At 44.4% G+C, this 135,710-nt stretch overlaps 6 protein-coding genes across 7 annotated transcripts in view; 5 read left to right on the top strand and 1 right to left on the bottom strand.

The window, feature by feature from the left end:
- Positions 1-30,714: 30,714 nt before the first annotated feature.
- foxd3 (forkhead box D3) lies at positions 30,715-31,809 on the top strand (the record flags this gene model as incomplete). Its single annotated transcript, XM_084163536.1, has 1 exon — positions 30,715-31,809. One exon carries the CDS (start codon positions 30,715-30,717, stop codon positions 31,807-31,809), a length of 1,095 nt encoding a protein of 364 aa, XP_084019662.1.
- Positions 31,810-38,244: 6,435 nt separating this feature from the next.
- On the top strand, positions 38,245-56,110 carry alg6 (ALG6 alpha-1,3-glucosyltransferase). The gene is made up of 14 exons (XM_084163495.1): positions 38,245-38,439; positions 38,776-38,860; positions 38,973-39,062; positions 39,237-39,325; positions 40,022-40,104; positions 40,266-40,330; positions 42,125-42,310; positions 45,682-45,817; positions 48,907-48,992; positions 50,099-50,183; positions 50,267-50,337; positions 51,648-51,716; positions 53,570-53,765; positions 55,455-56,110. The coding sequence occupies exons 1-14, from the start codon at positions 38,358-38,360 to the stop codon at positions 55,656-55,658; spliced, it is 1,527 nt and encodes a 508-aa protein (XP_084019621.1). The 5' UTR covers positions 38,245-38,357; the 3' UTR covers positions 55,659-56,110.
- Positions 56,111-56,191: 81 nt separating this feature from the next.
- itgb3bp (integrin subunit beta 3 binding protein) lies at positions 56,192-69,871 on the bottom strand. Its single transcript, XM_084163494.1, has 9 exons — positions 69,798-69,871; positions 69,515-69,551; positions 69,232-69,319; positions 68,651-68,720; positions 66,485-66,563; positions 66,162-66,249; positions 64,684-64,740; positions 58,004-58,061; positions 56,192-57,762 (listed from the first exon to the last, which is right to left on the bottom strand). The coding sequence occupies exons 1-8, from the start codon at positions 69,800-69,802 to the stop codon at positions 58,006-58,008; spliced, it is 480 nt and encodes a 159-aa protein (XP_084019620.1). The 5' UTR covers positions 69,803-69,871; the 3' UTR covers positions 56,192-57,762; positions 58,004-58,005.
- Positions 69,872-70,117: 246 nt separating this feature from the next.
- efcab7 (EF-hand calcium binding domain 7) lies at positions 70,118-96,567 on the top strand. The gene is made up of 14 exons (XM_084163166.1): positions 70,118-70,197; positions 70,417-70,562; positions 72,453-72,664; positions 80,231-80,317; positions 80,478-80,658; positions 82,151-82,272; positions 85,229-85,370; positions 87,865-87,974; positions 88,851-89,011; positions 89,879-90,012; positions 90,583-90,731; positions 90,953-91,162; positions 94,389-94,496; positions 95,852-96,567. Exons 2-14 carry the CDS (start codon positions 70,418-70,420, stop codon positions 95,930-95,932), a joined length of 1,842 nt encoding a protein of 613 aa, XP_084019292.1. The 5' UTR covers positions 70,118-70,197; position 70,417; the 3' UTR covers positions 95,933-96,567.
- A 3,419-nt stretch (positions 96,568-99,986) lies between these two features.
- Positions 99,987-111,232, top strand: LOC311130245 (phosphoglucomutase-1-like). Its single transcript, XM_084162943.1, has 11 exons — positions 99,987-100,269; positions 104,218-104,380; positions 104,778-104,921; positions 105,447-105,572; positions 106,057-106,247; positions 106,517-106,671; positions 106,861-106,976; positions 107,346-107,481; positions 109,399-109,582; positions 109,863-109,997; positions 110,721-111,232. Exons 1-11 carry the CDS (start codon positions 100,024-100,026, stop codon positions 110,808-110,810), a joined length of 1,686 nt encoding a protein of 561 aa, XP_084019069.1. The 5' UTR covers positions 99,987-100,023; the 3' UTR covers positions 110,811-111,232.
- Positions 111,233-124,077: 12,845 nt separating this feature from the next.
- Positions 124,078-135,710, top strand: part of ror1 (receptor tyrosine kinase-like orphan receptor 1) — a gene marked incomplete at both ends in the record, with an annotated part of 226,718 nt that continues 215,085 nt past the window's right edge. Inside the window, one exon of one of the 2 annotated variants that reach the window (XM_084163580.1) lies at positions 124,078-124,183. In XM_084163580.1, coding sequence (XP_084019706.1) covers positions 124,078-124,183 — 106 coding nt within the window. Of the gene's footprint in view, positions 124,192-135,710 lie in introns of both variants that reach the window. The other variant, XM_084163581.1, reaches the window with a different exon arrangement.

Here is a 135,710-nt window from a genome sequence, read left to right as displayed (position 1 = left end):
CCCTCCTTCTCCCCCCCTTCTCCCCCCCCAGGGGTCACTGTGTCGGGGATGGAGCGGCCCCCCTCCTGGCCCCCAGGCCCCCTCCTCTGGGATTGTACAACTGTTATTATTCAATTACGCTCTTTTCTTCCCAGTTAAAAGACCATGATATCATTATCACTTAATGAATATATATAATTGGATCTTGGCCGCAGCGTTTCCCCCTCCTTGCCTGCCTGATGAATACCATTCACTATTCATTTGCCCTGCACTCATCTTCCCCGGACGCATTTATTATGAACTCTGAGATGAGCAGGAGACTATGGTGATGATGATGATGATGATGATGATGGTGATGACAGAGGGAGTTTGTAATTAGCTCAGTGTTCATTCAATGCTTAGTTTTTTTTAAAGGATAATAAAATTAATTTGTAGTCTTGGTTAAGGGGTTCAAAAGCTGTGTGTCATGCCTCCAGGGTTGTTGTAAGTCTACAATAACTATGATGGAGATAGGAGAGATAGGGGAGATAGGGGAGATAGGAGAGATACGGAGAGATAGGAGAGATAAGGAATGATAAGGAGATAGGCGAGATCAGGAGATAGGAAAGATAGGATAGATAAGTAGAGATAGGAGAGATAAGAGAGATAGGGGAGATAGGAGAGATAGGAGAGATAGAGGATATAGGAGAGATAGGAGAGATATGAGAGATAATGAGAGATAGGAGAGGGAGGGGCGATAGGAGAGATAATGAGAGATACGGAGAGATAAGGAGATAGGTGAGATCAGGAGATAGGAGAGATAGTATAGATAAGTAGAGATAGGAGAGATAATAAAATAGGAGAGATAGGAGAGATAAGGAGATAGAAGAGATAGGAGAGATACGGAGATAAGAGAGATAGGAGAGATCAGGAGATAGGAGAGATAGTATAGATAAGTAGAGATAGGAGAGATAAGAAAATAGGAGAGATAGGAGATATAAGGAGATAGAAGAGATAGGAGAGATAATGAGATAAGAGAGATAGGAGAGATAAGGAGATAAGAGAGATAGAAGAGATAGGAGAGATAAGGAGATACGAGAGATAATGAGATAGGAGAGAGAGGAGAAATAGAAGAGATAGGAGCGATAAGGAGATAGGAGAGATAAGGAGATAGAAGTGATAGGAGAGATAAGGAGATAAGAGAGATAATGAGATAGAAGAGATAGGAGAGATAGGAGCGATAAGGAGATAGGAGAGATAAGGAGATAGAAGCGATAGGATAAATAAGGAGATAAGAGAGATAAGGAGAGATAAGGAGATAGAAGAGATAGGAGAGATAAGGAGATAAGAGAGATAGGACAGATAAGGAGATACGAGAGATAGGAGAGATAGAAGTGATAGGAGAGATAGGAGAGATAAGGAGATAAGAGAGATAAGGAGATAGGAGAGATAGGAGAGATGGGAGAGATAATGAGATAGAAGAGATAAGAGAGATAAGGAGAGATAGGAGAAATAGGAGAGATAAGGAGAGATAAGGGCGATAGGAGAGATACGGAGAGATAAGGAGATAAGAGATAATGTAAAGATCATAAGTGAGATGAAAGGATAACGAGCAACATGAAAGGAGATTCAGAGTGGATTTCTGTTCAAAACATTGCTACATTGTATCTGTGGAATGGCTCAATAATGGCTCCACAACATATTATTGTATTTTCTTTATAAAATCACAATTTGAATCTGTAACATATCCCCCTAACATATCCCCTTAACAATCTCGTGCCTGGACAGAGTCCCAGCAGTATTAGGACCCCTGATAGCAACAGTCATGGCTATCAATATCCTCTCAATCTGCCACAAAACAATGAGAGGGGGGATAAAGAGGGTGATGAGCACCACTAAAAACATTGATTTAGCATTCATCCACTTCATTTGAATGGAGGGGCGGGGGGGGTGGTCTGTGAAAAGGCAGAGAGGGGTGTTTAGCCTCCCCCATTCAGGTTTTTGCCCTCTCATTGAAAACCAAAAGCAACCGTTCCTCCCCTCCACATTGTCAGGGATAAATGTGGCATGGCGGGACTGTATGGTGTATGTGTGCGTGTGTGTCTCTGTGTCTCTGTGTGTGTGTGAGTGTGCGTGTGTGCTTGCATGTGTGCGTGTGTTTGTGTGTGTGTATGTGTCATTAATCCTGGTTAAGCAGACAGTGCTGGCAGAGTGGCAGAGCCCCAATCCAGCTGCTCCCCCGTGGAGACACTTCACAGAGACCCCCTCTACGTACCCCCTGTTCGCCCCTCTACCCCCGTCCTCCCCGTCCTCCCCCTCTACCTCCTCCCTCCGTCCCCCTCTACCTCCTCCCCTGTCCCCCAAACCCCTCAGCTCCTCCAACAGGAGCAGCTCAACCCCCGCCCCTATCCCTTCTCACATCCCCACCATACATCAGTCCAAATTAAATGTACATTAGGCCTTCCTCTATCAGAGGACCAGGCGGTGCTGGGCTCAGGCAGAGGGCTGACATCATTACTGAACACATGACCGTCATTCATTACACCCTATACACATGTCTCTGGATTGTTCCAAATTCATGCATACCTAAGTGCAAGTTTGTGTTAAAAATTAAACACTCTTTTTGGAGGACAAAGGACTTTCTGAACTGTTGACTTTGAGAGGGTCTTTCTTACCCAAACCATGATGTCTCAGGTCACTGGAGAGTAGACAGGAACTTTCTACCCTTCCTCTCTCTGTACTCCCTTTCTTTCCCCTGCCTCATGCCCTGCCTCTCCCCTCTTCTGATCAACCCTGGCTCTCTCCTCTTCTGATCAACCCTGGCTCTCTACTCTTCTGATCAACCCTGGCTCTCTACTCTTCTGATCAACCCTGGCTCTCTCCTCTTCTGATCAACCCTGGCTCTTTCCTCTTCTGATCAACCCTGGCTCTCTCCTCTTCTGATCAACCCTGGTTCTCTCCTCTTCTGATCAACCCTGGGTCTCTCCTCTTCTGATCAACCCTGGCTCTTTCCTCTTCTGATCAACCCTGGCTCTCTCCCTTTCTGATCAACCCTGGCTCTCTCCTCTTCTGATCAACCCTGGTTCTCTCCTCTTCTGACCAACCCTGGCTCTCTCCTCTTCTGATCAACCCTGGTTCTCTCCTCTTCTGACCAACCTTGCCTCTCTCCTCTTCTGATCAACCCTGGTTCTCTCCTCTTCTGATCAACCCTGGTTCTCTCCTCTTCTGACCAACTCTGGTTCTCTCCTCTTCTGACCAACCCTGGCTCTCTCCTCTTCTGATCAACCCTGGTTCTCTCCTCTTCTGATCAACCCTGGCTCTCTCCTCTTCTGATCAACCCTGCCTCTCTCCTCTTCTGATCAACCCTGCCTCTCTCCTCTTCTGATCAACCCTGCATCTCTCCTCTTCTGATCAACCCTGGTTCTCTCCTCTTCTGATCAACCCTGGTTCTCTCCTCTTCTGATCAACCCTGGTTCTCTCCTCTTCTGATCAACCCTGGCTCTCTCCTCTTCTGATCAACCCTGGCTCTCTCCTCCTCTCCGGTAGGCTCAGAGGATGGAGTGGCAGGTAGCCTAGCGGTTAAGAGCGTTGGGCCAACAACCAAAAGGTCGCTGGTTTGAATCCCTGAGTTGACTAGGTGAAAAATCGATATGCCCTTGAGCAAGGCACTTAACCCTAATTGCTCTTGTAAGTCACTCTGCATAAGTGTATAAAAAATGTACTATATTGGTCCTGCTGTTCAAATAAAATTGTATTAATCACATACACAGTTTACACCAGGTATAAAAGGTGCAGTGAAATGCTTATGCGCTAGCTTCATCTACAATGTAGTACATTAATCAATAACAATAAACGTAAAGTAACACAGATCTCAGCAACTCCTCTTTCAGACAAAATGTTAAGGGAGCAATATCGACATCTTGTCCTCCTTATGGAGTAGGAATACATTTGTCTGAAATGCTTTCCACTTTCTGTTGTGTTGTTTCCCCTCCTCTTCCTCATTTTATAAGTGATACATTGTTTCCCCTCCTCCCGTCACCGGTGGGGATATATGTCCGTTGTGTTGTCTCCTCTCTCCCTGCATGAATGACATATTAGTGTTGCCTCCCCTCACCAGTGGGGATATATTTGCGTTGGAGAGCTCTGAAAGCAGCTGGAGTAGGAGCGACTGCCTGGGTAAAGGCACCTGAGTGCTCAGCGCTTCTCTTTAATTGCTTCATTATCGTCCACGCTAATCCCTCTCCAATTTCCACACTCTCATTTTCACCACTCATTTGTCCCGGTCCCTCTCCGGCTTTCTCTCCTCTCCTCTAACACAGGGTATGCGTCCCAAATGGCACCCTATTTCCTATGCAGGGCACTACATTCTGGTCAAAAGTAGTGCACTACATAGGGAATAGGGTGCCAATTGAGATGCTGACAGACCACAGCGGCTGCAGCATAGGTACCTATTTGCTTTCCAAGGCAATGATAACAATTGATGCTCCACTCGGCTCCGATGCTTGTTTCATAAACCTGTTTTAGCCGGCTAAACAAGGAGAGGCTGATAAACAGAGTAGAGTAGAGGTGCCAAGGCAGCGAGGCTCAGAGCATCACAGCACCATTTGTCTCTGTAATTATGCTTTAATTACAGCTGTGTATGCTAATACCCTAAACATTTGCATAGAACATAAGATATGCATCTCTTTATAGGAAGTGGTATATAAAGGACGAGCGTGTCTGTATGTTTATGGTGATGGGACAACATTCTGTTTAATTACATTGAGGAATTGTTCAGATAGAAAAAAAAGGGCATATTTATTGTTGTATTGTATGTTTTCATTATGTTAGGTAATCATGTAGCAATGTTCCAACATCATGGTAAATATTTTATATAACTAATAGCTAGAACAGACATACTGTATAGCACTGGTAAAACACAGAATATTAAGGTGTTTGTGGTGGCAACAATATGTGAACAAACGCTTAGATAACTGATCACTTACAAATCACCCGCCATAGCATTAAAACACTGTTACTTGTTGTTCTATCCAGCCTATTTCTATGACCGTGTCTGACATCACGCTACTGTCAGCCCCCATCGACAGCTCTGCTGCAGCTCCATTGAGGCGTTCAGACACACACTTACCTTAACTACATGCCAACGAGCCATTAACATACAAATGACCTGCACTTAACCCATGATACAGATACCACCAAATGCCACGAAATGCTAAGGATCCGCCATTCACGGATAAATAACCCGATAGAGACTGATTCGGCTCGTGCAGAAACTCCTTTATGTCCCATTTTGGCTCAAACCAAAGTAATTTAATTGGCTATTATCTGATGGAGATAGGGAGATCTTAGGGAGAGACGAGGGTGGTGGTGGTGGTGGTGAGGATGATGGGGGGTTGTAAAATGAAGGTTCGCCATGCAAGGGAAACCCCGCTCTCACACAGGCTAATAAGACCTAAGAGTGTGGTGGGTGACACACTGCCCCCTAACCTCCTCTTTGTGTGCTATGTGGGTGAGTCGCTCTCTGCTATAATTCTATAGCATGATGACATCATAGGTCTGTGACTCAGTCACCCCGCACCGCAACAACACGTCTGTCACATGAAACTTCTGACCACTGTCACTGAGACTTCTGGGAACAACACGAATACAGTCAGCTGAACAAAACAGGACACTTTTCCCACCAAAACAGAGCTTTACGGGAAACTAGATGATTGCCGTTGTAAAGCAAGGAACATATCCTCTAGTTTGACTCTCTATTCAATAGAAATGGCCTTGTGTGTTGTGTATGTGTATTTATATGGATAAGCACCATCTGGATATTTAGATGTATAGTCTATGTGCACACTTAACATCTCATTTCACAGCTGATTGATTATCAAATTGAATGTGGACTGGTCATAGCTAGCGCAAAATGCTCTCTAAGATATGGTGTCTCTCTCTCCTCTCTCTCCTTCTCTCTCTCTCTCTCCTCTCTCTCTCTCCTTCTCTCTATCTCCTTCTCTCTTTCTCCTTCTCTCTCTCCTCTCTCCTTCCTTCTCTCTCTCTCTCTCTCTCTCTCTCCTTCTCTCTATCTCCTTCTCTATCTCCTTCTCTCTCTCTCTCTCTCCTCTCTCTCTCTCTCTCTCTCTCTCTCTCTCTCTCTCTCTCTCTCTCTCTCTCTCTCTCTTTCTCTCTATCACCTGTGGCCCTGTGGTGGTTTTGTATAGAGCCAGGGTGAAGTGATCTGAGACAATCACCCTCCTCTGACCTCACCATTATTTATTTTCTATCATTTTCGGACAACAGCAACACCACACAAGCCCCTCCATCGGACGTGTTAGACATTGTTAGACACGATCAATATCTATTTGGTGACCTAACCCCTGTCTGGCCAGGCAGAAAACCTAGCAGCTTATGAAGTATTTCATTTGGGCCGACCCTGACCTGTGACCTCTGACCTGTCCGCTGCTCGGGCCCCAGCTAGCGATCCTATAGGCTCCTCGGGGCATCCAGCTCCATCACAGCCAGTAAACACAGACAGGAAGTTGTTCCACACTTGTCACAATGTTGGTGGCAACTGACACCTACCTCTCTTCTTCTCTGTCGCTCTCTCTTTCCAGCCTGGTTTATTTGTCTCTCTACCTCTCTCTCTTTCTTCTTTTCCCTCTCTCACACACTCACAAATGATATAGTTGACTCTTGCTGTCTGCTAGTGTCACGCCCTGGCTCTGGGGACTCTTGTATGTTGAGCCAGGGTGTTAGTTTCTTTGTGTAGTGTCTATGTTTCGTTTTCTATGTTCTGTTCTAGGTTATGTGTTTCTATGTTGGCCGGGGTGGTTCTCAATCAGAGGCAACGAGAATCAGCTGTTGCTTGTTGTCTCTGATTGGGAACCATACTTAGGCAGCCTTTTGTGCACTTGTGATTCGTGGGATCTTGTTCCGTGTAGGTTTGTGTTTGTTAACCGAGGACTTCACGATTCGTTTTATTGTTTTGTATTTTGTATCGTGTTGCCAGTACTCTATTAAAGAAGATGTACGCATATCACGCTGCGCCTTGGTCCGCTGTTTCTAACGATCGTGACAGAAGATCCCACCATCAAAGGACCAAGCAGCGTGTCCAGGAGCAGACAGCCTGGACGTGGGAGGAGATCTTGGACGGGCAGGGGTCCTGGACTTGGGAGGAAATCCAGGCCGGAATGGATCGCCGTCCGTGGGAGGAGACGGTGGAGGCGCGCCATAGAGAGGAGCAGCGGCGCCAACCGGGCCGACGTCGGACACGCAAGAGGCAACCCCAATACATTTTTTGGGGGGGGCACACGGCATGGACGACGGGGCTGCTGGAGGCAGCTACGGGGCGAGTTTGGGGATTAGGAGAGGAGGCCACCGGGTTTGGGGGGCTGGAAGGGAGGTTGGCGGAGCCTAGAGGTAGAGCAGAGCCAACTCCCCATACTCAGGCTAGGCAGCGTGAGACTGGGCAGGTTCCGAGGTATGCGGAGCTGCGTACTGTGCCGCGAGTGGTCCGGCACAGTCCGGTACGTCCTGTGCGAGCACCACGCACGTGTCGTGCTAAGGTGGGCATGCAGCCAGGACGGAGTGTGCCGGCTCAACGCTCGTGGCCTCCAGTACCCCTCCTCGGTCCCAGATATCCTGCGCCAGTGTCACGTGCTGTAGTGCCAGTACGAGTACACAGCCCTGTACGTCCTGTGCTGATGCCTCACACAGAGTGTGTAAAAATAGGCATTCAGCCAGGACGGGTTGTGTCAGCTCTTCGCTCCAGACCTCCAGTCCGTCTCCACAGCCCGGTCCGGCCCGTTCCTGCTCCCCGCACCAAGCCTGTGGTGCGCGTCGCCAGCCCGGTCCGGCCTGTTCCTGCTCCCCGCACCAAGCCTGTGGTGCGCGTCGCCAGCCCGGCCCGTTCCTGCTCCCCGCACCAAGCCAATGATGCGCGTCGCCAGCCCGGCCCGGCCTGTTCCTGCTCCCCGCACCAAGCCAGTGGTGCGCTTCGTCAGCCCGGTCCGGCCCATTCCTGCTCCCCCCACCAAGCCAATGGTGTGCGTCGTCAGCCCGGCCCGGCCTGTTCCTGCTCCCCGCACCAAGCCTGTGGTGCGCGTCGCCAGCCCGGTCCGGCCTGTTCCTGCTTCCCGCACCAAGCCTGTGGTGCGCGTCGCCAGCCCGGTCCGGCCCGTCCCTGCTCCCCGCACCAAGCCTGTGGTGCGCGTCGTCAGTCCGGCACAGCCCGTGCCTGCTTCACCGGTACCTGGTCAGGTACCGGTCAGCTGCTCCACACCGGAGCCTAAGCAATCCGCTCCACCGATGTCCAGTCCAGCTCCAGCCAGCGGGGCCAGACCAGACCAGGGGCGCTACGGGGGGGTTGTTAGAGGGTGGTGGTCACGCCCGGAGCCGGATCCGCCTCCGAGGTGGAATGCCCACCCGGCCCCTCCCCTGTTGGGTTTATGTTGGCGCGGTCGCAGTCCGCGCCTTTGGGGGGGGGGGGGGTACTGTCACGCCCTGGCTCTGGGGACTCTTGTATGTTGAGCCAGGGTGTTAGTTTCTTTGTGTAGTGTCTATGTTTCGTTTTCTATGTTCTGTTCTAGGTTATGTGTTTCTATGTTGGCCGGGGTGGTACCATACTTAGGCAGCCTTTTGTGCACTTGTGATTCGTGGGATCTTGTTCCGTGTAGGTTTGTGTTTGTTAACCGAGGAATTCACGTTTCGTGTTATTGTTTTGTATTTTGTATCGTGTTGCCAGTACTCTATTAAAGAAGATGTACGCATATCACGCTGCGCCTTGGTCCGTTCATTATGACGAACGCGACAGCTAGATCGTTGGCCAGCTATTCCCCTCTACTTTACCCCATTCAAAATTCTAAATCAAGTATGTTTATTCCAAGCACAGTTTACTGGCATTTCCAAGTATTTCACTATCAGAATTCTGCCTTATTGTTTCTTTCTTGATTTGTTGTGTCAAGGGAAATGGAGATAGCAACGCGAAGGAGGAATACACTAAACAAATCCTGTTTTATTCCGGGCTCATCTGTCTGACAGCCTGCAGTTGAAGAAAGGAGGGATGATTTTATTTCTTTAACCTTTATTTAACTAGGCAAGTCAGTTAAGAACAAATCCTTATTTACAATGACGGCCGACAAAAACTGGACAAATCTGTCCTGTCCTCCATTCCCTCATTCGCCCAACACTCACTCGTCCATCCTGAGTGCACCTCTTAATTTGGTCCTGCCAGAGACCGGGAAACAAGAGACCTTCACCATCAGAAACAAATGATCCTACCAGGGAGGGGCCACAACTCACTGCCAGCGACAACAGTTTCCAAAGCTACCCAACTCAACCACCACTTTGAAGCCACACTCTGTTCTGTTCTCACCTCTCTTATTCAGACGGGTTGGGTTAAATGTGGAAGACACATTTCAGTTGAATGCATTCAGTTGTACAACTGACTAGGTATCCCCCTTTCCCTTTCCTCTAGCTCCTGGGTGTTTCTGGTGGACCAGTGGTATAACAGGTTTGATTCAGTAATGGTCGCTCTGATTGGCCTTCTGCTGGAAAATATTACAGCATCAATTATGCATCATCTTGATCATTATCAAGGCTCGTATTCATAAACTGTCTCAGAGTAGGAGCGTTGATCTAGAATCAGTTTTGCCTTTTAGATCATAATGAATCAGATTACATTGACAGTGATCCTAGATCAGCACTCCTACTCTGACACAGTTTATTAATATGGTCCAGATGTCCCGTTATAACACATTAGGGACATGCTGAAGTGTGTATTGTGGAGACAGTGGGCACAGTAGGGTGTGGTGCGGTGTGTATTGTGGGAACAGTAGGGACAGTGGGGACAGTGGGGACAGTGAGGACAGTGGGGACAGTCGGGACAGTGTGTATTGTGGGGACAGTAGGGACAATGGGGACAGTATAGACAGTGGGGACAATGTGTATTGTGGGGACAGTGTGTATTTTCAAATCAAATAAAAATTTGCAGAATACAACCTTACCATGAAATGCTTACTTACGAGCCCTTAACCAACAATGCAGATTGTATGGACAGTGGGGACAGTAGAGACAGTAAAGACAGTAGGGACAGTACGGGCAGTGGGGACAGTGGGGACAGTATAGACAGTAAAGACAGTAGGGACAGTAGAGACAGTGGGGACAGTGGGGACAGTAGAGACAGTAGGGACAGTGGGGACAGTAGAGACAGTGGGGACAGTAGAGACAGTAGGGAACAGTAGAGACAGTGGGGACAGTAGAGACAGTAGGGGCAGTGGGGACAGTAGAGACAGTAAAGACAGTAGGGACAGTAGAGACAGTGGGGACAGTAGAGACAGTAGGGGCAGTGGGGACAGTGGGGACAGTAGGGGCAGTGGGGACAGTATAGACAGTGGGGACAGTAGAGGCAGTGGGGACAGTAGAGACAGTAGAGACAGTGGGGACAGTAGAGACAGTGGGGACAGTAGAGACAGTGGGGACAGTAGAGACAGTAGGGGCAGTAGAGACAGTGGGGACAGTAGAGACAGTGGGGACAGTGGGGACAGTAGAGACAGTAGGGACAGTGGGGACAGTAGAGACAGTAGGGAACAGTAGAGACAGTGGGGACAGTAGAGACAGTGGGGGCAGTGGGGACAGTGGGGACAGTAGAGACAGTGGGAACAGTAGAGACAGTGGGGACAGTAGGGACAGTGGGGACAGTGTGGACAGTAGAGACAGTGGGGACAGTAGAGACAGTGTGGACAGTAGAGACAGTGGGGACAGTAGAGACAGTGGGGACAGTAGAGACAGTGGGGACAGTAGGGACAGTAGGGGCAGTGGGGACAGTAGGGACAGTAGGGACAGTGGGGACAGTAGAGACAGTGGGGGCAGTGGGGACAGTGGGTACAGTAGGGACAGTGGGGACAGTAGAGACAGTGGGAACAGTAGAGACAGTGGGGACAGTAGGGACAGTGGGGACAGTGTGGACAGTAGAGACAGTGGGGACAGTAGAGACAGTGTGGACAGTAGAGACAGTGGGGACAGTAGGGACAGTAGGGGCAGTGGGGACAGTAGGGGCAGTGTGTATTGTGGGGACAGTAGGGACAGTAGGGACAGTGTGTATTGTGGGGACAGTAGGGACAGTAGGGACAGTGGGGACAGTAGGGACAGTGGGGACAGTAGGGACAGTGGGGACAGTGTGTATTGCGGGGACAGTAGGGACAGTGTGTATTGCGGGGACAGTAGGGACAGTGGGGACAGTAGGGACAGTGGGGACAGTAGGGACAGTGGGGACAGTAGGGACAGTGTGTATTGCGGGGACAGTAGGGACAGTGGGGACAGTAGGGACAGTGGGGACAGTAGGGACAGTAGGGACAGTGGGGACAGTGGGGACAGTGGGGACAGTAGGGACAGTGTGTATTGCGGGGACAGTAGGGACAGTGGGGACAGTAGGGACAGTGGGGACAGTAGGGACAGTAGGGACAGTGGGGACAGTGGGGACAGTGGGGACAGTAGGGACAGTGGGGACAGTGTGTATTGCGGGGACAGTAGGGACAGTGGGGACAGTAGGGACAGTGGGGATAGTAGGGACAGTGTGTATTGCGGGGACAGTAGGGACAGTGGGGACAGTGGGGACAGTAGGGACAGTGGGGACAGTAGGGACAGTGTGTAATGTGGGGACAGTAGGGACAGTGGGGACAGTGGGGACAGTAGGGACAGTAGGGACAGTGGGGATAGTAGGGACAGTGTGTATTGCAGGGACAGTAGGGACAGTGGGGACAGTAGGGACAGTAGGGACAGTGTGTATTGTGGGGACAGTAGGGACAGTGGGGACAGTGGGGACAGTAGGGACAGTGGGGACAGTAGGGACAGTGTGTATTGTGGGGACAGTAGGGACAGTGGGGACAGTGGGGACAGTAGGGACAGTGGGGACGGTAGGGACAGTGTGGACAGTAGGGACAGTGGGGACAGTGGGGACAGTAGGGACAGTGGGGATAGTAGGGACAGTGGGGACAGTGGGGACAGTAGGGACAGTGGGGATAGTAGGGACAGTGGGGATAGTAGGGACAGTGTGTATTGTGGGGACAGTAGGGACAGTGGGGACAGTGGGGACAGTAGGGACAGTGGGGATAGTAGGGACAGTGGGGACAGTAGGGACAGTGGGGACAGTAGGGACAGTAGGGACAGTGGGGACAGTGGGGACAGTAGGGACAGTGGGGACAGTAGGGACAGTGGGGATAGGAGGGACAGTGTGTATTGTGGGGACAGTGGGGACAGTGGGGACAGTAGGGACAGTGGGGACAGTAGGGACAGTAGGGACAGTGGGGACAGTGGGGACAGTAGGGACAGTGGGGACAGTAGGGACAGTGGGGACAGTGGGGACAGTAGGGACAGTGTGTATTGCGGGGACAGTAGGGACAGTGGGGACAGTAGGGACAGTGGGGACAGTGGGGACAGTAGGGACAGTGGGGATAGTAGGGACAGTGTGTATTGCGGGGACAGTAGGGACAGTGGGGACAGTAGGGACAGTGGGGACAGTGGGGACAGTAGAGACAGTGGGGATAGTAGGGACAGTGGGGACAGTAGGGACAGTGGGGACAGTAGGGACAGTGGGGACAGTGGGGTGTGGTGCAGTGACCTGTGTGACTCGCCCGATGTCATCCTAATTTTACTATGAAACCAGAAGCCTGTCATCCTCCTCATGTGAGGGGTGAGTAAGAAGCCTAGAATACACTGGCGACCTGCCTGTCCTGTCTGTCTGTCCTGTCTTGTCTGTCCTGTCCTGTCCTGTCTGTCCTGTCTTGTCTGTCCTGTCCTGTCTGTCCTGCCTGTCTGTCCTGTCTGTCCTGCCTGTCTGTCCTGTCCTGTCCTGTCTGTCCTGCCTGTCTGTCCTGCCTGTCCTGTCCTGTCCTGTCCTGTCTGTCCTGCCTGTCCTGTCCTGTCTGTCCTGTCTGTCCTGCCTGTCCTGTCCTGTCCTGTCTGTCCCGTCCTGCCTGTCCTGTCTGTCCTGTCCTGTCAGTCCTGTCCTGTCCTGTCTGTCCTGTCCTGCCTGTCCTGTCATGTCCTGTCTGTCCTGTCCTGCCTGTCCTGTCCTGTCTGTCCTGTCTGTCCTGTCTGTCCTGCCTGTCCTGTCCTGTCTGTCCTGTCCTGTCCTGTCTGTCCTGTCCTGCCTGTCCTGTCCTGTCTGTCCTGTCCTGTCCTGCCTGTCCTGTCCTGTCCTGTCCTGTCTGTCCTGTCCTGTCCTGTTTGTCCTGTCTGTCCTGTCTGTCCTGTCTGTCCTGTCCTGTCTGTCCTGTCCTGTCTGTGTGGCTGCTGCCGTCCCTGGAGCATGGCACACACAAACGACAGATATGAAGCCCTGGACACATAGGTTACAGTCCAGAACCCATTTACACCCCTGGACACATAGGTTACAGTACAGAACCCATTTACACCCCTGGACACATAGGTTACAGTCCAGAACCCATTTACACCCCTGGACACATAGGTTACAGTACAGAACCCATTTACACCCCTGGACACATAGGTTACAGTACAGAACCCATTTACACCCCTGGACACATAGGTTACAGTACAGAACCCATTTACACCCCTGGACACATAGGTTACAGTACAGAACCCATTTACACCCCTGGACACATAGGTTACAGTACAGAACCCATTTACACCCCTGGACACATAGGTTACAGTACAGAACCCATTTACACCCCTGGACACATAGGTTACAGTACAGAACCCATTTACACCCCTGGACACATAGGTTACAGTACAGAACCCATTTACACCCCTGGACACATAGGTTACAGTACAGAACCCATTTACACCCCTGGACACATAGGTTACAGTCCAGAACCCATTTACACCCCTGGACACATAGGTTACAGTACAGAACCGATTTACACCCCTGGACACATAGGTTACAGTACAGAACCCATTTACACCCCTGGACACATAGGTTACAGTACAGAACCCATTTACACCCCTGGACACATAGGTTACAGTCCAGAACCCATTTACACCCCTGGACACATAGGTTACAGTACAGAACCCATTTACACCCCTGGACACATAGGTTACAGTACAGAACCCATTTACACCCCTGGACACATAGGTTACAGTACAGAACCCATTTACACCCCTGGACACATAGGTTACAGTACAGAACCCATTTACACCCCTGGACACATAGGTTACAGTACAGAACCCATTTACACCCCTGGACACATAGGTTACAGTACAGAACCCATTTACACCCCTGGACACATAGGTTACAGTACAGAACCCATTTACACACAGCAGGGAACGTGCGGTTTGGATAAGAGAAAGAAATGCACACTACAGGCAGACAGACAGAGTGTTGCAGCAGAGTTTGGGGCAGGCTACACACACGGTGTATAATGACAGTGTTTATGGTGTCCTGGTGTCCGTCCCCCATACCCCTTCACACACACACACTGTACACTTGGTGCAGTGGTAGAGCAGGCCATGACACCAAGCATACGGACAGGCAGCAATCAAGCCTAGCAGACACAGTAAACCACTCAGAAGGCAGGGTGAACTTAAGACTCTGGGTGACTGTGTGACTGCCAAACAGATGCCAAGCCACGGGGACAGACAAGAGCTACGAGATGGACACAGCAGGGGGCTGGACGGTTATGGTCAGAGAGAGACTGTACGACTGTCTCAAAATGCATCCCAAATGGCACTATTCCCTTTATAGTGCACTTCTAGGCCATGGTCCAAAGTAGTGCACTATAAAGGAAGTAGGGTGCCATTTGACACACAGACTTGGAATAAGAGATGTGTTCCCTTCATTATTTACTGATGCTATCATTACTCTTGATGACTGCATTAGATATCTATTGCATCTCTGTTGCCATGACCTTGCGGTGCGGTTCGACATTTACTGTAGCATGGAAAATTTGCCCACGAACTGGCCCCTAAACCGACGTAAACTTCCAGTAAGGTTTTCTAATTGGGATTACTTACGTAAATGTCACTGTTGCGGTCTCCTCTGATAAACTCCATTGAGTTACACAGAACTAACCTCAGTCTGATTTTATCAAGTTACCCACTGGGCACAGATGTCAGTTCAAAATCTAGTTTTGATTTACATTTTTATTGAGTTGTCAACTAACGTGAATCCAAAGTGAAATGTAAAAAATGACACCATGTCATTGGATTTCGGTTAAAACTTGGGGAAAAAGACAAAATGCCCTAATGTTGATTACTTTTTGCAAATCCAATCAGTTATCCACATTGATTCAACATCATCACATTGATTTGGGGGGTTGAAATTACGTGGAAACAACGTTGATTCAACCAGTTTTTGCCCAGTGGGTAGGATTGGTTGGCTTAAAATGTGAAGAAGGGTCTCACGTCACATGAATAGGCCTATCAGACAGGAGAAATGGCAGTGACCTGTTAGGCTTACATCTAAACACAACAGTCAGTTGACCACATGCTGCGATTATCAGAAGAGATTTGGCATGGCGAAAATACATAAAAACAACTCACCTCTCAGCAGCTGTCTTCCCATCAGAATGGTGGTGCAAAGGCTTCATTTGATTGTATCAGAATAATTCAGCTTGGACAACAATCTATCCTGTCTGGGAGATTAGCCAAATGAATTGGTTTTGTTTACCTGGCCACTGTATCCAAATGCTAACATTTTAATAATAAGTTAGCATAAATAAGTTAGCATTTGGAGACAGTGGATCACCAAACAGTGTGATCAGTGAATCGCTAGGCTTATGGAGAGTTTTTAAAAATGGGTTTTCTTATTCATTGTTAATTGTTAGAGTGGATATAAAAGCCTCTTGGTTTCCATTCAGCTCCATTCAATTGACATTCCTGATGGGAAAGCCCAGAATTCCTAATGAGCTTCAAAACATTACAGATACAGGCAGAAATCCAGAGATCGCTCGGAGCAAATGTCCCAAACATCCCCTTTTTCTCTCTGCAAGAATCCCTGTCAACATCCCCTTTCTCTCTCTGCAAGAATCCCTGTCAACATCCCCAACACGACACCAAGGCATAAAGAAAGGGAAGAGGAATGAATGACATAGGCTAGCAAAAATGAAATATATGTAACTTCCTTAATATTATCCTTCACTGGCTTTCTTTGCATCTAAACCATGTACATAGATGAATGACCCGGCAAGGAATTCCTGCAGCACAGCTCAATGAAATGGGTTATGCAGAGCAAATGTAATATGTGGTTTTGCTCAGACAATACTGGGGTTTGAGGGCTCTGCCGTGCCCTGGGGCTGGGGATAAAGAAGAGCAACACAGAGGAGAATGGAGCCTTTGTGGGCTTCCTAAAGTTTGAAGGCCCCTTGCAGGATGCAGCAATACAGGGTCCTAATAGACGTAACACTGTAGGGTAAGAAACAACAGCGGTTACTGCTAGCGAGACACAGACACAATACTAGAAAGATGTCATATGTGGAGCTTATGTGGAAATCAAACTCCCCAAACAAATGCCTAGGATTTTGCTCATTAGGTTACACAGTCTTGTGGATTCGAACCCTGGTCTGTCACACAAACACATCCCAAAGCGGACCTAAGGTTTGTTAAGGCACGTATAGTCTCTGATCCCCAGTAACATCAAGGCAACCGACGGTAAAACACTGGGTGCTGCATGACGCCGGGCGGACACACAATTACCAATGGTTTCTCTGATTGCATTTAGACACATTAAGCACTTTGTAAACATTTGATAACATTCAAAGAAGGGGGGTGGTTGTTCCAAATGAGATTACCCCTGTAACGCAAGTCATCTGACAGGAATACCTCTAATTTCTAGAATAGATTGTTTTCATGCAGAATTCTAACATGATAATTGAGTTTTCTGTTCTGCGCTCCACTCCCTCAAGTCCAGTCACATGGACACATTAGTTGGTTAGCAGGTCCTTTGGTTCACTCTGGTTCATTGTAAGAGATTTGCAGGAGATTACAGGGTCTAAGGGGAAGAGACTGCCAAATTACAATTTTCCACTGCACTTTGATGATTTTATGATGTGTTGAAATAATACAAATAGCCTGATTCTGCAGTTTAACCAGAGGCCACTCACTCAGTGAAAACAGCAGGACTAACCAACAACACCCACATGTTTATGTACAAACTGTCATCATTCACAAAGTTGCACTGAACAAACTTTTGACACAGAGACAGAGATTCAAGAGATTTGCATATGACGTGTATGGGCTTGGAACTATGGGCTACATACGGTATGTCTGAGTCCAATGCAATCTGATAGCATTGCTTTACCTTATGGCATCTGATAACTAGCCATCTGACCTCAACAACTTTCAAAGATACACTATGATAATCATAAATCACCATGCCTTCATCTAAAGAGATCATCGTTATTGCTGGACATTCCATGGACATCTGTGTTGTCCATGTGTTTACATCTACTAACGGTTGTAACCCAACAGATGGCGACTCGCAGTGAACTCTGTGCAAACGAACCGTAGCTCTGATATTTATACAGGGAAACACTACATAGTCCTTCCAATTTACAAACCTCTCACAGCGTCTGAGATAAAACAGTACTTGCTTCCAGCACCACTGAATGCTATACCGATATTTGCTTTTAGGACTATTGGAACGTGTTAATTTAATGTTCCTGTACGCCTATTTGCAAGTTAGTTTATTCAACCTGTTTAATTGAATTCAACCTGTTTAATTGAATTTTCCCATATTGGCAGGCAGTTCATTTAACATGTCTTATTGATGATCTTTTGTGTGGATCCTTAGTAATCAAACCATTTAGATAATATGTCCCTTTATTATGGTGAAGATAGCATACCATAATTCATCTAGGAGGATGGATGTATACTGTACAGTCGTGGTCAAAAGTTTTGAGAATGACACAAATATTCATTTTCACAAAGTCTGCTGCATCAGTTTTGATGATGGCAATTTGCATATACTCCAGAATGTCATGAAGAGTGATCAGATGAATTGCAATAAATTGCAAAGTCCCTCTTTGCCATGAAAATGAACTTCATCCCAAAAAAACATTTCCACTGCATTTCAGCCCTGCCACAAAAGGACCAGCTGCCATCATGTCAGTGATTATCTCGTTAACACAGGTGAGAGTGTTGACAAGGACAAGGCTGGAGATCACTCTGTCATGCTGATTGAGTTAGAATAACAGACTGGAAGCTTTAAAAGGAGGGTGGTGCTTGAAATCATTGTTCTTCCTCTGTTAACCATGGTTACCTGCAAGGAAACACGTGCCGTCATCATTGCTTTGCACAAAAAGAGCTTCACAGGCAAGGATATTGCTGCTAGTAAGATTGCACCTAAATCAACCATTTATCGGATCATCAAGAACTTCAAGGAGAGAGGTTCAATTGTTGTGAAGAAGGCGTCAGGGCGCCCAAGAAGGTCCAGCAAGCGCCAGGACCGTTTCCTAAAGTTGATTCAGCTGTGGGATCGGTGCACCACCAGTGCAGAGCTTGCTCAGGAATGGCAGCAGGCAGGTGTGAGTGCATCTGCACGTACAGTGAGGCAAAGACTTTTGGAGGATGGCCTAGTGTCAAGAACGGCAGCAAAGAAGCCACTTCTCTCCAGGAAAAGCATCAGGGACAGACTGGTATTCTGCAAAAGGTACAGGGACTGGACTGCTGAGGACTGGGGTAAAGTAATTTTCTCTGATGAATCCCCTTTCCAATTGTTTGGGGCATCCGGAAAACAACTTGTCTGGAGAAGACAAGGTGAGCGCTACCATCAGTCCTGTGTCATGCCAACAGTAAAGCATCCTGAGACCATTCATGTGTGGGGTTGCTTCTCAGCCAAGGGAGTGGGCTCACTCACAATTTTGCCTAAGAACACAGCCATGAATAAAGAATGGTACCAACACATCCTCCGAGAGCAACTTCTCCCAACCATCCAAGAACAGTTTGGTGACGACCAATGCCTTTTCCAGCATGATGGAGCACCTTGCCATAAGGCAAAAGTGATAACTAAGTGGCTCGGGGAACAAAACATCGACATTTTGGGTCCATGGCCAGGAAACTCCCCAGACCTTAATCCCATTGAGAACTTGTGGTCGATCCTCAAGAGGCGGGTAGACAAACAAAAACCCACAAATTCTGACAAATTCCAAGCATTGATTATGCAAGAATGGGCTGCCATCAGTCAGGATGTGGCACAGAAGTTAATTGACAGCATGCCAGGGCGGATTGCAGAGGTCTTGAAAAAGAAGGGTCAACACTGCAAATATTGACTCTTTGCATAAACTAAATGTAATTGTCAATAAAAGCCTTTGACACTTATGGAATGCTTGTAATTATACTTCAGTATACCATAGTAACATCTGACAAAAATATCTAAAAACACTGAAGCAGCAAACTTTGTGAAGACCAATACTTGTGGCATTCTCAAAACTTTTGACCACGACTGTATACACAATAGACACATATTTACTGTAACAATATAACACTCCCTCTTTCTCTGCTTTCTCTCACTGTACAAAACCAGACATCTCATCCCTCTGATAATGTATAGAGAGAGAGAGAGAGAGAGAGAGAGAGAGAGAGAGAGAGAGAGAGAGACTGCTGCTCTGCTGTAGAAATCAATCTCAGCCTACCAATTACCAAATGTCAATATCTTTAAAAGGCAATCTACACTAAGTTAGCGACTGCTAACGGCATTGTCCTAGCTGGCGAATGATGTAAAACTGTGAGTGGTATTTAATCTGTATCTCTCTCTTATTCTCTCTCTCTCTCCTTTCTCTCTCGTTCTGCATTGCTACTGATGTTGAGTTAGCTAAGTGACCGGGCCGAATGATATCCAATGTGAGATACTGCCAGATAACGTTACCCTTCAAGCACAGAGAGCAGAGCAGTCACACTGTGTACAGTGCATTGGGAAAGTATTCAGACCCCTTACTTTTTCCACATTTTGTTACGTTAAAGCCTTATTCTAAAATGGATTAAATCGTTTTTTCCCCTCATCAATCTACACACAATACCCATAATGACAAAGCAAAAACACATTTATACCAAAAAAAACTGAAATATCACATTTACAAAAGTTTTCAGACCCTTTACTCAGTACTTTGCTGAAGCACCTTTGGCAGCGATTACAGCCTCAAGTCTTCTTGGGTATGACGCTACAAGCCTGGCACACCTGTATTTGGGGAGTTTCTCCTATTCTTCTTGCAGATCCTCTCAAGCTCTGTCAGGTTGGATGGGGAGTGTCGCTGCACAACTATTTTCAGGTCTCTCCAGAGATGTTAGATCGGGTTCAAGTCCGGGCTCTGGATGGGCCACTCAAGGACATTCAGAGACTTGTCCCAAAGCCACTCCTGCATTGTCTTGGCTGTGTGCTTAGGATCGTTGTCCTGTTGAAAGTGAACCTTCGCCCCCAGTCTGAGGTCCTGAGCGCTCTGGAGCAGGTTTTCAACAAGGATCTCTCTGTACTTTAGTCCGTTCATCTTTCCCTGGATCATGACAAGTCTCCCAATCCCTGCCGCTGAACAACATCCCCACAGCATGATTGCTACCACCACCATGCTTCACCGTAGGGATGGTGCCAGGTTTCCTCCAGACGTAATGCTTGGCATTCAGGCCAAAGAGTTCAATCTTGGTTTCATCAACCAGAGAATCTTGTTTCTCATGGTCTGAGAGTCTTTAGGTGCCTTTTGGCAAACTCGAAGCGGGCTGTCATGTACCTTTTACTGAGGAGTGGCTTCCGTCTGGCCACTCTACCATAAAGGCCTGATTGGTGGAGTGCTGCAGAGATGGTTGTCCTTCTGGAAGGTTCTCCCATCTCCACAGAGGAACTCTGGAGCTCTGTCAGAGTGACCATCGGGTTCTTGGTCACCTCCCTGACCAAGGCCCTTCTCCCCTGATTGCTCAGTTTGGCCGGGCAGCCAGCATTAGCAAGAGTCTTGGTGGTTCCAAACATCTTCCATTTAAGAATGATGGAGGCCATTGTGTTCTTGGGGACCTTCAATGCTGCAGACATTTTTTGGTACCCTTCCCCAGATCTGTGCCTCGACACAATCCTGTCTCGGAGCGCTACGGACAATTCCTTTGACCTCATGGCTTGGTTTTTGCTCTGACATGCACTGTCAACTGTGGGACCTTATATAGACAGGTGTGTGCCTTTCCAAATCATGTCCAATCAATTTAATTTACCACATGTGGACTCCAATCAAGTTGTAGAAACATCTCAAGGATGATCAATGGAAACAGGATGCACCTGAGCTCAATATCGAGTCTCATAGCAAAGGGTCTGAATTCTTATATAAATAAGGTATTTCTGTTTTTTATTTTTAATACATTTGCACACAATTCTAAAAACCTGTTTTCACTTTGTCATTATAGGGTATTGTGTGTAGATTGATGACTAAAAAATGATATTTAATCAATTTTAGAATAAGGCTGTAACGTAACAAAATGTAGAAAAAGTCAAGGGGTTTGAATACTTTCCAAATGCACTGTATGTGGCCATATGCCTTGATGCCTTCACAATGCACAGACTGTGAGGCTTCAATGTGCTTAGGATTTTTTTATAACTTATACATAACAAATACTGCATATACAAAATTGAAAAATAATATCTAAGACAACCAGGAAGTATTAGAAAGTTAGTTACTGTATCATGGTATCCTATCAGAATAAAAACAGTGTTTTTTTGTATTTTATAGCATGGCTTTAAATGTAAAGAGAGGAGAGAAGAACACTGACTTTTGTAAAACTGCATGTGTGCTGGAAAACCTGAAGGAAAATATGCCTACATTGACACTGTCATTCTGCTTGAGGAAGAAGGCAATGACTAGAACCCTATTTGAAACGATTGTGCAAAACAATAAAGGCCATAGACATGCCCATGTAGTAGGCTTACAGTACATCTTCACACCCATTCATATGCAAAAAGGAAGCATTTTATTTTGGTCCCAAAGCTCAAACACACCAAACATTGTAGTCACACTATATAACATATTAAAAATTCAAAACAACCAACTGCCTCTCACTTTAGTGCCAACTGACTCATTCAAATTTAGCCATCATGTAACCTCCTCTATTAAACAGACAACAGGCTATCTGCTATGATCTTCTGGTGGACAAGTACACAGTCCACTATAGTCCCATAAGTCACAGTCGCAGCGAGAGACCATTTTTAAATACATCCTTAGTGCTGAAACCCCCTATTGTGTTGGTGTGAGACTGGACTGGACCGAGGGTGCTCTCCCTCTCCATCAAATCAAAGGCAATCCTCCAGCAGCACACTGAATGGTCAAACCACTAGAGTGCATCCCAAACGGCACCATATTCCCTACATAGTGCACCCCTTTCGACCAGAGCGCTATGGGCCCAGGTCAAAAGTAGTGCACTAAATAGGGAACAAGGTGCCATTTGGGACTTAACCATAATTACATGCACGGGGGGACTTGTGATCTTTTTAATTATTCTGTACTTCATTTCTATCCCATCATTCAAAACGCAACATGAAAATTGATTGCCTTGAAGATCCATCTTTATAATCTCTCGCAGGCCCATAAATTATCAGACTTTGGGGCATAGAGGGGACAAGGCGTGGATGTGGAGACACAAGCGGATCTCTTTCATAGCCTATATCCGCCATCAGCAGCCCCAGCCCCGGCCCTGGCGGTGAAGTGTTGGGGCTAATTAAATCGACTGCTCTCTTTGGGGCTGAAAATGGGGTAGAAAAAAAGAAAAAGAAGTACACTTGTTATCTCGTGAACCCCTCAAACATATAAAAGATAGAAATCTCTTGAATGTCAGCGACAGAGATGGAATTAACAAGAGATCTTTTTATTGTTGCAGAAGGTCGTTAAGGCTGCGGATAGACGGGGGTAATTATGGAAATGATCTCCCCGGCTCTGCGAAATGTTTTCGCGCTTCCATACGGACTGGAGAGCCGTTCAATCAGCCGCTCTCGTGGGAAAGTTCAGCCATAACTGCAAGTGTATCAGCAAAATCAAATTAAGCAAAGAGATTCCATTAGTATTTATAGCCTAGAGGCATTTGTAAAAGTACAGAGCCAGTGAAGTTATATGGGACTGAAGAGAGGAGAAGTATTGTTTATCACAAAGCCCATACCTAAGACACACACATGGGTAATGAATTGAAGCCATTGATTGCATCTTTAAAGAGAAATGTGGAGGGATGTGTAAAATATATTGATGTTCTTGTGCGTGACTTTGGACTCAAATATTTAAATTGTTATTGATATGCATGCCAATATGGATAATTACATGCATGTACATATATATAAACATTCCATAAAGACATCTACGAAATCTCTGAAACAATATTAAACAAACACGCCTTGGGACAGTGGGCATTTATCACTTTCTTTGACGTATTTTGAATAATTAATTATTAGGCTATTTATGTTTTCACCCTGATGTTCATTTATATTTTTGCCGAACTGCAGAACAAGATCTCAAGTTCAGCAAAACAATGAAAAGAATGCTAATTGTATTTACCTTGAGTAAACTCTTGAAACAGCCATGAAAATGTTAGCCTTGTCTGACTTGACCAATAATCATTAATCTCTTGAACCAACATGACATTTTACCATATTAAGCCTCTACACTCGTTATAATTAACTACATTAGTTTATCAAAGCAATAGAGATCTAACATCACCATGCACCAGAGGAGGCTGGTGGGAGGAGCTATCTGTATAGGATGGGCTAATTGCAATGGATGGAATGGAATCAATGGAACGGAGTCAAACATGTGGTTTCCCTTTGTTTGATGTGTTTGATACCTTCCATTAATTCCATTACAGTCATTACAATGAGCCTGTCCTCCTGTATCTCCTCCCACCAGCCTCCTCTGCCATGCACCTAAAACAAAACTACACATTACATTTCCGTTTTAGGATTTTCCAGGTAAGGAATACTAGGCTAATTATATTTTATAAAGCAACAAGCAACAACAACGGGAAATATGTAGGCAAAAGGCCTACAGTATGGCATCTTATTGAAAGTGATTTAAATGTTGTTGGTTTGATCTCATAATGGCAACAACATCAGCAGTCTATTCTCACAGTCACAAGGGAATCTGCTTGTGGCACCATGGATCAACCGTTACAGGCCCCCCGTGACACCCCTCAACAGTCGATCACAGCGCGCGCTTTCATATCCAAAGATTTCCCCTCATCATCCCCAATCCAGGTAATTGGGTTTTGGAGCCAGCAAGGTAAATCCGGTTAAAACATGGCTCTGCAGAGAATCTGACAGATTATTAGAAGCAGCCACCTCTAGGAGAAGGTACTGTTATAGATATGTATGCATCAATACGCAAGACGAGATTGAGTTCAAGGGTCAGTACAAGTGCCATGCGGAATACGCTACATTACCAAGCTAAAGAATGACAGTTCCCTTTAACATAAATTACAGGTAATGGGAGTTGTCGTTTTATCTGTAGAGGCTTTAAAGAGGCACTGTCTCAAATGTAAACATTAAAATGGCCTGGACATAGACAACATGCAGTAGGAGTTTAGCAGGGTCTCTCATTCGATATAAAATCCAAGTGGCTTTATGGATTGGTGTTGGTAGATTCCATTTCTCATGTTGCAATCACCCCATTTATAAATATCATCAGATTATTATAGCCCTATATTCACAGGACGCAAACTGCAACGGAATAAATACCAAAAGACACCACTTACCCAATAACTACCAAACCTCCACATGAACCTAAAAATGTGTGGCCATGGCCAATTTAGATTTTATTTCCATTCTTTTATTTTGACTTCCTTAGGGCGCCTGACTTGCTATAGTCTGGAACCAAAACCTCTTCGGCAGGGCAGGGACAACACAAAAATAGAAATTAGACCTTTTCGTTGCCAAGAGGATCTCTTATACTTGGGAATTATTTATGTTACATGGTAAATACAAGTATTTGTTAATTTTCAATTAATGATTGTCTCCCAAAGATCACACAGTCCAAAACAGCATGCCTGCATTTCAATATTAGATCATGTACTGTCTGTCTTTGATTTTTTATTAAAATAATTGTATGTTAAAAGTATTAGATTTAAATTAATTGTTTTATCCGTCTACAGGTCTGTTCCAGGTAGCAGCACTTTTATCCAAGGTGGTGCGATGAGTGACATCGCGTATTACGTGTAATTTGTGCTGTTTACAACCTACTGTACTCAAATAACACTTTCTGGTAGTGCTAATGTGCAACTTGAGCCCTCATCTAAATGACAATAAAATCTACAAACCGGGTGACATTGCACATACTTAACAAGACACATTGGCATGTTAATCCAGCTCACATTTAGCAGGAGGTGTCACTTTCCCAGCCTCGCACCATTCCACATCGCAAGCCTTCATGGGGAACTCCGAGCACCGAACACTTTCGAATTCGAACTAATGATGAGTCTTTAGAGAGCAGAGAGACGGCAACCATTCCGTTGGTTTTACTCGATAGGCTACTATCTTGGAAATGTGGGATGATAGCAGACGCATTATGAAAACAAACCAACAACATTTCAATCAATGTCAATAAGATCTCCATGTTGTTGCATGTTAATACGTTGCCTGGATAATCAATGAAGCAATTATTCGATGTTGAAAACATGATCTTGACACATGAAGTTTTAATGTAGCCTATAAATGTGAACCATTTCAATGCAAATTGAAGTATATGTCTAATGGATATAATGCGTGTGGGTTAAACATAGGCCTACTATTTTTAACAAAATATGTAGGCAAACTAATGAATAACAACCTCACTAAAAGCCCATAACTAATGGCCCCTGAAATATGTCATTCATGTGCTTTTGAGAAATATGCCTAATTATTGAATAAATTAAAAATGATTGGATAAATAACGTTAAAACAATATTCGCCTATTCCTCACGTTGATTACAGTATAGGCCTAATCGCTGTTGATTACAGTATAGGCCTAATCGCTGTTGATTACAGTATAGGCCTAATCGCTGTTGATTACAGTATAGGCCTAATCGCTGTTGATTACAGTATAGGCCTAATCGCTGTTGATTACAGTATAGGCCTAATCGCTGTACACCAGTAATTATGACGTGTAGGCTACTAACATCTCTCACCAGTCTCTCACCGTGTCGGAGTCAATAGCATCTATTGGACCTTGTTCAGTATTTAGATACTGCATTTGAAGGCACCTTCAATAATCTATAGCCAAGACCTACAGTAAACTGTATGTTGATTAGGTCTACACAACTCTCAGTTGTCTTGATTGTATGGGTTAGGTGGCAACCTATTTGATAATTGCATCACTGTATGGTCGAAAAGGTTAAAAGAAAAATCGTTACAAAATCGAGCAATGGCCTTGTCACAATTTTTGCATAACACGAAAAACTAAAACATAGATTTTCCAATTTTACTGCACAAAGATTTCAGGGGGAAAAAATAATATATTTAATAAATAACAGATTGGACGCTTATTGTTTTAGGGAGGACATTATCGAAATATACTGAAGAGGAGCAATATGAAGAAAATTAATGCATCGAAAGTATAGGCCTAATGTCACTGTATCCTATTATCATGATCAATTGATAATTTATCCATAGCCAATCCCTTTCATATCCATCACCAGTGCCTGCTCCACATCTCAGGTGTTCAAACTCAGGTGTCCATTCGATAAATCATCTATAGACCTACAGCCACCAGGCCGTGATATTGTCCATGTTGTTTCCTCTTGGCTTTTAACCATATCTTCCTGTCATTTTGTATTTTGGATACCAAAGCAATTATGTCGTTATTCTGGCGCATCTGCAGAGCGCGACACACATTCTCTGTTTGGCCCCTTTGTGCATTGTTGTGACTGCACGAGGCTCCGGGATGATTCTACAAAAGGGATGGTTAAAAATGAGCTACATCATATTGTTTGACAGAAAGTTGCAGGTTGATAGAGTGGATTCTTCAAGGGGGTGAAAATGGCGAATTCCCCAAAAACGGCTGAGATCCTGCCTTCTGGTGGGTATAGCCTTGAGGGAATCACGGTGTCGACTGTGAAAAATCTAATTAGAGATTATGACGTAGACACTTCCCTCTTCCTATACAAAAGAACAGTTTTACAGAGAATGGCTCGTTTTTATTAAATGTGGCGTGCTGATCATTCGGTGATGTAAAATAATTAACATAATAGCCGTAATTAAAAGCGGGCTAACAATGCCATTAATTTATCATACCGTTTTACTAACTTTCTGCCCCCCAAAACTCTCCCATAATTAATTAAATGAGTTGCCTTTCAAAAATCAGTTTTCAAACGAATAGTTTTCACGTTAGGTTTTTGGCGAACGCCAAACAGACACAGGCATCGGGCTGATGATGCCAGGATCCTTAGCTCTTAATCCGCAGCAGCTCCAAGTTTTACATAATTTATTTACTGGAAGGAAATGGTTTAAAATAATGAGAGAGCATCCTTTGATTCTGCAGCCACCACTAAAGCGAGGATGCGTCCATTCACCAAGAAGAACGCACTGAGTCTTCTGTCGTCAATGATTCCTGTTCCTCTGTGGGCAATAACACATTATTCGATGTCTAGGACATTTATGCTGTTTTATTTTTGTGTTTTTATTCAGTAATAGTGGAAATAATGCAGCATTATGGCGTATACAAGTACCGTGGATTAATATATGCCCGTGCGTAATTAATATGTGGCCATGCGTAATTATACGCGCCATTCTTGGTTTCATGTGCAGCCGCGTCTTTCCATCCCCTCCCGTTTCCATTCTAGTAATCTATTTTTCTTCAGAGCACACATTCTCTCGCTCTCCCTGTTTCTGACACACTTTTCAATTTCATCCTTATCTCTTTTTATTTAAGCAATTTAATTAGGCAGAAATTCTATACCGTTTTGCTATCCAGGAGGTATTTGTTTCTGACCTTCCTGTGGTAATCACATTCAACGCGGCGACGCGGTGACCGTATCCGCTCTGTCACCTGCTATCTGCTATCGCTGCCGCGTCCTCTAATGGTTCATGGTGGAGAGTTAGCTTATTATTCTAAAAGGTTTTGTCGGGCTAAGCCGTGCATGTGTGCTTAAATGTACATTTCATTAACAAACTGCAAAGATATAAAAGCGGATTTATGAGGCTTCAAAAGATCACAGGGAGGACAGCTTCGATCTCCTAGTTACATTGGCTGTCTTTCACAACACGCTGCACCTCGGATTTAAAGACGAAGGACCCTTTTAGGATAGCCTACACCTGTTTCTAAACGTTTCTGAGATGCCCAAATCTAAAATGACATAACATAGTCAATAATGCACAACTAAAAATAAAAGTATTACTCCCCCAACAAACAATATGATGTATATATAAACAATTCCGTGAAAAAGGAAACAAACATGGTACGCAAATAGTTGTGTAGTGTCAGTGTTAGCTAGATATAGGAGTGAGTGGGTGAGCTGTGATTTCATCTGCTAAATAGCCCGGTATTGATAGACTCCACATCACACAGGTCACCGGGTGCTTGCCTAAGCAAGAGATTAGCACAATGCATGTCTAATCCGGGGGCCTTTTCACTGCAACACCATTATTAACGATATGATTTCATTAATCCGACTTTTATTCAAACAAAGGAGCAGCCGCGTCAAAGGTGCAGCACTAGGCACGAGCCCCCTGTGCCAGGTAGAATTAAAGGATAGAGAGAGAAGAAGATCATGGAGGTCGCGGCCGCGAGTCGCATGTTTTTAGATTAATAAAATACAGGCTTGGGAATGACGAATTGAATGATATCAGAAATTATGTAATATTAGATACTAAAATGGTAAAATATGTATTAGTAAAGGCCCATTTTCGATGTACCTAGCCTATATTTTCCGAGGACATTGTTAGAAACAACAGAGCTATAATTTGGACGATTTCTAGCAACGTCAAATATATAAAATATAATGGTTATAGTATTCTAATAATATTGAACAATTATCAAATTAAAATAATCATTATATATATATTAATCATAATAGGCCTAATTGAGTTGTATTTGTTGACCTAAATAAAGATGATGTGATCGATGATGTGATCTACATAATAGTGTTTATAAGCAAATAATCTAAGTATTTGTGGTGGTGTCTGAGGGAGTTGTGGTTAGTGGTAGCGAAATCCTCACAGTGCAATGCCAATGTGCACAGATTGCTGTTTAGCTTTTCAATGGAGGCCAGAAGAGGAGCTTTGAACTGAGCAAAATAGACCTTGTCATGGTTAACTGCTACTCCGTTCCCATCGTAAAGTCATTTACACATTTTTGTTAGTTCTAATAGAGGGGTGGTAAGAATAATTGATTCTGTTGTCAATTAAAATATATTTTCATTACGGCAGGAGGTGTTTCAGACGGAATCAATAGGAAGTTATATTGCTTGTGGCACATAGATAGAGAATCTAAGATAGGAAGATACTCCTGTTTTATTTCTTCACAACAAAGCCACGGCAGCTTTTGTAAATTAGCAATGAACATGTCCCCTATTTTAAATAGATAAACAGTGCTATGTGTCTGCCCGACCATCTTCAGCCTATTTGCAGGCTATAATCAGAGCAGGGATGGTAATGATACTTCTCCTGACCCCCTCCACTCCACTCCACCACAATGACATCGGACAACATTTCTCACACGACGCAGGAAACGTTTAGACTTCTGTATTCGTTTCTACATCCTTTCTAGTGAACAGCCCACATACACCACACACCTTCATGGTTGTGAATGGGACCTTTGCATTCACCCGGTCCCGCATTTCCTACTTTTTCATATGCTAACACATGCAATGATTAGGTCGTTAACACCTCTGGCAAAACCCGTTGACAATTATTTATTTATTCTTTTCCATGGTTGTTGCTCAATATCCTTCTCACCTTTGACAAATCCACGGAATGAATCGTCTGAATATAGCCTTACATTCCATGGTGAAATCTACACAATCCATCGTGAAAGTTAAACTAGATTTTTGTTAGTATAATAGTAAATAATAATAATAAGTAGGCTATGTCTTTCACCAAAAGGTCTTACGCATAAAGTAAGAATTACACGTGAAGTAATTTGGGTACGGAGCAGGCAACTAAGAATTATAGACTCTATTTTCCAATGTAATAAAATTATTATATCCCATGCAACATAAAGACGAGCACACAATAATAACTAGAAGAGACTAAATTAACTTAGCTGTCGACGTTTTCATTCAGCAGCATTCAACACAAGCAATTTGTTTAAGCAAAGTTAAGATTTGGTTTTAGTGCAGCCCCGAGATAAAATGTGCATCAGATCTTTCAATCATGTAGGCCAATTTTCATACCCCCCCCCCCCCCCCCCCCCCGGTACCGTTAAATGGTCTATGACGGACGAACACAGACAGAGAGTAGTGGAAAGCAGCATTACTGTTGTCCCTTTGTTGACAAATCCATGAAACAACTTCAGTTTGCATGGTTTAGCAGGGGGACGTCTGACGTCACCCAATCACGTGGCGGCACTGATAGTATATTTTAAACTGGAAAAGTAATCTATCAGACAGTCCTTAAAACCGGCTTTAAAAGCATGTGTCATCTTGACTTCACACTCTTAAACCACTCTTACTAGGAAATAGCGATTGAAGGACATCGAGGCGTGAAGCGCACACACCAAAACTAAAACCCTTAAGAAGACTACTAGGCTACTCGACTGGAGAAATATTTTCTGAAGTTTAAGTTTCTCTGGCAGGCCGGTCTGACCTGCATTTAGAATCCGGCGACATCCGATCTGACGGCAACGGACGGGCCGCGCGCACACCCTCACCTAGATCCCTGGTTGTTCCTCGGTAAAGTAAGCTGTGATGACCCTGTCTGGTGGCAACAGTGCCAACGACATGTCCGGTCACACGGTGCTCACTGCCGAGGATGTGGATATCGACGTGGTCGGCGAAGGCGATGAGGGAATGGAGCGAGACAGCGACTGCGACAGCCAGGGGGGCATGCAAGACCGCTCGGAGGAGGTGGAGGAGATAGAAGTGAAGGACAGGTCCGGGAGTCCCTGCGAGAGCGCCGGGGAGGGAGAGACCAAAGCGGACGGCACGGAGAGCGCGTCGGGTGCCATGAGCAGCAAGCCGAAAAACAGCCTGGTGAAGCCCCCCTACTCCTACATCGCGCTCATCACAATGTCTATACTCCAGAGCCCGCAGAAGAAACTCACACTCAGCGGGATCTGCGAGTTCATCAGCAGCCGGTTCCCGTACTACCGAGAGAAGTTTCCAGCCTGGCAGAACTCCATCCGGCACAACCTGTCACTGAACGACTGCTTCGTGAAAATCCCCCGGGAGCCGGGCAACCCTGGTAAGGGCAACTACTGGACACTGGACCCCCAGTCGGAAGATATGTTTGACAACGGCAGCTTCCTCAGGAGGAGGAAACGATTCAAGAGGCACCAGCCAGACATCCTCAGGGACCAGACAGCCCTCATGATGCAAAGTTTTGGGGCTTACAGTATTGGGAATCCTTACGGACGTCACTATGGAATTCACCCAGCCTACACCCATCCAGCGGGGATGTACCCTTACATGCACCCTGTAGGTCCCATGCTTCCCCCGACTGTCCCTCTCTTGTCCTCCGCTGAGCTGAACAGAAAAGCCTTCAACTCTCAGCTCAGCCCCAGCCTACAGATGCAGCTAAACAGCCTGAGCACCGCGTCTATGATAAAGTCCGAGCCCTCCAGTAGACCGTCTTTCAGTATAGAAAACATCATCGGGGTATCCACTTCCTCGAGTGCACAGACTTTCATGCGGCCTCCGGTGACTGTTCAATCGGCGTTGTTGAGCGCACATGCCCTAACCAGGACAACAGCAGCTATTGCACCAATGCTTAGCATGCCATCTAATATCATGTCGGGACAGTTTTTACCCTCAGTAACCGCAGTGTCCAAATGGCCTCAATAGTCTCAATAAAATAGTCACTTTTCTAGAGACTTGGGGGGGGGGGGGGGGGGGGGGGGACTGTACAGCACGAAATAGGCATGCAGCACTGGAAGATGTGTACCAATCTGTAGCCATGTAAAGACTAACAAAGGAGAAAAGAAAAGGAATGCTATCTGTACAGGTAATATTTGTACATATTTGTAAAAAGAAATACTTTTACTTGTTTGACTTTTACTTATTTTATTTCGTTGTTTGAATTGTACAACAATTATAGTTATAGACAAGCTTTCCTGATATTATTTTATATGTTATTTTGTAACTGGTAGCTAGCTCACTTATAGTTTAAAATAATCAACACTTCTGTTTTGATTTTTCATACAAGATACAACATGTTCTTATTCTAAGTCTGGACAAATGGTCTGTTTATAAATTGAAATATATGTATTCTATGTAGCTCTATTGTGTTGTAAACTGGAATAATTTGTTAATAAATATAAAGAAAGAAGCATTAGCAGTATTCATTTTCTTTATGTAGTTTTTGAATTATCTGATAGGTCTGATTTGTGATAATTATTGAAACGTCTCTAATTGAAACCATTTTAATAGTAGGAAATAATCGGAAAAGTGCCTGGGATATGACAAAATACTAGTACAGGTTTTGTAAACAAATTGATAAAAATGTTATCACATTAAACAATCAAAACAAGATTACAAACCAGGTGCATTTAATTTAAGGCCAATAATAAAAGGTAGGCCTCTGAAATTCCAATATTTCTATTGCCATGACAATTAAGTGAGAGTGTAATGACATGTTTATTACCGCGAGCAAGTAATGAATTAGTCAACTGAAACACATGTCATTTCCTATAGGCCTAGTTCAAATGTAATATCTCTTTAATATAAAATATGGCCATTGATATTACGAATTAGGAAATGTTTACCTTAGTTTAATATCAATTCATTATCAATTTCAATTTACAGTTACATTCAACTGTTTTTAAAGTTATTTTGTGGTTTGTTATGATCAAATCTTGTTATCATTTGGCATGACAATAACTAGGCTATATCATTATAGCCTATTTGTGCTAGTATGTTATGTTGGCTTATTTACAGATGTCAAAACAATTAAATAGATGTTATCTTTAATAGCATATAGGTCTAAATACTAATCAAGAATTAGGCTACTTATAATGCCACAGAACGCTCGATTCTGCCTCCTCGTTATTTTATTATAGACAAAACTTAAAAACAAACATGAAATCATTAGAACTGGTCTGAAAATGACTTTGGTGGATCAAAATAGTAAAATAGTTTATTATCAATAAGCTGTTACTAATGTTTTCACTAACATTACTACCATGAAAATGAGAGTGGATTTACTCATGAGAAATGTTATGCAGTGCAGATGCTCTTTAGCATAACTGGTAAATGCCGAGACATTATGGTATCATATTACAAGAGAAACCGAGGAGATATAAATATGTTTGCATGATGCTACTATAAAAGTAACACTTAGTTTCACAGTTGTGTCTGGCTAATCAGTTTTACACAAACAGCAAATGGTGGATGGTGTGTGTGGCCGGTGGCGGTGCACAGGGGTTAGGGGGCTATATTTAACTGATACTCATGGGAACAGAGAAAGGACTCTCTTCTTGAATTAACTTTCAGTCTGAAGAAGCTGCTGAGGCAGTGCTTCTCAATGACACTGGGTAACGGGGCGCCCATTCCACGACTGACTCCTTATTCCTTCAGATGAGACTACATTTTTATGCGCATTGCTCCGATGCCTCGCGTCAAAGCACAGTTTGATATCACATACCGTCGGTGATTTACAGGACGTAGCGATGCAGGGGCTTCTCTTTTAAATAAAGCCCAGACATAGATAAAATATGATGACATATAAGCATTTATAGTCAGGCCTACTGGCTTGCGAGGACAAATAATGTATTGAAATGTAGACCTTCGGACTTCGTTGTGAGGGGAGATTTGTAAAGGGATCTACGTTGACTTCTATAGGCTGTTGATCCTATAGTATCTTAATGCAAGGTCTAATCGAAATTAGTGAATGAATGCTGCTTATCAACCGACGGTTGTTCATTAAAATGTTTACATTCTTTTTAATTGTCAAGGTGGTTATTTTCCAACAAAACTATGACTGACAAATGTTGGTATATGTGTCTCATAATTACTACCATAATCTCTATTATGTCTTAGGTAAAAGCAAGAAATGGTAATTGAGTAGGCATTATAACAATTGCTCTCTAGCAAAACAAAACCATCGGAGAAAATATATCCCTACATATATTGTCATGCAATTACGGTACTAGTTTGGTAAGAATATAGCTTTTATTCGAAGGAGACATTCTGTTCAAACATTCTGTTCATTTACTGTTCAAACAATGTAGCCCACAATAACACACACATAACCGTGTAACAGCAATGACTTGTGGAAATCGCTAGGTGGCGTTTATTGACACCTTTATTCTTGTGCAAAGCGATTTAAACACAGAGAAACATAAGGCCTAAATATCCAACCAGGAGCATTACATGGGTGACTATCCGACATCTGTTGGCGTAAGTGGGCTAATACTGAGTGGTTTGGGTCGATCTTATTTATCTTGGAGTAGGGACACTGTGAAATTGTTTAGATTCAACGGGTTTTAATCGTGTGTCTATTTTAGGGGCAGCTGGTGGGAAAGAGTTGACTCTTTAACAAGTGCAAGGTTATAATAGATCCCTGCTTTTTATATACCTGACGTCAAGTAATAACATTCGACGGGTATTGCAACTGTGGACCACCGGAGCTCCTCGAGTTATTACCTAGGTAGCATATCAAGTTCTGTATATTCACAGAAACACACTGACGGGGCTGCAAACTCATTTTGACATATCATAATCCTCAAAGTAATTAGCTGCATAATGTAAGCCTAAATATTAGGCCAAAGTTGATACCTTTACATTTTATTCTTGTACAATCTCAAGTTGCTTGGACGGACTGTTGTGTAGGATATGTAAGTCGTTTCATATTGTGCCCAAAGACAGAATTGCCTTTCCCATAATACATTATTTGAAATGGAACGAAATGGGAGCCCATATGAAAGTAGCCTATTTTGACTTGAAATAAGACCCCAAAAAAAGAAGCATAGCCTATTTATGGACAAGAATAACGATAATATTTAGCCTATTAATACAATTCTAATTGGTATTTAATTATTTTATATAGGCTATAGGCCTCGATCAACTAATGTATCGGATGTAAATTACGCATTCCCCACAAGCCTGGTTTAGCCATTAGAAGGTTTTAAGGTTTTAATTTAGGAATATAGATTGATATAGGCTAGTAGACTACTATCTAAAATGTGGCGAGGCTAATAATCATACTGATATATGCTACATCTTCTCCAACGAAATGGCTTACAACACGCGAAGGATGATGACCTGCGCGCAAATGTTTGGATGCATTTCCGTTTTCGGGAGGCCTAAAAAGCCTACAGTATAGAGCTTTGTTGAACGTTTCTGCGCTTTGTAGATAGCCCGGCGCTCACACCCACACACAACGTTGACCTTTGTAGCTGCACCTGCTCTCGAGGGCTGCACAGGTGGGTTGTATGGACAGTGAGAACAAGCAGTTCCCACAACCCCGAGACACACTCAACACTGACAGCACAAACAGCATGGACCGCCACAGAGGTGCTCATAATCTACTTCACATAATAGAAATAGGTTTGAATTAATACAGAAGGTACATTTGGGCTGTAGATTAAAGCTTAGCTGATGCTGCTCTTACAGCAGAGTATTGCAAGGCCTTTTGAGTGAAAAATCAAATAATATTAATACAGTAGCATATTCTTAACTTTGTTAGACACGTTTTTTGTAAATTGATGTTTATGCACAGTTGTGTCATGTGTATAAATGTGTCCTTAGTGTTTGTTTTTCACATCTACAAGGCCTACAATACATAAAACAAAGAACACAAGACAATTAGGATCAGTACACAATGAAAGAGGGGACTTACTGGCCTTTGTCATCTGGTTGACAGCAAACACATTGATTCTCCCAATAAAAGTAATTCTCTAGTATGGACCTCTAATATTGCAGATGATATGACACATTCCCATAATGATCGCTCTGTTTTCTACTGCCTATACTATAAAACATGTTTCAGTTGGGAATGTTCATTTTATGTAGCCTTTTTTTTATTTTACAAGGAAGAATACTTCATTCATCCATTTTCCAGATGACACATTGCTTATTTTCCAGATGACGCATTCCCACAATAATCTCTCTGTTTTGTTGACCTATTGCCCACTGTTTCTTAAAAAAATAAGAATACTTTATTGATTAATTTCCCTTTGTCCAAGGACAAGTGTTTCAGTTGATCCAAAGTGCAATTTACTGGGAGTGTGTGTGTGTGTGTGTGTGTGTGTGCGTGTGTGTGTAATGAAATCTACAAAAACATTTAAATAATTACCTGTGATCTATGACAAATGACCAATAATGAACTGTGTTTATTACCTGTGCAAATAAAACAGAATGGTTGCATATTATTATTATGGTTGCATACCTGGTTGTTGCTTTTAACTACCACTGCCATTGTGCTATTACAATGTTGTTATTGTCATAATACTAGGTTAGAGTTACTTAGCTACTTACTTAATGAATCTCTTCATCCAATAAAGTCCAGAAGCATTATCAGTCATTGGTCAGCCTGATGATGAGGATGATGATGATGAGGGTACTTCATTCCTTCATCTCCTTCTCCACAACCGTTCCCCATTCTATATAGGAGTGGTAGAAAACATGTGTAAAGAAATAACCATACAACTAAGGCACAAGGCTGTATTCCGTCATCTTCTTCTCCTTCCATTCCCCACTCTAATGGACTGGTAGAAAACATAGGGAAAGTAAGAAACATAGACTCCAGTGGCATTCGCACACAAAGCACAAGGCTGCATTGGTTCATCTCCTTCTCCACAACCATGGCCCACTCTATTCTATTGTGGCACATGTATTGTGGTCCTCTGTAGCTCAGCTGGTAGAGCACGGCGCTTGTAACGCCAGGGTAGTGGGTTTGATCCCCGGGACCACCCATACACAAAAATGTATGCACGCATGACTGTAATTCGCTTTGGATAAAAGCGTCTGCTAAATGGCATATTATTATTGGTGTAAATAAAACTATTATCTACCTACCTACCTACCTACCCACCTACCTACCTACCGTATCTATCATTCCAAACATGAAGATAAAGAAACAACCAAAGACTGTCTCTGCGACTGAAATGGCACCCTATTCCCTATATAGTGCACTAGGGAATAGGGTGCCAGTTTGGACATAGTGCATTGTCAAGCAAGACGTGGAAAGCCTTCATTATAGCATTATAGCAGGGGTGACAAGCCCGGCCAGATCATAGACAGTAAATGTAGATACAGCAGTTATTGAATATTTAAAAGGCGCAGAGATTAAGCAATAAATGACAAAGTGAAGCTGGCACACCAGGGTATTAATAACTAATGGCCACCAACGAGTTATAGGCTTCTCATTGTAATGAAAGTGTCATTGCAAATCAGCAGTTGTCCAAGGTTATTATTATTTATAAATAATTGATGCGTGAACCACAAAGAAGTGACGTGTTTCATCCAACAACTTCTCACCCCTCGGAATGGAAACAGAGACATGGTTGTAGATGTCACCGGACTGAAAGGTCATACAGGATGTGCCTCTGGGCAGATAGACAGTATACTGGGGGTGACATCAAGCACGTTGGTGATACAATATATTGTGCTACAGTATTTGCATATTCATAAACTACCTCCTATTGCTGTCACATATCGTTACCTCTCTTGTTTGTCAATCCTTCATAGAAAATCATGCCTTATCATAGCACATACTGAAGTCTCAGACTATAAGCGTTATTTTATCATGTGGGTCAAAATAATGCCTAATATTATAGTCTATTAGCTAATGTAACCTCAAACAAACTGCTTAAGCCCATGTGGCCAACTACACTCTTAGAAAAAAGGGTTCCAAAAGGGTGCTTCAGCTGTCCCCATAGTGGAACCCTTCCAGGGTTTTTACATGGAACCCAAAAGGATTCTACCTGGAACCCAAAATGGTTCTTCAATGTGTTCTCCTATGGGAACAGCCGAAGAACCCTTTAAGGTTCTAGATAGCACCTTTTTTTCTAAGAGTGTATAGGCTAGCCTACTTGTGGAAAAACTGGTTCCCTCAATGTCCAAATCACATATTTGAACAAATAGCCAAAGTAGCGAAATCCTTCACTATCATTCTTCTTTCGCACTTCTTACCGTCACTATTTGTGCATATTGACATATGATGTGATAATGTCGGTTTCGGTTTATTTGATTGAAATCGAATATTCCCTATCGTCACATCATCCATCTCTGACCAACAAGGAACAGAGAGAGGTACCACGAAACGTCATCAGCCGGCGCGTGCGCTGACGTGTTCAGGAAGTTTAAACAACAATCCTGAACGGAAGCTGCAGCATGCATCGAGAGTTATAGTATTTTGTTGCAATTAATAAAGCTGTTTTATTGTCTCGGGGATGGAGAACTGGAGCCTTTTGTCCCTTTGTGTTTTGCTCGGTCTTACGGCGAGATGGGCTGTATCCTTGAACTCTTATTCAGGTAGGAAGTGGACCATAGCTAGCTAGCTTTATGCTAATGTTGCACCTGCAGGGATCACTGACAGCTCTCTGTTTCATAGTTACGTAGTTAGCTAGAAATGCTAGCTAGCTTGACATTGTAAACTTGTCAAATTGTTGATTTTGAGTGGTAAAATGCAACCGGTATTTTGGTGCAATGATTTTTGACATTAGGTTGCTAGACAGACAGAAACATGAGTCAGCTTGCTAGCTAGCCACTGTTCAGCAGCAGGACTGTAATCTCTTCCTCTGCATATTTGCTCAAGCTAGCTAGCTATTATTATTAAGCAGCATTTTCACCCATTTCTCTTATTTTCAGGGGCAGGCAAACCACCCATGTTCGGGGACTACGAAGCTCAAAGGCACTGGCAAGAAGTGACATACAATCTGCCTGTTCATGAATGGTTGGTCTATGCACCTGTCTAATAGCCTACGGGCCTGTCTTGCATCTTTGTTGTGTTTTATATTGTTTCTAAGCAATAGCTAGGATAACTCAATGTTGTTTTCATCCTTCAGGTACTTCAACACTACAGACAACAACCTAAACTACTGGGGTTTGGACTACCCCCCCCTCACAGCCTACCACAGCCTTCTCTGTGCACATGTGTAAGTCTGAGGGCACACACCCAAACATTAGGATCGTGGGTTCGATTCCTGCTGAGGCCACCCGTACGAAAGTGTATGCACACAGTACTGCAAGTTGCTTTGGATAAAAGCATCTGCTAAATGGCATATATTATGGTTATTATGATTATATTACTATGTTGTGCTTTCCTGCAGGGCCATGCTGATAAACCCAGACTGGGTGGAGTTGCATGCGTCTCGAGGTCATGAAAGCTATGGACATAAGTTGTTTATGAGAGCCACAGGTAAGACTACTGACAGACAGGTTAAAGAACAGTACACATCAACGCTACTGACGGACAGGTTAAAGAACAGTGCACATCAAACAGCTATTGACAGTCAGGTTAAAGAACAGTACACATCAAACAGCTATTGCAACCGCCTGTTGTTGTTAGTGTTGCAGTATCACTTAAATCTAATGTACACCAAATATGGTGGTATACTGATTGCTTTGTCTCTTTCTCTCTGCGTACACTTTACATAAAACGACTATAAATTATTATTTGTTTATTATGCCAACAAGAGAGACGTACACACGTGACTACTGGATAGAAAGAAGTTGCTTTCTTTCTGCATATGCCTATCCTGTGTCACAATATGACAGATTATATGTCATTCATTTATCACAAGAAGAAGCACTGTATAACGTCAGAGCACAACCTCCCCTCCCCTCCCCCCCCCCCTCCCCCCCCTCCCCTCCCCTCCCATCCCCTCCCCTCCCCCCTCCCCTCCCCTCCCCTCCCCTCCCCTCCCCTCCCCTTCCCTTCCCTCCCCTCCCCTCCCCTCCCCTCCCCCCTCCCCTCCCCTCCCCCCTCCCCTCCCCTCTCTGCACTGACTGTTGGTTTAGGGATGAGCGTCACATAGGAGTGAGACACCAACGAAGAACATGGTCAGTCACTTGTTATTCATTTGTGGGACTGAATATATGTATCTTTGCTCAGTTCTTATTGCAGATCTGCTGATATACATTCCTGCTGTTGTTCTTTACAGTTTTTACCTCAGTGAAGGATCAAACAAAAAGAAGGTAAGGCAGAATTCAGACATTTACATTCCCTCTATTTGATGTGCTCCTAACTAAAAATAAGTGCAGTCTCAGTTTTGAGAACTAGAAGAACAAAGATACTGTATTGCATTGGCATTACCTGCCCGTCTCACTATAATGTGTTGTGTTCTCTTCTCGCCTAGGTCTGCACAGTCCTCTGTATCCTGCTCTATCCAGGCCTTATTCTAATCGACTACGGGCATTTCCAGTATCCTTTAAAAACCCAAGCTATTTCTATCACTGGATCATATTATTATTATTTCAAAATCATGACCATCTCTTGTCATCCCATGTATGTACAGTCGTGGTCAAAAGTTTTGAGAATGACACAAATATTAATTTTCACAGTCTACTGCCTCAGTTTTTATGATGGAATTTGCATATACTCCAGAATGTTATGAAGAGTGATCAGATTAATTGCAATTAATTGCAAAGTCCCTCTTTGCCATGAAAATGAACTTAATCCCCCAAAAACAATTCCACTGCATTTCAGCCCTGCCACAAAAGGAACAGCTAACATCATGTCAGTGATTCTCTCGTTAACACAGGTGAGAGTGTTGACAAGGACAAGGCTGTAGATCACTCTGTCATGCTGATTGAGCTAGAATAACATACTGGAAGCTTTAAAAGGAGGGTGGTGCTTGAAATCATTGTTCTTCCTCTGTTAACCATGGTTACCTGCAAGGAAACACGTGCCGTCATCATTGCTTTGCACAAAAAGGGCTTCACAGGCAAGGATATTGCTGCTAGTAAGATTGCACCTAAATCAACCATTTATCGGATCATCAAGAACTTCAAGGAGAGAGGTTCAATTGTTGTGAAGAAGGCTTCAGGGCGCCCAAGAAAGTCCAGCAAGCGCCAGGACCGTCTCCTAAAGTTGATTCAGCTGCGGGATCGGGGCACCACCAGTGCAGAGCTTGCTCAGGAATGGCAGCAGGCAGGTGTGAGTGCATCTGCACGCACAGTGAGGCGAAGACTTTTGGAGGATGGCCTGGTGTCAAGGAGGGCAGCGAGGAAGCCACTTCTCTCCAGGAAAAACATGAGGGACAGACTGATATTCTGCAAAAGGTACAGGGATTGAACTGCTGAGGACTGGGGTAAAGTCATTTTCTCTGATGAATCCACTTTCCGATTGTTTGGGGCATCCGGAAAAAAGCTTGTCCGGAGAAGACAAGGTGAGCGCTACCATCAGTCCTGTGTCGTGCCAACAGTAAAGCATCCTGAGACCATTCATGTGTGGGGTTGCTTCTCAGCCAAGGGAGTGGGTTCACTCAAAATTTTGCCTAAGAACACAGCCATGAATAAAGAATGGTACCAACATCCTCCGAGAGCAACTTCTCCCAACCATCCAAGAACAGTTTGGTGACGAACAATGCCTTTTCCAGCATGATGGATCACCTTGCCATAAGGCAAAAGTGATAACTAAGTGGCTCGGGGAACAAAACATCGACATTTTGGGTCCATGGCCAGGAAACTCCCCAGACCTTAATCCCATTGAGAACTTGTGGTCAATCCTCAAGAGGCGGGTGGACAAACAAAAACCTACAAATTCTGACAAACTCCAAGCATTGATTATGCAAGAATGGGCTGCCATCAGTCAGGATGTGGCCCAGAAGTTAATTGACAGCATGCCAGGGCGGATTGCAGAGGTCTTGAAAAAGAAGGGTCAACACTGCAAATATTGACTCTTTGCATAAACTTAATGTAATTGTCAATAAAAGCCTTTGACACTTATGGAATGCTTGTAATTATACTTCAGTATACCATAGTAACATCTGACAAAAATATCCAAAAACACTGAAGCAGCAAACTTTGTGAAGACCAATACTTGTGTCATTCTCAAAACTTTTGACCACGACTGTACAGCCAGTGTGATTATAAATAATGAGATGAATCATGGTAGAACCAGTTTGATAGGGGACCTTGATTTGTATGAATGAGGCATAGCAGAGCAGCCGGTAACAGTACCATCATGACTATGCATTCTTTAACTGGGTGTCAGATATAACAGTATAAGCCTGGGGCTGGCCCTATGGGGTGTGGTGGGTCTGGGTCTGGGCTGGGACGTGCTGGGCTCTCTGGCCTTCGTCCTGGCCCTCAACTACAAACAGATGGAGCTCTACCACTCCCTGCCCTTCTTCTGCTACCTACTGGGCAAGTGTTTCAAGCAGGGCCTGGTAGGTCGAGGGTGAGTTAGCTAACTTAGACTTACACCCCTGGCTAAGGGGGTTTGTGTGTGTGGTGAGATGATATACAGTGGGGTCTGAAATTGACACCCTTGATAAAGATGTGCAAAAATGACTGTATAAATTATTCAAATACTGAGCTATATTGTATGCTGAAAACTATGGAATTTATATTATTTTATACTAATACAATTGCTCAGAGAAAGAGGTTTTGTTTAACGTTCATATATTTTTTTTCTCAAAAAGGTAGTGGTCAAAATTAGACACTCCTGTTTTCAATACCTTACCTTGCGAGGATAACCGCACTGAGCCTTTTTCTAAAATGTTTTATGAGCGCGAGAACCTATTGGGAGGGATCTGAGTGGCCAAAGAGCTCTATTTTTGATGTCATCTGACCAATGCACCGGTTCCAATCCAAGTGCCAATGCCGTTTAGCAAACTCCAATATTTACATCTGTTGGATGACATGAAAATAGAGCTATTTGTCCACGCACACCAGTGGTGGGTTTGGCGTCGAAATGAGAATGCATGAGCAGAAAAGAACCACATACCATATAACATATAGTGGTGGATCTTTGATGTTATGGGGCTATTTTGCTTCCACTGGTCCTGGGGCCCTTGTTAAGGTCAACAACATCATGAACTTTACCCAGTACCAGGATATTTTAGCCAAATATCTGGTTGCCTCTGCCATGAGGTTGAAACTTGTCCACAAGTGGATCTTCCAGCAAGACAATAACTCTAAACACACATCAAAATCCAAAAATAAATGTTTAATTGACCACAAAATCAACATTTTGCAATGGCCATCTCAGTCTCCGGACTTGAAACCCTTTGAAAACCTGCGGTTTGTTTCAAGTTTTAATGTCACATGCACAAATACAGTGAAATGCAAACTCAAAACCCAACATTGTAATAATCAATTGCAATGTATTACTAGAAAGAAACATGCGAGAAATAAGAAAAATAAATATGAAATACACAATAAAGTAAGGAAATATTTTAAATGTCAGTTCCAATACCATAATTACATGTGGAGGGATACTGAAGTGATGGAGGTAGATACAGTGCATTGGGAAAGTATTCAGATCCCTTGACTTTTTCCACGTTACGTTACAGCCTTATTCTGAAATAGATTAAATTGTTTTTTTCCCTCATCAATCTACATACAATACCCCATAATGACAAAGCAAAAACAGGTTTGTAGACATTTTTGAAGTTATTAAAAATAAAAAACGGAAATATAACATTTATATAAATACTCAGACCCTTTACTCTGTACTTTGTTGAATCACCTTTGGCAGCGATTACAGCCTTGAGTCTTCTTGGGTATGACGCTACAAGCTTGGCACACCTGTATTTGTGGAGTTTCTCCCATTCTTCACTGCAGATCCTCTCAAGCTCTGTCAGGTTGGATGGGGAGCGTCGCTGCACAGCTATTTTCAGGTCTCTCCAGAGATGTTTGATCGGGTTCAAGTCCGGGCTCTGGCTGGGCCACTCAAGGACATTCAGAGACTTGTCCCGGAGCCACTCCTGCATTGTCTTGGCTGTGTGCTTAGGGTCGTTATCCCGTTGGAAGGTGAACCTTCGCCCCAGTCTGAGGTCCTGAGCTCTCTGGAGCAGGTTTTCATCAAGGATCTCTCTGTACTTTGCTCCGTTCATCTTTCCCTCGATCCTGACTAGTCTCCCAGTCCCTGCCGCTGAAAAACATCCCCACAGCGTGATGCTGCCACCACCATGCTTCACCGTAGGGATGGTGCCAGGTTTCCTCCAGACGTGACCCTTGGCATTCAGGCTAAAGAGTTCAATCTTGGTTTCATCAGACCAGAGAATCTTGTTTCTCATGGTCTGAGTCTTTAGGTGCCTTTTGGCAAACTCCAAGCTGGCTTTCATGTGCCTTTTACTGAGGACTGGTTTCCGTCTGGCTACTCTACCATAAAGGCCTGATTTAGTGGAGTGCTGCAGAGATGGTTGTCCTTCTGGAAGGTTCTCCCATCTCCATAGAGGAACTATGTCAGAGTGACCATTTCTCATAGCAAAGGGTCTGAATACTTATGTAAATAAGGTATTTATTTCTGTTTTTCATTTAGAATACATTTGCAAAAATTTCTAAACCTGTTTTCGCTTTGACATTATGGGGTATTGTGTGTAGATTGATGAGTAATTGTTTTTATTTAATCCATTTTAGAATAAGGCTATAACGTAACAAAATGTGGAAAAAGTCAAGGGGTCTGAATACTTTCCGAATGCACTGTATGTATAGGGGTAAGGTGACTAGGCAACAGGATATATGATAAACAGAGTAGCAGCAGCTTGTATGTGAGTGGGTGTGTAGAGTCAGTATAAATATATGTGCATATTATGTGTGAGTGAGATAATGATGGAGTGAGTGTTTGTGTGACAATGTGTGTGAGTGTGTAGGGCCCTGTGAGTGTGCATAGAGTGCAAATATTGAAATAAAAAGTCAATAAATATACAAGGTAAACTCGGTCAGTGAATTGAAGAGGGCAGTCCATAAGCGCAGATCAAGGATAACAAGGAAGGATTCTGTATGGAGGAATGGTCTAAGATCCCTCCCAAAAGCATTAAAGATCAGATTATATTATTTTCATTATTAACATTTATTTGAATCAGCACAATTATTTTTAAAGTAATACCCAGAATCCACCACTTTCTGTAGCCAGTGGACAAAACATGGAAAGTGCTATACAGACTTTTCTGACATGCAAATCAATATTTAATTTCAGAATTGGTTAAAATTAGGTTTGGTTAGGTTACAGTTAACGCTAGTCGGTTTGCAGGTCACAAAAGTCTGTATAGCCCTTCCCACAAAACATGGCCCCATAAAGTATCCTACATTTTCCCCACTCTGCCACTCTCCCAAACAGGCGAGGCAATCAGATTGGATGACTGTTGCTAGTGTCCCCGCATTTGTCTATCTAGTAACAATGTACCATGGACATCTGGTAGCTAATGGATAGCTAGATTATATGGGCAGGGGAAGATATGTCCAGATGACATTATGGCCATGCCCAAGCTCCTCGGCTGTTCCTGTGTGTGCAACTTTATCACCACACAGCTTCTACAGCTGACCTACTGTGAAATACTTTTAGCTGATGCATGGTTTTCACAACATACATTGACTAACTTGGGATGTGGATAGTTCCACTCACAGCTGATGTGCTGAGAGAGATGTGAGATTCAGCCAATGAATACTGTTGACAATATGAATGATCATGTTTCACTGCTTTACAGTACATGTAAACGTAGCCAGTTTTGGGTATCTTAGCCAGTTTTGGGAGTTTATGTTTTGGGACAGTTTTAAAGGTTCGGTGTACTTTATCATTTGTTTCCTCATCCACCACCCACCCAGGTTGTTCCTGCTAGTGAAGATCGCTGTAACAGTCCTGGTGACCTTTGCCCTCTGCTGGTTGCCCTTCCTGTCTGACCCTGGCCAGGTCCTGCAGATGGTGCACCGCCTTTTCCCTGTGGGGCGAGGCCTCTTCGAGGTACGTACTGTGTGATTGAGAGTGACCCCCAAAAAGGTTTCAGTGTTCAAGGCAATTAGTCATACTATCAAGTCAAGTGGTTTCCCTAACATTCTTCGACGTGAGTCACCTAAAGCTTCTAGAATGTTCTGGAGACCAACAGAGTAACCCAAACCAGGTTCTCCACCCACAGCCCAATATTGAGAGACCACACTATCTGCCAAGTCGAAATCAGTTGGTGTTAGAAAGACGAGGAGGTTTAAGGTAGTCAACAAAATGCTGCCCTCGTAGACAGGAGTGGTACGCTGCGCCCCCTGTTCTTCACAGCACAGCCTACATGCTCTTACATACACAACCTGCTACCCTCCATCAATTCCTCTGTGCTTAGCCAATTGGAAATGGATCCCCTGCAGGATCAAAGAAAACAGAGGAATAAAATGGTGAAAGGTCAGAAGATCAGGTTCGGGGGGAGGGGGGGGCATAAAGATAAATCGAACACCTTTACTGCCAGGGTCTTTTCAGCACATCATTGCGGGGCCATGTTTTAGCCATGTGATGCGTGGTTCTGTGCCAAGGGCCAACACTATGCGTGTCAGAGTGCACCCATTCGTTGTGCAAAACGTTGGCAGCTAAACTGCTGCGTCCTTGAAAAACTACTGCATCCTTGAGAAGCGAATTTACACGCGTGTATGTACACACAGCAAGGCCATACAGGAAGAGAGGGGAGGAGAGGTGCGGAGGGGGGAAATGAAAGACAGACGGACAGCGATGGCTCACACTGGGGACATTCCTTAGAGCATCGCAACACTTCCACGCCGCCGTTGAAAGCGTGTCATGGTCGAGCTGCTGAGGTAAAGCAACACCGTTACTGGGGGGGGTTGGCAGCTCAGAGGCCAAGGCCAGCTGCTCTACTTTTTGAAGCCTGCCCTGTGCCCGCCGTGTGCTGGCACCCAAGGTGCGGTGATTTGTGAAGCAATTGAAAATTAAACAGTCAGCATTGTGCAGACTATGCCACAAGGAAACAGAATCAATAGAACATATTTTCTGATACTGTCGATCAGTGGCTCACTTTTGGATTCAGGTCCAGGAATGGTTGTTATGTCATAATATCAGGTTTCAGATGGACCTGCAAACTGTATTGTTAGGGGATCTGAAAAACCACGATCAGTCAATGGGAAATATCATTGTACTCTTGGGTAAAGTATTTATTTTTAGGGCAATGTCAGTAGAAATGTTACAAATAGGGAGGTTCAGGACCCTTCAGTAGTTCAGTAAGACATCATAGTAAGATGGAGGGATGTATTGCAGAAGGAAATAGCAAAATGGCATTATACTGTGAAAGATGGATTAATCTGTGGACTTGGGAGGGTTGGAGTTAAAATCAGAATGGCATTATACTGGGAAAGATGGGTTAATCTGTGGACTTGGGAGGGTTGGAGTTAAGATCAGAATGAATGGTGGATTGGCCACTGGGTGAAAATCTAGAACCTGCAGAAAAAGGAATTAGGAATATGTGTATAATTATTTAACTACATGCACCGTACATGTGAGCGAAAATAGCGGTAAGTAGCAGTAGAAGTATTGTTGTCCGATCAGGGTAGGGATGGTAGAGGGGAAAGTACAAATAAATAAATATAAGGGGGATTGGAAATGATGCAGACAATTAAATTGATAAGAGCCCACAATCTATCTGCAATATTAAAGCTGATCTTTGTGAGGCTGGTCAGGGTGGCCGTATGCGTGGCAGTTATTTGTTTATGAAATGATACAAACATAATACACAAGGTGTGAGTGCCTCTATACCCCACGGAGCGAGGGGCTCCAGGAGAAGCCTGCCTGAACTCATTGTGAAATTGTGCACGTAAGCAGAAGCTGGACTGGGACAAGCGGACAGGGTGAGAAGGGGTGGTGGGGGGAGGAGGAAGGAGGGTAAGTTGTACATTTACCCACGGCGCAGCACTCTGTCCGTCTCTGTTTTCCTGCTTCACAAAAATGGCACCAAATGCTGCAGCCTGTGAAATTCCAAGCTGGCTTATAGGTGACGAGTGCCGCCAACGGCACTTACCCGCATTTGCAGCCGAAACCCAGGTTCCTGTGTAGCCCTCAGCCCAGGCGGCGTTGGAGGACATTCCGGTAGGGTAGTTATTTGGGGTGGGCTACAGCGGGGCCTCGACGTCGGCAGGACAGACAGCCTGCTGACTGGGCCTGTCTGTAACCTCCACACACACAGCTGTGCTCTGAGCAGCTGTAGCAAGGCCCAGTGGACCACATATAAATTCACCCTATAGAAGAGACCACACTATTACAAGACATGATTAGACTACAGTGTAATCTATGCATTGTATTTCTACGTTGTGTCATATCACAGCCAGTAGAAGCAGCAGGGGGCCTTAACATCTTAATATCTGATCTCAGAACAACTGCTAAGGCCATAAATCACATGAATCACACAGTCAGTCCTCAGTCCTCCATTTCCTGCTAGCTACCCCAAACGCAAAGACCGTCGTTAAGGCAGACATTTTGGATCTGTTTTCCAATGGTCATAACTATGCCTTGGGTGTTGTGGTTGGTGGACACTGGACAGACACTGTGACAGTGTTCTTCTGTGGGGTGGTCTGAATGTGAATGTGCCGAAGTATGCGGAAATTGTCGTAATGTGATTATCTCTGAACATTTAACCCTGTGTCCCCAAGTTTACAAATAAGTGCATAGCTTCTAGTGACATCCCATTCCCTAGCACCTGACGGGCGATTTATGAGGCTGGTAATGCTTCCCGAAGCGCTCCTGTACAAATGCACTGTGGAATGCACAGAAGGAATTCTTATTGCACTTTCAGTTGGGAAATGATCACTTGGAGCAAAAGCCACTTGTTTGCCTTCTCTTCCAAACGGAATGCTTTTTAAAGCAGCGTACTGTCATACCATATTTGTGCTTTTCTACATTTGAAACCCTTGTAATGAGTTTTGTAACTCATTTTAATGATTCACATCGATAATAAACACTTCATTAACAATAAGGAATATGATCAATCTATTGGTTCTGCATCGTTATAGGAAGTGAGCTATGAGACATATTTATTTTCTTATTAGAAAGTGTGTGTGTGTTGACAGGATAAAGTGGCCAACACATGGTGCAGCTTGAATGTCCTAATAAAGATCAAGACCATCCTGTCCACTGATACCCAGCTCTACCTCAGGTAATCCCCCTCTTTATCTCTCCATCTCACGCTCTCTCACAGAGTGAAAATAAGATTATCCCTTGAATACTGAGATACTGATCACTACCAGCTGCTATGGGCACTCTGACAACTATAGGAAATCTGCTGATGAGATTTCAGATTTGGAATGCTAACAGAAACTATTTGAACCATTTCTGTTTGAGAAACAGCAGTTAGCTAACTTCTCTGTGTTGACATGAAGTGTTATGCCAGTCAAAGCTGATTCTCCTCCAAGGTCCTTATGAATGAGAAGATGCTACAGTCAATCAGTCATAGAACCCTTCTCATGTTGTCATGGTGGTGCGTGCTTGAATAACCTGTGGGGCTATATTTAGGGGTGCTGTGTGCACTCTGCACAGGATGCACACCTTTCTGCCAGACTGTTAAGACCAGGAATTAACTGGGACTTCAAGGACTCTAGTGTATTAAAACAAATGAAAACACTAGAGCTTTTTGGCCATGGGTGAATATTATAATAACTATGTTTGGGGGAGGGATACCTTGCTGTAGAATGTGTCATAAAACAATGGATCGCTCGTCTCCTGATCGTTACAATAGAAGTGGACTACTGGATAATGTATTAATGTATATGCATGTTACTACTACGTTTCTGTCAAGACTGTCTCACAACGTAAATAACAGGATGGATCACCTGTGGGACGTTATCTGGGAACTGTATCCCCAAATCACCATGACCCCCACCTCCGTAGCACACCCCTCTTGCCCCGTGTTGGGGGTCCCGATACCCCTCTCCCCAGGGGCCCTTTAGGCCTGATACAGCTGCCCTACCGTACCTCCCTGGCCCCCCTCCCTTCCTGTGTCTCTATCCTCTGTGAGTGACAATTGAAGGGTTAAACTAATGCTGGGTTGCCCTAAGCGAAGCCAGTATTTGGTACATTTCCCACATAGCTGGGGTCTTATGGTTTGACCAGGCTGGGTTAAAACAAGCCTGCAGTAGAGCAGCCGCACGGTTCAGTTTAACTCCGAAGGTTAGGTTTCAGGGCTGGGCCCTTCACTGTTTAGACAGATTGATCATAGTCTTGTTGATAGATTACATCATTCTTCTGTTATTGTTTTGTTTTCAGTTTGACCGCCACTCTCCTGGCTATCCTACCTTCATCTATAAAACTGTTGATGAAACCTACATTCTGGCAGTTAAAACTTGCCTTGGTAAGTGAGTATTTTTGTACTTTTTACTGATGTTTGATTACAGAGAATGGTGTAATGCTAACCTGTGTAAACTGTCATTTCAGGTCAACTCCTCTCTGGCATTCTTCCTTTTCTCCTTCCAAGTCCACGAGAAATCAATCCTCCTGCCTGCCTTGTGAGTAGAGGGGAGGAGTAGGGGTGTGTGTTCGCATGCGTGTGTGCCTTCCTGGCTGCATGCGGTTCATAATCATTTAACTCACCGACTGCAGTGCAGTATGTAAAAAGCAACAGGCAGCTGTAATCGCTAGGCTATCAAGGTTTTACTGAGCGGTGGGATTTGGTTACAGATTTTGCTGATCTAATCATCTAGATTAGGCTGATTTGTTGCTTTATTAACTATTGAGTTATATCTCCCACCTGTCTGTCCCTGAATCAGTCAGTAATGCATGTCCAGGGATTAGGGAGGAACACCGGGCTGTGGAGAAGAGGAGGAGGACATTGTTTGTGGTGGATCAATTATTGGGGCTATAGGAATGGGTGTAACTGGACACGCAAACAGGAGTTGGAACCGATTCAGGGAACATAACTGTATTTTATTTATTTTTAATTTTTTTGGGAACAGAATCAGAACGAAAGTGATCTATACTGTTCTGGAACAGAACCGTTATTTTAAAAGTATGGGAACCTGTTAATAACGTTATTTTATGTTGCGGGCATTTTGTTGGGGTCCCACAACAAGGCGCCTATGCAAAGCCCTCACACACAAGCTTGTTAGCTAGCTCTGGTCCAACTTTAAGCCAACTCTCGGAAGTCCATAGACATTCAAAGTTCCTCTGTAGAATCTGCTACTCCGTAGGTATAATTCTGAGAGCATAATTCAGATAATGCATGTCATAAAAAGATGCCCAGCGCTTCAAGCCAAGCCTCCTCCTCCACCCTCTCTCGGTCTCTCCCTACCCGCAAAATTTCATTCGCATATCGCGCCCTACACTTGTCTGTCCATCGCACATGTAAACAGCTATAGCCTAGGCAGCCGATAGCGCCCATGCACTATCGGCTGCCTAGGCTAAAACAACTATAGCTTGCCCGCTCCATAGCAAGCTGCTCTATTCGCAGTGCTTGGTGAAGTAATTGAATGTTGAGCTAATGTTTAAAAAAAAAAAATTATTTCAGGTTTAAAAAGGAACAGAAAGGAACGATATAAAACTGTACTTTTTTTGTGTTCGAACCGGTCCAGAACTTTATTTTGGAACAGTGGAACGAAACAGAAAAAATAATGGTTCTGTTCAGAACTAAACGATTAGATTTTTTGGGGTTCAATCCCCTGTACTACTGTAATTAGAAGCTCTGGGAGCGATGGGCACCCTATTCCCTATATAGTGCACTACTTTTGACCAGGGCCCATATTGTTTGTTGTTAAATAAAGTGTGTATAACTTAAGTGTGTGTAACCCTTTCTCCTCTAATACTTTGTGTCTGCCTCCAGGCCAGTCTGCCTACTACTGAATGACCTCCCTCTGCCAGCCATCTGGTTTCTACAGGCTTCCACCTTCAGGTAGGAAGCTACAGTAGGGGAAACTATAGTGGACCAATAACAACAGACCAGGTTAAAGGTCATAGGAGAGACCGTTCGATAAAAAGTACAATCTTGTACATTAAATGTAACTTGTAAAAATCGCTGTTAGCAAAATCCTCAAAAAGTATAGGATGCTCTGTCAGATGAATTTTTTTGTGTTGATATTCTTTGGAGGATTTTATTTGTGAAGAGTCAAGAAAATATAAAAATGGAGTCATTGTAAAGGGAGCAGTCAGAGAGGAGATGAAGCTGACTACTAAGTTAGTACTACTAACTTTCACCCCAGCTGTCGTTAAGTTCTTCCGGCAGTACTAATTGTTGTGTGCGTGGTTTAGTGTAGGGATATCTGTGGATTACACTGCATAGTCAACATACCTCTTCTCTAAGCATGTTTTGGGACAGCAGGGCATTCTATGGGCCTCTAGAACTGTCTAACTGGCATGGCTCGCATTGTGCATCTCCACTCCACCCATTGTTGAAGACATACACTACATGACCAAAAGTATGTGGACGCCTGCTCGTCATTCCAAAGTCATTAATATGGAGTTTGTCCCCTCTGCTGCTAAAACAGCCTCCACTCTTCTGGAAAGGCTTTCCACTAGATGTTGGAATATTGCAGCAGGGACTTGCTTCCATCCAGCCACAAATGCATTAGTGAGGTCAGGCGATTAGGCCTGGCTCGCAGTCGGCGTTCCAATTCATCCCAAAGGTGTTCGATGGGGTTGAGGTCCGGGCTCTGTGCAAGCAGGTCAAGTTTTTCCACACCGATCTCGACATACCATATCTGTATGGACCTCTCTTTGTGCACGGGGGAATTGTCATGCTGAAACAGGAAAGGGCCTTCCCCAAACTGTTGCCACAAAGTTGGAAGCACAGAATCGTCTAGAATGTTATTGTATACTGTAGCGTTAAGATTTCCCTTCACTGGAACTAAGGTGCCTAGCCCGAACCATGAAAGACAGCCCCAGGCCATTATTCCTCCTCCACCAAACTTTACAGTTAGCACTATGCATTGGGGCAGATAGCTTTCTCCTGGCATCCGCCAAACCCAGATTCGTCCGCCGGCCTACCAGATGGTGAAGCGTGATTCGTCACTCCAGAGTCCAATGGCGGAGAGCTTCACACCACTCCAGTCAACGCTTGGCATTGCGCATGATCTTAGGCTTGCGTGCGGCTGCTCGGCCATGGAAACCCATTTCATGAAGCTCCCGACGAACAGTTATTGTGCTGACGTTGCTTCCAGAGGCAGTTTGGAACTCGGTAGTGAGTGTTGTAACCGAGGACAGACCATTTTTACACGCTTCAGCACTGGGCGGTCCTGTTCTATGAGCTTGTGTGGCCTACCACTTCGCGGCTGAGCCTATGTTGCTCCTAGACGTTTCCACTTCACAATAACAGCACTTACAGTTGACCGGGAGAAATTTGATAAACTGACTTGTTGGAAAGGTGGCATCCTATGACGGTGCCACGTTGAAAGTCACTGAGATCTTTAGTAAGGTCATTCTACTGCCTATGTTTGTTTGTCTATGGAGATTGCATGGCTGTGTGCTCGATTTTATACCCGTCAGCAACGGTGTGGCTGAAATAGCCGAATCCACTAATTTGAAGGGGTGTCCACATACTTTTGTATGTATAGTGTACATCTTTTGTTTGGGTAAATTGAAGACATGATTGCATAATTTAGTCAAATGGTTGCTTAAGCACAGTTATTGTAAGAGCATCTGAATGTGTTATAGGTATTTTGCCAATGGATGGGGTTTTGTTGGATTTAAGTAGGCCCTACTAAGGCTGTGTTTGAGGCTACATTGTTCTTGTATTCTCTCCCTCTGCAGCATGCTGCCGTTGTTTCTGAAGGATGGTTTGTTGGTGCCGTACGTCGTCACCTCCCTGGCCTTCCTGTTCTTCTCTGTCTACCTGCTCTCGGCCCTGGAGCACTGCTCAGAGGACAAGCTACGTCTGGGGCCCTACCGCCGCCTCCTCCTCATCTGCATGCGCCGCATGGACCTCGGCAGAGTCACCAAGTGGAAAGTAAGTGTGGCCTAGTGGTGTGAACAAATACCCTTTCACATTGCACTACCCCATATGCCTGTCATCATTCATTCATAGCAAGAAATGTATCAGATTGCAAAGCAAACTCTTTATCTGGATAGTCCATCTGTAGATGCTCTACATACTATCAGTAACATTTCATCTATCTACTAACCACAGCCTTTATCCTAACCTTAACCCATAAACAGAGTCCAGATTTTCCATCTTCATACTATCCAAATAAAGTGTGACCCAGATTGTTTTACCAGGCAGATAGTTGCAATGTTGTCTGTCTGTTCTAGTAGTGGGTAGGGCAGGGGTGCTCCAATATTTTCTTTACCTTACTCAAGTTAGTAGGGAGATGAGCCGATTTTATTTGACAATTTGAAATACAAAAAAAAAGCCACACAAGGCAAAAAATACATGTACCAAAATGACAGAGGATTATATACACAAAAAGACTAAACATTGTGGTCCTCTATTAACTGGTGATCAGAAGCTTGTTGTCAGTTTCCTAATAGTCTTAGGTGGTAGCTACATACTTGAGCACAGCAGCTCTAACCCTAACCTGAATGGCATCAGCGTGAGAAGATATACATCTCTCCAACTGGATAAATAAAGATCATGTGCCACTGTACTGTAAGCCGTTTAGGCTGCCTGGGATGGGAAAGAGGATACCTAGTCATTTGCACAACTGAATGCATTCAACTGAAATGTGTGCTCAGGGAGCAGTTGTTGTTGGGGCCTTGCTCAAGGGCAGAACGGCACATTTTTCTCTGGGATTCGAACCAGTGACCTTTCGGTTAATGGCCCAACACTTAACCGCTAAGCTACCTGCCGGATGAAAGCCACTGCCAGGCCCCAAGTATTATTTATCACTTATTTAAGTTACAGGCATCTCTGAAGTGCCTGCCTGGCCCTGGCCAACTCTGCTGCTGCACCATCCCCTCCTTTAGAGACAGATGGGAGGGGGGGGAAGCATCACAAATGGCACCCTATTCCCTATATAGTGCACTACTTATGGCAAGAGGACTCTGGTCAAAAGTAGTGCACTATATAGGGAATAGGATGGGCCATTGGGATGGGTGCCATTTGGGATTGGGACATAGCCAGAGACACCGCCACCAGACGGAGCTGTGCGAGATCAGAAGGTGTCTTTTTATAGAGTCATTAACAGAGGTTTGCTTAGACATATTTATTTATACAAGAGGCGTAAATAAGGATGCCCAGTGATGGGTCTAGGGTTTCATGGGGTTGGTCTCATACGGAGGTGCTTACCGCCACCTACCCTCACTGATCCCTGGGTCCCAAATAGACATGTTGATCCTTCTACCAACACTCTGTTTGCCTTTCCGTTCGGGACACACCGGACTGGGCTAAAATAAACATCAGCTTGTGATGAGGGATGGTCATGTGATGTCTAAAAAATTGTGTTTTCGTCTTGTCTAGTTTGAGTAGTTATGACTAGGGCCCAGGAAATACTTGTTTATTTAATTAATAAAGCCCATCTAAATAGATAATTGATCAATTTGAATCCCTTGTCAAGTTCACTTTCTGATTAGACTGGAATTGAAATCGAAATTTGAGGCCCACTACTGGGCTGTGAGAGGGCCTTGGCTTATATCCTGTGATGGCTTAACTCCCTTGAAAAAGAAGGAACTGAACTCTCTCTCTCAATCTCTCCTGCAGTTCTATTGTTCCATCATGGCCATGGCTGGTTTGAGCTTGATGAGCGTGGTGCTGGCCCCTCCGGCCCAGCTGCCTGATTTGTTTCCACTCCTGGTGTCTGTGTTCTCATACCACCACTTCCTGGGCCTCTTCCTCTACTTCAACATTGTCCAGATTGCCGAGCCGCCACCACCTGGGAGGAAGAACCAGAAGAAAAGTAACTGAGTAATTATAAGGGAGGAAGAACCAGAACTGAGTAGTCATTAGGGTGGAAAAATCTGAAGAACTGTGTAGTCGCCACCCAGCTGAAAGAGAGAACTTACTAAGCACAGTGCTTCAGTCAATGAGCGCCATAGACCAATAAGGCTCATGAACCAACTACCAGACTAAGGCCAATCATTTAGAATCTTTATTTTCTAGAGAGAACCCTCCTGAATGGTTGCTGTTTTGTCAGTGCCTAATTATGTACATCAAGCTTAGAATTCATTTTTTTACTTGACTGTTCAATATTTTCAAATGTTTGTATCATCATTACAATTATTTTGTACCAATTGAGTATGTCTTGAAAAATAAAATCACCTCATGAATTCTTGGTGAACCTGGATTTTACAGCCATAATGCCAGCACAGACTGGATCCGTCCGAAGCAGTTTCAAATAAAATCCAGTGTCCATCTTCTCCTCGTCTCCCAGCTAGCTAAATCACTGACGGTAATAGTGTTGCAGTATGTCATAGCCAGACAATAATGAGCCAAACCATGTCTTCCAACCATTTAATTTAGCTTAAAAAATATTAATAACAAAAATGTTTTTGTCATTTAGCAGACGCTCTTATCCAGAGCAACTTACAGTTAATGAGTCCATACATTTTCATACTGGCCCCCCGTGGGAATCGAACCCACAACCCTGGCATTGCAAATGCCATGCTCTACCAACTGAGCTACACGGGGCCTACAACACCTAGATACAATTTAATTTTAACCCTTATTTTACCAGGTAAGTTGACTGAACACATTCTCATTTACAGCAACAACCTGGGGAATAGTTACAGGGGAGAGGAGGGGGGATTAATGAGCCAATTGGAATACAAGGAGAGAGTCCACATAGCACACAAAGGGCTATGCATTTAAACACAAAAAAGCAGTGGCAGGTCAGACAGGCCCTAAAACAAGGATGATGGAAGATGACATATCTGAACATAATGTCATAAAGCTGAAATACCACAGAAAAAAAAAAAACAGTACAAGCAATCTTTCCCCCTCTGCCTGTGAGTTAATGACAGCCATTAAAAAAAATCCATTCCAACTATAAATGTTATCGGGTCACTGAGGGCCGGCTGCTATGCTGTATATCTGCAGCCGCTGGCCTGGCCCTGCATCCTAGAACACCAGAGAGGGAAGGCTGAGACAAGCAGAGGCCTGTGGCTTTAACATTACTACTGTGGATCGACTGGGAGGAAGGTAGTCTCTAGACAGACGGGTTGCAATGCTCCAGTTTAACATGGAGGACGAGTCACGGGTAACGTCACTGCCGCATCCGCTTCATGCACCACAGTCAAATGAAGAGTGGTGGGCTGGCGACGGGGGGACGTGGGACCCTCTAGGAGGAAAGGGTTAGTGGGGTAGAGGTCTAAGGTGATGGGGGTAGGAGGCAAGCTGGAGGTGGTGGGTTGGAGTAGTGGGAGAGGTGGCGGGCGGGGGAGGGGGTAAGACCGCTAAGGGGGCCCTCTCCCACCTCCAGAGGGCCAGTATGAAAACATTTAGTTTTGTTTATGGGCGTGCTCGCTTTGTCCTTCACACGGCCTCCAAGGCTGATAAAGTGAGAGTTATATGATCCACCTTGGGCAGAAATAGGAAATGTGCCTGTGCACACCAGCTGTTGCTTAGGTCGCTCAGGCTGCAAGAGGCCCTCGGCCCAGAGAACGAAGGGTGTGTGTGTGCAGTAGCCTCTCATCAGAGCCTCTATTCCTGTTTCCTTTACCTTTCGAGGTAGCTAGAGGAAATGGTGGGGGTGGATTTCATATAGCATCAGGTCTAATGGGACGAGGACGTTCGCTCAATGAAAGAACATTTTCGCAGAGCTGCATAGCGGCAGTTATTGTAGAGTCAACATTTGTCAGCGGTGAGGGAGAGGCTCTCTCCAGCAGACAGGGCTCAGTGTAAACGTGTCTGATGTCTAAGGCTGCCTTTTTACTTTCTGACTGACAGGCAGCCTCCGAGACGTCTCTCTGCCTCACAAATGACAGCTTAGATTGAAAGAAGGCAGAGCTGCTATTCCATTTTCCGTGTCGTTCTGTTGAGAGTTCAGTTGAGCGGCTCTCATAGCAGAAACCTGCAGGGGGACGTCACAGGGGAAAACATGAGTGTAACCCAGCTGTCTGTTACACAGTAATGCAATATCACCACACAATAGGAAGACATATTGACTAGTGACTCATGTAGCTATACTAGGAGCAAACAAAGAAGTAATGTGTGATGACAATTTCACACTGTGTGTTAGAGTATAATGGATCTTTAAACTTGATTTAGAAAAAGAGAGATAAAGCTATAGGCTCCATCTGTTGTTGTTGTACCTTTATAAGCCCATTATGGATTTCAGGAAGTCAGAGGAGCTGCCAGTCTGGACAACATCTGTAGAGAAAATAATTCATCACTCAGGGAATAAATACAGTACTAACTTCTCTCAGAGCGCTACCGTTCACAACCAGACAAATCTGTAGGCTTAAGTGGTTTGATTTACTAGTGAAATACAGATATTTGTTGTTAAATACTCACCTAATTGATTAAAGTTGTAATAATATTACCGGAGGGAGATTTAAAATATATATATATATATTTTTCACTGGAGGACAAAATCCAAACGACGGAAATCATATCTGAAGGAATGCGTAGTCTGCTACCTCTGGGGATCGAACTGAGTGCAGCCAGGCTTCAGTTTTCATCAAAACAGCCTCTAATATAATATATAGCTCTGTTTTTTAATTACAGCTGTGTGTTTAATCAAAAAGCCTAAAACTCCAACCAAGCAGGTGGCATGTGTCTGAGGAAGAGAGGATTGATGTGTTAGATGGTGGTGAGGCCGGGCCTTAGCCCCGGACCTGGGACACCACCCCATCGCTTTTATTACATTTAAGAAATCCTGTCTTTAATACACCCCATTACTGCTGTGCTGACATACAAATCTTCCCCAACATGGACCCATCTATGGCCTGATCAATTTTTATATTGCTGAGCAGCCCCCGTTTTCATTTTTACATCTCAAAATTCATATTATATAGGATCTTCTTATGGAAAAATGGCAATAAAAATATGTTACTGCCCAGCGTGTCAGTGGGTTGCCCATGACTAAATGCTTCTGAGAAAATAAAATGTGTTTCTGTAGTAAGCAGATCTGTTTAAATGTTATTTATTTTTATGCTTCTAAGAAAATATATTGTGAAGTGCAACATTGATTTAGAACATAACAATATCTCTGTACTGGTCGGAGGGAGAATTTACGAATCCTTTGCACAACTCCTTTAATTGAATTTTCCAAATCTCTCACCACACACAAATAATCAATACCTTCTGCTGAGGGGAACTTGCCTCAGAATTATTATGGCCTTCGCTTTACGATTCTGTAGTCATCAGCAAATACAGGCAGGAGTCCTCCCTACTGGGGTATTTGTAATGCCTGGACAACCCTGTGGATTTATGTCTGCCTGAACCCTGATTGCTCACAAAATGGGACTTCTCCAGAACGCTTACCGAAACTTTTGTTAACCTTAAAGAATGTCCGTAAGCGCTTCTCAACACCAGGGCAGGCACTCTGAAAAAAGAAAAAAAAGGAAGCTGCTGTCTGAAAGTCACCCTAAGAGGGAAGCAGGGAGGAGGTAGGGAAGCAGGGAGGAGGTAGGGAAGCAGGGAGGAGGTAGGGAAATGATCTGACCCTAAGAGGGATGCAGGGAGGAGGAAGGGAAATGATCTGACCCTAAGAGGGAAGCAGGGAGGAGGTAGGGAAGCAGGAAGGGAAATGATCTGACCCTAAGGGGAAGCAGGGAGGAGGAAGAGAAATGATCTGGCCCAGAGGGAAGCAGGGAGGGGTGGGAAATGATCTGACCCTAAGAGGGAAGCAGGGAGGAGTGAGGAAGTAGGGAAATGATCTGGCCCTAAGAGGGAAGCAGGGAGGAGTGACGAGGTAGGGAAATGAAGTGGGTTCAGAGGTTTGGACGTCAAAGTTAAAATATTATTGTTGATTGACTCCGCTGCCTTGGCAGTGTGTGGCCTGGCGCTGTACTGACCTATGCTGCTTGAGGCATTGCTTGGCCCCTGAGACAGTGTCAGTCTCACAGCCCAGATCTAAGAGCTGGTGTCATCTCAACACGGCTCAGGTAACAATGGGTGACCCTCTCCATCTCCAGTCATGTGATTAGATGAGTTTATTAGTCACATGCACATAGTCGCAGATGTAAATGCATGGTACAGTGAAATTCTTAAGCTCCGAGCAGTGCAGGTCAAAAAGAGAAGTGAATGAAACAATAATATCAATAATAACATACATATTTACAACTGTAACAATGATAAATGTCCATTGGAGGGTGGGATAAGTCCAGGGGACAGGGGGAGCAGTTAGCTGCCTAGCGGTGGCTATTCAGCAGCCTGATGGTCCGGGAGTAGAAGCTATTGGCCAGTCTGACAGTTTTTGCCATGATGCTCCTATACTGCCCATGTCTGAGTGATGGAAGTCGGGAGAACAGGCCGTGGCTCAGGTGGCTGCGGTCCTTGATGATCTTCTTGGCCTTCCTGCGACACCTGGTGTTGTAGGTGTCCTGCAGGGCAGGCAGTGTGCACCCAATGGTGTGTTTGGCTGAGCGTACCGGCGTCTGTAGAGCCTTGCGGTCAGCGGCGGTGGAGTTGCTGTACCAGGCTGTGATGCAGCCCTACAGTATGCTCTCGATGGTGCTCCTGTAGAACACTGGGAGGGCCCTCGGGGACAGGCCGAATTTCTTCAGCGTCCCTGAGTTTGAAGAGTCACTGTTGTTCCTTCTTCACCATGGTGTCCATGTGGTTTGACAATTTCAGCTCCTCGAAGAAGTGTACACCGAGGAACTTTAAGTGTTTGACTGTCTCCACGACGGCCCCGTTGATGAGGATTGGGTCGTGTCCAGCCTGGTTCCTCCTGAAGTCCACAATTAGCGCCTTTGTTTTGCTGACATTGAGGGAGAGGTTGTTTACCTGGCACCATGCCGTCAGAGTGCCTACCTCCTCCCTGTAGGCCGTCTCGCCGTTGTTGGTGATCAGGCCTACTACGGTCATGGAGTTGGAACTGTGTGAGGCCAGGGAGTACAGGAGGGTCATGAGGACGCACCCTTGTTGGGCCCCCGTGTTGAGTCATGCTCTAGTCACAAAGCAGAGCAGGATGCCTAGGGCTTTCCCTTTTACCAGGCACTCTCTGGAACGCTGTAGTGTAGTCACTGAAAACAGGAAGCTTAGCTCACAGAACTCAGCAGGCGTTTTCTACTTTTCCAGCCACACAATATGACCCTTAGTTCTGTGAATTAGTTAACAGAGTGTCTTTGAACTGCATCATTTTGACCCATATTGAGCGGTTTTTCTTAACTACAACTGTTTGTTTGTTTTACGGCAGCCTATCAGCTTTTCCTGGAGAGTGTAGGCAGAATAATCCAATCACCAAATCGGATTTGTATGACATTGCATTCATTGTGGACTAACTGACTACATGAAAAGCTGACAGTTAATTAAAAGAGAACTTATCAAACCTAGAAATCAATCATTCTGGTGACATCCTCAGAAGGGCTGATTTAGGTCAGATTTACATTCTTATCTACTACTATTGTAAAATACGATATTTTACCCATCACCCCGTGAAACACACACCCAAACTTATAGTAGCCGCGAGGATGTAGGCTTACGTAAACAATCTTCCACAGCCCTCTGTTACACTTTAGATCAATTATAAAGCAGTGGAGTGCATTCTTAAATCTAGCCTACTGGTCAGAACTGAGTAGTCAGAACTGCTAAATGAATAAAAATAACTAGAAATATAATGCAGGTTGAGAAGAATGCGGTCTGACAAAAGCAGTTACACTTTTCAGAGAGTCTTACACCTTTCCATGCATTTAATACATGAACCCACGGCCTGAATGACACAGCCGGCGAGTCTAAACAAACATTTTACACTGGGAAGCAGAACCATGCCTCCGTCAGCCACCATGACACGAATCACCATCATCTTTCTGGATTTCACGCTCCCTCCTATGGGCCAGCACTCCGCTCTCCTCCTCCTCCTCTGCCTTGAATAACAGTTTACTTTAAATGTGTCTCAAGACAACAGAGGAGCTATTATCTTCCCCTAGCTATTGACTTTGTTGCGAACTTAGTTGTTGTAAGGGGGTTTATGCACAACCATTACATTTCACGCTCCACCATGTGATAGAAAATGTGACATTCCTCTGGTGTGGGCCACAAGGCAACACGTTAGGCTTCTTCATTGTAACTAATGAAAACAATTTTCAACGACCTTATCAGAAAACAAGCCCGACTTCCCTGACAATCCCCCTATTCATTTCCCACAAAATCACCATTATGTGATTGGATCACAAGTATAGCTTTGCTGGAGGCATGTGTGCCTGAAATAATCAAATTAATTATCTGGCTGGGAAATCGAACAAATGACTGTTGGGAAAACAAAATGTTGTTTTTCTCCAAAGATTACAGTTTTTATTGGAAAATGGAGACAGACACATTGAGATGAAATGAATAATGGATAAATGGTGATAAAGAAATAGGCCTAGTAGTAGATCAGATCAAATCCTAGTAGATGTCTCCGAGTTAGAGCTGTCTGTAGCCCCCAGCCTGTCTATTGTGACTGCATTCAAACCTACCACACCCCTGTCAACCAGCTTATACAGTTGAAGTTAGGTTGGAGTCATTAAAACTCTTTTCAGCCACTCCACAAATTACTTGTTAACAAACGATAGTTTTGGCAAGTCAGTTAGGACATCTACTTTGTGCATGACACAAGTCATTTTTCCAAAAATTGTTTACAGACAGATAATTTCACTTATAATTCACTGCATCACAATTCCAGTGGGTCAGAAGTTTACATACCCTAAGTTGGCTGTGCCTTTAAACAGCTTGGAAAATTACAGAAAATGATGTCATGGCTTTAGAGGGTTCTGATAGGCTAATTGACATCATTTGAGTCAATTGGAGGTGTACCTGTGGATGTATTTCAAGGCCTACCTTCAAACCCAGTGCCTCTTTGCTTGACATCATGGGGAAAGCAAAAGAAATCAGCCAAGACCTCAGAAAAAAAGAAATGGTAGACCTCCACAAGTCTGGTTCATCCATGGGAGCAATTTCCAAACGCCTGAAGGTACCACGTTCATCTGTACAAACAATAGTACGCAAGTATATACACCATGGGACCACGCAGCTGTCATATCGCTCAGGAAGGAGACGCGTTCTGTCTCCTAGAGATGAACGTACTTTGGTGCGAAAAGTGCAAATCAATCCCAGAACAACAGCAAAAGGGAAGATGGAGGAAACAGGTACAAAATTATCTATATCCACAGTACAATGAGTCCAATATCGACATAACCTGAAAGGCGGCTCAGCAAGGAAGAAGCCGCTGCTCCAAAACCACCATAAAAAAGCCAGACTATGGTTTGCAACTGCACATGGGGACAAAGATCGTACTTTTTGGAGAAATGTCCTCTGGTCTGATGAAACAAAAATAGAACTGTTTGGCCATAATGACCATCATTATGTTAGGAGGAAAAATTGGTTACTTGCAAGCCGAAGAACACCATCCCAACCGTGAAGCACGGGGGTGGCAGCATCATGCTGTGGGGGTACTTTGCTGCAGGAGAGACTGGTGCACTTCACAAAATAGATGGCATCACAAGGAAGGAAAATTATGTGGATATATTGAAGCAACATCTCAAGACATCAGTCAGGAAGTTAAAGATTGGTCGCAAATGGGTCTTCCAAATGGGCAATGACCCCAAGCATACTTCCAAAGTTGTGGCAAAATGGCTTAAGGACAAGGTCAAGGTATTGGAGTGGCCATCACAAAGCCCTGACCTCAATCCTATAGAACATTTGTGGGCAGAACTGAAAAAGTGTGTGCGAGCAAGGAGGCCTACAAACCTGACTCAGTTACACCAGTTCTGTCAGGAGGAATGGGCCAAAATTCACCCAACTTATTGTGGGAAGCTTGTGGAAGGCTACCCGAAACGTTTGACCCAAGTTAAACAATTTAAAGGCAATGCTACCAAATACTAATTGAGTGCATGTAAACTTCTGACCCACTGGGAATGTGATGACATAAATAAAAGCTGAAATAAATCATTCTCTCTACTATTATTCTGACATTTCACATTCTTAAAATAAAAGGGTTGATCCTAACTGACCTAAAACAGGGAATTTTTACTAGGATTAAATGTCAGGAATGGTGAAAAACTGAGTTTTAATGTATTTGGCTAAGGTGTATGTAAACTTCCGACTTAAACTGTGTGAACAAGTGGAACAAAACATGTTTCTTTACTGTCCCCTCATTTAAAGCGGAAATCTGCGATTGCTACATCCATATACCCATTGATTGTTGAATATAACGTATGAATGCCTCATGAGCTTAGTTCAACTGTCGTACCACAGAACTCAAAATACAAGCTTGTTTTACTCCTTTGTAAACATTGCAATTGTAAACAAAACATGGGTAAACTAATTTTTATTTAATGGATGGTCAGTCCTTGCATACATTGCTCTGTGAATTTGAGTGGTTACATTTCTCTAGCCCCATCCCTCAGCTATTTACCATAACACTGGCTGGGTGATCGCTTTGTAATTGTTTGAACAGTAGATTGCCCCTTTAAGGAATACTAGAGAAAGGTCACCATCATAATAACATCTGATAATCTAATTACAACCCAATTCAGTACAGGAAATATCTCATCTGAATGTATGGACAAGAAAATGCAACTATTAGTTTTATGGTGTCGTTATCGGATTGGTCAAAAGGAGAGGCACCCACACACTGATACACTTTCTATTTTAGATGCTGCTCATGTTTTGGCCCTATTGACCTTCCTCAGAGCACATTATCTCATCATAAAATGTTATTTAAAAGTTATAAACACCCCCAACCACACTTGGTAGAAAATAATCTGAGATAATATGGTTGTGTCAATAAAGTATTGTTAATCCTAAACACCTTAAAAGTTTATTACATAATTAGAGTAGAAATTACCTTGCAAATGGCTCTGGCCAGCACCATTCACTCTGAGGCAGGACTCTGCTTTGGATGCTGAAAATACATGTTCCAAATCTCATAATTTTGGACAACAACAAGCACACTGACAAATAGAAACAAAATATTTTACAACCATTTATTTGCCCTAACTAACCCCTGGCCCCAACTAACTAGTCAATAGTAAGTAACTAAATCTAGTTTACAAACTAAACTAACACGACATGTAAATTTTAGGGACTACTGCTTTTTCAGTGTAATACTTGACTTAGTTCCACTATAGCAGGGGTCGGCAACAGGTGGCCCGCGGGCCAAAACCGACATGTAAGTGATTTTTGTTTGGCCTCCCAACGTTTTTAGTAAAAATAATCATCATAATAATTGGGGGAGATTTCAGTTTTGGGGTAAAAAAAGACACTAAGATCACTAGGAATTCAGCTCAAAATGAGTTTAATTTAGTAAATCTGGGTGGGCATAGGCCAAACAAACGTGGGAGCCAGGCACACCCACTGAGGAGCCAGGCGCAGCCAATCAGCATGAGTTTTTCCCCACAAAATAGCTTTATTACAGAAATAAATACTTGTCAGTTTCATCAGCTGTCCGGGTGGCTGGTCACAGATGATCCCGCAAGTGAAAAAGCCAGATGTGGCGGTCCTGGGCTGGCATGGTTACACGTGGTCTGTGGTTGTGAGGCTAGTTGGACGTACTGCTAAATTCTCCAAAACGACGTTGGTGGCGGCTTATGGTAGAGAAATTAACATTCAATTCTCTGGCAACAGCTCTGGTAGACATTCCTGCAGTCAGCATGCCAATTACACGCTCCCTCAAAACTTGAGACATCTGTGCCATTGTGTTGTGTGATAAAACTGCACATTTTAGAGTGGCCTTTTATTGTCCCCAGCACAAGGTGCACCTGTGTAATGATCATGCTGTTTAATCAGCTTCTTGATATGCCACACCTGTCAGGTGGATGGATTCTCATGGCAAAGGAGAAATGCTCAATAACAAGAGTGTAAACAAATTTGCGCACAACATTTGGGAGAAATAAGCTTTTCGTGCGTATGGAAAATTTCTGGGATATTTTATTTCAGCTCACGAAACATGGGACCAACACTTTACATGTTGCGTTTATATTTTTGTTCAGGATAATTATGTTCCGGCCCCCATCTGACCATCTGCTCCGACAAAAATCAGCTTGCGGCTTAATCTAGTTGCCTACCCCTACACTATAGCTTATTGAATGACCCTTGTCATCATACCATATACTGTATGGTTATACTATAATAATAATAATAAATAATAATAATAATAATAATAATAGCCATTTAGCAGACGCTTTTATCCAAAGCGACTTACACAGTCATGCGTGCATACATTTTTTGTGTATGGGTGGTCCCGGGCATTGAACCCACTACCTTGGCGTTACAAGCGCTGTGCTCTACCAGCTGAGCTACAGAGGTGGTTAAATCCCCACTCACCAAGTTCTCTGTGCCTCCTCAGTTCGGTCTTCAGGTCAGCAGAGCCCCTAGAAAAGAAACTCTTCAGCTCACTGCTGCCCTCTGCAGCCTGATGATGGCAAAAACAATACATCATCATACTCAGATCGATATGAAAAGGGTGAGCAGTTCCTTAACATCACAAATATAAACGGTCCCTACAGTGCATGCAATGACCTGAAAATACCAGAGTAAAATCAAGGTTTAGGCTATCATATACTTTAACTCAAACTGGAGCTATGATGGAAGCACTAAAATGTCATTTTTCACCGATAGGGAAATTAGACAAAACATTTTTAACTTACCACTATTGTCTCCAGCTCTTGCCGTGCCTTGATAAATGCTCCAACTGATGCTTCCAGTTTAGAGCTGATGGCATGTAGTCTGGTCCAAATTAATTAAGGTAAGGTCCAAATGAACAAAGTGTTAAATGCATTAAAATCACAGGTTAGAGATATAGGACTATACTACTGATATAGTTAAAACTCTCATAATAATATCCCCTGATGACAGCATGTCTAGTCTATCAAATATGTCATGACCATATTTGAATGGTAACATTTAAATAGATCCCTCTTAAATGACTGCACTATAAAATTCAAAACTAATGCTTGTCTTGATGGATAGAATGGACTCAAAATGGGTATGCTTTGGGGAAGGAAATTACCCTTGTCTTAAAGTACTCTTAACCAACTATTTTTAGTGCTATGTAAATCACTGATAATTTGGCCAATGATGAATCCACTTCATTGCATGTCTCCTGTCATTAAATTATGATTCGTCATAATGACCATCAGCCAAGTGTGGCAATTGAAATATCCACCGATAATAAAAAGGGAGACATCCCCTTCTTTCCTAGTATCAGAATAAATAGGTTTTCTTTTTGGTTTGCACACCTGAAATCTTCAAACAGGAAGTTATTCTATACTGAACAAAAATTGAAAAATGCAACATGTAAAGCATTGGTCCCATGTTTCATGAGCTAAAATAAAAGATGCCAGAAATGTTCCATACTCACAAAAAGCTTTCTTCTCTCATATGTTGTGTACACATTTGTTTACATCCCTGTTAGTGAGCATTTCTCCTTTGCCAATGTATTCCATCCACCTGACAGGTGTGGCATATCAAGAAGCTGATTAAACAGCATGATCATTACACCGGTGCACTTGTGCTGGGGACAATAAAAGGCCACTAAAATGTGCAGTTTTGTCACACCACACAATGCCACATATGTCTCAAGTTTTGAGGGAGCGTGCAATTGGCATGCTGACTGCAGGAATGTCCACCAGAGCTGTTGCCAGATAATTTAATGTTAATTTCTCTACCATAAGCCGACTCCAACATCGTTTTAGAGAATTTGGCAGTACATCCAACAAGCCTCACAACCGCAGACCACGTGTAACCACGCCAGCCCAGGACCTCCACAACCAGCTTCTTCACCTGCGGGATCATGAGACCAGCCACTGTAGGTTTGCACAACCTGAGAATTTCTGCACAAACTGCAAGAAACCGTCTCAGGGAAGCTCATCTGCGTGCTCGTCGTCCTCACCAGGGTCTTGACCTGACTGCAGTACGGCGTTGTAACCAACTTCAGTGGGCAAATGCTCACATTCGATGGCCACTGGCACACTGGAGAAGTGTGCTCTTCATGGATGAATCCCAGTTTCAACTGTACCGGGCAGATGGCAGAAAGCGTGTAGGCGAGCAGTTTGCTGATGTCAACGTTGTGAACAGAGTGCCCCTTTGTGGTGGTGGGGTTATGGTATGGGCAGGCATAGCTACGGACAACGAACACACTTGCATTTTATCGATTGCAATTTGAATGCACAGCGATACCGTGACGAGATCCTGAGGCCCATTGTCGTGCCATTCATCCGCCACCATCACCTCATATTTCAGCATGATAATGTACGGCCCCATTTCGCAAGGATCTGTACACAATTCCTGCAAGCTGAAAATGTCCCAGTTATTCCATGGCCTGCATACTCATCAGACATTGTATCCATTGAGCATGTCTGGGATGCTCTGGATCGACATATGCAACAGCATGTTCCAGTTCCTGCCAATATCAAGCAACTTCACACAGCAATTGAAGAGGAGTGGGACAACATTCCACAGGCCACAATCAACAGCATGATCAACTCTATGCAAAGTAAATGTGTCGCGCTGCATGAGGCAAATGGTCGTCACACCAGATACTGACTGTTTTTCTGATTCACATCCCCCCTTTAAAAAGGTATCTGTGACCAACAGATGCATATCTGTATTCCCAGTCATGTGAACCCATAGATTAGGGCCTAATGAATTTATTTCAATTGACTGATTTCCTTATATGAACTGTAACTCAGTAAAATCTTCTGAAATTGTTGCATGTTGCGTTTATATTTTTGTTCAGTGTATATATAGCTAGCTTAGCAGTATTGCTGTTGTGTACATTAAAAAAAGAGACTGTGATATTTTACAATACTCACATTTCCACTTCTGTCTGTGGCACCTGTGGTTTACAGGAATTAGCAGTTTTCCCACTGGCTTTGGCTTTACCTGTTGATGAAGTACAAAATGTCACAATGGTATGCAAATTCATGAGCACTTTCTATAGATGTTGAACAAGCTATCAAATGTAAATACAGTCTGTTATTACTATTTATAAACTGGGTGATTCGAGCCCTGAGTGCTGATTGGCTGACAGACGTGGTATACCACGGGTATGACAAAACATTTATTTTTGCTGCTCTAATTACGTTGGTAACCAGTTTATAATAGCAGTAAGGCACCTCGTTGCGTCGTTCCTAAGAACAGCCCTTAGCCGTGGTATATTGGCCATATACCACACCCCCTCGTGCCTTATTGCTTCAGCATACTACCTCTTCTTTTACTTGTTACTCTTTTATTGTTGGTATTGCCTAATGTACTGCACTGTTGAGGAAGCTAACACATAAGCATTTCGCTGCACCTTTTATACTGGCTGTAAACTGTGTATGTGACAAATATTTTTTGTCTTGTTTGTTGATTTTATAAGGTTATTTCTTTGTCATGTGATGCCTTACTGTACCTGCTTGAAAAGCTGCACTGGGACTCATCTGGTAGGTACCAGTCAATGGGGAGTAGTTTCTGTCTGGTGCAGGTCTCTTGGCTGGTGTCTGTTTGGTGCACACAGACACACAAATAATACATTTACCCATTACATTTTCTCCTGGTTATGCTTACTAGCCATAACGTTATGATGCAGAACAGAAGTCACACTCCCAAAAATTGCCAGTTCAATTTAGCTAGCTACAGTAAGTTAGGCTCAAATTCTCTCATAACAATCACTGATGTTTTCTACACTAACTCACGTTGTCCTTGTCCTCCAAACGGAGTGTTCTTTTGGCTCTGTGAAAGACAGTGAAGATAATTTAGAAACATTAAATAAAGTGTGTATTAGAAACTACTGTTAGCTTAATTAGTAGGACCCCCCCCAAGCTGGCTTGTTCAGCTAACGTTAGCTACTTTAGCGAGCTCGCTAGTTTATCGAGGCCAACAACTTCATTTGCACAGTTATTACATTGTATGATTCATTAATAATGTTGATAAATGTGTAGTTATCTAACACAAAGGAATAGATAGTAAGAAACTTACGGCATTTCTGTTGATAGTTGACAAACAACTTCTGAGAGGCCCAGTCCAATGGTTACAAATTTAGCGCGTATATCGTTTGCAAGAGAATTTGTGTCCTCCGGAAACATGACCAACACGAAATTTCTATCCGCCGGTGAAAATGATATCTGTTATCTTTAATATCACAGTATTTGCATATAGTATTGATTTTAAAAAATAACGTTATCATTAAATACAATACTTTTCAAATATTTGTTTTAAATTACTGTTTTATTTAAATAATAATATATGGGAACCTTTCACATTTCTTGTTCCTTCCGATGTGCTTTTCTCAGTGCATCGCGAAATGTTTGTGTACATAGCAACTAAAAGACCGTTATTTCTGGTACAAACTGTTAAAAGCAGTCATTTTTTCAACGAGGTAGAAATCAATACATATTAAGTGCGTTTTAGTTGTTGCGTTTTAGTTGTTGTTTTTCGACTTGAATTATTACGAAGCACCATATTTGTTGAGAATCTGGCTGTTGCTGTCAGTGCTGAGTTCTCTGTCTGGCTAAGCTGGTTAGCTAACGTTCGCTAGGTAGCTAGGTTGCTGTATAGCTAGATAGCTAAATTGTTTATTGACATATATTTCCTACAGAATGTCTCTGCAGGCATCTTCTCAGTCTGTCGGGATGCAGAAATGTACTGATGAGGAAACTTTCTACATGCACTGCAGAGCCGCCTACCTGACTGTATTCAGGTCTAGTCTGGCCAGTATCACCTCCAAACATCAGCTATGCCGTGGTAAGCAAACATTCTCATCACATCTCATCATTAGTTCAGAGGACAATAATTTGTGTAGCTGCTAGCGTACTACTGGCTGCAGTAGCAATTATCACGTTATCATGCAGTCAGTAGCTAAGTAAATTATGCATATCAGTGAATTCTTCCACCACCTCATAATACTGCCTGCTTAGAATTTATAACCCCTCTGAATAGCCTACATCTAGTGGAAGTGTCACTCCACTAAATGTTGTAGCTACTGAACAATAAGCCATCATCATCATGTTATGAAAATACACTGCTCAAAAAAATAAAGGGAACACTTAAACAACACAATGTAACTCCAAGTCAATCACACTTCTGTGAAATCAAACTGTCCCCTTAGGAAGCAACACTGATTGACAATACATTTCACATGCTGTTGTGCAAATGGAATAGACAACAGGTAGAAATTATAGGCAATTAGCAAGACACCCCCAATAAAGGAGTGGTTCTGCAGGTGGTGACCACAGACCACTTCTCAGTTCCTATGCTTCGTGGCTTATGTTTTGGTCACTTTTGAATGCTGGTGGTGCTTTCACTCTAGTGGTAGCATGAGACGGAGTCTACAACCCACACAAGTGGCTCAGGTAGTGCAGCTCATCCAGGATGGCACATCAATGCGAGCTGTGGCAAGAAGGTTTGCTGTGTCTGTCAGCGTAGTGTCCAGAGCATGGAGGCGCTACCAGGAGACAGGCCAGTACATCAGGAGACGTGGAGGAGGCCGTAGGAGGGCAACAACCCAGCAGCAGGACCGCTACCTCCGCCTTTGTGCAAGGAGGAGCAGGCAGAGCACTGCCAGAGCCCTGCAAAATGACCTCCAGCAGGCCACAAATGTGCATGTGTCTGCTCAAACGGTCAGAAACAGACTCCATGAGGGTGGTATGAGGGCCTGACGCCCACAGGTGGGGGTTGTGCTTACAGCCCAACACCGTGCAGGACGTTTGGCATTTGCCAGAGAACACCAAGATTGGCAAATTCGCCACTGGCGCCCTGTGCTCTTCACAGATGAAAGCAGGTTCACACTGAGCACATGTGACAGACGTGACAGAGTCTGGAGACGCCGTGGAAAACGTTCTGCTGCCTGCAACATCCTCCAGCATGACCGGTTTGGCGGTGGGTCAGTCATGGTGTGGGGTGGCATTTCTTTGGGGGGCCGCACAGCCCTCCATGTGCTCGCCAGAGGTAGCCTGACTGCCATTAGGTACCGAGACGAGATCCTCAGACCCCTTGTGAGACCATATGCTGGTGCGGTTGGCCCTGGCTTCCTCCTAATGCAAGACAATGCTAGACCTCATGTGGCTGGAGTGTGTCAGCAGTTCCTGCAAGAGGAAGGCATTGATGCTATGGACTGGCCCGCCTGTTCCCCAGACCTGAATCCAATTGAGTACATCTGGGACATCATGTCTCGCTCCATCCACCAACGCCACGTTGCACCACAGACTGTCCAGGAGTTGGCGGATGCTTTAGTCCAGGTCTGGGAGGAGATCCCTCAGGAGACCATCCGCCACCTCATCAGGAGCATGCCCAGGCGTTGTAGGGAGGTCATACAGGCACGTGGAGGCCACACACACTACTGAGCCTCATTTTGACTTGTTTTAAGGACATTACATCAAAGTTGGATCAGCCTGTAGTGTGGTTTTCCACTTTAATTTTGAGTGTGACTCCAAATCCAGACCTCCATGGGTTGATAAATTTGATTTCCATTGATAATTTTTGTGTGATTTTGTTGTCAGCACATTCAACTATGTAAAGAAAAAAAGTATTTAATAAGATTATTTCATTCATTCAGATCTAGGATGTGTTATTTTAGTGTTCCCTTTATTTTTTTGAGCAGTGTATATAAATTAATTCATTTTCGATGTATCTTAGTTCTCCAGCAGGCAGGCAGAAATCCATCCCAGGCAACTCTCAACAAACACTGGACCCCAAGAACCACTAAGCTGAACTTTGATGATTTCTGTGAGATAGTGAAGAGTGAGAGGCCGACAGAGGCGCACGAGTTGATGAGAGCCTTCAGAAAGATGGACATTAATGGGGATGGCTATATCTCACACAGTGAACTACACAAAGTCCTCACTTCAGTAAGTACTGCCTCATTGAAGTCACTCTACATCATCCAGATATTTCTAGGTACAGTATAATACATTGAAATGAAAGTGTGATACATTGCAGATATGTACATGAATAGCTCTAACTTATAGGCTACACCTGTCTGGTTAGACCGTAAACTCTCCTTCCAGACTCACATTAAGCATCTCCAATCCAAAGTTAAATCTAGAATCGGCTTCCTATTTCGCAACAAAGCCTCCTTCACTCATGCTGCCAAACATGCCCTCGTAAAACTGACTATCCTACCGATCCTTGACTTCGGCGATGTCATTTACAAAATAGCCTCCAACACTCTACTCAGCAAACTGGATGTAGTCTATCACAGTGCCATCCGTTTTGTCACCAAATCCCCATATACTACCCAGCATTGTGACCTGTACGCTCTCGTTGGCTGGCCCTCACTACATATTCGTCGCCAATCCCACTGGCTCCAGGTCATCTATAAATCACTGCTAGGCAAATCCCCGCCTTATCTTAGCTCATTGGTCACCATAGCAACACCCACACGTAGTCTGCGCTCCAGCAGGTATATCTCACTGGTCATCCCCAAAGCCAACACCTCCTTTGGCCGCCATTCCTTACAGTTCTCTGCTGCTAATGACTGGAACGAACTGCAAAAATCTCTGAAGCTGGAGACACTTATCTCCCTCACTAACTTTAAGCATCAGTTGTCAGAGCAGCTTACCGATAATAATATAATAATATGCCATTTAGCAGACGCTTTTATCCAAAGCGACTTACAGTCATGCGTGCATAAATTGTTTTGTGTATGTGTGGTCCCGGGGATCGAACCCACTACCTTGCCGTTACAAGCGCCGTGCTCTACCAGCTGAGCTACAGAGGACCACATGTACACAGCCCATCTGTAATTAGCCCACCCAACTACCTCATCCCCATATTGTTATTTATTTTGCTCATTTGCACCCCAGTATCTCTATTTGCACATCATCTTCTGCACATCTATCACTCCAGTGTTAATACTAAATTGTAATTATTTTGCACTATGGCCTATTTATTGCCTTACCTCCATAACTTACTACATTTGCACACACTGTACATAGATTTTCTATTGTGTTATTGACTGTATGTTTTGTTTATTCCATATGTAACTCTGTGTTGTTGTTTTTATCGCACTGCTTTGCTTTATCTTGGCCAGGTCGCAGTTGTAAATGAGAACTTGTTCTCAACTGGCTTACCTGGTTAAATAAATAAATACAAATTCAAAGCATTATGTTTTTCCGCCAACTTTTGCATCCCGCCAACTTTTTTATGCCTTTTCTTTTTATCTGAAAGTTGTTGCCGGTATCAAAGCCTAAACTTGTATTTTGCGGTAAAGTTGTACCTATGGCTTAGGATGAAATGTAGCCGTAATGCTGGCATGCACTACACTCTTGATGGTTGTTAGACAGCACCCATTACTACTATCCTCCTGGCAGTTCTACATTTTGCGAGGCATGTCACTTCATCCATCTCTTCGCATATCCCACCACATGCACTGTTTTCTTAACCACAACTGGATGGATCCATAAAGAATTACTGTGGGAATAAATATCACTGAATGATGAACATATTGAAATAAAGTAGGCTAATGCAAATGAAGGCATCACATTGTTGCTTACTGAAACTCCCAAAGTCATCCAATTGTTATAATACATTTGAAGCAACCCACTCGGCAAATAGTGGTTGAACCAACGTAGAATAGACATTGAATTGACATCTATGCCCAGTGAGAATAGCCTACCCGCGTGTTTATTTCAGCACCGTTTTGCACTGCTTTGAGACAAGCGTGGGGACTCGTCTTGATAAATCAATCAATGTCAGGTTTTTATTTTCACAGAATCTCAGTTTGGATATTGGTTAGGCTACATTTAGGCTGTGAAAATGTTAGGTAAGTTGAGGTGAAGCTGCTCATGATCATCTTGTCTAGTTTGCTGGTTTATTAGCCCTGATCAGAACAGTTTGACAGCATGTTATGGAGCTTAACAAGTGGATTATTTTGCTCTTCCCTTGCTGCTTAGTAACCTAGGCCTACGCCCAACCAAAAGCCTGTGACTTCTCTTAATCAATCAATGTGATTTTGTTTCACTGAATCGCCGTCTGTATATTTGGTTAATTCTCTGGCTGGGAAAATAAGTGGAGGTGGTATACTTCATCTATTCGTTTGCTCATCGATCACTGATCAGAAACATTTAGCATGCAATAATGGAGCTTAAATAAAGTGTAGGCCTATTATTTTGCTCGATGGCGTATATGCAACTCCAAAGGCCTGCAGATGTTGGGAAATATAAACACAAGGCTCACATGCTTTTGAAAATATATAGATTGCTATTATTTTCTATCAGTATCATGATGAAGATACTCTCATGGTAAGATCCTACGCCTGCTCCATAACAAAGCAGAGGGAGGGTAGGAAAGAGATTTAAACTTGGCTCAAAAAAGCATGGGCATGGTTTGGGCTCTGTTTCAAAAGAACTTTTTTTATATGACAGTGGTTTCACACGTTGCTGGGATGCAAGTTGTGTGGGAAAAATATTATTTGTATTTTATTCTGTTATGTTTCATTATATTCTTAGCCTACTATAAAATATATATGTGTTGACTGTGAACATGGTAGCCTAAGTGTGTCTTGTCTGTGAACAAAATAACTATTGATTTCATGTGCATGGCCATGTATGCTGCACAGACCAGCATCATAATTAAACTCAAAATATGCTATTCTATTCTTTTGAAAATAAATTGTGTTAGTCTTATTTTTTTATTTTTTTATTTCACCTTTATTTAACCAGGTAAACCAGTTGAGAACAGGTTCTCATTTACAACTGCGACCTGGCCAAGATAAAGCAAAGCAGTGCAATAAAAACAACACAGAGTTACATATGGGGTAAAAAAAACATAAAGTCAAAAATACAACAGAAAATATATATACAGTGTGTGCAAATGTAGCAAGTTATGGAGGTAAGGCAATAAATAGGCTATAGTGCAGAATAATTACAATAGTATTAACACTGGAATGCTAGATGTGCAAGAGATTATGTGCAAATAGAGATACTGGGGTGCAAAAGAGCAAAATAAATAACAATATAGGGATGAGGTAGTTGGGTGGGCTAATTTCAGATGGGCTGTGTACAGGTGCAATGATCGGTAAGGTGCTCTGACAACTGATGCTTAAAGTTATTGAGGGAGATAAGAGTCTCCAGCTTCAGAGATTTTTGCAATTCGTTCCAGTCATTGGCAGCAGAGAACTGGAAGGAATGGCGGCCAAAGGAGGTGTTGGCTTTGGGAATGACCAGTGAGATATACCTGCTGGAGCGCAGACTACGGGTGGGTGCTGCTATGGTGACCAATGAGCTAAGATAAGGCGGGGATTTGCCTAGCAGTGATTTATAGATGGCCTGGAGCCAGTGGGTTTGACGACGAACATGTAGTGAGGACCAGCCAACAAGAGCGTACAGGTCACAGTGGTGGGTAGTGTATGGGGCTTTGGAGACAAAACGGATGGCACTGTGATAGACTACATCCAATTTGCTGAGTAGAGTGTTGGAGGCTATTTTGTAAATGACATCGCCGAAGTCAAGGATCGGTAGGATAGTCAGTTTTACGAGGGCATGTTTGGCAGCATGAGTGAAGGAGGCTTTGTTGCGAAATAGGAAGCCGATTCTAGATTTAACTTTGGATTGGAGATTCTTTATGTGAGTCTGGAAGTTGAGTTTACAGTCTAACCAGACACCTAGGTATTTGTAGTTGTCCACATACTCTAGGTCAGACCCGTCGAGAGTGGTGATTCTTGTCAGGTGGGCGGGTGCCAGCAGCGTTCGATTGAAAAGCATGCATTTAGTTTTACTAGTGTTTAAGAGCAGTTGGAGGCTACTGAAGGATTGTTGTATGGCATTGAAGCTCGTTTGGAGGTTTGTTAACACAGTGTCCAATGAAGGGCCAGATGTATACAAAATGGTGTCGTCTGCGTAGAGGTGGATCTGAGAGTCACCAGCAGCAAGAGCGACATCATTGATATACACGGAGAAAAGTGTCGGCCCAAGAATTGAACCCTGTGGCACCCCCATAGAGACTGCCATAGGTCCAGACAACAGGCCCTCCGATTTGACACACTGAACTCTATCTGAGAAGTAGTTGGTGAACCAGGCGAGGCAGTCATTTGAGAAACCAAGGCTATTTAGTCTGCCAATAAGAATGCGGTGGTTGACAGAGTCGAAAGCCTTGGCCAGGTCGATGAAGACGGCTGCACAGTACTGTCTATTATCAATCGCGGTTATAATATCGTTTATGACCTTGAGCGTGGCTGAAGTGCACCCGTGACCAGCTCGGAAACCGGATTGCATAGCGGAGAAGGTACGGTGGTATTCGAAATGGTCGGTGATCTATTTGTTAACTTGGCTTTCAAATACTTTCGAAAGGCAGGGCAGGATGGATATAGGTCTGTAGCAGTTTGGATCTAGAGTGTCACCCCCTTTGAAGAGGGGGATGACCGCGGCAGCTTTCCAATCTCTGGGGATCTCAGACGTTATGAAAGAGAGGTTGAACAGACTAGTAATAGGGGTAGCGACAATTTCGGCGGCTAGTTTTAGAAAGAAAGGGTCCAGATTGTCTAGCCCAGCTGATTTGTAGGGGTCCAGATTTTGCAGCGCTTTCAAAACATCAGCTGTCTGAATTTGTGTGAAGGAGAAGCGGGGGGGGCATGGGCAAGTTGCAGCAGAGGGTGCAGAGTTGGTGGCCGGGTTAGTGGTAGCCAGATAGAAAGCATGGCCAGCTGTAGCAAAATGCTTGTTGAAATTCTCGATTATTGTAGATTTATCGGTGGTGATAGTGTTTCCTAGCCTCAGTGCAGTGGGCAGCTGGGAGGAAGTGCTCTTATTCTCCATGGACTTTACAGTGTCCCAAAACTTTTTGGAGTTAGTGCTACAGGATGCAAATTTCTGTTTGAAAAAGTTAGCCTTTGCTTTCCTGACTGCTTGTGTATATTGGTTCCTAACTTCCCTGAAAAGTTGCATATCTCAGGGGCTATTTGATGCTAATGCTGTACGCCACAGGATGTTTTTGTGCTGGTCAAGGGCAGTCAAGTCTGAGGAGAACCAGGGGCTATATCGGTTCTTAGTTCTGTATTTTTTGAATGGGGCATGTTTATTTAAGATTGAGAGGAAATTACTTTTAAGGAACAACCAGGCATCCTCTACTGACGGAATGAGATCTATATCCATCCAGGATACCTGGGCCAGGTCAATTAGGAAGGCATGCTCGCTAAAGTGTTTTAGGGAGCGTTTGACAGTGATGAGGGGTGGTCGTTTGACCGCGGACCCGTTACGGACGCAGGCAATAAGGCAGTGATCGCTGAGATCCTGGTTGAAGACAGCTGAGGTGTACTTAGAGGGTATGTTAGTCAGGATGATATCTATGAGGGTACCCATGTTTACGGATTTAGGGTTGTACCTGGTAGGTTCGTTGATAATTTGCGTGAGGTTGAGGGCATCTAGCTTGGATTGTAGGATGGCTGGGGTATTAAGCCAATCCCAATTTAGGTCACCAAGCAGTACAAACTCTGAGGATAAATGGGGGGCAATCAATTCACATATGGTGTCCAGGGCACAGCTGGGGGCTGAGGGGGGTCTGTAGCAAGCGGCAACAGTGAGAGACTTATTTCTGGAAAGGTAGATTTTTAGAAGCAGAAGCTCAAACTGTTTGGGCACAGACCTGGATAGTATGATAGAGCTCTGCAGGCTATCTCTACAGTAGATTGCAACTCCACCCCCTTTGGCAGTTCTATCTAGACGGAAAATGTTATAGTTGGGGATGGAAATTTCAGAATTTTTGGTGGCCTTCCTGAGCCAGGATTCAGACACTGCTAGAACATCAGGGTTGGCAGAGTGTGCTAACGCAGTGAATAACTCAAACTTAGGAAGTAGACTTCTGATATTTATGTGCAAGAAACCAAGACTTTTGCGATTACAGAAGTCATCAAATGATAGCGCCTGGGGAGTAGGAGTGATACTGAGGGCTGCAGGGCCTGGGTTAGCCTCTACATCACCAGAGGAACAGAGGAGGACTAGAATAAGGATACGGCTAAAGGCTTTAAGAACTGGTCTTCTAGTGCGTTGGGTACATAGAATAAAGGGGGCAGATTTCCGGGTGTTATAGAAAAGATTCAGGGCATTATGTACAGACAAGGATATGGAAGGATATGAGTAAAGTGGAGGTAAACCTAAGCGTTGGGTAACAATGAAAGAGATAGCATCGCTGGAGGCATCAATTGAGTCGGTCTCCGCGTGTATAGGGGGAGGGGCAAAGGAGCTATCTAAGGCAGGTTTAGCTAGGCTGGGGGGTCTACAGTGATATAGTAAAATTAGAAATAACCGAAACAACAATAAACTAACCATGTTTGGGCTGAGGCTAAACATAAACAGGATGTAGTACCGTAAAAAGGAACAGTCCAGCAGACATCAGCTGTATAGCTGAGTTATCATAAGGTCCGGTGGTAAACTAGTGAGTAAGAGGCCACGGCTAGCGTGTGCTAGCGGGCCGGGGGTAGCAGATGGATGGAATCTTCGTGGTTAACGTCGTAACCATATCAGACGATTTCGTCGGCAGACCAGTCGTGTAGGATCGGCGGGTCCTAGTTTACCACCGATCCTAGTTTACCACCGTCCGGTGGTCCCGTCCGGTTGACAGAGAGGTAGATAGCCGGGAGATGGGCCTAGCTCAGGATGATTAGCCAGACCACAGCGTCCGTTTTGTTGTAGCTAGCTGATAGCGATGAATCCGGAGTTAAAGGTCCAGTGATTCAGTGATTCCGGCGGAAAAACTGATATGTTCTGGGTCGATAACGCGCTGTGCAGACTGGCCGAATATCCGGTGATTAATGTCCAGTGATTAAAATTAATCCCGCAGAAAAAAATCCAATGTTCTGGGTGAAATACCGCTAGCTGAGGCTAATAGCAAGTAGCTAGTTAGCTGGCTAGCTAGTTTCAACTGGAGATTCTAGATTCTAGATAAAGGTAAGTCAATAATAGAATCCGTTCCACATTGAGTGAGGCGGGTTGCAGGAAAGTATATTTTGTAGAAGGATGAAAAGTCTGATATGGAAATATGGAAATATGTACGAAAAATACAGAAAAATAGGGTATTTACAGGCTATTTACAGACATACGATAAAAACACAACTGCACTACTACGCCATCTTATAATGTTTCTTAGGACCAAAAACGAATTAATTATGGATTTCTTTGTGATGGTGTATATTCAATGGATGTATTAAAATCGACGTCTACCCACATGAGCCCATGTCTACTCCCACTCCTAAAGTTGCCGGCATGTGCGCGGGAGATATAAAAGGCTTTTCCCGGCATGAATGTGGTAAACAATTTGACTATATGAATTAGGTTCTAAAAAACATTGGCAGATTTTTTTTTACAGGCAACATACAGTAAAGTCTGTCTGTAAAGGGTGTTAGGTAATCACAAGCTACTTACACTGAGATCAAAGGCCCAATTCAGCTTGCTCAAAATTGATGAACTTTCTTGTTCTTCTAGAGAGGTGAAAAGATGGCTGCCGAGGAGGTGGATGCCATTTTTTCATTAGCTGATACCAACAAAGATGGCAAATTGGACTATGCCGAGGTGAGATTGGGATGAGAGTTAGCTATTTTTACCATACCTTTTCATTGCCTTTTGCAATAGGCCTCCATGTATTACTCTAATTGTACTCTTTAGCATGCAGTTTCATGTATTATACAGTGATAACATAACAGCACTATATCATTGCCTGCGTGTGTCCCAGTTCTGCAGACTGTTGGTGTCCACGGCAGAGCAGTGTCAGATTGCAGCTCTGGAGAGACTGGAGGCTGATGCCAAGCTGAAGAGACAGAACTTTGGCAACGAGTTAGACAGCTCTCCAAAGAGCTCTGCGTCCACCGCTGTGACTGTCCCCAAAACAGAGCCGGACACCACTCTGAAGAAAGGTACTACAGATCTCTGGAGAGGAGTGCCAGCCTAGAACAGTACTATGCATGCTTACACACACGTACACACACTCTCTCTCTCTCTCTCTCTCTCTCTCTCACACACACTCGCTGCCTATAAGTGCTCTCCTCTGGAGTAGTGATAAGGAATAAGTAATAGGTCTGTTATTGATTGATTTTCCTCCCCGATGACAAATCACCTCATTAAGACACCATGCATCATCATCTCCACACCATTACACCAGTCTGTTTGTAGGGAGGGGATTCTAAAGCATTGTGATTTAGGTAATCATACCTTCCATTATGAGGTAGGTTAACAGAGGGAGGGTTGAGGGGGGGGGGCAACGTTCCCCACTGAGAGACCCAGGGTAGACCTAGGTTCATATACTATTTTAAATCACTTCAAATACTTTAACTGGACTTGATTGAGCTTGCCTGGCAAAATGGAACCAATAGAGATGTTGCAAAACTGCAAACCCTGCCCATCTGACACTCCAGGCAGGCTTACACAAATGCTAAAAGTATTTGAAAGATTTCAAATAGTATTTGAACCCAGGTCTGAGCTAGGGGCCAGGCAGGGCGGGCCAGGGATGGGAAGATGGAGTGGGTTGCTTTAAGTGGTCAGTCTGTGTTCATGTTATTGATTGGGGCGATCCCTCAACTGCTCACTGAGACCATGAGGGATTACACAGTCATCTAGGGGAAGGCCTCTCTAACCAGAGCTGGAAAAACAAATGAGTTGTGAGATACTGGCTGGATTATCACATTATTGTGACTTTCCCATCAATTGATTTATCCGCGCTTTACGTGTTAACATGCTTCTGACACTGTTTGCATGTGACCAAGGCCATGTAAGGCTTTTCTAGTGCTTCAAATGTTGTGACTGGTTATTTGGAGTGGATTATTCACTAGTGCTGTTAGACTAGTTTCTTCTGACTAGAAACCTCGTTTTACCCCCCACACAAATGGCTTGGTTAAATTTCAATTCCAACAATACATAATTGTCTCAGTTTCCTAAACAGTTGTGATTTGGTCCTTAAAACAGAGCCCTGTCATCAATACACATTAGATCTTTGACAAATACCTTGATAGTGGAGCCATTTATTTAACTGGTATGTTAAGACGGTATAGTGGATCACATTACTCTGCATCTCTCTTCGATGGTCTGAGAAACAATCAAGCCCTAGATTATTGAATTTATATTTTCTGGTTTCAATTAGCAGTGGAGGGAAAGTTATACAAGATAATGGATTGGAAGGATTGTGATTGCGCAATTTGTAATTTAGAATGCCTCCACAAATGAATTAAAGTGTTTGAACTTGAGATCACGTCTCACATTATAATGATGGTGCTTGAGTAGTCATCTTTTTTGGGGCCTAAGGCTGTGTTTCTGGTGGGTTTCTCTGTTTTTAGTTTTGTAGATGTTTCTTTGGTTCTGGTTTTAACAGATGTGTTTCTCCTGTGTGTGTTTGTGTGTCTGTATGGCGCTCAGACAGCAGATCGTCGTCCCGTCCCTCCTCAGCTCGCAGTAGACGGTCGTCACTGTCTAACGCCATCACCATGGCAGCCAGCAACACTAAGAACATCAAGCTGGCAGAGCACACATCTATACAGGTACTACAGCACTGGAACAGTGACTCACATGTACATCATCACACACTGGGGTATGGTTAACCTGTCTGTTCTCTCTACATCATCACACACTGGGGTATGGTTAACCTGTCTGTTCTCTCTACATCATCACACACTGGGGTATGGTTAACCTGTCTGTTCTCTCTACATCATCACCCACTGGGGTATGGTTAACCTGTCTGTTCTCTCTACATCATCACACACTGGGGTATGGTTAACCTGTCTGTTCTCTCTACATCATCACCCACTGGGGTATGGTTAACCTGTCTGTTCTCTCTACATCATCACACACTGGGGTATGGTTAACCTGTCTGTTCTCTCTACATCATCACACACTGGGGTATGGTTAACCTGTCTGTTCTCTCTACATCATCACACACTGGGGTATGGTTAACCTGTCTGTTCTCTCTACATCATCACACACTGGGGTATGGTTAACCTGTCTGTTCTCTCTACATCATCACACACTGGGGTATGGTTAACCTGTCTGTTCTCTCTACATCATCACACACTGGGGTATGGTTAACCTGTCTGTTCTCTCTACATCATCACACACTGGGGTATGGTTAACCTGTCTGTTCTCTCTACATCATCACACACTGGGGTATGGTTAACCTGTCTGTTCTCTCTACATCATCACACACTGGGGTATGGTTAACCTGTCTGTTCTCTCTACATCATCACCCACTGGGGTATGGTTAACCTGTCTGTTCTCTCTACATCATCACACACTGGGGTATGGTTAACCTGTCTGTTCTCTCTACATCATCACACACTGGGGTATGGTTAACCTGTCTGTTCTCTCTACATCATTACCCACTGGGGTATGGTTAACCTGTCTGTTCTCTCTACATCATCACACACTGGGGTATGGTTAACCTGTCTGTTCTCTCTACATCATCACACACTGGGGTATGGTTAACCTGTCTGTTCTCTCTACATCATCACACACTGGGGTATGGTTAACCTGTCTGTTCTCTCTACATCATCACACACTGGGGTATGGTTAACCTGTCTGTTCTCTCTACATCATCACACACTGGGGTATGGTTAACCTGTCTGTTCTCTCTGACAGAAATAATGTGGCTTAATAGTTAGTTGTTCAAGAGACGGTTGGGACGATGTATGTATATAACTGCAGCTAGACCAAGATCAGGGTCTTCTGTCTTTGAGTTATCCTCTTGAGTTCCTCATTGTGCATACATTAGACCTACCCACTAATATCAGAACAGAGCAAGGATCCACCATAGGTCCCTTCAGTAACAGCCCTGAAGTCCATTGCTCGGCTTTGGTGCTATTCCACTAGCAGATATCAGGGCCTGGGGCCAGGCAGCATTGTTGTTGCTGTTTTGTTGTCGTTGTGTGAAGCCTTTTGGTGGCAAATTTACTCTGGGTCGGTTGATAAGTATAGAGTGTTGGTATCGATCCCATTGATTTTGTTTGCACTGTTTTTGACTTCACCTCGGCTCGTTTTCTTTACTGCAACAAAACTAAAGAGAGAAAAAAACAATAGCTGTGCTCCCTGACCCTCCCTGGTCAGGGGAGTGTAATTGGAAAGTGCCAGACGGAGGAGAAGGGTAAACAATGTGTGTCTGGAGATGACCTGCTGGAAGGTCCTCTCATTGTACAGTATGTTGCTCCAGTGCCGGGGCCTGGTCTAGATGGTTCATTGGGAGTTGGGAATGGGTAAGCCTTCGCCCTGAGACATGTAGGCTCCTATGATGTGTCTACAGCCAAGTCCATAGGAGTCTACAGCCATGTCTTAGGGCAAGGTAAGGATGTGTTTTGAAGGGAGGCAAGGAACCTTGTGGCACTCAGAGGCCCTGTAAATTAGGTCTGGGGCCAGAGTAGAGTGACTGAGTGACAGGGGCCTGTATTGGGCTGTGGCTGATCTCTATCTGTGGGGGGCATTATTTCAGACCCCTTCCCTTAATGTAGTGGATACGACATGCGCCCCGGAGAAGTTGGCATGATTTGATATTGGGACTTCTATGGTTTGATCCGCTATATGTTTTACAGCCTGACATTAATACTTTGAGGAAATAGCTTTGGTTTTAAGAGGTGACATTTGTTTTCTTTCCACACACCGTTTGTTTGTTTCTTTAACTTGGTGATTGACGGGTCACCTAAAAAAATAGCCATTCCAGACTGTAAGGACTACCAGCAGTTGTGTTTCATTGAATGTGTCTTCTATGGGTTAGGAATGAGAGAGCTTTTATGCTGTACACATCTTCATCTGGGATGGATGTTTGTGCTGTCTTTCAAATTATACAATTTCCTGAGTATTATGCCTACAATTCTGAGCATGTGTAAATGTACTTGGCGAATAAAGGTGATTCTGATCACAGTTGTGTTAGAGATTGAAAAAGTAGGCGGGAACAAAGATGGAATTCATAAACATTTCTCAATAACCACATGACGTTTTGGGAGGACAACTATTTAAACTATTTAGTTGAATTTTTTTTATATCAAAGCTAAGTGCAATTTTCCAATAACCCGGCCCATAAGATGATTTTCCAGGCCTTTGTTTTAAAGCTGGTGTCTCCATGCTGCCATCTGGTGGTTGTACATATAGTGGTCTACTAGTTAGTGTTGGGTATTGAACCAAGGTGCTGAAGCATGACATTATAAATATGCTCTCTGAATTGCATATTTAATATAGTGCCATCAAGCCCAGTTATATCTCAGTCTGTTTAACAGATTTCCAAGTGAGTAATCATTATATTTATGACTGGCTCAAATTCAAATGATGCATGCCTGTAATGTTTACTTCTCAGGGTGTCAGTTTCCTCGAGTTTTTAAACCACCTGCACTAATGCATTGTACAAGGATTGTATGCCATTTTGTGAGCTTTTCCTACGTAATGTCAGTTAAAAGGCCCACTGTGATATTAAAGCAGTTTTTGATCATAAAAAAAAAAACATCTCCCCTGTGCCAGGACTGGCATCACACCTGTATGAAGGGCAGTTTCTTCCTTGAGGAGGATGGAGGCATCACGTCCCTGCAATACCGTCTCACCGTCCCCCAGACAGCCACCGTCTACCTCACCATCAGCCCTCTCAACCTTAGCCAGAGACTTGGTAAGTCTACCTCACTATCAGACCTCTCAACCTTAGCCAGAGACTTGGTAAGTCTACCTCACTATCAGACCTCTCAACCTTAGCCAGAGACTTGGTAAGTCTACCTCACTATCTGACCTCTCAACCTTAGCCAGAGACTTGGTAAGTCTACCTCACCATCAGCCCTCTCAACCTTAGCCAGAGACTTGGTAAGTCTACCTCAACATCAGCCCTCTCAACCTTAGCCAGAGACTTGGTAAGTCTACCTCACCATCAGCCCTCTCAACCTTAGCCAGAGACTTGGTAAGTCTACCTCACCATCAGCCCTCTCAACCTTAGCCAGAGACTTGGTAAGTCTACCTCACTATCTGACCTCTCAACCTTAGCCAGAGACTTGGTAAGTCTACCTCACTATCTGACCTCTCAACCTTAGCCAGAGACTTGGTAAGTCTACCTCACCATCAGCCCTCTCAACCTTAGCCAGAGACTTGGTAAGTCTACCTCACTATCTGACCTCTCAACCTTAGCCACAGACTTGGTAAGTCTACCTCACTATCAGACCTCTCAACCTTAGCCACAGACTTGGTAAGTCTACATTTAGAAAGTAACCTACCCAACCCTGCTGATGGTGAGGTAATCTGTGACAGTTACTAGTTACCTGTCCAAAATTGTAATCAGTAACGTAATTTTTGGATTACCCAAACTCAGTAACGTAATCTGATTACTTTCAGTTACTTTGGGATTACTTTCCCCTTAAGAGGCATTAGAAGAAGATACAAAATTACACTGAACAAAAATATAAACGCAACATGTTGGTCCTATGACAAAGTGTTGGTCCTATGTTTCATGAGCTGAAATAAAACATCCCACAAATTTTCCATACACACAAAAAACGTATTTCTCTCAAATGTTGCCAATATCAAGCAACTTCGCACAGCCATTGAAGAGGAGTGGGAAAACGTTCCACAGACCACAATCAACAGCCTGATCAACTCAAAGGAGATGTGTCGCGCTGCATGAGGCAAATGGTGGTCACACCAGATACTGACTGGTTTTCTGATCCACGCCCATACCTTTTTAAAAATCTTTATTCCCAGTCATTTGAAATCCATAGATTAGGGCCAAATAAATTTATTTCAATTGACTGATTTCCTTATATGAACTGTAACTCAGTAAAATCGTTGAAATTGTTGCACGTTGCATTTATATTTTTGTTCAGTGTAGATTAGCCAAATTGTTTTACCTGAACATAACCCAAAAACTAAGGACTTATTAGCCTCTCTGTTGTTTAGGATTTTGTTGTCATGGAGGACTGATTGGGCTCCTCTCATGGAATGGCATGCTTTGAGCACTACCGAAAAGTGCTATTAGCATGTGAAATGAAGCCATATGCTGCGTCTGCTATAGACCTATTGTTTACATTTTTGTTGGTGACACTTTGATATCTTGATAATCTGCAGTTGTTTAAGTGTATCAAAAGTGTGAGTTTGAGCATGTGTCCATTAGGCCTATGGACATATATGTTTTTTTATCCGCACAAATTAGATTGAGCAATTCAATCCCCACTCGTGGTCTTCTTAAATTAGTTTTTGACAGTATGTGTGGAGCTCAACACCACGGAAGTGTTAAGAAGAGAGAGACTCCCTCAAACTTTTATTACATAGGCTGGGATCCACATGGACCGCTGGGATCCGCACAACTATGCTGCTGTTGCAAGAGCGCATTTTTCACTGGCTCTGGATCGCAAAAACAATGGTTGCAAAAACAATGATTCATAGGCAGCTTAAACTTACTCAATTCAACCATTATTGGGTTAAAATACACATATACATTTGTGAACAGCCATCCACAACGACCACAATCCGTAAGCTCCAAATAGCTATATGAGCGATCAACAGTTTGATTCACATCATTGTGCTGTGTAGAGACTGTATCAATAATAAGTGATATCCATATCGCCCGTCGGCTACACCACTGCTGTCGTCTTTGCCTCCAAGCGTTTATTCAAATTGGATGGATAATCTTTGGATGCCGCCAACAGTTGCACCATTGGAAGACATAGTATGGACTGTAGCCTGCAAATGCCTATTCCTGCTCTTTTCCCACAATCCATCAAACGCATTTGGTGTCATCATAGTGGTCTATGACTTGTGGTCAGGCTCACTCATGCAGAACAAACTTAAACTTGAGCCTTTTTTCAATGCTGATTTGAATGTCATTGAGAAAACAGAAAGTAAATTTTTTTGCAAACATCCTTTCTGAACTTAAAAGTAATCCTAGAAGTAATCATGTAGTTTTTCGAAAGTATATGGAATCTGATTACAATATTTTAGCTGGTAATGGATTACAGTTAGTTTTTTTGTAATCCGTTACTCCCCAACCCTGACCATCACTCCCCCCCCATCACTTCATTGAGTGTGAAAGTGTGTGTTGTTTTTAATAGTACAGTTTTGGGTAAATGTTTTGATATTTGCAATTGAGGACTGGAAGGTAACCTTTTTGTCCTGTTTCTTAGAAAAGCCCTCGTCCTGGATGTCGGTGGACACAGCTGTCTTTGTGGTATCAGGAAAAGCCACTAAAGAGGACTCCACTTTGGTGTGTTTTACTGAGTCAAGAGACAAAGAGGTCAGTCAGTCCTTAATTATTGTACATGTCATGCATGATAACCATTTTCAAATTAAACAACCTCCAATTGAGTATGTTAGAGAGAGAGAGAGAGGGTGATGGTTGGAGGGTGTTTGTAGTAGAGGTCTTCATTGGTCCGGGTGGACCCGATATACCCTAGACCCGACCGGGCCCGATTGGATTCAGGTCTGAAATTGTTCCTCGGGTCAGGGTCAGGTCCTGTTTGATTATCGACCACGGCTCAGCATAGCCTATAGCATATTTATTTTATGCTAACAAGGTAAATCTATTGACTTCTAGAAGGCCTAGCCAACATATAAAGACCTATTTTGGCCAGAAGAGCAACTTGACTGATAAACATACTTTTTTTGTCACTCTGGTCCAATCTGGTCTAGACCCGGATCCGTTAGGGTCTGATTATCGTCCAACTTTTTGGACCCCCGAAAATACCTCTAATTTGAATGATAAACTGGGTGGTTTGAGGCCTAAATTCTGATTTGGCTAAAAGCCATGGTATATCAGGTATGACAAAACATTTAGTTTTACTGCTCTAATTACGTTGGTAACCAGTTTATAATAGCAGTAAGGCACCTCTGGGGTTTGTGATATATGGCCAATATACCAGGGCTAAGGGCTGTGTCCAGTCGCGCTGCGTTGTGCACAAGAAAAGCCCTTAGCCGTGGTATATTGGCCATATACCACACCACCTCGGGCCTTATTGCTTAAGTGTAGCATGAGAATAGCCTTTCATAGACAAACTCTCTCTCAGAAATGTGATTACTGACCTCGAGCGGCCAGCTATGATACTGCTCATCTCCAGTGATTGGATAAACTTCAATAGGAAAAACCTAACAAACATATTGTTCATGAAAACAGAAGTGTTGCTGGAAGGGGGAGCTGAGTGCTGGTACCTACTGCCTCCTTCCTTTCACCACGGGCTGTAGGCTGACGAGGAGGACCAGGAAGAGCGTGTCTAAAGCTGTCACGCTGGTCAACAGGACTGACACTGGGGAGCTGGACCTCACTAGGGACTTCAGGTGAGTTATACACCCTTAACTGTTACACACCTGGTAGAAATGATGAGGAGTAATAGTATACAGTATTAACACTAAGGCTGTGACAATACCCGTATCGCTATATTTTTTTCCATGGCAAAAAGAAAACACGAAGCAGACAACCTATTTGGTCCTTTAAAAAACCTGCTGTGTATAAAATATTGTGTATTATAGGTTGGGAAATGAATGTGACTCTGATGTTTGTTTCCAACATTAGGGCTTTTTTCCTAAAGAAGTGAAGCCGCTTCGTGTTTTGTTTCCTTGCCACGATACTAACGAGTATCGCAATACTGGTATCGTCCCGGCCCTACTAGACAATGTGTGAACTTGTGAACCTTACATGTATTATCAGAGGCAAAATATTATTATTATTGTGAAAGGTGCTGAATGTTGTGTATTCATTTTTTACATTTTAGTAATTTAGCAGACGCTCTTATCCAGAGCGACTTACAGTTAGTGAGTGCATACATTATTTTATTTTCATACCCCCTGTGGGAATTGAACCCACAACCCTGGCGTTGCAAACGCCATGCTCTACCAACTGAGCTACATCCCTGCCGGCCATTCCCTCCCCTACCCTGGACAACGCTGGGCCAATTGCGCGCCGCCCCATGGGTCTCCCGGTCGCGGCCGGCTACGACAGAGCCTGGATTCGAACCAGGATCTCTAGTGGCACAGCTAGCACTGCGATGCAGTGCCTTAGACCACTGCGCCACTCATCTCCACAGTACATTGCAAATGTGCTGCTCTATGTCTGTGAAGAGGCTTCCTTCCTACATTTAAATGTTTTTACATTTTAGTCAGTTAGCAGACGCTCTTATCCAGAGTGCATACATTTTCCTACCACAGGGGGGCGCTGTCTGATATCTTTGAGGTGATAGACCTGGATGGGAACGGCCTCCTCAGTCTGGAGGAGTACAACTTCTTTGAGCTCAGGACCAGTGGAGAGAAATGTGATGAGGATGCATGGGCTGTCTGCAAAGGTGAGATATACCTGATGTATTCAAATGGATATTATACACTGGGTGGTTCGAGCCATGAATGCTGATTGGCTGACAGCCGTGGTATACCACGGGTATGACAAAACATGTATTTTTACTGCTCTAATTACGTTGGAAACCAGTTTATAATAGCAATAAGGCACCTCTGGGGTTTGTGGTATATGGCCTATATATTGTACCACGGTTAAGGGCTGTATCCAGTCACTCCGTGATGCGTTGTGCTTAAGAACAGCCCTTAGCCGTGGTATATTGGCCATATAACACACCCCCTCGGGCCTTATTGCTTAAATGTAGTAGACTGCTATCATATGCCACTAGGTCATGTGTTGTTCCAGCTTAGTGCTGATGGTGTTTTTTAATCAATGCTTGCAGGCTTTGGCTAGAGTCAAACCAGGCTGTTTTGAAAATGAAATTATTATTGTTTGGATTAAGTCTGATGGCAGTTTGACTTGTGCTACCTGTCTGGTGTAGGAGTTGAATTTGGTTCAATTGATTCTTCAAGTGGTTCATGACTCATTAAGTGATTCATGACTCTATGTGACTCCCTCCCAGAGAACTTTGACACCCGGAAGAACCAGCTGAGTCGCCAGGGCTTCATGGAGCTCAACCTGATGGAGGCCAGCGAGAGGGAAGGAGACCCCACAGACCTCTGGGTAACGCTGGAGGCCATGGGCTACAACCGCGATCTGGAGATGGTGGAGGTGGGTCCTAGTGCTAGACACACACACACACACACACACACTGTTCCTTTGTGTGTAGCAGCCGCTGGTAGGAGCACCCAGAGCAGTAACTCAGCAGTACCATAGCACATCAAATACCAGACTAATACATACTGCCATTGAATCATCACAAATTGGCTAACAATATTGTCTGACAAGTGCAGGTATAAATGAATAAATCCATTTTTCTCCTCCTCCCCTAGGCATGTCCGTTCCTGATAGATGTTTACTGTGAGGAGGGTCAGTGTACTCTGCAGCCGGTCAGTCTGGAGTCAGGCCACAGGATCCTGAACACAGCCCTGCAGAGGTCCATCACGGCCAGGTCAGAGGTCAAAACCCTCAGGGGTCAGGAGAACGTCCTGGTCTACACTTACAGAGGAGAACACAGGATCTCCACTGTCATCGCCAACAAGGTGAAGGACTAGAATACATATTATTAGATTTTTACATTGTGTTTTCAGAGGTTTTATTGAACCAACAAGATGATCAACCTCTAGAGTGGATGTTCTGTATTTACTCTGATGATTGTGATTTGATACACACTAGCCTGTTGAAGAAAAAACATGGAGGTGTCTTCATGAATCTGATCCGCCTTCAACCAAATCTCTTTTTACAAATTTCTGTATGTACATTTGACCTGTAGGGAATTCTGTACAGTAGACCCCAACGTCATACAGTACTGCTAGTCTAGAACTGGTGAGGAGTGAGGCCATTATCACATGATGCTGTAATTGATATGCAGCTATCGCCTCCATTCACATGGCAACAGGATCCACACTGTAAGAATCCCATGGTCACACATCATAGTGGGCAGAATAGTTAGTGTGTGGAGCATCAAGATCACCAGAGTGCTGCAGTTTCCTTTTGATTTAGTAGACAGTTTTTCTCCATGCACCAGGTAATACTATACTGTAGAAGGCATTTGTTATACTTTTTCAAATGAGCTTAATAGTTAGTGAAAGCAGCCAGCTGTGAAGGGCCTGGGTGCAGGGTTTAGTAAGGAAATACTGCAGCCAGCAGTGAAGGGCCTGGGTGCAGGGTTTAGTAAGGAAATACTGCAGCCAGCAGTGAAGGGCCTGGGTGCAGGGTTTAGTAAGGAAATACTGTAGCCAGCAGTGAAGGGCCTGGGTGCAGGGTTTAGTAAGGAAATACTGTAGCCAGCAGTGAAGGGCCTGGGTGCAGAGTTTAGTAAGGAAATACTGCAGCCAGCAGTGAAGGGCCTGGGTGCAGGGTTTAGTAAGGAAATACTGTAGCCAGCAGTGAAGGGCCTGGGTGCAGAGTTTAGTAAGGAAATACTGCAGCCAGCAGTGAAGGGCCTGGGTGCAGGGTTTAGTAAGGAAATACTGTAGCCATCAGTGAAGGGGTGAAGGGTTTAGTAAGGAAATACTGCAGCCAGCAGTGAAGGGCCTGGGTGCAGGGTTTAGTAAGGAAATACTGCAGCCAGCAGTGAAGGGCCTGGGTGCAGGGTTTAGTAAGGAAATACTGTAGCCATCAGTGAAGGGTTTAGTAAGGAAATACTGCAGCCAGCAGTGAAGGGCCTGGGTGCAGGGTTTAGTAAGGAAATACTGTAGCCAGCAGTGAAGGGCCTGGGTGCAGGGTTTAGTAAGGAAATACTGCAGCCAGCAGTGAAGGGCCTGGGTGCAGGGTTTAGTAAGGAAATACTGCAGCCAGCAGTGTAGGGCCTGGGTGCAGGGTTTAGTAAGGAAATACTGCAGCCAGCAGTGAAGGGCCTGGGTGCAGGGTTTAGTAAGGAAATACTGTAGCCAGCAGTGAAGGGCCTGGGTGCAGGGTTTAGTAAGGAAATACTGCAGCCAGCAGTGAAGGGCCTGGGTGCAGGGTTTAGTAAGGAAATACTGCAGCCAGCAGTGAAGGGCCTGGGTGCAGGGTTTAGTAAGGAAATACTGTAGCCAGCAGTGAAGGGGTGAAGGGTTTAGTAAGGAAATACTGCAGCCAGCAGTGTAGGGCCTGGGTGCAGGGTTTAGAAAGGAAATACTGTAGCCAGCTGTGAAGGGCCTGGGTGCAGGGTTTAGTAAGGAAATACTGCAGCCAGCAGTGTAGGGCCTGGGTGCAGGGTTTAGTAAGGAAATACTGCAGCCAGCAGTGAAGGGGTGAAGGGTTTAGTAAGGAAATACTGCAGCCAGCAGTGTAGGGCCTGGGTGCAGGGTTTAGTAAGGAAATACTGCAGCCAGCAGTGAAGGGCCTGGGTGCAGGGTTTAGAAAGGAAATACTGTAGCCAGCAGTGAAGGGCCTGGGTGCAGGGTTTAGTAAGGAAATACTGCAGCCAGCAGTGAAGGGCCTGGGTGCAGGGTTTAGTAAGGAAATACTGCAGCCAGCAGTGAATGGCCTGGGTGCAGGGTTTAGAAAGGAAATACTGTAGCCAGCAGTGAAGGGCCTGGGTGCAGGGTTTAGTAAGGAAATACTGCAGCCAGCAGTGTAGGGCCTGGGTGCAGGGTTTAGTAAGGAAATACTGCAGCCAGCAGTGAAGGGGTGAAGGGTTTAGTAAGGAAATACTGCAGCCAGCAGTGAAGGGCCTGGGTGCAGGGTTTAGAAAGGAAATACTGTAGCAAGCTTGGCATCACATAGCTTGTAAAGGAAATGTAGCAATCCATATGCATGGTGAAATTAACTGGTTTGAATTGTCCACCCACTTAGGCTACCACCAGTTCCATTTCCCCAACCACTGGGCCATCATGTTAGCCTGGTTAAACCAGACTAAACAATGCACTCACAATGGGGTAGACTCAGTCTGGCTTGACCAGGCCACCATGACGTTACCTATTTCAGCAATAACGCACAAGGAGGTGAGACGCATCGCGGAGTGACTGGACACAGCCCATAGCCGTGGTATATTGGCCATATACCACAAACCCCCGAGGTGCCTTATTGCTATTATAAAATGGTTACCAATGTAATTAGAGCAGTAAAAATAAATATTTTGTCATACCCATGGTATACGGTCTGATATACCACGGCTGTCAGCCAATCAGCATTCAGGGCTCGACCCACCTGGTTTTGATAGATTAATTTGTATTTTAAGAATAATGACTAAAGCATTTCACCCCAAATACAGTATAAATATGTGAACGGTGTTAGAGTTATAATGTAGTGTCAACCCACTAACAGAGGGGGGGAGTTAGAAACTGCTGAGAAAGCATTCCAGGGTGAAGGGGACTGAGAAACTGTTTAAAAAAGCCTCCTAAAGGTGGGCGGAGCAAATTGCCTTTGTGTGTCAAGGGGTATAAAAGCTGTATATGTATTTTTTGGCGGCAGAGCTCTCCATGATTAAACATACAGATCATTCTTGCTGGTTGTGGACCTTCGTTTAATTCATGATTAAACCAGAGTCTTACACCCTCTGGGAATTATTCAAAGCATTAAGTTTGATTAATTAGAGAGAGAAATTCTCGTGACAGGTTTATAATTTTAAACTTTACATTTTAGTCATTTAGCAGACGCTCTTATCCAGAGCGACTTACAGTTAGTGAGTGCGTACATTTTTTCATACTGGCCCCCGTGGGAATTGAACCCACAACCCTGGCGTTGCAAACGCCATGCTCTACCAACTGAGCTACACGGGCAACCATGTACTTTATATAACCGTTTTTGTAAAACATTTTCTCTTCCTGTGTACTATTGCAGAGCAGCCAGAAGGTGACGGTGCACGTGAACAACGAGCAGAGTAAGAACTGCAGCAGCAGTAGAGGGATGAGTGTGTTCGCTGTGGAGGTCCCTGCTAGAACCAAGATGGTGAGACACACTGTCCCTATTCTTTCTTCTGTTTGATTCAGCAAAAATGTTAAGAAAGTTTATCATTATTTTTTTGACTCCATAGTTTGTGGGATGTATGTTACATGACCAAAAGTATGTGGACACCTGCTCGTCGAATATCTCATTCCAAAATCATGGGCATTATTATTGAGTTGGTCCCACCTTTGCTGCTATAACAGCCTCCATTCTTCTGGGAAGGCTTTCCAATAGATGTTGGAACATTCCTGCGGGACCTGCTTCCATTCGGCCACGAGCATTAATGAGGTCGGGCACTGATGTTGGGCGATTAGGCCTGGCTCGCAGTCGGCGTTCCAATTCATCCCATTCAAAGTTGTTCGATGGGGTTGAGATCAGGGCTCTGTGCAGGCCAGTCAAGTTCTTCCACACCGATCTCGACAAGCCATTTCTGTATGGACCTCGCTTTGTGCACGTGGGCATTGTCATGCTGAAACAGGAAAGGGCCTTCCCCAAACTGTTGCCACAAAGTTGGAAGCACAGAATCGTCTAGAATATCATTGTATGCTGTGGCATTCCCTTCACTGGAACTAAGGAGCCTAGCCCAAACCATGAAAAACAGCCTCAGACCATTATTCCTCCTCCACCAAACTTTACAGTTGGCACTATGCATTCCGGCAGGTAGCGTTCTCCTGGCATCCGCCAAACCCAGATTTGTCCGTCGGACTGCCAGATGGTGAAGCGTGATTCATCACTCCAGAGAATGCGTTTCCACTGCTCCGGAGTCCAATGGCGGCGAGCTTTACACCACTCCAGCCGATGCTTGGCATTGCGCATGGTGATCTTAGGCTTGTGTGCGGCTGCTCGGCCATGGAAACCCATTTCATGAAGCCTAGACGTTTCCTCTTCTCAATAACAACACTTACAGTTGACTGGGGCAGCTCTAGCAGGGCAGAAATATGACGAACTGACATCCTATGACGGTGCCACGTTGAAAGTCACTGAGCTCTTCAGGAAGGCCATTCTACTGCCAATGTTTGTCTATGGAGACTGCATGGCTGTGTGCTCGATTTTATACACCTGTCAGCAATGGGTGTGGCTGAACTAGCTGAATCCACTAATTTGAAGGGGTGTCCACATACCTTTGTATAGTTTATGTTAAATAGACAGATTTTACCTCCATTGAGCGGTTCATGCTCTATTTCTCCCGTTGTGTACCATCTGTTGATGAGTGTTAGACTAAAGGAGAGATCAACCACACTTCCTCTCTCTTAAGAGGAAACAGAAGCAACACGTTACTTCAAGAAGCATTCCATTTTCTTCATGGGGCAATTGTAATCATGGTTTTCACTTTAAATGGTCTTTGTCATGTCTCTTAGGTGTGCCAGCATGTCCTGCCCATCAACGAGCGCCAGGAGTGGACCTACAGCTGTGTGGAGAGCATTATACCATGCCAGTGAAACAGTGATAGACAGCAACCCTAATATTACCCTGGTACTTTATAAAACATACTAATACAAAGGAACAGTGGGCCAAAAGCTATTTATAGCCAACAGGAAACTGAATTAATTAACAATACTATATGTATAACATGCATGTAACGTGCCTTTGTGATAGTGGTGTACTGTTTTTCCATGGAATTGTATGAAATTATGTTGATTTGAAAATTCTTTACTATAAATGTAACTTTCAATAGAGATACTGTAGATCTGTAGCTCAGTTGGTAGAGCATGGCGCTTGCAACGCCAGGGTTGTGGGTTCGTTTCCCACGGGGGGCCAGTATGAAAATGTATGCACTCACTAACTGTAAGTCGCTCTGGATAAGAGCGTCTGCTAAATGACTAAAATGTAGATAATGATACTGATAACTTATATTTGCACTATGATTTATAATATTTTTAACACTCCATTTTGATTGTGCTGTGACTCCTGTAATAATGTGTATAATCTTGCAATAGTACATCGTTTTATCACATGCCATTTTATACGAATATTATGTGCATTGTAACGTGTTTTAACAAGTGTGCTCAAGCCTCATATTTACAAACTATATGCTATATCTCTAACAATATTACATTATTATGTCTGTCAAAACTCAAAAATAAATCTCCAATTTAAAATAATAGATGAACTTGTAGACACTGTGAGATGCCTATTCACCACACTGCCCTGGAGCCTTATTCTTGCACCATTTTCATACTACTGAGGCTGGCCTGGTTACACATCCACCATAGCTGCTGGAACCATGTTTCAAAGGATAATGTGAAAAGAAAATAGCACAGAACGGTTCAGGTCGTCTTGATAGTGTAACAAGGGTATGAGAGCCCTGTGAGAGCCGCCTGGCAGTTAGACATTCCTGTACTGCTCTGGCCTGGTTGTACTGTTGTACTGCTCTGGCCTGGTTGTACTGCTGTACTGCTCTGGCCTGGTTGTACTGCTGTACTGCTCTGGCCTGGTTGTACTGCTCTGGCCTGGTTGTACTGCTGTACTGCTCTGGCCTGGTTGTACTGCTCTGGCCTGGTTGTACTGCTGTACTGCTCTGGCCTGGTTGTACTGCTGTACTGCTCTGGCCTGGTTGTACTGCTCTGGCCTGGTTGTACTGCTCTGGCCTGGTTGTACTGCTGTACTGCTCTGGCCTGGTTGTACTGCTCTGGCCTGGTTTTGCATCTACCATAGTTGCTGTAATCATGCTGGAAAGGCCAGCACAGTACGGTTCAGGTTCGGACAGTAGTTTGAAATGTGTGGCTGTGAGAGCCCTGCTGCTGCCTGGCCTGCCTGGCAGTCGGCTACATTCCTGTGCTCTCCACTAAGGCCTGCACTTTATTATCCTTTAGCGCTGAGCACAGTCTTGACCTCTTATTAATAGCTTGCAGACCATTACTTTGCCCTTTGACTTTTCTACTGTAACCGTAGAACTCACCGGTAAATGTCACATGACCTGTGAGCTGAATTTAATCTGCTGAGCCCCACTCCACTCTTCCTTTCTCACTACCAAATGTTTAGGAACGCTTTACCTCACAGTCCTCTTTTAGCTGGAACAGTGATGGCACTCTGTGATAGTAATGCATACTCTTTGGTAGGCCTTCTTGCCTGGTATCAAACCTTACCAAGTGGAGCTGGTTTCAATTAATCCCCAAGAAAGCAATTACGATGTAATTACTAATTTACTGTATAATATCTGAGTTAACACCAGGTTAATAATGGACTGTGAATTTAAAGAGTTTCCGAAAGTATAGAAACCACTCTCAGCAGTTAAATTTCACTATTTGTAATACCACATTGGGCTATATTGGGATAATGGGCTAATTCCTTCTACATACATGTTCGTTTAGACATGTTTTTCAAGTGTTTCAATTATTGATTACAACGTTCGATGACCTCACCGCTGCCCTCTTGCATGTTATTTTTCAATTGATCAAATAAGAGCGCAGCGTCACGATGAGGGCCGGGCCCTGGTGATAAACTGCACTGCTTTTACTTGATGTGTTGTTCAAATAGTGATTGATGCAATAGAGAAACTAGACTGTGACCCTGCCTGGCCTCTGTCACAACAACCGCATACCCCATGTGCTTCTGATTGTTGGGGTGGTTGTACCCCATGTGCTTCTGATTGTTGGTGTGGTTGTACCCCATGTGCTTCTGATTGTTGGTGTGGTTGTACCCCATGTGCTTCTGATTGTTGGTGTGGTTGTACCCCATGTGCTTCTGATTGTTGGGGTGGTTGTACCCCATGTGCTTCTGATTGTTGGGGTGGTTGTACCCCATGTGCTTCTGATTGTTGGGGTGGTTGTACCCCATGTGCTTCTGATTGTTGGGGTGGTTGTACCCCATGTGCTTCTGATTGTTGGGGTGGTTGTACCCCATGTGCTTCTGATTGTTGGTGTGGTTGTACCCCATGTGCTTCTGATTGTTGGGGTGGTTGTACCCCATGTGCTTCTGATTGTTGGGGTGGTTGTACCCCATGTGCTTCTGATTGTTGGGGTGGTTGTACCCCATGTGCTTCTGATTGTTGGGGTGGTTGTACCCCATGTGCTTCTGATTGTTGGGGTGGTTGTACCCCATGTGCTTCTGATTGTTGGGGTGGTTGTACCCCATGTGCTTCTGATTGTTGGTGTGGTTGTACCCCATGTGCTTCTGATTGTTGGTGTGGTTGTACCCCATGTGCTTCTGATTGTTGGGGTGGTTGTACCCCATGTGCTTCTGATTGTTGGTGTGGTTGTACCCCATGTGCTTCTGATTGTTGGGGTGGTTGTACCCCATGTGCTTCTAATTGTTGGGGTGGTTGTAACACAATTCCTTGGCAAGAAGTAGCTAAAACATTCCCCCAAGAATCTTAGTAGCTTTCTTGCTTTTTTTGTGCATGTGTGTTTTGTGTCCCTTGTTGAAACATTGACTGACTCAAGTGCTATGGCATGTTTGCTCATTGCCTTACAGACTTGCAGTTTTAAAGGGGTGGTTCACCACAAAATCAAAGTTTGTCAGACATTTTTAGTAGATCTGTTGAGTTTATCCTGACCTGTTAAATGCACTAGTAGATACATGTTCGCCACAATCTGAAATTCATGTTAATGGTTGACTCTGTCTAATTCCATCTCGTTATTTGGTGCCGTACATAATAATCAATAGAATCATCACTGAGAAAACACAACCTACAGTGTGTACAATGTCAATGAATCCATGTGTTGTAGACAGACACACAACAGAATGGTCCTAGGGCAGAGGTAGCCAACCCTGTTCCTGGTGTGCCGCAGGTACTGCAGGATTTTGTTCCAACTAGGGACAACACCTGACCAACTGAGTTAATTGATCAGTTCGGTGATTGCCTATATTCAACACACTTGGTCTTCCAAGTCGGTTAAATCAAAAACATGAAGTGCCTGCGGTACTCTAGGACTAGGGTTGCCTACCGCTGTTGTAGGGTATGGAAGACAAATAATTTAAAGCTGCAATATGTAACTTTTTGGGAGACCTGACCAAATTCACATAGAAATGTTGAGTTATAGATCTGTCATTCTCATTGAAAGGAGGTCTAAGAAGTCGGTAAATCTGTTGTATGTGCATTATTTCTATGCTTCCCATTCTTAAGTTTAGTTTTTGCTTTACTTTAGGTTTTGTATACCAGCTTCAAACAGCTGAAAATACAATATTCTTGGTTATAGAAAATATATTTCACAGCGATTTAGATGGTACAATGATTCTCTACACTATACTTGCTTGTTTTGTCACAAACTGAAATTAGGCAATCTATTAGATTTTTTGCAACCAGGAAATTGCAGAGCGATTTCTGCATACTACATCTTTAAAGTTCTATTTTGGTCCTAATGTTGACAGGATGCCATAGTTGAGGCACAAATACATTGTGGCATCAGACTTCTTTGAACATTGTTTATTTTATGCACCAGGCCTTGAATCAAAGTGCAGTACTGTCCCTTTAAATCTATAAGTGGGAAGGACCTAACCAAGGGGGGGAGTGTGTACGTGTGGCAGCTGTGCGGTGCATTCGCCTCCACAGAATACGCGGATCACACGGGCTGTCAACTTTTCGTGGAAAATGACGAAGATCACAGTAGTCAAAACCAAGGCTTATCCCGACCAGAAGCCTGGCACGAGTGGACTGAGGAAAAGGGTGACAGTCTTTCAAACGAATGAGCACTATGCGGAGAACTTCATTCAAAGCATTATCTCTTGCATCGAACCAGCGGAGCGTCAGCCTGGACTGCTCGTAGTGGGAGGCGATGGAAGGTTTTTCATGAAAGATGCCATTCAGTTGATCATCCAGATCGCCGCTGCTAATGGGGTCAGTAATAATGCTATGTTTATCCACCTGTAGTGCCTAAAACATGACGGAAACCTATGCCTCACCCCCAAACATGCATACCATAAGCAGTTAGTCTGGCGTCTTTTGACAGCTCCCAGTGTTGACAGTGACAGCTCCAATCAGTGGTACATTGTAGGGCTTCATCATTTCTGAAGTTTGGCGGATATATTGTTGCTGATGCCGATGAAGATACGTTATTATTCATTTATTTTGGATACAGATGGCAATTCTGTCTTATAACAAAATAAAATTGAACATTTTCTTCTTCTTTAACCTTTATTTAACTAGGCAAGTCAGTTAAGAACAAATTCTTATTTACAATGACGGCCTATGGGACTTCCAATCACAGCCGGTTGTGATACAGCCTGCAATCGAACCAGGGGTTCTGGAGTGACGTCTTAAGCACTGAGATGCAGTGCCTTAGACCGCTGCGCCACTCGGGAGCCCAAATAGCCAGGGCCTGACTACCGCATTTGGTGCCCAGGGCCACGCGACCCCAAATAATTTTGTAGGATACAAAAAAAAAGAAATTAGCTAACTTACAGCATTTCAACACATTTTGCCATGGGGCAGATAATTTGTTTTGCTGTTTTATAGCTCCTCTCATGCTTTTATTCACATTTTGCCATGAGGCTGAAATAATTTAGCAGTTGTAAAGCTAATTTCCTGCTATTCTACACATTTTGCCATGAGGTTGAGAGAACATTTTGCAGTTTGAAAGAACATTTCCTGCAATTCTACAAATTCTGCTATCATATGCTAGCTGGAGGCCCCCGACCTCCAGGGGGGCCCAACTCCCTGGAGGTCAGGAGCCCCGTGGCACGTGCCTTGCGTGCCCTTCGGTAAACCGGCCCTGCATATACAGTGGGGGAAAAAAGTATTTAGTCAGCCACCAATTGTGCAAGTTCTCCCACTTAAAAAGATGAGAGAGGCCTGTAATTTTCATCATAGGTACACGTCAACTATGACAGACAAAATGTGGGGAAAAAATCCAGAAAATCACATTGCAGGATTTTTTATGAATTTATTTGCAGATTAGGGTGGAAAATAAGTATTTGGTCAATAACAAAAGTTTCTCAATACTTTGTTATATACCCTTTGTTGGCAATGACACAGGTCAAACGTTTTCTGTAAGTCTTCACAAGGTTTTCACACACTGTTGCTGGTATTTTGGCCCATTTCTCCATGCAGATCTCCTCTAGAGCAGTGATGTTTTGGGGCTGTCGCTGGGCAACACAGACTTTCAACTCCCTCCAAAGATTTTCTATGGGGTTGAGATCTGGAGACTGGCTAGGCCACTCCAGGACCTTGAAATGCTTCTTACGAAGCCACTCCTTCGTTGCCCGGGCGGTGTGTTTGGGATCATTGTCATGCTGAAAGACCCAGCCACGTTTCATCTTCAATGCCCTTGCTGATGGAAGGAGGTTTTCACTCAAAATCTCACGATACATGACCCGATTCATTCTTTCCTTTACACGGATCAGTCGTCCTGGTCCCTTTGCAGAAAAACAGCCCCAAAGCATGATGTTTCCACCCCCATGCTTCACAGTAGGTATGGTGTTCTTTGGATGCAACTCAGCATTCTTTGTCCTCCAAACACAACGAGTTGAGTTTTTACCAAAAAGTTCTATTTTGGTTTCATCTGACCATATGACATTCTCCCAATCCTCTTCTGGATCATCCAAATGCACTCTAGCAAACTTCAGAGGGGCCTGGACATGTACTGGCTTAAGCAGGGGGACACATCTGCACTGCAGGATTTGAGTCCCTGGCGGCGTAGTGTGTTACTGATGGTAGGCTTTGTTACTTTGGTCCCAGCTCTCTGCAGGTCATTCACTAGGTCCCCCCGTGTGGTTCTGGGATTTTTGCTCACCGTTCTTGTGATCATTTTGACCCCACGGGGTGAGATCTTGCGTGGAGCCCCAGATCGAGGGAGATTATCAGTGGTCTTGTATGTCTTCCATTTCCTAATAATTGCTCCCACAGTTGATTTCTTCAAACCAAGCTGCTTACCTATTGCAGATTCAGTCTTCCCAGCCTGGTGCAGGTCTACAATTTTGTTTCTGGTGTTCTTTGACAGCTCTTTGGTCTTGGCCATAGTGGAGTTTGGAGTGTGACTGTTTGAGGTTGTGGACAGGTGTCTTTTATACTGATAACAAGTTCAAACAGGTGCCATTAATACAGGTAACGAGTGGAGGACAGAGGAGCCTCTTAAAGAAGAAGTTACAGGTCTGTGAGAGCCAGAAATCTTGCTTGTTTGTAGGTGACCAAATACTTATTTTCCACCATAATTTGCAAATAAATTCATTACAAATCCTACAATGTGATTTTCTGAATTTTTTTTCCTCAATTTATCTGTCATAGTTGACGTGTACCTATGATGAAAATTACAGGCCTCTCTCATCTTTTTAAGTGGGAGAACTTGCACAATTGGTGGCTGACTAAATACTTTTTTTCCCCAGTGTAGCTAGCTATATTTGCATCCTCAACCCTTTAGGCTATAGCCAAAGGCCAGCAGATGGCGATATTGAGTCGTTTCATCTTACCGTACAAAGGGAATGTGTGCAGCTGGCTATACACTCGTATCCCCCGTGGCTAGCTAGCACCCAGTGTTCCTCACTAATGCTTGCATAACACCTGGCCTCGCCTTCGTTAACAGAACTGCGGGAAAACAGTGCCTGACAGGCGGGGGTGAAGTGCACTGTCTACCGGTGTGCTAGCTAGCTACCTATCCTGCCTCCCGCCTGCTGTGTACCGCCGGAGTCCTAGCTAGCACAGTGTCCTTCGTTCCCGCCTGCCAAACACCTGCCATCGTTAACAGAACTGTGGGAATGCATTGCCCGACAGGCAGGGGCAAAGAACGCTGTCTACGGTTGTCCTAGCTAGCTACCGTTGTCGCCCCCGCCTCTTCTTCTTCTGTGGGGTTTATCAGTGGTTGGCATCCAACGTTATGGTGCATTACTTCCATCTACTTTACTGGAGCGCCCACCCGCCTCCTGTCTGTGTACCGGAGTCCTAGCTTAAAAATTGACCAATAGAAGTATAAAGTGGGGTACCTGCAGATGCACAGCCGGGTTCTGTTCGTTGCCTCTGCGACTTTAGAGGAAAGGGGGCGTGGTGGTATGCTGTCACGTAGCTCAGGCACAACATGAGCACTAGCAACACAATGTTCAGACAGACCAACGTCATTATCACACCATATAGCTCCATTATGATCTGTCCCGTATGATCCTGCACAAAATGAACATCATGATCATCACAACTCTATACGCATCTTATTCATGATGTATAACATATTGCTTCTTTATTTGCAACCTATGTGATTGTCACTTAGACATTGTATGTAGGCCTAGACCTATTAGGTATGTGAAAGGGGATGTTACCCGGATGTAGTCACAAATAGACTGATTAGATGCCGCCCCGTATTGATAGCAGTATTGTAAACCGAATATCCCACCAACCCCCTAGACCAGGGTTTCCCAAACTCGGTCCTGGGGCCACCCCTGGGTGCACGTTTTGTTTTTTGCCCTAGCACTACACAGCTGATTCAAATAATCAAAGCTTGATGATGAGTTAGGTATTTGAATCAGCTGTGTAGTGCTAGGGCAAAAACCAAAAGGTGCACCCAGGGGGGGGCCCAGGACCCAGTTTGGGAAACCCTGCCCTAGACATTGTTTACTTTCCATACTATCCCATGTCACTCAGTTGCTTGTTTAGCTCCCACTTAGCAGCCTGACCTCACCAATGGCATATTGGGTTGAATCTGTACACTCCTCTTCTATTTTCATCCTTACGTGTGTAGACTGGATAGGTGAATGTAATAAATAGGACTTACAGTTTAATATATGAAACATAACATCGGAGAATGATAATCTATCCAGTGTTCTCTCCATCCCTCCCTCCCTCTCTCTCCTCTGTCTCATGCAGATCGGCCACCTGGTCATTGGTCAGAATGGCATCATGTCTACCCCCGCTGTGTCCTGTGTGATCCGCAAGCTCAAAGCCGTGGGAGGAATCATCCTCACAGCCAGCCACAACCCCGGTGGCCCTAACGGAGACTTTGGCATCAAGTACAACATCGCCTCTGGAGGTGAGATGGGACGGTAGGGGAAGGAGAGAGATGAATTGGAGAGGTAGGAGACAGGAAGGGGATAAACAGGAAAGGGAGAAGAGAGACTGGAAATAGAGACAGGAGAGGGAGACATGGGGAAGAGGAGGGAGACAAGGAAGGGGAAAGCCATATGGGACAGAGGCCAGTCAGGCCCAGGGACGAGACTGGGCTGGAGGGTAACATTTAAACTTTACTTAGCCTACCGCTGTAACGAAGATGGAGGAAGTTTCAGGATAGAATGAGCAGAGCAATGCTGTCATACTTCAATCAGTCATTTTATGACAAAGTTTAGGATGCCTAGTGATGGAGTATGGCTGTTTCCCTGTCTTACATAACATTTCTCTAGCCACTTCCTTATCCTCCTCTCTGTCCACAGGTCCTGCCCCAGAGGGAATCACAGACAAAATATTCCAGATCAGCAAGAGCCTAACAGAGTACCACATCTGCCCCGACCTCAAGGTGGACATCTCCAAGATCGGCAAGCAGACCTTTAAGGTGGACACATTCAAGCCCATGACAGGTACAGTAGAATGGGCGGGAAGTCCAGTCTCAACTGACTGGGATGGGTTAGCTTGGAGACCAATCCTGGGAGAAGCTCACTGGTACAAATCCTTGGGCAAGGCACTCAAGTTCAGGTGTATTATTGCAATCAGTAAAGTATTTGTATAGTGTCTGTCTTCTAGTTTTCTAGTTGTATGTCTTCTCCTAAGTCTAGAAACAGAATACATAAGCAATAAGGCACGAGGGGGTGTGGTACATGGCCAATATACCACGGCTAAGAGCTGTTCTTAGGCGCGATGCGGAGTGCCTGGATACAGCCCTGGTATATTGGCCATTTATCACAAACCCCAGATGTGCCTTATTGCTATTATAAACTGGTTACCAACGTAATTAGAGCAGTAAAAATAAATGTTTTGTCATACACCTGGTATACGCTCTGATATACCACGGTTTTCGGCCAATCAGCATTCAGGGCTCGAACCACCCAGTTTATAAATACAGTTAGTACATCTAATCAATCCTAAATGCTGTTTGTCCTCAACAGTGGAGATTGTGGACTCTGTGGAGTCCTACGCAGAGATGCTGAGGGGAATCTTCGACTTCAATGCCCTGAAAGAGCTTGTGTCTGGAGCCAATCACATTAAAGTCCGTCTGGACGCGATGCACGGAGGTACTCAACATATACTGTAGATCCCTAAACCTCTCAGCTGACTGCTGTATAATACCACAGGTCCCTCTATTGACAATGATCTGTGTGCTTGTAATGACTTGTCTAAATGTTTGTGCTACAGCATTAGCTACAAGGTAGAGATGGCGGCAGGTAGCCTAGCGGTTACGAGCGTTGGGCCAGTAATCGAATCCCAGAGCCGACTAGGTGAAAAATCTGTCAATGTGCCCTTGAGCAAGGCACTTAACCCTAATTGCTCCTGTAAGTCACTCTTGATAAGAGCGTCTGCTAAATGACTAAAATGTAATAAATTAGATTCCTGCTCTCAGTACTGTTTGTATCTTCAGTACTGCGTGACTTATTGTCCAATAGTCTGATCTCTCAACAATGCTGTTTTCAGTTCAGATAGATTCCCAGCAGACACACAATGTCCTGTACATCCACACCTCTATCCATAATGATCTTTACTCCCTTACCCACTTCACAGTGGTTGGACCCTACGTGAAGAAGATCGTCTGTGAGGAGTTGGGTGCTGCCGCCGACGGTGCCTTCAACTGTGTCCCCAAGGAGGACTTTGGTGGTCACCACCCTGACCCCAATCTGACCTACGCCTCTGACCTGGTCAACGCCATGAAGGGAGGAGAGTACGACCTCGGAGCCGCCTTTGATGGTGACGGTGTAAGTTGACAGTCGGGGGAACCAGTTCCAGATTTCAGCCTCATCTCATCCTTGCATAGTTGAAGTTCATGCTCCAGGTCTTGTTCATCACTCGGCTGAAGGAAGCCTGGAATCGAGGCTATTCCTTGCATGACCCTTGTCCGTAGTACCCGTCCATGAATCAGCCCACAATCCAAACCTCTTTATATCTCCTGCAGTCTGTTCAGATGCTGATCCCTCCTCTCCTACCCTCTCCTCTCCTACCCTCTCCTCTCCTACCCTCTCCTCAGGATCGTAACATGGTCCTTGGAAAGCATGGCTTCTTCGTCAACCCCTCTGACTCTGTGGCCGTCATCGCAGCCAACATCACTTGCATCCCCTACTTCCAGAAGACTGGTGTCAAAGGTCTGGCCCGCAGCATGCCCACCAGCGGCGCTCTGGACAAGTGAGCCTAACATCCACTCCACTCACAGTCCATTCCTAGCTTCTTCTTGATTGTGCCTTTTAATGTTTATTTATGACATTTATTTTACTGGGACAGTGCACATTAATCAGCATTTCAGTTTCCTCATTAATGTTTAACTGGCGGAGTTAGCATAAGAGCTCATTTGAATGTCCTATCGCTGTCCCTCAGTGTGGCTAAAGCCTTGAAGATGAATCTGTATGAGACTCCTACTGGTTGGAAGTTCTTTGGCAACCTGATGGATGCTGGCAAGCTGTCTCTGTGCGGAGAGGAGAGCTTTGGCACTGGTGAGTTAGGAGGACAGGGATCTTATCATAACCTGATCAGGGTGATGGCAGAACTAGAGACAGAGCGGTAGATACTCAGTAAAACAACACACACATTTGTTTACATTGTCAGTTGTGTGATGAGCTTTGTTATTGCTAGCCTCCAGCCACATGGCAGGATTTTTATTAAGCTTACCAGCCTACATAGTGAACATTGCTCTCCTTTTCCAAAGACCAGAATTTCAGTTATACAGCATAATGTAGCCTTTGTATGCAGTATATCAGCTCTAGTCGTTTGATAAAGAGAATCAGTGGTGTTACCAAGACATTGTGGTGAGAGGGCTTTGTACACCACCACCCTGCTTCCCCTCTCTTCATTGTTTACTAAAGGCTCTGATCACATCCGTGAGAAGGACGGCTTGTGGGCGGTGCTGGCCTGGATGTCCATCCTAGCCCACAGGAAGCAGAGTGTGGAGGAGATCATGAAAGACCACTGGAACAAATTTGGCAGGAACTTCTTCACCAGGTTAGTGGTTGAACTCTGTTTCTCTGCTGCCCTCCAGTGGTGCAGTCTGTCTTGCTCAGGGCCACATTGTGTAGGGCAGGACTTTGTTACTCATAGAGTAGTAGAGTACTTATAGAACTATTGTTAGGTTTTCTTTTATATCAAGTTCTTCAATGATGGCCTTCATAAATGTTCATTAGGTGATCCATTTGATTTATTTTAACACCTCATCTCTTGGAGCATGCACATATTGACAGTTGAGAGCCCCTATTTAGTCTTCATATGAAGACTGTCCCCCCCCCCCCCCATCCTGTCTACACCAGGTCTAACCCCCCACCCTGTCTACACCAGGTCTAACCCTAACCCCCCCATCCTGTCTACACCAGGTCTAACCCTAACCCCCATCCCGTCTACACCAGGTCTAACCCTAACCCCCATCCTGTCTACACCAGGTCTAACCCCCATCCCGTCTACACCAGGTCTAACCCTAACCCCCATCCTGTCTTCACCAGGTCTAACCCTAACCCTGCATCCCGTCTACACCAGCTCTAACCCTAACCCCCCCACCCCCATCCTGTCTACACTAGGTCTAACCCCCCATCCTGTCTACACCAGGTCTAACCCTAACCCCCCCACCCCCATCCTGTCTACACTAGGTCTAACCCTAACTCCCCATCCCGTCTACACCAGGTCTAACCCTAACCCCCCACCCTGTCTACACTAGGTCTAACCCTAACTCCCCATCCCGTCTACACCAGGTCTAACCCTAACCCCCATCCTGTCTACACCAGGTCTAACCCCCATCCTGTCTACACCAGGTCTAACCCTAACCCCCATCCCGTCTACACCAGGTCTAACCCTAACCCCCATCCCATATACACCTGGTCCAACCCTAACCCCCCATCCTGTCTACACCAGGTCTAACCCCCATCCTGTCTACACCAGGTCTAACCCTAACCCCCCCACCCCATCCTGTCTACACCAGGTCTAACCCTAACCCCCATCCTGTCTACACCAGGTCTAACCCTAACCCCCATCCTGTCTACACCAGGTCTAACCCTAACCCCCCATCCTGTCTACACCAGGTCTAACCCTAACCCCCATCCTGTCTACACCAGGTCTAACCCTAACCCCCATCCTGTCAACACCAGGTCTAACCCTAACCCTCATCCCGTCTACACCAGGTCTAACCCCAATCCTGTCTACACCAGGTCTAACCCTAACCCCCATCCCATCTACACCAGGTCCAACCCTAACCCCCATCCCATCTACACCAGGTCCAACCCTAACCCCCCATCCCATCTACACCAGGTCCAACCCTAACCCCCCATCCTGTCTACACCAGGTCTAACCCCCATCCTGTCTACACCAGGTCTAACCCTAACCCCCCATCCTGTCTACACCAGGTCTAACCCTAACCCCCATCCTGTCTACACCAGGTCTAACCCTAACCCCCATCCTGTCTACACCAGGTCTAACCCTAACCCCCATCCTGTCTACACCAGGTCTAACCCTAACCCCCCATCCTGTCTACACCAGGTCTAACCCTAACCCCCCCATCCTGTCTACACCAGGTCTAACCCTAACCCCCCCCATCCTGTCTACACCAGGTCTAACCCTAACCCCCATCCTGTCTACACCAGGTCTAACCCTAACCCCCATCCTGTCTACACCAGGTCTAACCCTAACCCCCCATCCTGTCTATACCAGGTCTAACCCTAACCCCCATCCTGTCTACACCAGGTCTAACCCACATCCTGTCTACACCAGGTCTAACCCTAACCCCCCATCCCGTCTACACCAGATCTAACCCTAACCCCCATCCTGTCTACACCAGGTCTAACCCTAACCCACATCCTGTCTACACCAGGTCTAACCCTAACCCCCCCATCCCGTCTACACCAGATCTAACCCTAACCCCCATCCTGTCTACACCAGGTATGATTATGAAGAGGTGGACTCAGACAAAGCCAACACCATGGTCAAGGAGCTTGAGGCTAAGATGTTTGACAAGTCCTTTGTGGGCCAGAAGTTCTCGTCGGGAGATAAGAGCTATGAAGTGGCTGTCTCTGACAACTTTGCCTACACCGACCCTGTGGACGGCAGCGTCTCCAAGAACCAGGTGAGAGACGAGACCAAAAAGGCATCTAGAGAGAGGCATCCCAGCATGGGACATGGGTGTGGTGGATACAATTCTGTCAGTATATGTTAATGATTAAGAGTGATGTATAGTTACGACAATATTATTAATCTAATGTTGATAGTTCATCGAATGTTGATAGATGACCAGCACATTTCCTGCAAGCGGCACATAAAGATCTTAAAAAATAGAATTATTAGTTCTGCTCCATATTCCCAGTATATTGAGTACCTCCTTAGTAATATCTCTCTCTGTGACTCAGGGTCTGAGGATCATCTTCTCCGACGGCTCCAGGATCATCTTTCGTCTTAGTGGGACAGGCAGTGCCGGGGCGACCGTCAGGCTCTACATAGACAGCTATGAGAAGGACCCTGCCAAAATCTACGGCGACGCACAGGTGAGACCTGGGAGCTGAGGAGCAGCAGGGCTTTTCTCTGATTGGATGTGACAGGGTCATTTTAAAGCCACAGTGGGGGAACCCCTGTACTTGTCATGATGATTCAATGAGAGATTAAGTATTTCTACACACACACCCCACACACACACAATTCCAAGGTTTGTTACGCTGTCAGAGGGAATAGCCCCCAAAAGGCTTCTCCTCGACCTGGAAAGGAAGGCATCGAATTTAAGCCTGGCAGCCAGATTGTTTTGGGTCGTCAGGTCCAACAACAGTGCCTTTCAGAACTCTTAGTTGACTTGAAGGAGAAGGAATGTTTGGCTAAGAGTTGTCATGGTTGATATCAGGCCATGGGGAAAAATAAGATCGAAAAGCACAGGGTTGACACTTCATAAAGTCATTCTGAGTCGTCTGGGCAGGAGAGACTGAATGATGGAGTGAGAAAGACAAACTGACAGAATGGGTAAAAACTCCATGATAATCATTTTAGATAAAGGGGGCCCTCTATGGCACGGATTCATTTAGGCCCATTTCTATTGGTTACAAATCTAAAAGGATTGGATAGGTGAAAGCAATAGGGTAGCGGCTCAGCTTGGCCTATTCGAGGGCTAGGTGGAATTATTTGTTTAGTCTGTAACTGTAACATAGATGTCAGTGGGGTTATAGGAAGAGGCTATGACCAAGTGAGACTGGAGTCTAATGGTGACTGTTTGGCTTCCTCAGGTTATGCTGAAACCTCTGGTGGAGATTGCACTGAAGATCTCTGGGCTCCATGAGAAGACTGGCCGCACCGGGCCCACTGTGATAACATAGACTGCTGGCCCTGCCCCCTACTGTGATAACATAGACTGCTGGCCCTGCCCCCTACTGTGATAACATAGACTGCTAACCCTGCCCCCTACTGTGATAACATAGACTGCTAGCCCTGCCCCCCACTGTGATCACAGACTGCTAGCCCTGCCCCCCACTGTGATCAGACTGCTAGCCTTGCCCCCTACTGTGATCACATAGACTGCTAGCCCTGCCCCCTACTGTGATAACAAAGACTGCTAGCCCTGCCCCCCACTGTGATCACATAGACTGCTAGCCCTGCCACACCCTTCCAGGTACCTCCGGTTGTCCTATCAACCGTTCCACTTGTGCCTCTGAAGAACAACCTCACCTGTACCGTAAAGCCATTCAAACAAAGCCTTGAAAGGTAACACTGCCATTCCCAATGAATAAAACGCCCTTACAAAAAAATATTGTCGCACTCGTGTGTATTTATTTGGCCGATATCAAATAAATATATATTTCAATATGTTTCAAAATATGTTGAAAGATATATTTATTTGGATTTGCATTTCTTATGGAAGACGGAAAGGCAGTATGAGCAGTCAGTTTTGTTGTCTGCAGTCATTTTTGTTGTCTGTAGCATTCTATATTTAAGACACACACCCCACCACCACGCCCAGAGTCAGTGACAGATGTCAATCTCTCCCAGCATGCCTGATCTAGCCAATCAGCTGAGAGATCAGTGCAAGAATGTGGTTATGGTGGGGAGATCACAGCCAACCAGCTTGGGGACATACTGTACATAGTCAACCAGAATCTCTCTTAAAGAGTGTGCCATATTGCTGCAGTCTATAAAACGAATGCTAGGGAAATAATTGTTCTAAGGATAGCTTCTATTGGTTTCAATTGACAATTTTGATGCCAGAGGGCGTGGTTTGGGGGCAATCAAACTACGGAAAGACTGGAAGAGCTTAATGATGTATGTGTAGAGGTAAAACATTATTGTGCTTAAGCTTCGTGCTGCAGCCACACAGAGGTTAAACAGCTCCTGGCATCAGGCGGGTCTAAGCTTCTTAGGGCCTTTCTGAAGAGGAGATCATTGACTTCTGGGCTGGGAGGTGTCAGACAGACAGACCCCCCCCCCCCCCCCCCCCCTTACCATTCTCTCACTCACTCACTCACTCACTCATATATATCCATACTTCCCACCACAAATACCAGGCCAGGGGTGTCTGTCTATTTGAACTGATGAGAACTAACTCTGGTAGGCCTAGACCATAATCCCCTCAGCAGACAGTCTGTGAGAGAGCACTGAGGTATCCAGAACTAGCCACTAGCCAGCCCTTCACAGGGCCAGGGGAGACGGGAATGAGTGGGTGGAGTGATAATATTAATGGTGATGGCCTCTTAGCAGAGACAATGTTCTGGATATGAACATGGTAAGTTATTCTATCCTCTTGTCAACAAACAAGCCAAGAAGTTCAGGATGGGTTCCGTCCAGAGTCAAAATTGGAGAAGTGGGAGCGGGAGTGTTTCTAAAAGTTAATGTCTCTCCAATGACATTCCTGGGCTGCGTCCCAAATGGCACCGTATGGGTCCTGGTCAAAAGTAGTGCACAATATAGGGAATAGGGTGTCATTTGGGACACAGTCTTGGTCCTGAAGCCAGGGAGGAATAGAAGACCGATGAATCTACTCTTCCTGTTCTGTGCAGGGAAATGTATTCAGTAATCGGATAGTCACCATTATCCTGAGTGATATGTGTGTGTAAGTCTCTTAAGATGATCTTCTAGCCAGATGAGAGAGCTGAGTAAGAGAGATACTTCTAGTGAGGGAAAATACAGTTCCAGAACTTCCAGCTAGTGAGGGAAAATACAGTTCCAGAACATCCAGCTAGTGAGGGAAAATACAGTTCCAGAACTTCCAGCTCTACATTTTCATTTTAGTCATTTAGCAGACACTCTTATCCAGAGCGACTTACAGTTAGTGAATGCATACGTTTTTTTTTTTTATTTTTATACTGGCCCCCCGTGAGAAACGAACCCACATCCCTGCCGGCCAAACCCTCCCCTACAGTGGAGAAAAAAAGTATTTAGTCAGCCACCAATTGTGCAAGTTCTCCCACTTAAAAAGATGAGAGAGGCCTGTAAATTTCATCATAGGTACACGTCAACTATGACAGACAAATTGAGGAAAAAAAATCCAGAAAATCACATTGTAGGATTTTTTATGAATTTATTTGCAAATTATGGTGGAAAATAAGTATTTGGTCACCTACAAACAAGCAAGATTTCTGGCTCTCACAGACCTGTAACTTCTTCTTTAAGAGGCTCCTCTGTCCTCCACTCGTTACCTGTATTAATGGCACCTGTTTGAACTTGTTATCAGTATAAAAGACACCTGTCCACAACCTCAAACAGTCACACTTCAAACTCCACTATGGCCAAGACCAAAGAGCTGTCAAAGGACACCAGAAACAAAATTGTAGACCTGCACCAGGCTGGGAAGACTGAATCTGCAATAGGTAAGCAGCTTGGTTTGAAGAAATCAACTGTGGGAGCAATTATTAGGAAATGGAAGACATACAAGACCACTGATAATCTCCCTCGATCTGGGGCTCCACGCAAGATCTCACCCCGTGGGGTCAAAATGATCACAAGAACGGTAAGCAAAAATCCCAGAACCACACGGGGGGACCTAGTGAATGACCTGCAGAGAGCTGGGACCAAAGTAACAAAGCCTACCATCAGTAACACACTACGCCGCCAGGGACTCAAATCCTGCAGTGCCAGACGTGTCCCCCTGCTTAAGCCAGTACATGTCCAGGCCCGTCTGAAGTTTGCTAGAGTGCATTTGGATGATCCAGAAGAGGATTGGGAGAATGTCATATGGTCAGATGAAACCAAAATAGAACTTTTTGGTAAAAACTCAACTCGTCGTGTTTGGAGGACAAAGAATGCTGAGTTGCATCCAAAGAACACCATACCTACTGTGAAGCATGGGGGTGGAAACATCATGCTTTGGGGCTGTTTTTCTGCAAAGGGACCAGGACGACTGATCCGTGTAAAGGAAAGAATGAATGGGGCCATGTATCGTGAGATTTTGAGTGAAAACCTCCTTCCATCAGCAAGGGCATTGAAGATGAAACGTGGCTGGGTCTTTCAGCATGACAATGATCCCAAACACACCGCCCGGGCAACGAAGGAGTGGCTTCGTAAGAAGCATTTCAAGGTCCTGGAGTGGCCTAGCCAGTCTCCAGATCTCAACCCCATAGAAAATCTTTGGAGGGAGTTGAAAGTCTGTGTTGCCCAGCGACAGCCCCAAAACATCACTGCTCTAGAGGAGATCTGCATGGAGGAATGGGCCAAAATACCAGCAACAGTGTGTGAAAACCTTGTGAAGACTTACAGATAACGTTTGACCTGTGTCATTGCCAACAAAGGGTATATAACAAAGTATTGAGAAACTTTTGTTATTGACCAAATACTTATTTTCCACCATAATTTGCAAATAAATTCATTCAAAATCCTACAATGTGATTTTCTGGATTTTCTTTCCTCATTTTGTCTGTCATAGTTGACGTGTACCTATGATGAAAATTACAGGCCTCTCTCATCTTTTTAAGTGGGAGAACTTGCACAATTGTTGGCTGACTAAATACTTTTTTTCCCACTGTACCTTGGACGACGCTGGACCAATTGTGCGCCGCCCATGGGTCTCCCGGTTGCGGCCGGCTGCGACAGAGCCTGGACTCAAACCAGGATCTCTAGTGGCACAGATAGCACTGCGATGCAGTGCCTTAGACCACTGCGCCTCTAGGAAGAGAAGAGATTGATGTACAGCATAGGAGAAATTGAGAAACCTGTCCTCTTCCAACCTCATTTACGGGTAGTGGATTGACGTCACCTTGTTTCATAATCCCGTCTCCTGAGTGCTGGGTCTAAATTACCTCCAATTTTGTTAATTGTTGAGAAGCTGTAAAATCAGGTGCACCTAAGAAGAGCGATCTCTCGCTCTCTCTCTCTCTCTCTCTCTCTCTCTGGACATGTGGAAAGGGAAAAGAAAATTGCTTTGTGGAGCACAAATAGACTTATTCCACCCATACCTGCCCTGTCGTGAATGTCAATGTCATTCATGTTGACAAAATCTCAAATCCACTAAACCCTGGCCTTTATTTGTTGGGCATATCTGTAGCATTGAAGGGGTTAACCTTAACCCCACAGCTCAAAGGTACAGGCTGTGACAGGGGGATGTGTAACGACTAAATGGTTCCTCTTTGAGGTCTATCAGGGGATGCATAATAGGGTGGACAGTTTGGTCCTGGACCTGCATTGTTGAGGCCCAGGCCTGTGATTCCGACACGGTGCGACGCATAATGTCTTCCCCTGTTTCGGCCGGTAATGGTTCCCAGGTTGTATTTAGATTAGTTGTCATTACGTCAGGTAATCACAATATGGCTTACATTAAGCCGCTCTGGTCTGGAGCTATTAGATGGCTAAATGACTTTCTTTGTGGTTGGCAGGGCGTCTGTGTTTTTACAGCGGCCCGTAGATTACTCTGTAGGGGGAACCGGTCCCTTGGGACATAGAACAACACCATCAGCTGACAAAGCCATCATTCTAAAAGGCCTTAAATAAGGCCTCAAGTGGAGAAAACACAGAGTACAATAAAACCAAGTATAACTCACATTTTCTTGTGGTTTTCTCTCAGCCTCTCTCTCTTTATCCATTAAAAGCGGCAATCCACAGTTGAAACAATAACAAAGTGAATTCCCCGCCACTGTTTCAGTAAAAAGCTGAGAGATGGGGCTAGAGAAATGCAACCACTCTCAAATTCATAACAGAATTATGGATGCAAGGACAGACATTCCATGATATCAACATTTTTAATTTAAGCATGTTTTGAGGCTATACAGAGTTTGTTTACATTTACTTTGTTTACAAACATTTGAGCAAAACAAGCTTATAAGCTTTTTCAAGATGTCCACCATTGTTCCTGTACCCAAGAAACTAAAGGTAACTGAACTAAATGACTATCACCGCGTAGCAATCACTTCTGTCATCATGAAGTGCTTTGAGAGGCTAGTTAATTCTCTTTAAGTCTAAGCCATTAGGGGGGGTTCTAAGCTGACATATGCAATTGTTTTTAACCATCATACCATGGATAATTTAGCTATAATTTTTTTAAATAAAACAATTATTTGATAAAATATTCAATTTGGCCTTTACTACTATAGCCCACAGAAATGCATTGAAAAACACATTAATAAACGGCAAGAAAGACAGTAAAAAAAAAAATATTCATAAGGAATAAGGTTTTGAAATGTTTGTCCTATATCTAGGAGATATAAGAAAGCTCAGGAAATACTGCAAATATATATATATTTTATTTTATTTTATTTTATTTATTTATTTATTATTACACTGCTCAAAAAAATAAAGGGAACACTTAAACAACACAATGTAACTCCAAGTCAATCACACTTCTGTGAAATCAAACTGTCCACTTAGGAAGCAACACTGATTGACAATACATTTCAGATGCTGTTGTGCAAATGGAATAGACAACAGGTGGAAATTATAGGCAATTAGCAAGACACCCCCAATAAAGGACTGGTTTTGCAGGTGGTGACCACAGACCACTTCTCAGTTCCTATGCTTCCTGGCTGATGTTTTGGTCACTTTTGAATGCTGGCGGTGCTTTCACTCTAGTGGTAGCATGAGAGGGAGTCTACAACCCACACAAGTGGCTCAGATAGTGCAGCTCGTCCAGGATGGCACATCAATGCGAGCTGTGGCAAGAAGGTTTGCTGTGTCTGTCAGCGTAGTGTCCAGAGCATGGAGGCACTACCAGGAGACAGGCCAGTACATCAGGAGACGTGGAGGAGGCCGTAGGAGGGCAACAACCCAGCAGCAAGACTGCTACTTCCACCTTTGTGCAAGGAGGAGCAGGAGGAGCACTGCCAGAGCCCTGCAAAATGACCTCCAGCAAGCCACAAATGTGCATGTGTCTGCTCAAACGGTCAGAAACAGACTCCATGAGGGTGGTATGAGGGCCCGACGTCCACAGGTGGGGTTTGTGCTTACAGCCCAACACCGTGCAGGACGTTTGGCATTTGCCAGAGAACACCAAGATTGGCAAATTCGCCACTGGCGCCCTGTGCTCTTCACAGATGAAAGCAGGTTCACACTGAGCACATGTGACAGACGTGACAGAGTCTGGAGACGCCGTGGAGAACATTCTGCTGCCTGCAACATCCTCTAGCATGACCGGTTTGGCGGTGGGTCAGTCATGGTGTGGGGTGGCATTTCTTTGGGGGGCCACACAGCCCTCCATGTGCTCGTCAGAGGTATCCTGACTGCCATTAGGTACCGAGATGAGATCCTCAGACCCCTTGTGAGACCAAATGCTGGTGCGGTTGGCCCTGGGTTCCTCCTAATGCAAGACAATGCTAGACCTCATGTGGCTGGAGTGTGTCAGCAGTTCCTGCAAGAGGAAGGCATTGATGCTATGGACTGGCCCGCCCGTTCCCCAGACCTGAATCCAATTGAGCACATCTGGGACATCATATCTCGCTCCATCCACCAACGCCACGTTGCACCACAGACTGTCCAGGAGTTGGCGGATGCTTTAGTCCAGGTCTGGGAGGAGATCCCTCAGGAGACCATCCGCCACCTCATCAGGAGCATGCCCAGGCGTTGTAGGGAGGTCATACAGGCACGTGGAGGCCACACGCACTACTGAGCCTCATTTTGACTTGTTTTAAGGACATTACATCAAAGTTGGATCAGCCTGTAGTGTGGTTTTCCACTTAAATTTTGAAGGTGACTCCAAATCCAGACCTCCATGGGTTGATAAATTTGATTTCCATTGATAATTTTTGTGTGATTTTGTTGTCAGCACATTCAACTATGTAAAGAAAAAAGTATTTAATAAGATTATTTCATTCATTCAGATCTAGGATGTGTTATTTTAGTGTTCCCTTTATTTTTTTGAGCAGTGTATTTTATTATATGTTGGGTTTTGACGAGGTATGACAGTTAAACTAAGCTAATGAGGCATTTATAAGTTATATTCTTCAAAAAATCAAATGGGTACATATCATTAATTTATAAGCCCACAAATGGATGTAGCAATTGCAGATTGCCCCTTTAAAGTATTTTTTCACTGAAATAAATGTATGATGTCATGTATTATAATAATCTATAATTTGAAAACGAAACTAAAAACACAATCCGCAGAAAATAAATTTGACATCTTATAACATCTGACTCAAATCTGGCCAGACCATTTTAAACCCATTTTAACTGTAAAACTATTGTACGGTGAAACATTTGAATTGCTGATGACATTAACAGGTCTTTCCATAAATAGCCAGTGTGTTTAAAACATTGCTGATATAGATTTCACATCTCTTAGGCAGATGATAGCCACTGAGCTGGATAACTAGACGCTGTCAGGATTGTTGGGCTTTTATTCTCCTCCTTGCCATACGGGTGTCATGTTGAACTGTGACGAGATATACTGGCTCTCCAGGAACAGGGATTGACCAATCCCTACAGGACAGTTCTGTGTTGGTTGAGATAGGTCACAGGGGACCACTATGTTACTGACATGACTGAGACTGGATAGAAGTCAGGAGAGGAGCCAACACAATGATCTGTTAGGATAAATGGATGCGTTTCTGACCGCACTGCAGATGCTGGTTCCTATCCATAGACCTCTCCATATCGTCCTTTATCCATAGACCTCTCCATATCGTCCTTTATCCATAGACCTCTCCATATCGTCCTTTATCCATAGACATCTCCATATCGTCCTTTATCCATAGACATCTCCATATCGTCCTTTTTCTCTTCTACTCTCTTCTTCTCTCCTTCTCCCTCTGGCCTTTGCTCAAGATTCTCTTGCGAAACCACAGCGTTGTGAGGCCTCATGTCTTACTGCCGTGGAGTGCATTTCTGTGGTCCAGTTTAGAGCGAGAGAGGGAGGCAGGGAAGGAGAGAGACAGAAAGAAAAGAGAGGGATCTCATACCAAGCACATTTACTGTACCAATATAACACAACATCAAATTAACATGTTTCCTCTGCTTACTCTCTGACATAGGTCTCGCATAGAACATAAAACTCTCTCCCTTTTCAAACTCCCACACTTTCCCCACCTTGAGAAGCAACAGCTAGAAAAATTAACCGCACCAGGTTTTCCGTTTATTTACTGCGCAGGGCATGACAAATTATACCAGAGATGCGCTTTTTCCCAAAAAATATTAACTCTCAAACTTTGTTTATGTGACGCAAACCTAAATAAATAAAACAATCTGGTCAAGGTGCCAGCACAAATAATATGTGGGTGCAGTTCTCTTGTGTGTATCCTGAACATTTAGATCCGGTTTCCTGGACACAGATTAAGCCTGGCCCTGGACTAAAATCCACTTTAGTCCAGGACCAGTATGAGTCTGTGTCTGGGAAACCGGCTCATACAGCTTACTTTGAACATTATCTACATTTTCTGGACAGAGGGAGTAGGTCATACTCTATGTTGTTTTCATTCAGTTACTTTACCAGGTTAAGTGGACTGGCGACAAATTAGATGAAATCTAAACTATCAACCGTAAAAAAAACTGTTTAAGCCAAACCAACCGTAACCGTTTAAGCCAAACCAACCGTAACCGTTTAAGCCAAACCAACCGTAACCGTTTAAGCCAAACCAACCGTAACCGTTTAAGCCAAACCAAACAAACACAGGGACACTATCTCTCTCATTGTAACCCTCTTCATTTCCTTTCTCTCCCTGCTCATCCCCACATCCTGACCCTAAACCCCGTCCACCCACACTTACCCACATGTCCCTAATGATCTGCAGTGTAGGGAGAGGGATAATGCTGGCTGATCTTCTGATCTTCTGCCACTTTCACACCATCAGGCATGTTAGCCTGTCACTCAGAAACACAACTGTTATTGGAAGGCTGACAGATTGAGTAATGCAAGCGAAGGACCACCCAGACACAGTGTTCCCCCCCTCTCCTTCCTGCCTCCCTTGGCCCTCAACTACCACACCCCTACACCCCTCAACCACCTCACCCCTACAGCCCTCAACCACCTCACCCCTCAACCACCTCAACCACCTCACCCCTACACCCCTCAACCACCTCACCCCCTACACTCCTCAACCACCTCACCCCTACACCCCTCAACCACCTCACCCCTACAGCCCTCAACCACCTCACCCCTACACCCCTCAACCACCTCACCCCTACAGCCCTCAACCACCTCACCCCTACACCCCTCAACCACCTCACCCCTACAGCCCTCAACCACCTCACCCCTCAACCACCTCACCCCCTACACTCCTCAACCACCTCACCCCTACACTCCTCAACCACCTCACCCCTACAGCCCTCAACCACCTCACCCCTCAACCACCTCACCCCCTACAGCCCTCAACCACCTCACCCCCTACAGCCCTCAACCACCTCACCCCTACACTCCTCAACCACCTCACCCCTACACCCCTCAACCACCTCACCCCTACACTCCTCAACCACCTCACCCCTACACCTCTCAACCACCTCACCCCTACACCCCTCAACCACCTCACCCCTACACTCCTCAACCACCTCACCCCTACACCTCTCAACCACCTCACCCCTACACCCCTCAACCACCTCACCCCTACACTCCTCACCCACCTCACCCCTACACTCCTCAACCACCTCACCCCTACACTCCTCAACCACCTCACCCCTACACTCCTCAACCACCTCACCCCTACACCCCTCAACCACCTCACCCCTACACCTCTCAACCCCCTCACCCCTACACCCCTCAACCACCTCACCCCTACAGCCCTCAACCACCTCACCCCTACACTCCTCAACCACCTCACCCCTACACCCCTCAACCACCTCACCCCTACACCTCTCAACCACCTCACCCCTACACTCCTCAACCACCTCACCCCCTACACCCCTCAACCACCTCACCCCCTACACCCCTCAACCACCTCACCCCCTACACCCCTCAACCACCTCACCCCTACACCCCTCAACCACCTCACCCACTATAGCTCTCTCCCATTGGGATGGAGGGAAGAGGAAAGTGTTTGTTATTCATTTTTCCTTTGTTTCTTTTGTCCAGTGTGGCTCAGTTGTGGGTTTGATTCCCATGGGGGACCAGTATGAAAAGAATAATAATGATGCACTCACTACTGTAAGTTGCTATGGATAAGAGTGTCTGCTAAATGACTCTAGACTAACAGAGGGGTGCTGCATAATGCCTCAGTCAAGATGCACTTACCTCATAGTGGGGTGGAGTAAGCCAGGGCACTACATAGTTGAGCCCTAAAGGGAGGGGGAGAGTGCGGTCACTTTACTTTGTCTGCCATTAGTGATGATGTCACCTTATCAGTCCAAAATGAGGGTGGGGGCAGAAACTACAGTACAGCTATTGCCAGTGACAGTGTGGAGCACAAAGTGCTAACACATTTCCAGTCAGTCAAATGGATGGACAAATACAGTGATTGTAGTCATCTGAGGAGAAAGAGAGTAGAGAGAGAGAGAGAGAGAGAGAGAGAGAGAGATTTTCATTCCCATTCCCATCTGGCGTCTGTTGAAGTTGCTCTGAGACAACATCATCAGAGGTCACGTCTGCCTTTTAACAGAGACCTCAGTAATTCTGTGTGTGTGTGTGTGTGTGCGTCTGTGTGCATACGGTAGAGAGCTGGGGGATCCCCTCTTCAAAAGAGACCATCATCCAGACCTCCATCTCCCCTCCCATTAGACTTAGATGAGTTTCGCCGTGCATGGCTGCAATTTTAATAATCTTATTTTAAAGATTCTCTCAGAGAGAAAATAGGCCCTTTTCGTAAATATTTCTGCTACTTAACCAACCCTGGAGTAATGGATTACAAATGTTTAATATTAGATGTAATCGTGGAGGAGACAGGGAGTAGAGAGAGACATTAAACCTTTCTATTTTTTCCTCCTTTTAGCTTCCCTGGCCTGGGACGCCTAATTCTAAAGAAAACAGCATAAATCTTTGAGTTTATACAAAACTATCTTGTTACTTTATGAAGATTTTCCTTAACCTTTGCATGTCTTTATTGTCTGTGTTTGCAATCAAACAGTTGTGGTAATTGTGCTGGACTGAAGCCGTCCTTTAGTTGCCGTTATTCCATCATTCAGTTGTTTCTGTTGCAGCTAATAGAGGTCAGTGTCATGGACAATGTGCCCTTTGTCTTGAGGTGTGTGCGTGTGTGCGTGTGTGTGTGTGTGTGAATTTAATGTTGTGCCATTATGGTAACTATGGATTATTATCCCAACATCTCTCCCTTTCATCAAGCAATCATCCTTTCTGTTGTCTTTCTCCCACATGTTAGAGCCATGCCAAGAGACTGGGGGTTATAGGAATACTATAAGCACTGTGATCTCCAGAGGATGCACTGACAGGCCCTATCTGTCTTACTCTATAACAGGACGAAAAACCCTATCAAAGGCATTTGGAGGAGTGGGATCAGATTATACAGGTTGCCATGTGTCCCAGCCAGCCATTTAGCCAGTCAGCCAGTCTGTCAGCCAGTCAGCCAGTCAACCAGCCAGTCAGCCAGCCAGTGCTGATGAGGAGCGGGGAAATGGGAAGTGAAATGGTGGGCTTGTGAGTCATCATAGTCCTGTCACTTCAAACAGCAGAACGACTCCTCCGCCAGATGGCCTAACGAGCAGGAGAAGGTCAGGATGTGGGACCCAGAGATGCTAAACTGCTACCATTCACTTTTCTATCCCCCTCAGGTACTATAAAGACAATTTTGACACTGATAAAGTGTGTCTGATGGGTGAAGTGTGTATGGGTAAAATTAAACAGGGTGTATAGTTGGGAGATGGTGATGTGCTTTTATAAAGGGTTTGGAATTGATTATAATGTTGCTTTCAGTTAGTTGGAGGCCGAGATTGTGCAGGGTGTAGGTGTGTGTTTTTGTTGTTTTGTAACCATATGTTCCCAGACTGACTGCCCCAACGCCTCTCTCTCTCTCTCTCTCTCTCTCTCTCTCTCTCTCTCTCTCTCTCTCTCTCTCTCTCTCTCTCTCTCTCTCTCTCTCTCTCTCTCTATCCTTCTATCCCTCTATCCTCTCTCTCATCTATCCTCTCTCTTCCTCTCCCTCTCTCTTCCCCTCTTTCCATCTCTTAATTTCTTCCTCTCTTCCTTCATTGCTCTTCAATTCATTTCAGTTCAAAGGGCTTTATTGGCATGTGAAACATAAGTTTACATTGCCACAGAAGTGAAATAAACAATAAAAAATGAACAGTGAACACTACACTCACAAAAGTTTCAAAGGAATAGCGACATTTACAAAATGGAAAAGAAAGAAACATAAATATGGGTTGTATTTACAATGGTGTTTGTTCTTCACTGGTTGCCCCTTTCTTGTGGCAACAGGTCACAAATCTTTTCCCCTCTCTCTCCCTTAATCTCCCTTCCCCTGTTCAGAAGAGCATGCATCACTTTCAAATTCATGACAATGAATAAGCTATATCCTGTAAACTCTACATTAGTTGGCCCTGGATTGAGTGTGTGATGTCTCATTCAATGTGTTACCAATTTCAACCTCTTGGCTGTGCTCCAACATTGTGTTGGAGCACTTATGTCTTTCTAGTGATACAAATATTTTTCGAGGCAAGGTAATACATTGCAATAATCTAGTTTTTTGTAGTGAATTGGAACTGTTGATATTATTTTGTAATATGATTAATTGATTGATTTATGCACACTTTTGCAATACCTGAAGTAGGCTAGCCTACCTTTGCTCCAGCTTTGTTACAGCGATTAGAATAGGCTATTTTGTATGGCTGCTATGCTAGTATAGTATAGCCCACCTATATCTGAATGAATAAGTTCACGTCAAACACCATAGATGGACTGTAATGGAAATACAGCACGTTTTCTTTTGGTGCGACCTGAACACTTGGAGAAGTCTCGCGCAAATAAATGTGTATTTTCAACACAAGGTGGCGACACACCGAGCACTAATCAGAGCCAGATGGCTCGTGCAAGGCAAGCCGCTCACAGACAGACGTTTTGTAAGCGTGCGCTGAGAGCGCGAAAGAAGGCAGTGGGACTCCGGCGGTCAGAGAGAGAAGGAGACAGGGAAAGAGAGAGAACTTCGTGCTTTCTTCTACACACAGTCACAGGATAAAGGACGAGTGCTTAGACAGTTCTTATAGACATTTTTGTGTGTCTTCTTTTTAATTCAACGTTTGCACGTGAGCTTATGGTTGTAGTGGATGTAAAGGAACTAGAATAGAATCGGAGGAATGGATCCAGATCGGGCAACATTGACCCACGGTCTTCCGAGATGTCAGCTCCACATTATCCGAACCATTGTGCTACTCCTGGCTGTCCTAGAGATGACTTCGACCCGTAAGAATGTGACTTTTTATTACAGTGTCGTATTATCTGAAACACACGCAACTTTTACTGGCATGCATTTTCATATTTGATGCCATTCATATGGTGATATAAAGGCTATTGGTCACTAGCCTTTAGCCTATCGATTTATCGATTGACGTGTCTCTCTGCAAAATGTTTCCTTTCCTCTTTTTATTTGTGTTTTTTTCGTTAATTAAATTACAGATGGTTACATGGACATTAAATTCGTTGTTTTCTTGGGCTTCAAAATAGCCTTCTTGGTTGCACAAACGTGCTATTATTAACTTATTAGGCTACATTGTTATTACCATACCTTATCTTAGCTCTTGTGTAAAATATCTGCGGAAGGCCCTACATAATATCTTCATTGATCAAGTATTGTTCACCGCCAAGTCTTTAATAATTAATATTTTAAACAAAGCCAATTTAAACATTGATTTATAATCTCCAGTGTATTGAAATACAAAGGGGCTCTTCTTCTCTAGTCATGATGAAGAGGATAACTATCTCAGTCCCAGCTGGAGGTCCATTGTGAGTGTCGCTCCATTTGTGATTTAAAGCAAACTCAGCAATACAATACTGACTGATGCTGAGAGTAATGAAGTTCTTCGAAAGGGAAGAAAACGTCTTTGTTGGAACAGACTTACTCCATCAGAAATGTAAGGCTAATCACTGTAGTCAAATAACAAACAGTAGCCTAGCTAGACTTGTCGTGTGTCTAAAAGTATTGTCTTGCAAAGTTGTCTTCTACAATCTCTATAGGCCTAGTACCTTGTCCTGCATACACTGGCAGTGAGGAAGTTAATATATCATGTTGTTTACATTTCTGTCACAACAGTTGTGATTTCAGGGACATAAAGTGACTTTATGGCTGATAATATCCTTTCACTAAGTCATCACAAAGCCAAACAATCATTCTCCTCCCCACACTTAACCTGTGAAAGGTTATAAACATCCTGTGACTGTATATAACCTTTATAACAGCTGTCTATCGGAGGCAGGTGCCCAGATTGTGCTGTGCCATTGTGTCAAGTAGATTCCATTAGGGCTGGGAATTGCCAGGGACCTCACGATATGATACTATCACAATACTTAGGTGCCGATACGATATGCATTGCGATTCTCACGATCCTCATGATTCTATATGTGTTGCTATTCAATACTGTTATTTTATTGTGATTCGATGTTCCAAACATATTGCTCACCATATGTCTGCTGCAAAGGGACAAGAGAGAGCCATGAGAAAAATAGTTTTGATCAGTCATGGAAATAAAAGTGCTGAAAACAAATTGGCTCCCTATTTAAATAGAAGATGGAGGACAAACTACGAAGGAAAAATACTGGCGTTTTGGTGCAGGTACAGCCTATTAGCGCAAAAATAATATTGCACAATTTTAGAGGCCCTCCTCTTGGCCACAGATTTAGCTGTTTAAAGCTAATTTCCTGCAATACTACATATTTTGACATGGGGTGGGGAGAAAATTGTACAGTTTTAAAGCTAGTTTCCTGCAATTCTACAAATGTTGACATGGGGAGGGGAGAAAATTGTACAGTTTTAAAGCTAGTTTCCTGCCATTCTACAAATTTTGACATGGGGAGGGGAGAAAATTGTACAGTTTTAAAGCTAGTTTCCTGCAATTCTACAAATGTTGACATGGGGAGGGGAGAACATTGTACAGTTTTAAAGCTAGTTTCCTGCAATTCTACACATTTTTATCATGAGGCTGAGATAGAACATTTAAGTTTTAAAGCTACTTTCCTAAAATTCTACACATTTTGCCATGGGGCTGAGAGAAAATGTGCAGTTTTAAAGCTAATTTCCTGCAATTCTATACATTTTGCCATGGCTTATGCCTTGTTCTTATGCCATCTGAGTGACTCAAATATTATAACAAAATCATTTGGAATTTTAGATTCTCCTTGACTGTCTAGTTTTTATTTTGGTGGTTGTTATTCTCAAAGATGATCTTATGAATATATTTTTCCATAATCTTTTCTAAATACTTTATATCAGGTTTTAGTCATTTAAGTTTACACTGAAAACGTTTTACCATCCCATTTATAATCATATTTTTTTGATTGGCGGCAACGATTTAGCAGCGGCGGCCCGTCGCTGCTAAATTAATATAGAGGAAACACTTCGATACGATACAATATATCGTCAAAAATAATATCCGATATGTAACTGTATTGATATTTTTCCCCTCATCACTAGTTTCCACAGTTTAAAAGTTTGGAAGAGAGGTGCTGTCTTTGGACATATATTTCCAATTTTGGTTTGCCCTCTTGTGAATCGAATAGGAATTTAATTTGTTAACCAGTTTGTCTATGTGTTATTAATTGCCTGCTAGAGGATGTGTCTAGGTTTGTTTGGATTACACCAGTCCTACCTATTGGATTGGTATATTATTTGCAATGATTGGAGGAGGCAGTGCTTTCTAAGGCCATATTTTGACATGCCACTCTCTCTTAGACTAGTGTAGGGAGCCAGGAATGGTAATCCAAGATACTTGACTAGATGCGTTCATCAAATAGGATTTTATGATAGAACAGGAAAAGGGGAGGGGGGGGGGGAATCAACCCCTCGTAACCATTTCATATCTTCACTTCTCCAGCAGACTGGAAAAGAGGAGTGGAAAGAAACACATTCTGAATCTGCCATGATACAGAGTCTCTTACAAGTCATAACAGTCAGAGGGCTATCAATCATTTGGGTGGAACTGCCTCGGGTACAGATTTCAACAAGACAGACTGTTGACACTAAAGGCACTTTGCCTCTGAAAAAACTCACACAGCCTGGAGGGCCTGCACTGCAGTCTCTGTCTCTCTCAGGGAGACTCCTGTCCTCTTCCTCAGCTCTGATAGCTGAGCTCTTAGCCCCTTCTTCTCTCTCTCCTCCTAATGCATGGTACAGTAACTCAGCCATCCATTGCTGCATCTTTAAAAGCATTCTCAGACGTTCAGGAATGTGAAGGAACTACAGTTGAAGTCGGAAGTTTACATACACCTTAGCCAAATATATTTAAACTCAGTTTTTCACAATTCCTGACATTTAATCCTAGTAAAAATTCCCTGTCTTAGGTCAGTTAGGATCACCACTTTATTTTAAGAATGTGAAATGTCAGAATAATAGTAGAGAGAATTATTTATTTCAGCTTTTATTTCTTTCATCACATTCCCAGTGGGTCAGAAGTTTACATACACTCAATTAGTATTTGGTAGTATTGCCTTTAAATTGTTTAACTTGGGTCAAACGTTTCGGGTAGCCTTCCACAAGCTTCCCACAATAAGTTGGGTGAATTTTGGCCAATTCCTCCTGACAGAGCTGGTGTAACTGAGTCAGGTTTGTAGGCCTCCTTGCTCGCACACGCTTTTTCAGTTCTGCCCACAAATGTTCTATAGGATTGAGGTCAGGGCTTTGTGATGGCCACTCCAATACCTTGACTATGTTGTCCTTAAGACATTTTGCCACAACTTTGGAAGTATGCTTGGGGTCATTGTCCATTTGGAAGACCCATTTGCGACCAAGCTTTAACTTCCTGACTGATGTCTTGAGATGTTGCTTCAATATATCCACATAATTTTCCTTCCTCATGATGCCATCTATTTTGTGAAGTGCACCAGTCCCTCCTGCAGCAAAGCACCCCCACAGCATGATGCTGCCACCCCCATGCTTCACAGTTGGGATGGTGTTCTTCGGCTTGCAAGCATCCCCCTTTTTCCTCCAAACATAACGATGGTCATTATGGCCAAACAGTTCTATTTTTGTTTCATCAGACCAGATGACTTTTCACCAAAAAGTACGATCTTTGTCCCCATATGCAGTTGCAAACCGTAGTCTGGCTTTTTTATGGCGGTTTTGGAGCAGTGGCTTCTTCCTTGCTGAGCGGCCTTTCAGGTTATGTCGATATAGGACTCGTTTTACTGTGGATATAGATACTTTTGTATCTGTTTCCTCCAGCATCTTCACAAGGGCCTTTGCTGTTGTTCTGAGATTGATTTGCACTTTTCGCACTTAAGTACGTTCATCTCTAGGAGACAGAACGCGTCTCCTTCCTGAGCGGTATGACGGCTGCGTTGTCCCATGGTGTTTATACTTGCATACTATTGTTTGTACAGATGAACGTGGTACCTTCAGGCGTTTGGAAATTGCTCCCAAGGATGAACAAGACTTGTGGAGGTCTACAATTTATTTTCTGAGGTCTTGGTTGATTTCTTTTGATTTTCCCATAATGTCAAGCAAAGAGGCACTGAGTTTGAAGGTAGGCCTTGAAATACATCCACAGGTACACCTCCAATTGACTCAAATGATGTCAATTAGCCTTTCAGAAGCTTCTAAAGCCAAGACATCATTTTCTGGAATTTTCCAAGCTGTTTAAAGGCACCGTCAACTTAGTGTATGTAAACTTCTGACCCACTGGAATTGTGATACAATGAATTATAAGTTAAATAATCTGTCTGTAAACAATTGTTGGAAAAATTACTTGTGTCATGCACAAAGTAGATGTCCTAACCGACTTGCCAAAACTATAGTTTGTTAACAAGAAATTTGTGGAGTGGTTGAAAAACAAGTTTTAATGACTCCAACCTAAGTGTATGTAAATTCCGACTTCAACTGTATATGTATGAAACAGATGTAGTGGATGTAGTGTGTGTGTGTGTTTGTGTGTGTGTGCCTTCACCGGCATGTGTGTGTGTGTTTTGTGACAGTTTGGGTCCAGTGTGAAGCATCTGGAAAGAAAAGAAAGTGTCACGTTCGTTTAATGACGGGTCAGACCAAGGCGCAGCGTGATATACGTACATGTTTATTTACACTGAATAAACACATGACAAAACACCAAACAAACGAAACGTGAAGTCCTAAGGTTGTACATACAACAAACCTTACCCGGAACAAGATCCCACAACTAAATGGTGCCAATAGGCTGCCTAAGTATGATCCCCAATCAGAGACAACGAGCGACAGCTGCCTCTGATTGGGAACCACACCGGCCAACATAGAACTAAACATACTAGATCCCACATAGAAAATACTACATAACAAAGAATATACACACCCTGACTCCACATATACGAGTCCCCTGAGTCAGGGCGTGACAGTAAGTCACACACCTTCTATTAATCAGTCCTCAGTCATAAATCATACACTCCTCCGCTGGTCCCTCGTTACTTTCAAACAACGGTGTGTAAACCATGTCATGCATTAGCAATTACCTACTTACCTTTTGTTATTAACATCATATGTTTGCCAAGTTTATATGGCCGAATTGCTCAACACACACAAGGTTTTGAAGATGATGTCTTGTCTTGGCTAATTGTTTAAGTGATGGTTACTTACAGTAATTGATGGTTATACAATTCTTACTCAGTTATTATTTTGTGCAGTGTTACATAAAACTGACGGATGGGATGACCAGATATGAGAAACAGAAATATGAACTTGAATGCACTATCAGGCATCCATTTTGTATTACATTGGTTTACCCTCAGTCTCTCCCCACTGGGCACACACTGGTTGAATCAACATTGTTTCCACATCATTTCAATGAAATTACGTTGAACCAACGTGGAATAGACGTTTAATTGATGTCTGTGCCCAGTGGGTCTCAAGTTGTGGTTGTTGTGTGTTTGAGTTTGTAGTGTAGCAACTGGCAGCAGTAGTAGAGCTACTGATTACTGTCATTACTGACTTTCATTTGTGTTTCCCAGCGCAGACTAACATCATTAAAGACTGTAAAGAAAAGTAGATCACAAGTGTTTCCTATCGATCTTCGTGTGGCACTTTATTTCCATAGACTGGCAACCAGGCATGTTAGGCTACTACTGAAAATACTATCCAGTAGCCTAATTTAGTTAAGGAAAATAACATAGTTGTGGGTGGTTTTAATCCCAAATCTTTGTAAAATGTGGCTGGTTTTGCAATATGACCCAGAGGTTTGTTTCTTAGATATTAGATTGTGATGAATAGGTTCTGTAGTTTTACTGTAATTTACTCATTCTTACAACCACATGATATTTAATCTAAAAGCCTTCTGAGAAACAACCCCCCCAGAAAGCTAAGACAAGTGTTTTTCTGGTTGGGAGTCTTGACTCTTGGGAGACTATGATTCATTGAGGCTAAACATTGTTCACTCTCATGTCATATCCTCATTTGGTCTCTGCTCTCTCTGTGCGAGAGAGAGGGTTTGATAAAGTTTCTCCACTGCAAACTGAAGCCAAGCATGGAAACCCCTTTCCTGCAATTACTGTCTGACTGCACTGCACAGTGGAGGTAAGGGCATGGAAGAGAGAAAATCTCCTCTGGAAATCTAAGGACTCAAAGAGCGGTTGGCTTTTTGCTGTAGATAAGAAACATCCTCTTTGACATACACATTCTTTTGAGCTTTAGTGGAGCTAAGGGCCTAACTTCCTTTACTTAGTGTCAACAATTAGCCTAAATAATCAGTTGTTTAATAGCAGAATGACACTAATTATTTAAGTAAAATGTGCTGTTATTAGATATGCTTCAATGCACCTTGTGGGTGGTGGAGGTTATGCACTAATGTAGGCATTAGGAAATGCCTGTCACGGTTTCGGCCGAGGCTGCCTCTCTTCCTTGCTCGGGCAGGCTTCGGCGTTCGTCGTCTCCGGAATACTAGCTGCCACCGTTGTATGTTTCTATGTTCGTTTGGTCTGGTCTGGTATTGTACACCTGTTATCGTTTAGTGTCATTAGTGTCCTATAAGTTCTCGTTGTGTTTGTCAAGTGTTGTGTGTGATTGTTTTCACTGTCGTGCGTTTTGCTAGTACGTATACATGTTTGCTCGGTTGAGCTGTTCTCCATTGTGTTGGAGTGTTTTGTCGCACCTGTTTAGTGCGCCCGTTTTGTTTTCGCCTGCGTGCGGAGTTCTCGCCTCAGGGCATTTATTCGTGCTTGTGTTTGTGCATCCACTAAAGTCTTTTGGACTTACTTTCTGCGTCCTGCGCCTGATTCCACCACCACACCCACCTACAGCAACACTGACAATGCCATTGTAGTAAAAAGACAGTATCAGTATCGTCGGGAAGAGAGGACCAAGGCGCAGCGTTGAAGGTGAACATACTTATTTATTAAATAATTACACGAACAAAACAACAACTCAATACGTGACGTCCAAAGGTACAAACCTACACAGGAACAAGATCCCACAAACACTGTGGAAAAACAGACTGTTTAAATATGGTTCCCAATCAGAGACAACCAGCAACAGCTGACACTCGTTGCCTCTGATTGAGAACCACTCTGGCCAACATAGAAACACAATAACTAGAACTACACCCTAGAAACACAAAACTAGAACAACACAAAGAACACTCACACCCTGGCTCAACATACAAGCGCCCCCAGAGCCAGGGCGTGACAGACAGATACATTTCGACTTCTCAAATGGCCATTTTCCTCACTTAGTAGCGTTTATCCAAGTTAATACGTGGGGACCATGCTACATTTCATTTCACAGGAGCAGGAATGAAAGATGGCTTTTTAAATTCAGCTGTAAAAGTGTCAGTGTAAATCTCTCAAACCCGTTTGCATTGCGGTAAGGACTTAAGGAACCCCATTGTATGCAGACTGTTAAATCTCTCGTCGCCCACAAATAGGCCTTTGTACATTGCCACGCTGTCTTAGAGCTGATAAATACCCAACCTTAACAGTCTTCTCAACCAAAGATTAATATAAAATTAAAATTAAATTAAAAAATGCTACTTATCAGTCAACTGAGGATAATTTTTTGTTGCCTGTTCCGTCCTCAAGTTCCCCCTCCCCCCTCTGTCCTAAGATGTGACAGGCAGTGTCAAATATCTCACCATGAAGAAGGGCTTTCATTCAGAATTTCTTACAGCATCATGTCCATCTTGGAACATTTCACTCATAAATGCTTCCCCAGAGCAGAGGAGAGCAGAGCAGAGCAGAGCAGAGGAGAGGAGAGCAGAGGAGAGGAGAGCAAAGGAGAGCAGAGGAGAAGAGAGCAGAGCAGAGGAGAGGAGAGGAGACGAGAGCAGAGGAAAGCAGAGGAGAGGAGAGAAGAGCAGAGGAGAGCAGAAGAGAGCAGAGGAGAGCAAAGGAGAGGAGAGGAGAGGAGAGGAGAGGAGAGGAGAGGAGAGGAGAGGAGAGGAGAGGAGAGGAGAGGAGAGGAGAGGAGAGGAGAGGAGAGGAGAGCAGAGAAGAGAAGAGAAGAGAAGACGAGACGAGACGAGACGAGACGAGAGCGAAGGAGATGAGAGGAGTGCAGAGGAGAGCAGAGGAGAGGAGAGCGAAGGAGATGAGAGGAGTGCAGAGGAGAGCAGAGGAAAGTAGAGAAGAGGAGAGTGAAGAAGAGGAGAGCAGAGGAGAGGAGAGCGGAGAGCGGCAGAGGAAAGTAGAGGAGAGGAGAGGAGAGGAGAGAGAGGAGATGAGGAGAGGAGAGCAGAGTAGAAGATAGCAGAGGAGAGTAGAGGAGAGAAAAGCAGAGGAGAGCAGGGGAGAGGAGAGCAGAGGAGAGGAGAGGAGAGGAGAGGAGAGGAGAGGAGAGGAGAGGAGAGGAGAGGAGAGGAGAGGAGAGGAGAGGAGAGCAGAGCAGAAGAGAGGAGAGGAGCAGAGGAGAGGAGAGCAAAGGAGATCAGAGGAGAGGAGAGGAGAGGAGAGGAGAGGAGAGGAGAGGAGAGGAGAGGAGAGGAGAGGAGAGGAGAGGAGAGGAGAGCGGAGGGGAGGGGAGGGGAGGGGAGGAGAGGAGAGGAGAGCAGAAGAGAGCAGAGGAGAGGAGCAGAGGAGAGGAGAGGAGCAGAGGAGAGGAGAGGAGAGCAAAGGAGATCAGAGGAGAGGAGAGGAGAGGAGAGGAGAGGAGAGGAGAGGAGAGGAGAGGGGAGCGGAGGGGAGGGGAGGGGAGAGGAGAGACAGAGGAGAGGAGAGACAGAGGAGAGGAGAGCAGAGGAGAGACAGAGGAGAGGAGAGGAGAGACAGAGGAGAGGAGAGCATTGGAGATGAGATGCAGAGCAGAGGAGAGGAGAGGAGAGGAGAGGAGAGCAGATGAGAGGAGAGCAGAGGAGAGGAGAGGAGAGCAGAAGAGAGCAGAGAGCAGCAGTGGTGGTGACTGGTGATTGGGCTAATGTTGAACCACACGTTGGCTTTGGCTGGCTGGCTGGTTGGTTGGTTGGCTGGCTCATACAGTGAGGCAGAAAATTATTTGATCCCCTGCTGATTTTGTACGTTTTCCCACTGACAAAGAAATGATCAGTCTATAATTTTAATGGTAGGTTTATTTGAACAGTGAGAGACAGAATAACAACAACAAAATCCAGAAAAACGCATGTCAAACATGTTATAAATTGATTAGCATTTTAATGATGGAAATAAGTATTTGACCTCCTCTCAATCAGAAAACATTCTGGCTCCCAGGTGTCTTTTATACAGGTAATGAGCTGAGATTAGGAGCACACTTTTAAAGTGAGTGCTCCTAATCTCAGTTTGTTACCTGTATAAAAGACACCTGTCCACAGAAGCAATCAATCAATCAGATTCCAAACTCTCCACCATGGCCAAGACCAAAGAGCTCTCCAAGGATGTCAGGGACAAGATTGTAGACCTACACAAGGCTGGAATGGGCTACAAGACCATCGCCAAGCAGCTTGGTGAGAAGGTGACAACAGTTGGTGCGATTATTTGCAAATTGAAGAAACACAAATAACTGTCAATCTCCCTCGGCCTGGGGCTCCCATGCAAGATCTCACCTCGTGGAGTTGCAATGATAATAATAATAGTAATATGCCATTTCGCAGACGCTTTAATCCAAAGCGATTTACAGTCATGTGTGCATACATTTTTACGTATGGGTGGTCCCGGGGATCATGAGAACGGTGAGGAATCTGCCCAGAACTACACGTGAGGATCTTGTCAATGATCTCAAGGCAGCTGGGACCATAGTCACCAAGAAAACAATTGGTAACACACTACGCCGTGAAGGACTGAAATCCTGCAGCGCCTGCAAGGTCCCCCTGCTCAAGAAAGCACATATACAGGCCCGTCTGAAGTTTGCCAATGAACATCTGAATGATTCAGAGGAGAACTGGGTGAAAGTGTTGTGGTCAGATGAGACCAAAATGGAGCTCTTTGGCATCAACTCAACTCGCCGTGTTTGGAGGAGGAGGAATGATGCCTATGACCCCAAGAACACCATCCCACCGTCAAACATGGAGGTGGAAACAGGACAGGACAACTTCACCGCATCAAAGGGACGATGGACGGGGCCATGTACCGTCAAATCTTGGATGAGAACCTCCTTCCCTCAGCCAGGGCATTGAAAATGGTCGTGGATGGGTATTCCAGCATGACAATGACCCAAAACACACGGCCAAGGCAACAAAGGAGTGGCTCAAGAAGAAGCACATTAAGGTCCTGGAGTGGCCTAGCCAGTCTCCAGACCTTAATCCCATAGAAAATCTGTGGAGGGAGCTGAAGGTTCGAGTTGCCAAACGTCAGCCTCGAAACCTTAATGACTTGGAGAAGATCTGCAAAGAGTAGTGGGACAAAATCCCTCCTGAGATGTGTGCAAACCAGGTGGCCAACTACAAGAAACGTCTGACCTCTGTAATTGCAACAAGGGTTTTGCCATGTCAAATACTTATTTCCCTCATTAAAATGCAAATAAATGTATAACATTTTTGACATGCGTTTTTCTGGATTATTTTGTTGTTATTCTGTCTCTCACTGTTCAAATAAACCTACCATTAAAATTATAGACTGATCATGTCTTTGTCAGTGGGCAAACGTACAAAATCAGCAGGGGATCAAATACTTTTTTCCCTCACTGTATATCTGATAAACGGTCTGTCTGAGGAAAGGTAGCCAGGCCCCTCACTGCCACCCATGACATCAGGACTTGGATGGGGAAGCCTTGGCACTTGGCAGGCACCCGCTGCCACAACTCCTAGCCAATAAACTAAAATCATCCCAGGATCACTCTCCTTCTGTCTCACCCTCTCTCTCTCTCGCACCCTCTCTCTCTCTCTCTCTGTCTCTCTCTCTCTCTCTCTCGCACCCTCTCTCTCTGTCTCTCTCTCTCTCTCTCTCTCTCTCTCTCTCGCACCCCTCGCTCTCTCTCTCTCTCTCTCTCTCTCTCTCTCTCTCTCTCTCTCTCGCACCCTCTCTCTCTGTCTCTCTCTCTCTCTCTCTCTCTCTCTCTCCTCTCCCTCTCTCTCTCTCTCTCTCTCTGTCTCTCTCTCTCTCTCTCTCTCTCTCTCTCCCTCTCTCTCTCTCTCTCTCTCTCTCCTCTCTCACCCCTCCTCTCTCTCTCTCTCTCTCTCTCTGTTTTTCTCTCTCTCGCTCTCTCTCTCTATCTCTCTCTCTCACACATCCTCTCTCTCACACACCCTCTCTCTCCTCCCCTCTCTCTCCCTCCTCTCTCTCTCTTCCCCCCTCTCTCTCCCACCCTCTCCCTCTCTCTCTCCCACCCTCTCTCTCTCTCTCTTTCCCACCCTGTCTATCTCTCTCTCCTCCCCCTCTCTCTCTCTCCCCTCCCCCTCCCCTC

The sequence above is a fragment of the Coregonus lavaretus genome (assembly GCF_964263955.1).
Source record: "Coregonus lavaretus genome assembly, chromosome: 6".
Lineage (NCBI taxonomy): Eukaryota > Metazoa > Chordata > Actinopteri > Salmoniformes > Salmonidae > Coregonus > Coregonus lavaretus.
Note: the sequence above shows the minus strand (reverse complement) of the source record. Positions and strands in the feature narration are given on the sequence as shown.

Coding starts and splice junctions, on each gene's coding strand:
- efcab7 (XM_084163166.1), top strand. CDS start 70,418: ATGTCTCTGCAGGCATCTTCTCAGTCTGTCGGGATGCAGAAATGTACT. Junction 80,659..82,150: donor GGACACCACTCTGAAGAAAG/GTACTACAGATC, acceptor TATGGCGCTCAG/ACAGCAGATCGTCGTCCCGT. Junction 87,975..88,850: donor CTGAGTCAAGAGACAAAGAG/GTCAGTCAGTCC, acceptor TCATGAAAACAG/AAGTGTTGCTGGAAGGGGGA.
- itgb3bp (XM_084163494.1), bottom strand. Junction 66,564..68,650: donor CCACAGACAGAAGTGGAAAT/GTGAGTATTGTA, acceptor AATTTGGACCAG/ACTACATGCCATCAGCTCTA. Junction 58,062..64,683: donor TGGCCAGAGCCATTTGCAAG/GTAATTTCTACT, acceptor TTTTCTCTACAG/ATGTTGTCCAGACTGGCAGC.
- LOC311130245 (XM_084162943.1), top strand. CDS start 100,024: ATGACGAAGATCACAGTAGTCAAAACCAAGGCTTATCCCGACCAGAAG. Junction 106,248..106,516: donor CCGCCTTTGATGGTGACGGT/GTAAGTTGACAG, acceptor CCCTCTCCTCAG/GATCGTAACATGGTCCTTGG. Junction 109,998..110,720: donor AAATCTACGGCGACGCACAG/GTGAGACCTGGG, acceptor TGGCTTCCTCAG/GTTATGCTGAAACCTCTGGT.
- alg6 (XM_084163495.1), top strand. CDS start 38,358: ATGGAGAACTGGAGCCTTTTGTCCCTTTGTGTTTTGCTCGGTCTTACG. Junction 38,440..38,775: donor ATCCTTGAACTCTTATTCAG/GTAGGAAGTGGA, acceptor TCTTATTTTCAG/GGGCAGGCAAACCACCCATG. Junction 53,766..55,454: donor GCAGAGTCACCAAGTGGAAA/GTAAGTGTGGCC, acceptor TCTCTCCTGCAG/TTCTATTGTTCCATCATGGC.